This window comes from Argiope bruennichi, chromosome 11 (assembly GCF_947563725.1).
Source record: "Argiope bruennichi chromosome 11, qqArgBrue1.1, whole genome shotgun sequence".
Classification (NCBI taxonomy): domain Eukaryota; kingdom Metazoa; phylum Arthropoda; class Arachnida; order Araneae; family Araneidae; genus Argiope; species Argiope bruennichi.
Window position 1 is genome coordinate 24,764,678 of NC_079161.1, and position 144,179 is coordinate 24,908,856.

Sequence of the window (144,179 nt, forward strand, 5' to 3'; positions counted from 1 at the left end):
TTGACAAAGAATTACAGAAATATTCAGAACCTGCTTTCTTCAGTTTTCTGATAAAAGGGAAGAAAGAAACAAATATTCCTCTAAAAGTATTATGATTATGTAAGTAAAATTTTAATTTTTCATAAATATGTATACAGTACAATTTAGTCTCAATGTTCCACCCTTCCCCTCACTGCCATCTCTGTAATTCCTCCCTCTGCCATAATTTAGCATTTTTGTTTTATAAGTTTCAACTCTGCAACTCTTGTTGAAGTTTAAGAAATTTCATGGTACATGATAATACTGGTTATTCCTGTGATCTTTTGAATGCAAATATTGTAAGATGTTTTATTTTTGTGTGTAGATGTTAAATTAGATTGCTGTTATTTTCAAATTATTTACAATATGTCTCTTAGTAAATTTTATGCTGTAGTCAATCAGGGTTGACTATGGTATAATGATCAATCAGATTAGCCATGTGATTTCAGCTTTTGTCTTATAAGTGTATAAGCAATGTGTTAGTTTTAAGTTAATCCACTTGTCTATTAATTATTAAATTAAACCTTTAATTCTCTCCCTCCCCAACCCTAAATTGAAAAGACTCGGAAATGCCTTAAATATTTCGATTCCATTCTACTTACTGAGATGAATTTCTATGAACTCCATATGAATTTCACCCTCTCCTTTTTAATATGAAATTTATTATTTAGTAAAATTTTCCACAAGTCTAGTCAGCCAATCAAAACTGAAATTACAACCTCTAGACCACCTCTATGAATCACTTTCATTAAGGAAATGGAAGAACTGGTTTCATATAACTAACTCCTCCTCTCTCTAATTTGACAGTACCCTCTCTGCTCACTTCTACAGCTACAGCTTTTAACTAGTGGCGCCAAGATTCGCTTCATTCAAGGACAATTTATTGAATGCACCATGAACATAACTTCTGTTCCCTTTAAATTAAGCTCTTTTAGGAATATTTATCTCAATATTCTTACATGATTTAAAGAAAAATTAATAAAGAGAGTAATTATTTTGTAATAATGGCAATTCAACATTTTACCCTATTTCTAACATTTCATCATTGTGGTAATTTAAAAGGCATTCAAATATTAATAAGTAAATTATACAACTTTTCTAAAACTATGTTACATAAAATTGGTGCTTTTATATTCAGTTTATGTGTGAGTGATGTCTTGTGTCAGTATACAAGTTTGATTGCAACTATTGTTGTCAAACTAATGGAAGAATGATGTATTTTTTCTAATTAAAAATTGTTGGAAAATTTCAAATATTTTGAAAATTTAAATTGCTTTTGATAAATGATTTGTTAATAAAAATCTTCTTTAATTAATTAGGGATTTTGTTTTAAGTAGAATTTTTTTAATAAATTAATTTATTGTGCATTTATATTTAAAATTAAATGCCTGTTAGAATTTCTTTTGTACTATAGGCATTTAATTCATTGACCAATATTTTTATTATTTGGTATTGAGATTGCATAAGTTCAATACATGCTCATAAATAAAGTATGTAATAGTTTGCATAAATTCAATGCATGCTTATAAATAAAGTAAGTAATAATTAACTCAAAATCCAAAAACTAGACATTGGTTTTTATTGTAAAGTTTTCTAATGATTAATTATTTTCTATTCTTTTGTTATCTTATTCTATTTGATACAAGGTATTATAAAAAAATATATATCAACTAGAGACAAATGATATAATTCCATTTTCTTATAGCTTATTTGAGTATCACATTCATGAATTAATAGCTCAATGCATTCTATACAAATTGATAGAGAATGTAAATATTAAATAACAATTTTTTTGTACTATGAAATTTTATTTCCTTTCTTGTTTGAAGGTAGAAAGTGCAATTGACGAACAATGTCTTAATCTGATATTAAACATTATATTGTTTTGTCTTCCTTAAAACTTTGCATAATTATAAAACTAGACCAGAATAGCAGTTTCCTTGCCTCTTATTTATCAATTAGAGCTGTAATATTTTGGAAATAAGGTCTAAAATAAAGATTTTTCTTGTATGTAGGCCTGGTGCATATTAATTTGACATTAAGTGTCAGATATCCTCCTATTGATATAATAGTGAAGTTTCAAGATGAAAAGTACTAACTCAAATTTTGTTTTCTTTTTCTGTTCACGATTCAAAATCACTAAATCTGTTCTAAAGCATTTTGTGTTGTTAATTAAATAAACTTATTCATTGTTTAAAAGGGCCAACCACTACATCTGTGGATTTTGTTCATGCATAACTTCTCTGGTGATAAAAATTGAGGAAGAAAGAAACTAAATTTATGTTGCTGTAAATCCTATATTTTCTGTCAAAGAATGATACTAATTGGTATGAAAGCATGGTCCACAACATGTTTTATACCATTTACTTAATGCTTTTTTAAATAATAATTTTTCTTCTTGATAATCATCCACTTGTTTGCAAGAAAAGTATATGGGAAAATTTCCAACTCTCTTTTAGTGAGCAGCATTCTCATTTGAGGACAAATAAATTTTTACTTTTTTGGCTAAACTGAGTACATTCCTTTATTTCTTCATTGCTTTGTCTAGCATTTTAATATTTATTCTTGATTTTCTAAATAAATTGCAACTGGAGAATATATCGGACATTAGCTAAAGTGAAACTAATATAATTTTTAAGCATTTTCCTGCGATTCATTTTTTTTTTTTTTGGTAATACAAGAAAATGGGGGGGGGGGCTGCATTTTTAAATATTTTATTGGATTTCAAATACCTGTTAATAGTTTTAAAAGAATTTTCTGTCATTTTTTTCCTTTAAAGAAGTGAATTTCATTTTATAGTTATCTTAATCTTGATATTTAAAATAAAATAAATTTACTAAAATTGATGGTTTAAATTAATTTGAGCTTAAATGTGTTTACAAAAAAGATCTAGTTGATAAGTTAAATAATGAACTATTTGGGCATATATATATCGGTGTTGTTGATTTAATGAATTCTAATTTCCATATTCTCACTAATAAGTTCACAGTGGTTTTAACTGTCTGCATCAATTGCCATTATCTATTACATATAAATTGAGATATGTTTATGCATCTTTTATTTTTCTTATATAGATGATTCAATTATATCGAATGTTTTTATAATATATAAAAAATCTAAAGAGGTCAAAAATATGAAAAATAAGAATATTCATAATTAATTTTGAATTCTTAGTAATGAATTAATCAAGCTTCATTGCCATTTTGAGTAAGAAGGTGTTTTATACAACTGTATCAAATCTAATTTCGCTTAACAATGCACTTTTTCAGAATTAGTTGCAGGCAGAGAAATTGAAAACTGTTCATTCTTGTTCTCGGATAGCTTATCAATAAGAAAATGTTGCCAATTTTTTTAAAAAAAAGCTTGTCTTGAAATAATGACAAGTTTTCATTCCTTAGGAGATCATGTTGTCCAATAGACAAGTTATTGCCTTTTGTGTTATATGGATGTTTTTATGGACCTTATGTTATGGACTTTCACATATTACATTTAGACTTTCACATCTTTGCTGTTACCGTGCATTTCTCTGATATTTCAAGTCCATGGAAACACAATATCCTGCATTGCAGACTTTGCATAATAAAGTGAATATTTATAACTTGATTAATTTTTAATCCCTTAAATTGCAAATTTTTTTCTGGGCAACAGTCTAATTTTCTTAGTTTTATGAAGAGGGACTGGTGTAGAAAAAAATTTTCCTATAAAAAATAAGTTTCTATAAAGAGCATCAACTCATAATTTCTAGCAATTGTGTACAGGTTTTCATTGTCAATTTGTTAGGGGGAATTTGTTTTGAGCTGCACTCATCATTTCAGTGAAAGAGGTTTAATCATTTTAAACCTCTTCATTAGGCAATAACCCTATGATTAGGACAATGATTAAAAGCTAAAGGGTTTAATCATTGCTGTCATAAATAAATATGTGACTAAAATATTTAAATATAGACTTTTATCACATATTTTGGCCTGTGAATATGGAAAATTAAACATTGATATAAGAAATGAAAAGAATTGAGAGTAAATCATATTTATTATAAATATAAATGACATAGTGATTTTGTTTCTAAATATTACACTTATTTATTAACAATGATTAAAGATGTCTGGTTTTTATTGCTTTGAATTACTAATACATTTCTTTTCTGTAAGTATATTTCATGTTTTATCAAACAGTGGCATACCTACATAAAATGGTGTCTAGGGCAAATACAAAATCACCCCCCCCCCACACACACACACAATTTTTTTTTAATGTGAACCTTATTTTCTTTTATTTTTTGTACTGAGGATTGCATAAATTGAAAGTTCAATTAAATTTAAATAATATATTATTTCAGAATCAATATGATTTAAACATTACAAATAACTTGTTGTGGTTTATTGCACTTTACAAACCCACCAACAGTTATCTGTAAGGCACAAATAACTTAACAATAATTGTTGTATGTGGGCAGCCATTGAATATGAAATCTGTCATATGAATATTTCAAAAAAAGTTAGGAAAACCATTTTTATAATACCAGTTTAAAAAATGTTATCCTAAACTTGCACAGAAAATTTTCTCCATTTTAAATTGATGATTCAAAGGAGATCCAAATAAAAAAAAAATCAAATAATTGCAGTGTGGAATTTTTAATACATAGGTGAAATACAAATCAAAAAGGCTTCCTGTATATATTATACTTTAAAAAATATATGTATAATATCTGAAAATCTCTCAATCCCTTGAAAAGGATTATATAAACATATAATAATAGAATATACATTACTTTTTCATATTATAAACTCTGTTAACTCGAAGTTATATATATAATTAAACATTACATGAAAACTGTAATTATTGAAATAAATCCTTTAACTTAATGAAATTATTCGAAAGCCTTGGTAATTTAATATCTATAATGGTATGCAGAATTATTTTATACAGAGAATTTATTTAACAGAATTTACAGTTAATTATGTTTCATAATATATCTGGCACTCTGACAAAGTTAAAATACATCAAATGAAATAAAAAAACGTATACTATTTCATAAAAATATAAATTCAAAAATGAATTAAAATTAACATTTTATTGTCTTTGACATGTAAATTTGCACTAAAAAAATTTTACTTACATATAAAAAGATTTGCATTACTTCTGAAAAATTTTGAAGGGTTTTGATATTTTCCTTCTCTGCTGTTAACAGTGTTTGTGATTTCGTTGAAGTCAGTTTAAATTTAAAAGAACTAAATCACAAAGTCTTTTCTTGTTGTACTGATCTCTATGATATGAAAATAAATTCTTTAGTTAGCTAAAAGATCTTTTGCAACTTACACTTGATGTTGTTATAATCAAAAGTATCAGGAGTACTGCCTTACATAATTTAAAAATAAAGAATTAAAGAATGTGTGTGAATGGTAAAAATACTCAACTGCTGTTTGGTTATTGTATCTACATCTTAAATCATAGAATAGATTCATGTTGCTTATAATGATATGTATTTTTATTTCATCGGTCATTCAAAATACTTTTGATCTTTTCTGATTAATAGAGGTTTCTGTGAATGATCTTTCAGGGTTTTTTTGCATTTTTTCTGACCCTCGGGTTTTTCACTAATACCTCTATTAAGAAATGCTAGGAAATTCAGTTTTATTATAAGTTCTTTCCACTCACTATTTTATTATGATATAATGTATCAATCTGTCTGTTATATCAATCATGAATTACTTTCTAATATTCATGATTCAATTTTCACAAATGTAGGTCCCAATAATCTGTTTTACTTCCTAGATATTTGGATTTTCTGAAACACATATGATTCTCTAATTGGTAGATTTTGAAATTTATACAATCTCTTGCTTTACTATGGTCAATTGTCTGTTGCTTCTTTGAGAATGGAAAAGCAAATTTATTTCTTTTCACATAAATCCAAAAGATTTAAAATTTATTCTTTCCTTTTAATGGGGGGGGGAGCCTAAAGTTTTGTTATGAATTATTATTTTTTATTTTTTTAACTTGTAAAATAATCAGAAGCTCTAAGCCATAAGCTAATAACCTTAAGTTTCTTGTGAGCTATTAAACTTTTATTGAAAGTTTTAAATTTTCTCTTATTTTGTTTAAAACATTTTCAGTTTTTAAAGATCTTGGGAATAAAAGCTAATTAGAAACTTAATTTTCTTTTCAATACAAGTTGAATCCTCAATTTTGTGTGTACCACCTGAGTTCTGCCACTGTTAAAAAGTGGCATCTGTCACATTTTTTCTAAATTAAATTGAAGGAAGTAATAATAAGAAATAAAATTTAAAAAACAAGATTTTTCAAGACCAGTAAGTTTTTTGTTTTTTTTTTAACTTGATTGAACATAAGAAGATTACATGCAAAAAAAAGAAAAAAAAATTAGAAAATCTTGTAAAATTTAGAAAATTGAGCTAGGTGGTTTACCTACTAAGTAGTGTTTGTAAAATTTAGAAAAATTAAGTTGAAATTGTATTATTAGTGATTATGAAAATGTTTTTCCCAATCATTTTGCTGTATGGTTTAAATAAATATTGGTTAGATCCATTTTAAACATGTTAGATACAGAGATTTTTTTTAAATCAATTTCTTTTTTCAGCATTCCTTATGAGTTTTCAAGAGAAGCTGATGTTCCTCCAAGTACTAAAGCTGAAATTATGAGTCTTGGATTCCAAGCCTAGAGAATATTTTTGAAAGAGACAGTTGTATAATTTTTTACTTTTAGAATGGAAAGTGGCTAATTGGGTTATGGAATGTTTGGCCCATCTTCACATTGAGAAATCTTATTTATCTTACTACAACTCTGCCACATTCAAAGAAGGTAGAGATATCAGCGGAATAGCATCATCTGATGACTTCACTGATTGGCCTGAAAAATATGAAAGAGGCACTTGGCTGCAACAGGGAATCATTGATATAATCATGGTACTTTTGATAGCATATTTTCCCTATCCAATACTATACCAGTGGTAATTGTTATTGATAATTTTTATATTATCATAAGAGTATATTTTTTATAGGTTATGTAATCATAAAATCTCTGAATATATATATATATATTTCATAGTTCTGATGTATTTTTTAAAGTTATGTTTTTTCTTGTCTTTTTGTGGTAAAAAAATGACAGTTATATACCTATATATCATAAATAAAAGGATTTTCTTTATTTTTAAATTTAATATGCATTTTACTATTTATCGGAAAGTTAAAAGCACTCCCAATTGTAATAAAATAAATTGGATTATGTGAACTTTGACTTCATTTTTTTTTTCTGGTAGGCAACATATAGAAATGTTTTATTACTGGTTTTTGGAAAAAATTCTATTACATTTATCAAGACACAATTTCTACCCCCTCAGTAACGGGATAAAATGATAATACTAACTTGCATTGATTGTAATTTAAGATATTTATAAAATGATCAAAATTAGAGGATATTAACCACAAACTTTTTTTTTTATATATATTTATATGAGATCATCTACAATCAATCACTTATTTCATTAAATTAACCCATGCTTTTTAAATTATTGAAAGATTATTTAAGTAATTAATATAAAGAATGTTTAAACATTTGAAATATAATTTGAATAATTACAGATTATATGTTGTTATATTATGGGTAATATTAAAAGCAGAGTTTCTCAATTTAAGGACCAGACTCCATTAATAAGGTATGAAAATTGAATGGTGGGAGTAATTTATTATCTGATCTTGGATCAAAACAAGAAAGTTTGTCTCAAAATAATCATTGTGTAGCTTCAAAATGAGCTCTTAAATCCAAGCATAATTTCAGCAGAAAAAATATTAGCAATGTAAAGCAATTTCAGGAAATGGATATCGGCTGAGAGTAGAAAAAAGTTATTGTGATTGCTGTATATTTCTGAATATAAATCAAGAATACATTATTTTCTTCAAAGAATTTACCCAAAATTTAAAATCATGTTTAAATTGAAGTACAATTTTTTCAAGTGAAGATTTTAAAATTACATATTATTTATATATTACCTAATTATTATTTTCATTTACCTAATTATATTAATATTTATATAGTTAAAATATTATCATAATAAAAAATATTTAAATTATAAATCTTTAAGAAAGAATTCTAATAATAATTAGTCACTTGTTTTGGAATTCCGCTAGACTATAAATATTTTATTATTATTATATAGTATTATATATTTTCTCCTTTTTTAATTTTATGTGTAATTAAATGTGATTTGTATGCAAATTTTGGTTATAAATTTGATTACTTTCAGCATAATAAAGTGAAAGACTTCATCACAAGATAGAACATTCAGCACGAGGAGCTGCAATACTTTATGAGAAAGTATACATCATCACTGGAACAATATTTCATCATGAAAGGTTTGATGTTAAAAAGTGTTGAATTCTCTCTTATTAAATACTAGCCGCCTTTGGCGACCAGCCGGTTCGCCAATCTTAATGTTCGTTAAAATTTTAATAATTAAATATTTTATAATATTTCTAATTTAATAGCTTCTTCATTAAAATATTTTAAAACTTCAAATTTTGATTGTCATAAAATTCATTCATAATATTATAAAGGCCTTCAGTCATAACGTAATATTTATCTCTCATTTTCTGTTAGCACCCGTAGAATTTATGCTTTAAATTAAAGTGGAAAGAATTAATCTTCAATTAATATAATAATATTTTTTACTGACACAAAGCATTTTTTTTTTATAATCTGATTACTGAAAATAGTCACTCAGCGTTTAAACTTTATGGGCACTAAAGAATATCTTTTTTAATTTATGTAATATCTCAAGAGTTTGTCAACAAAATTTTCTTAGATTCATTATGAGCAGATCGATTCATTAACAATGTTTAAATTTAAATGCATCAAACACTAATAAAATAAAACGAATCGTTTAAAATAAACGGTTGAAAACAGGTTTTAAGAAAACTACTTAAAAAACGATGTACTTAAAACTATAAGCATATACAAAAAATATATAACTAACATAAATACAATTTACTTACAAAAGCATGCGACTAACTCAAAAATAATTTAAATCATCCATTGATAACGGTTGTCATGGCAACAATCAGAACAGAATGCGCATGCGTGAATTTTCTTCCCCAGTTACGTAACGCAAATACGTGATTTTTTCTACGCCAGTTGGGGTAACGCTATGCGGATTAGAAATTTTTAATTTCCTTTATTCTGTTTTATTTTAATTCAAAAGTACTTCAGAATGAATCTGAAAGATCGATTCATTAGCAATGTTTAATTTTAAATGCATCAAACATTAAGAAAATAAACAGAATCGAGTGAAATAATCCGCCGAAAAATTTTAACCCTAGCCTCATTACTGTTGGGAGAAAAAAAATTGAAGCCTTTCTCATTTGGCGGTGGGGAAAATGGAAGATTTTTTTGGCGGGAAAGTTAGTTTTTAATTAATAATTAAAATTCTAATTAAAAATTCGAAAAAAGGAACCCCAGGTGCACATTCCCAACCTCCAAGGTATACATGTACCAAATTTGGTAGCTGTAGGTCAAACGGTCTGGCCTGTAGAGTGCCAACACACACACACACACACATTGAGCTTTATTAAAAGTATAGATTAACACTATAATTATAAAAATTCTGAAATATTTATTCTTGAAAACAATAAAATCATATTTTTATTTATAACTATCTGCCTTTGGCGATCAGCCGGTTTGCCAGTATTAATGATCGCTTAAATTTACGGTAAATTGTTTTATGTAACATGGTCCCTTAATAGCTTTTTCTGCGAAATATTTTTAAGTTGCAGATTTTGACATACAATTCAATCATACTATTATGTAGGTCTTAAACAGTTCTGTTCATTGTAGTACTTATCTCTCTCTTTAATTTTTTGTCAGCATCCATAAAATTTCAACTTTAAATTAGAGTGGAAATGTTAAACTGCAATTAATATAAAAAAATTTTTTATTAAACCAATCATTTTTTTTTTAAATATGAAAATTGAAAGCAGAATCCTTCGGCATTGAATTTGTATGTGCACTGCAGAATAATTTTCGTAATTTATATAAAATTTCAAAGAATTATTGAACAAAAATTTCTCTGCTTCTTCGTAAAATTCAGTTTTTAGTTTTAATTTCAAAATATTTATATGATGTAAATAAAAATATTTGATTTTATTTCAGTCAAAATGTACTTAAGAAAAAATAATGAATTTTAAATTCTACATAGTTCTTTTGTCATAAGAAATCCTATGCTGTGATATACTCTCAGTACTTCAACTTTTAAACAAATAAATGAACGTTTCTATCTTCTGCAATCAAATCTGACCGATTTACGAAGTTTTTATATATAAATTTTAGAGCAATCAACATTTTCATAATCATAGGCCAATATCACTGTCGAGAAATCCTGGCAGATGATGGGCGCTTCTTTGAGACAGTCGATGAAGTTGTCTAAAATCGCCAGTTTTTTTAGAAGAGTGATATCCGAATTTCAAAAATTAGCCAGTTTTAGTGATTGATTTAATTCATTGAAGTTCAACAATTTTTATTTAAAATATTGGTGTCCCAAGAATATTTTGTGATGGGAGCTGATTAGAGTGATTATCCTATATATATTAAACCATGTTCACCTTACATTAAACTGTTTATTTAATTATTAATATAGATATTGTAAAAGATCATAGAAAACTTTTCCTCCATTTATTTTTTAGAAATTATTATATTTAAATTTTTTTTACTTCATGCAGACACGTGCTGAAAATTGCACTTTTATATATTTATAAATACACTTTTATGTATTTTTCAGAAATCAGCCAATTTTAGTGATTGATTTAGTTGATTGGAGTGCAATCCTTTCCATGTTAAATATTTTTGTCTAAAATCGCCCTTTTTATTTATTGTATGGTGAGATTCAAATCTTCATAAATCAGTTAATTTTAATGATTGATTTAGTTGATTGGTGTAACTTTTTTTTATTTAAAATATTAGTATATCAAGAATATTTTGTTAAAATGACTCACAAAGCAGAGTGTGAAAAAATTTAAAACTTGTAATTCATCAATGCATTTATTGACTCATGTTACATAAAATATAATTATTTACATCATTTACACCATTTTAACAATACTAAATAGTATATATGTCTATTACTGAAGATTTATAAATAAGACACTGGGCCCGAATTTGAATGGATATCCTGTATATATTAAACCATGTTTACCTTAAATAAAGCAGATTTATTGAATTAATAATATAGATATTGCAAACGATCATAAAAAAAACTCCCTTTCATTTATTTTTTAGAAAATATCACATTTCCTATTCATTTCATTTCATACAGTGACGTGCTGAAAATTACATGTTTTTAGATTTAATTTGCAGAGGTTATTTTTTAATCACAGATTTTGTAAATGTGATCTCAACACGTGGATAAACGCTAATATTTTCCCATTGATGTGCTCTTGCAGATTAATTTTTTTTGTGCGAAATATAATGTTGAAATATATGGTTAAAATATTTCTTTAAAAATTCGTTAAAAATCGAAACTTAATTTATAGGTTAAATCATTGGTATCATTAGAAAGATAATTTTTTGAGCTTTAAAAATCAATTGATGAAAAATGTAAAAATCAATTTTGTGCTGTCATAGTTTCGGAAGTTATTTCGGAAAAACGCTGACATTTCGCTTATTTTTCAATTCATTAAAATTCTAATTAAAAATTTTAAAAAATCGCTCTGAGGTGCACATTTTCGGCCTCCAAGGTATACACATGCCAAATTTGGTAGCTGTAGGTCGAACGGTCAGGCCTGTAGAGCGCCAACACACACACACATTCAGCTTTATTATAAGTATAGATTAATGAGGAATTTGGTACAATTGCTTGCTTGCTTTTAAAAATGTAAAATTTCAGTATTTTACTGGGATTTTTATAACTTGTAGGTTTAGAAATTCTATTTTAGAATACTAAATTAAGCACTTTTGTGTAAGTAGAAAATATGTTGATTGAATCAAATTATTAAACTTTTGGATGACAGGCAGTTATATTAATAGCATATTTTTAGGATCTCACACTCAAACATTTAAGCTGTATAGTGGTGTGTTGTGGTTTTCTAAGGAACTGCCCGGTTTTAAATGCACTATTTTTAATCTTCACAAACACAGCTACACTACAAAATTCACAAACACTTACTACAGAAAATTAGGTTAAAGAACAGGTGCTGGAGGGATTCCACGGTTTCCAGCTGAAAGCATTTGGCGTTAGCGCAAGGATAGCGCATGGGGAAAAAGTCGACCTCAGGGTGCAGGTCTGCCGTTGAACTGGTTGTCTTCTGCAAAACGCCACAAGAGGGCGCTCTCTGCTCAAGGGGAAAAAAGAGATGCAACAATTTCCCACGACGTCCCGGCAAGGAGACAGAATTTGAATTGTCTGGAGGTCTATTGGTTCCTGAGAAAAAGGATTTAAGCTTTGGTGGTCGGCCTCTTTTGCGAATCAGATGCTGTGGTGTATCCGCTTCCATGTTTTGACTGTACGAACGTGGAGCTGAGGTATGATATGTTCCTAAAGAGTTGGATGGATCACTTGGGCTAGCAATTTCATAGGTAGTTGGAGAACGCTGCGTTAATATGATGTATGGACCATCTGGACGTGGTGAAAATTTCGACGTTTTACGTTTAAATTTGTTACTAATGGAGTGTGATGTTACCCAAACCTTATCACCCGGAGAATAAAATACTTGCTTCTTGTTTTTGTCGTAATATATCTTCCTTCTGTCTTGTTTCATTTCTATCCGTTCCCTTAATTCGTTTATGATGTTTGCAGACCTTTTGAGATAAGGTGTTATCTCGAGTACAAAATTGTCATTCTCGACAACTGCTTTGAAATCTCGTAGATCATCAACAGTCCTTTATTCTCTTCCGAATCGGGGGAATGCAGGTGTATGGCCAGTGGTATCACAAACTGCGGTGTTCATGGCGAAACGAATCATTGCCAACTTCGAATGCCAGTTTCCGTGATCGTCTCCAACCAATATGGCCAGTCGAGGCTTTAAATCTCTATTCTTCTGCTCTAAAGGATTCGATTGAGGAAAATAAACAGGAATGAGATTTTGGCTAATGTTGAGAGTGCAACACACCTGTTGAAGAACGGCGCTGACGAATTGAGACCCATTGTCGCTAATGGTTCGTCTGGGAATTCCATGTCTCAGGAATACGTTTCTCAATGAATATAATGGCACACTCACTTGCAGTTGCTTGAGATAATGGAAATAGTTGAACCCATCGGATTGCACAATCCTCAATTATAAATACCGATTGCTTACCATTTTCAGTCTTTGGCAATGGACCAAAAAGATCGATCGAGATTATCTCAAATCTTTGAGAATAGACTTGGGTTCGCAGTAAACCAGTTGGCTTCTGGTTGTTGGCTTTATATTGGTTGCATTCTGGACAGTTTTTTTACATAATCATTTATGTATTTTCTCATACCAATCCAATAGTAACGTCTAGCAATTCTTTGAAACGTACCTTCTTCCCCCATAATGATTGGCCATCGGATCATCATGGTATTTATCCGTTATAGAATCACGTTCTGAAAAAGGAATTACAAGTTGTGCCTCTTCGGAATCAGCATCTGGCAAATATCCGTAAAGAACATATTCATTAAAAACCCATGTTCTGTCTAGTTGGCATAATCTTCTGTTTTCTGAGTAGATTCGAAACTGTCAATAATCATTTTCAGATTTTCATCAACAAGTTGGGCTTCACGCATGTCTTTAGCACTTCTGACAGGCAGGTCAAATATGGCTATGTTACACACTTCATAAGGAGATTCTTTCTCATCACATACAGGTCTACTGAGCATGTCTGCAACTACATTAGCCTTTACAGCAACATACAAAACTTTCAGGTTGAAAGCTTGAATTTCTAGAGCCCATCGAGCAAGTCGTCTCGTTGGAGACTTTAAAGTTAAGAGCCATCGTAAAGGTTGGTGATTGGATGTCATAGTGATTTCAGAACCTTCTAAATAACCACGAAATTTCTTTAAAGCCCAAACAACAACCCGAGCTTCCCGTTCTGTTGTTGAATAATTGCGTTCTGCTTGAGTGAGCAATCTACTTGCATATTCGATTGGATATTCTTCTGATCCGATACCGTGAAGTAAAAGAGTTTCAAGTGCATAGTGGCTTGCATCAATCCGGATTAGGGATTGCAATACCGGACCAAAATTTCAATACCGGTATTCGGTATTTTTTAAATCTTAATACCGGGATACCGGTATTAGAAATTTCAGAGAAAGAAAGAAAACACAGGTGTTTCTTTGTTTTATTTGCCAGTTTTGTTAGAGAGTGTAAATATCACAAAAAATAATTTGAAACATAAATTATAACAGTATATAATCACAAAAAAGTAAAGGAACATCTTGTTTATTTAAATCACAAAAAAAGTGTAAATATCACTATTCAGTCTGTGGTACTATTACAAATTTTTGAAATGTGATCTTAAAAACATAATGCATCAATTGTACTGTCATTAAGCCTGAAAAGTAATTTTGTGTAAAAATGACCAGCTGAAAATGCTCTTTCGGCATCTACGCTAGCTGGTGGTACCGTTAGCAATGCGCGATATATTTTTTTTTCAAGTATTTACCTCTAAATCCCTCATCTTCAAATAAATCGATTTCTCGTCGGATGGTTTTGGATATAGCTGATTTCTGTATTGTATTTTGGTTCGTTAAATTTTTTTTTATTTATCACTAATTCTAATTTTTGTTCAAAAGACAATTTCTTTTCACTATCGACAGTAGTGACATCATAATCTTCGATAACTGAACCAAATTCTGAATGTGGATAGGTTTGTGGGTAAAATGTTTTAAGAAAATTTACTCTAAACTTAAATCAGATTTGAATTGGTTATTTTCTTTTCTTTTTCATTTTTAAAATCATTATAATTATTTAAATACCATAAGAAATTTTCTATTTCGGTATGCTTTCTACTGTGCGATTTTTCAATGTAATATATAAATCTTTAGATAGTGATGTGTGCTGTTCTCTCAGTGACTGCAACATGAAATTTATTGTTGCATTAGCTGTTAATAAATTAGAATCTCTCCGACATAACGCCTCAATAGTCAGTTTTATTGGAAGTAGAGCTGATATAGTTCTGGATATTAAGTCGAATTCACTATCTGAAAAATTAATTTACAGGTTTAAGTCGATTATTGTTTTTTGGATTGGATTTCTCAGTTTCAAAAATCGTTCCATCATTAGGAGTAAACTATTCCAACGTGTTTTAGAATCTAATATTAACATATATTCTATTTTATTTTCAGTTAATATATATTTTAGTAATATATCCTTTTTTATAAGGGAACATTTAAATATCTTAACAATTTTTCGAACTTTATAAATTATATGAAGCAATACTTGATTTGTTAATATTTTATCCTCATTAGCAATATCTTCTTCAACAATTAAATTGTCATTATCTTCATTGTCAATATCACTCTCACTCTTACTCTCTTCAAAGTTGGAATCCGAAGTTTCTATATCCACAGTATTTGGATTCTTCTGTTCTTTATTTATTTATTTGGTATAATACATCTATTACTCCTAATTGAATTCCATGTGCATAACACAACTGCTGATTTGCACCAATCAACTTTGCAACTTTTTTTGTAATTGGTACTCCATCAGTCGTTATGTATACAATATTTTCTTTCAGGGATAATCCATGTTTCGCTAATTTATATTTAAGCAATTAATTAAGCCATTCATTAGTTAATTAATTTCGCCCGTTAGGGAGACATAAAAACAAAAACGTATGCTATTTTGTCATGTTGGCGATCCCTGAACAATTTTAAAAATTTCTAGTAAATACCGAAAAACCGGTATTTAAACTTGTGAATACCGGTATTACAAAATTGTACAAATGGCTCAAAATACCGGTATTCGGTATTCCGGTATACCGGTATTGCAATCCCTAATCCGGATAATGTATGGCTTGGTGCCATTAGCTTGCTTCAATACTGGGGGTATTGTAAGGCACTTTTTAAAGGTTTCGAATGCGGTCTGCTGGGGAAATCCCCAATTCCAAGGAGATTTCTTTTTTGTGAGGTCACTGAGGGGCCGTGAAATCTCGGCAAAATTTTGTATGTATCTTCTGAACCAGGAACAAGTCTGTAGAACGATTGGACCTGTTTAACATTCTGCGGAGGTGCAATGCTCTGGATAGAGGTAATTTTCTTAGGATCAATTTCTATTCCTTTCCGAGTTATCCCAAAACCTAAATACTTCACTTTGCAGGATGCAAAGCAGCACTTCTCGCGGTTGGCTTGAAGTTTGAAGAGAATTAGTCTTTCAAAGACACATTGCAAGTCTGAGAGGTGATTTTCAAATGTCTCTGACAAAATGAAAATGTCATCTAGGTAAGTGAGAGTAAAGATATCTTTCTGACCATTGCGGAAACGGTCTATTAATCTTTGAAAAGTTGCCGGTGCATTTCTGAGTCCAAGTGGCATCCTTTTGAAGCGGTATGTTCGAAAAGGACAAACAAGCGCAGTTTTGTCTTGGTCATCTGGATGGATCTGGATTTGTCTGGTCATCTTTACTTGATGATAACCGGCTTTCAGATCAATTGCTGACATGAAAGGGGTCGGCTTTGCCTCATGTAGAAGATCGTTTATTCGTGGCAATGGATAAGAGTCTGGAACAGTGATGGAATTCAATTTCCTGTAGTCTATACAAAGTCTCATGGTACCGTTGGCTTTTGGAATTAGAACCACTGGAGAGGCATATGGTGACTCGCACTCTTCAGTAATTCCTTCAGCAAGGAGTCGATCAATTTCTTGTTTCAACGTTTCTTTTTTAGTTGCAGACATCCTATATGGTAATACGGTGATTGGGAGATGATCACCAGTATTGATTCGATTGTCGATGAAAGGAGCTGGTCCTCCCCTTTATTGGAAGTATTTCTCGTACTGTTTGAGCAGGGAATTCAATTTCATCCGTTGTTCGCTCGAGAAATGGGTACCCTCACTTCCTCGAAGTTGATAGGGATGGAATGCAACATCTACAACCAGGAGAGACTTAATATCAGCTGGAGGTTCAATAAAGTTAAACAATTGGTGAGGAGCTTCTGAGAAATACCAAAGTCCTTTCTGGAGATTCAGGACGATACCTGCGGCTCTCAGAAAATCTGTACTGAGAAGAGCGGTTTTCCTTGGAATTCTTCAAGGCTATAAGTTTTGTGGGGATAACTTTTCCTGCTACACCAATATCTTCCGTCGTTGTGAGTATATCTGTTTTTTTTACATGCCCATCGGCTAGGGCCATGTCAACAATACTATTTTCGAATCTTCGTCCATTAAAATGATAATCGGATGTCATACTTCCGTTTTAATGTGAGTGCACGATACATGATCTTACCTAGATATTCGACTATGTAGGATTAAAATCACTGTTATCAAATCAGTGCTGAATTAAGTTAATTAGTAATGTTACATTTTTCAGGCTCATTTGTATTCTAAGGACACTTAAATAAAAATTCTTTAATTGTACGAATTTAACAAAATATGATTTGAATTTATAAATATATTGTAACAGCCGAGTAAACATATCTGAAAGCAAACTTCAAATTCTTTAAATGAATAGTTATGAGAAATGTGAATGTTATCTAAATGTGCTGTGTACTTAAACTAATTCGAATAAACTTGTTAAGAGGAGAAATCTACTTTTCTTATCACAGAGAAAGAAAAGTTTGTGACATTTATGATTTAAAATAATGTTTTATTCAACAGTATAAACTCAGTCATCTCATATTTATAAAATAATGCTAAAAATTGTATTTGCTAAATTTGAACACCTGTGATATATGGCCTTTTCTTATCTGCACAGGTTTCATCTACTATAAACTGCATTTCAAACTGCATCTATGAAGAAAAAGAAATTCCTGTCCACCATGTTAAAGAATTCTGCCTCATAGTACGTTAGAAAATAAAAGAATTGGCTCCTCACTTTGAAGCAGAATGGCCCAGAAGAGTAGTTTCCAAACCAATTTCCTGAGTAAGACCATTGCCATTATCAAGGACATATATGTTGATCAACATCTTTTTTTCACTTCATTTCTGAAATAATCCTGTTAAAAAAATGAATGTTCTCTGCTAGGGTAACATTGCTAAATTTTTCGTGCTTTGTGTAATAAGATTTCTTTCCAATAATGAATATGAAGGTGTTATTATGGAAAGGGATCAAAATATTTTATTTTATTTTTTAAGTATGTATTATGCAGTATTGTAAATCCATTTGTCAAAAGAAAATAAATGATGAAAATGTATCTGTATGATTTTTATTTTTAATTAGAATTGCACAATTTGAATGTAATCCTAATATGACTATGTAAACCAAATAATAATTATGAAATGACTGGAGCCTTAATGAACAATATAAATGATTATATATTGTTACAGAAATCAGTTCCACTAATTCCGCAAAGTCAATATGTTCGCTTTGTAGTCAGTCTATGGTGTAATACACAGTCATCCAGCTTCAATAATAAATGATAACATTTATTAACACATATATACAGCCGTGTATGCACACAGCAATACACAGTAGTACAAAAGTAGTAACCGGTAGCTAACCACAGCACACAAAGGGGCCAGACAGAACTCGGCAGGAGGAGGGAATCTACGTATCTGTTCTTTACGGTTTTTGCTATTCTCCACTGTCTCGTCATTTTAGCTGTATCCAGCTGCCGACTCACTACTATGGCTATTCCACACACGATTCGATGCTTCTTAAAGATTTGACGCGAAGCTCAATCGCTTGAGCTCCATTCAATGCGTGCGCTTCGCTGAACTGATCCAACTAATTCGTTAGGCAACTCTGTAGTACTGTCTTTGGCTTGGCCTACCGGTCTTTTATTGTTTTATGGTTACAGAAGGTTCTCGAACAATCAAGCACATCTTGGCTTCTCTATTGGTCCTATCGCCATAATTCTTGAAGATTCTAGTATCATCCATTTAGTGGCCAATCCCGGGGTTAATTTACCCGGCATTCAATAGAGCTGATTCTAAAACTGTCTTTACTACGATAGAACTAATTGCATTGGAAAGCAACATTACAAATTTGTAACATTATATAACGATTTGCTACTTTGAAGTGAAGTTAGCCAAATGATTCAAATTATTTATTTAAGATGCTATAACAACAAATCTGTTAATTTTGATATAATCATTAGATATTATTTAACATGAAAAAATTTGAAAGCCAGGGTCGAACTAAACCTAATAAATACCTGTAGGCAATTTAGATCCCTTCCATTCTTCCACTGAAATTTCCAAAAAAAAAAAAAAAAAAAAATCGGATTCTTTACTCTCAATTGAAACAATTTCTAAATGGTAAATGTTAAAGCAGGGTGTATTAATAAAATATTGAATTAAAAATCACTTTCGGGACGGTAGATTTTTAATATTTCATTCATTAAAAATATTATGGTTTTAAAAATGATATATTTTACTTAATAAAATGAAATCCATAAAACTTTTGCTCACAATACTCTAGCACAAAATTTGTTTATGTTGTTGATTTTTTAATCGGCTAAACAACTATAAAAGAAAAAAAAAAAAAAAAAACTTGGTCTATGCTGATTTGTATACTGTATTTTTTATGTGCTTTATTTGAAATGATGACACAACCCTATGCATTCTTTGATATTAATACTGCTTTGAAAGCACCTGATTTTTAATAAAATGTTATAGCTCGTTCTTTATTTATTTAAAATGAGTTCATGTTAGAAAATGACAGGAAAGGAAATTAAAATAAATAGAATAAAAACAATCTATATTACATGTGAAACTATATTAAATGTGACAACCTTCTTTATTATTTTCTAATGACCCTAAAAGCTAAAAATTGATGTCTCAAAAGCGATAAATCTCCAGTTTTCTGCTTGTGCATTTTGTGACTTCAAGAATCTCAAACCAAAACAGCACCATGCTCTCACATGATTAAAAAAATACAATTAAAGGTAATCAGGAGCTGCTAAGATTTTTTTTTTTTGGAAATTATATGAATTAACTGAGATTCATTGGGATTTCTGTTAGATTACCTGAATAAAAAGTAAAAATGTACAAGAGTTGAATGAGATTTTTACAAATTACGATTTTTAAAACCTTTCATGATTTTGTTGAATAGTATTTTCAAATTATAGATTTATTTTTAAACATAAAATTATTAATGTTATTATATATAATTATTATTTATACTAGCGAAATAATATATTATTTTTAGTATTAAGTTTTTTTTAACTCCTAAAAATTATAGTTTTGAGAATAACAAATATCGCATCTTCCGGTGCCCTACTCACGCTAATCATGCACGGACAATTTAATTATGTGAATATCAAATCGTTTCAATGGAAGAATATTAAATGTATGGCAGTAATTATGGCGTTTATATCCATTTAGGGGATATCATATATGGAATTTGTTTGGAGGTCTTTTTCTGGAACTTGCGCGCCTTGAATCCAGTGCATTTTGCCCTCTTTCTCATCACTTGTGATTTTCCGGGGTTCTTTGATGTCAGTTCATTTTACCGACAGTTTGCGAGAAACTCCTAATCGACATCCACAGGCAAGAGTGGTCCTACAATGGGTCAGACGGCAAATTAACGACCATATCGAAAGGACCGTCAGAACGGGGCTTTTAAAGAACTTTCCCTGTGCATGACTGAGTGCTTCTTCTGTAGCTCTTATTGGACAGATCGTATATATTGTTACTTTCGATCGTGATCCAGGTCCTGTAATCGAAATATCACTAGTATATTCATAGGAAGGATTTGAATCACACCTCTCTGGTATTTGTAACTTTTTGATATTGGTTACATAATAACAGTTCGTAAAATATTCATCAGCCCTAAATTTGAGTGTTTAATAGGGATTTATCCTGGATCAGAGGCTTTCCCAATTAGGGATGACGAATATTTTACGAGCGGTTATTACTTAACCAGTATCATGAAGTCACAAATACCAGTGATCAATACTTTTCAAAGAGGGGTGTGATTGAAATCCTTGATACGATCTTGCTGTTGATATTTCGATTACAGGTTTTGGATCACGATAGAAAGTAACAATCGATACGATATCACTGAAATTTATCGGAGCGGTGATTTCACTGGAAAGTGGGAAGTCGCCACTGCACTTCATGAGAGTAACCTTGACTTTCCGATATTCGCATTTGATGATGCACTATGCCATACAAATCGTTCTTAATTGCTTGGGACTCGATATTCCGTTTACTGCTGGCGCCATCTATTGGTAGAATATAGAACTAAAGTAAACAATTTAAAGAAATGACATATATATTTAATTCAAATTTTTCAGAAAATGGTTTACTCTAATAAAGAAATTAAAAAAATATTTTTGAAAAAAAATCAAATTTCAGAAGTAATCTGGAATAGTTAAATTAATTCAATCACACGTTACTTAAATTAGTAAATTAAGTATTAATTACAATTAATAAATTTTATATTTAATATTAAGTAATAATTTTTATTTAATAATATGATTGAATAACAGATATTTGGAACAAATATTTAAAAATAACAATAGCAAAATTATTTGTTATTCAAAAAATCGTGGATTATGCATCTCTGTTCCGGACTGATATGGTATAGAGGATAAGAGCAGGTGATGCAAGCTCAGAATCTTCTAATTATCTAGTTTCTAATTGAAATTACAAAAATGACACTCGTGTCGTTTTAAAATGGTAATCAAACTAGCTTTAAAAGAAGGATTGCAATTTTGAGTTATGCCTGCCAAAAATTCAACTTTTATTTATTTTTTTTCTTAAGCTTGATATAAGAGAAATTCTATGCTAAATTATTTCGTGAAATGTTAGAATATTCCTAGGAATAATTTTGTAGAATGGCTGTATATTGATGATTTACTTTAATAATATGAGTATGGAAATGTGGAATTTTGCATTATTTTATTTATTCCCTCTTTATTTGTACCTTGTGCCAAAATTTGAAAAAAATAAATAAATAATGGGCAGCTCTAGTATGACTTGAATTTATTAGAAGTAAGCAACATAATATCTGTTTTTCCATTAGTGTCCTTTTATTTTATTTTTTATGTTCAAATTGATTGCTTAATTCGACAATGTTTAGAATAAATATAAAATAAAAGTTTCGTTGAATCAACAGATATTCAAAGACAGTTACCCTTACTGAAATTGTCAAAATTTTAAAATATTCGAAAGTGGCATCTGCGCGTACTTCTGATTTTGATTCGGTATTGGTCCGTCATATTTATACAAAAGATGGAAGCCGTTTTCAGCTTCATGATAGCATTTTTGGTCAAGTAAGCTATCATGTCTCATATTTATACCTTTATAATAATTAAACCTTTATAATATTGGATTTATTTTATACAAATTATTTATATTCATTGCATTTATTCGGATTGCTCGTATTCGCATCGATTTTGTTTAAGCACATCAGGGAATGAATGCGTCAGTTTTTATTCCATAATTTTTTTAAATATGCATTTAGCTTTGCAGAAGTTGTTGATTTTTATTCTTTTGAATTTATAGTTTAAAAAAATTTCTGGTTCTTTTTATATTCAATATTTTTTTTATTCAATTAAATAGCCGTTTTTAATGTTATAAGTGTTCTTTCTTGTGCTATTGTGACAAAAATGAGATTATGATTATTTAATTTTATTCATCATAGAATAGTAGCCAAAGGTTTTTCTATTATAATATTAATTGAGAAAAATTATAATGCACTGATTTTTTTAATTATAGCATTTCAAATTAAAATATTCAAATAACCCTCTAAGCGATTTTGTGAGATATATATATATGTATATACGCAGTACTGAATATCTGAAGTTCTTTATTTTATTTCTGAAACTATTCAATGTTGATATCAAAAATTATGAATTTTAGATAATTACAGCATTGATATTAGAATATACACATTATATCCAATGCAGTGTTGTTATGATCTGCAATATGGAACTATAATATGGAAAATATTGGTTCTTGTGAGCTAAAACCCGAAACATTTACCAGCTTATGCAAAGTTCATGGTAAAAAAGAAAAGGAGAATCGGGTACTAGATTTTTTGTAGGGTAGAATAATTCTAATTTGTAGAATTTTTTTTTTTTAATTTTAGAAAATATATATATTTTTTTATTTATTCAGGTTGAATTCACAATTTCAACTACATATTAAAATAGTTGCATAGTACAGAATAGAGAAAAAAATTCAAGGTATTCAAATTCATTCTGGAATTGAATATATTGAATAAAGCAATATTGCATTCACTTCAATAAACTGCCTTTGATGGGAGAAGAGAGAGAAAGTTTGAATATGCCAAAAAATTTTCAGGCTTGTTGATATATTTTTTTTGTAAGGCCATTTGAGTACTTGTTCTTATAATTGTCTAAAACATGGAAGCTGTTCTTTATTATATTATTCAGGAAAGTTAGATACATGTTTTATTAGAAAATATTTTTCAATTGGATGCCTAGGTATTCCTTTTATATAGTGTGTCTTCTATGATATAGAATTATGTAAAAATGCTGTTATAGGAAGCATCTTTCTCTCTGCCCTTCGTACTCATGAATTGTTTGAATTTCTTTATATAAACTATCCATTAGTGTGATTGATGTATTAATCAGCCAGGTATAGAGAATATATTTTATCTATTTAAATATTGACTGAATATTGCTTTTGGTCAGAGATTTATTTATAGATTTCATTATATTTTTAGGTAGGAGCATATTATGATCTCTGATCAAGCTCATTAGTTTCACCAATCAGTAGATTTGTGGTATGTTAAATTCAATATCGAAGTTGATAGATTGTGGCTTTAAAAAAATTCAGGCTTTTTTATATCTTGTTTTTAAGAAATCAATTTTTTATTATGATAGTATCGGTTCAACCTCAATTTAATATCATTTCATCAAAAAATATAACAACCCATTTTATTCACAGAATAAAGGTAACATTACTTTTTATTCTGGATATTGCAGGTAATGTAGAAACCATTTAATCCGATCAAATTGTAGATGTTGAAAACTGTCAAATTAATATTTTTGTTTAAAATTATTAAGGAATTTTCATCCAATCATTAATATATATAATGTTCTACACCACCTCTTAAATAACTGGATCAAATTCAGCCACTTTTTGTACACTTATAATTTAAAACAAGATAAAGAATACTGTCAACTTTTCAAACTTCAAAAATTAAACATTCATGGAAGAAATATTTTCAAATCGTCTGAAAATTTGAAATTTTATTATTCTGCCCAATATTTCTTTCAGTTGTTATAAATTTTTTCCAAAATTTAAAAAAAACATTAAAATTAATGTTAAATTTAACTGCTATCAACATTAAATTTTTTTTTGTTTTATTTTAATTATGTGTCTTTAATAGGTTTTCATTTGTTTCAAAATGGTGATTTAACAATGCTTAAAAGCAGTCATAAGTCAATCACTCAAACAGCCAGAGATCTTGGAAGCAAATGGAACAGATATTCCATGGCATTAGTGGCTTCTTAACTATATGAAATTAATTAATAGTGTGCCTTTTTTTCCCCATATAAGAAGAAATTATTTTGAAGAAAATTACAACATCTTATCATAAAATTAAATATTTTAACTTGTTCAATTATACTAATAAAAATTTTTGGGCAATTTTTCTTTTAATTGTTATTAATTCCTTAGAAAATTAAATGTTAATATTAATTGCTGTGAAATTAAGAAATTTATTGGTATTCTTTTGTTGGAATTTTGTATATTATAATATTTTATAAAAAATGTAGTTTCTAAGTTAAAAGTATGTATGAAATATATTTTATCCCTAGCAATGCCGAGTATATCGACTGGTGTATGTATGTATGTATGTATGTATATATATATATGTATATATATATATATAATATAATTAAAGCATTCATTCAACAATATAATTAAAGCAATTCATTTTTCCAAATTAATTGTCATGGCAAATTAATTGAAAAGTTTGAAAACAAATCAAAGCAACAACAACAACAAAAAACATATAAATTTAAAAAGAAATGTGATATGTCAAGTATATATTTTTCTTTTTATTCCCAGATGTAAATTAACACAACTATTGCTATATGGCAGTTGTAAATGCTTTCATTGCTTACAAAATCATTAACTGCAAGAAAGACACAAGGTGATCTTTTGTCATTGTTTATGTACCTCTATCTAGATCAGTTTTAGGAAAAAAGCTGGGAGACTAATACTAATATTGACAATGAATTTAAAAAAATTATAATTGAAGGCGTATAATTAATTGTGAAAGGATATGGCAAACAATATAATTAAAGCAATGCAAATACCCAAATTATTGAGAAATACTTGCATTTTATACAAAATTTATTTTAACATTACACAAATTATTTTTCCAGAAATTATGTATAATTGTTTGCAAATCAAACTTTCCAATATTGAAATAAAAATTTTTTTACTCAGGATGAATTTTGTTTTTCAGTTTATCTTAAACTAAAAAAAAAATTGAAATTTAAATGTTCAAAATAATAAATAGAATATATTGCATAGGCATCTCTGTATTAGGCTTGTAGGAAAAGCCTGTTTGCCCCTAAATTCCTTAAGTATTTGCCATTATATACTTACGTCAATATATTAGATAGTAATTATCTCAGATTCTAAACAATAGGGATGAAATTTTACACTATGCTCATTTTACTCTTGATGTTTCAAAAATAGTTTAAAAGAATTTTACTAAATTTCATGTTTCAGGAGAAAGTTGATGTTAAGAGATTAATTTAAGGATTATTGAAGTAAGATAAAGCATTATTATTTTTATATTTGCTTTAAAGAGCTGTATTTTATACTTTATTTTAAAATGTTCTTTTTTTTTTTTTGTAATTTATTGCTGTACATTTTCTTTATATTCCTTGATAAACTGATATACCTGGCATTGCTCATGGTGAAAATATTTCTTATTAAAAAAAATAACTGTTTGGTTCTTCATCTCTATAAAAATTTTTGTTTCAGTATTTCTGGATAGAATTTGAAATGCTTGAATAACATAACGAAGATTATAATTATCACGTTATACCATTCTTTGAAAGCTATGATGTATGCATCAATGTCATAAGTGGCAAGTTAAAAGGCATTTATGTGTAATATTTGTACAGTCATTATCAACAACAAAAAAACACTCTTGATGTTTGTAACTTTTTTATTCATTATTGCATCTTCATAAACTGGGCATCGATGGAAGTAGATTAAAGGGACGGATTTGTTTAAATAGACGAACTTATTAACCGAGTTCATTAATATAAGTGTATAAAATTTCATTCTGAAATTTGTTGTAGTTTATATATACTTGGTTTTATTTGCTGAAAACTCTGCCTCGAAAGTGTATTCTGCCTCTGGGGACCGTATATTTAGTAAATACCTGTTTGTTAATAGAAAAATAAAACCTTTGTCGCATTTTTATCCCAGAATTTTGGAGGAGCAAATGACATGACTCGGATTTATCCTTAATATTAGTGCTTTTTTTCCCCCCCCCTTTCCAAAATATAACTTTTTTTTCCTCCCCTTATTTAAATATTGAAGAACTTCCATGACTTTTAAAATCAGTTCATCATTTAGTCTTTTTAGTTGATCTTGCCCTAAGAAATTAACATCTGAATTTTTATGACAATTGAAATATGTTGTTTAATTGGAACTTTTTGTTTCTTTTTCTTTTTATTCTCTTCTTTTCTTAGAAAGGTTTTGGAGAAATGTGAATATCATAGGGACATTTTAAGCCAATGAAATTATCAGTGTGTATTAAAAGGATGGAGTTTTATTTTTAGGCTTTAAAAATTGTTAATCAGATAGATAATGTATTAAGTTTACTATTGTAAGTTTCTCTAAGAATAACTGAGTGACAGACTTTCTTTCTGTTGTGCAATGGCTGGTGTAATCATGACAAATAAATACAAACAAATTGAGCCAAGCACATTATGCTACAGTATCTTGAATTAGGGGCTCGATAATAATGTTTTTTCATACATGCAATTGCAAAGAGGACTTCTTCTTTTTTTTTTCTTTTTTAAACTCTGAGGTAATTATTTTAAGGATAATTTAAAAATATTCTCTACTTAATTAAAAAAAAAATATGAATGAGTTTTCAACATTAAGCCATTAAGTATATAAATATCCTAATTAATTTCCTTATTTTAGTGTTAATTTACTGAATGGTAAGAAATGGTATGAATTTCCTTGGATTTCTATTTTTTTTACTTGAAAACGATAACTGCTGCTAAAAAGTAAAAATTAATTAAACATCCCAGTAGCCAATCTGGTCTCCTAATTTTATAGATTAAGACTCTGAGTATGGGGAAAAAAACACAAAAAACATGCATTTTTTAAAAAGAAAACAGAATTTATGTTAAATTAAAATTGTCTGATTTGAAAATAAATTTGGTATTTAACTGTAATATTATAATGACTGTTAAAGTTCGTGCTTCATTAAGATTAGATCTATAAAAACAAATAAATTTAATATATTTTACTTTAAAAAAGTAGACATTGTAAATTGACTATGGAAATTTTGCAATTTTTGTGACTATCTTGAAATAAATATTTGGAGTATCGGCACAATTTTTTGGATTTTAGGATTAGAGGAAAATTATATTTCCTCCCATGTTAAATTTTTATTATGTTACAATTCACTTTTTTATTATTTAAATATTAAATTTGTGTTATTTAAGAATTTATTTCATGACTTAATGAAATATGATAATTTACTTTAGGTGAGTGAAAAAAATTTTGAGAAAGATATAATAGTTTCCAAGATATCGTCAAAAGTTTCATTTAACATTGGAAGCCACATTTTTCAAAATCCTATAACTCTTGAAATTATCATCAGAATTTCAAAAAATTTAACTGAGTGATTAATTTTATTATGACAGATCGCTTCAGTAAAAAGAAAACTTGATAGCTGTATTGGAAAAATTTAAATTAATCATGTCAATTAACTTGGTTAATCAGTTTATCTATCTCAAAAGACTGTCTAATCGAGTCTATATATGCTACTTTGCATGCTAAAATAAAGTTTTCATTTACTGTGTGTCCACCACAAGAACACTTCCCACCAAATGTCTTTATTTACGGTGATCACTAAAGAAACAAGTTATTGAAGAAGATAACAAAGAAACAAGTTTGTAGAAGTTCCTTCAAGTTTCTTATATCATCACATTTAATGCTGATTTGGCGATATTTGGTATTATTACATTTAATTTTTGAATACCAATACAAAAATATGTGTCTAATCTTAAAATTATTTGAATACTCGGAATCTTGAAAATATCTAATATTCCTGACATATATATATTAAGAAAAATATAAATCAAATTGAGAATTTGAATTTCTAATAACTGCTCAAGATGATGGGGGGGGGGGGGTTAAGAAATATGTTATATCCACAAATTCATGAAATTATTGGTCAAGTTTCATTAAAGGTTATAATTTTAATAGTTAATCTAAATACATCCACTAAAAATAATGAAGTTCAAATTTTCCTTCAAGGAGTTACTTTAATAAAATCTTCAATACAGTCTTCAAAGAAAAATAATTCAAAATCAATAATAGTTTTTCAAATGCAAACAGCCAAGTATAATTTGCTTAAAAAGTTTCAAATGTTTATCCTTTTAAAAATATGTTCTTGAAATGGATTTTTGTATTTTCCAATTCTATATACCAGTCTATACAAAGGGTGATCTTATTTAATCTCTTAAAAAGTTATCTAGCTCCTGGTTTACTGCAAATATTTCATGAAACTTCAGTTTATGACATTAAATATAAGTTTTCTATTTAGAAAAAAAAAGTATGATATAAAAATATAAGTGTTTTTAAAGCATAGGTTCTTAATTTTATTTGAAATTCATATGAAAAGTACTTAATAATTATATTGTGGCACTTCATGTAAATTATTAAAAATTCATGACAAATTAGATTAGAAAACAGCATTTGCTAAATGTAAATGAAACAAACAGTTAAATTTGTAGTTTGTTATAAAAGCAAGTGGCATTTTAGTAGCTGGCTTATTTCGTAACAGTTTGCCTGAATTCATTATTTGTTAGTATCCATCATACTTCAGATATTATTTGTTGCATTTTGGCCACAAATAGGAACAGTAAATCCATGTTTTAAAAAAGTGAAAAAAAAAAAAAAACATGGGGGGGGGAAAAAAGCACTTAAAAATTTTTTTAAAAGCAATTCATTTACTCTAGAAAAACATATTGTGAATATATCAAATTTTTAAGAGAAATGGTTCAAGTATGTAAAAATATTTATAAATGTTAGTATCTATTGTTTCTTCCTTTGCTTCACTTTCTATACTTTAAATTATTAGTCATAACAATTATAAAAAATTAATTTATTAGTAATTGACAAACCAAATAATTTTATGCTTTATTTTTAGTCAGATATGCCCTAAAAATGTAAAAATATTAATCAGACCCCCCTAAAAAAAGATTAGAAAGAGAATATAAAAAATAAGGACTGTCAAAAGAATGTTGAGTTAAAGTTTTTGACTGTTGACACAAACATGAATGGGAGAAATCAGAAAGAACACATTAATAAAAAAAAATAGAAAATAAAAATGTATGAGAGACAGATTGCATAGTTGCAGGAAATAAGTCAAATAAAATTCTAGAATCCTTTATAAGCTGTGATTAAACTAATTGAAATGTAACAAAGAAACAATTATAAAACTCAATTTTTATTCATGTAAATATATTATGATTAAAAGGATGCAAATTTTTCTCATTTCAAAGTGCTAAAACTATGTTCCAAAGATCAAGTTACAATTGTGCAATTTCTTTTTAAAAAAATAATAATCTAATTTTACAAGTTTCCGTCACAAGATTCCATTATTTCTGAAAATGAATCCGAACCACTGTTCCCCATTTTAATTACCGGTTAATCCATCAGCTCTTCTAAAATTCCATCCTTTTCCCAATAAATGTTTACAAGTTTTTTCACATAACGACAATGTGCTTCCGATAACTTGGCACAATAGATTTTGAAGATTCTTGAAATTTAAATCACCTGGTACATTTCTTTGATAAGCCTTTGAATTAACAAATAATGAAACGCAATTAATATTAGCCAAATAAAAGGTTAATAAAATATAAAAGAATTTAGCTAAGCAAATATAAAGACTTGTGCAGCTAAAGCGAGAAGATGAATGATCTACAGCTTTTTTATCACCTCAAATTGGCTCCAAGAAAGAAAAAAACTCTCAGACTTTTGTCCAATTCCTCTTATTCGAATTGGATCTTCCCTACTGAAACCTATAACGACTGCTTTAAACAAAGGCATTCCGTGGGAAGTGTTCTTGTGGTGGACACATAGTATCTTCCCTCACTAATTTTTATGAGCCTTTGAATTGTAGAAAGTTGTTTTTTATAAACTTTTGACTCGCAGTACTGCTATATATAAAGGAAGAGCAAGGTTAAAAAAAAACCTTTAAATGTCACCATTAGTAATACTTTTTAATATTCTGATTAGTACACCATTCCAAAACAACTTACTGTAGAATCTTGGGTCAGGATAAAATAAACTACTTCCTTTAGCTATATAATATTATTGTATAATTATGACATATTGATTGGATCATTGTTGTTGATTTGAGCTCAGTAAGGAAAAATTGATATGTTGGAAATTCAGAGTAGGAAACATACTATCAAATACTTTCAACATTATTGGAATTTTTTCTTAAATATTGCAGTGGATAGGAATAAATCGTGATTAATGCAAAACTGGATAATAAGAAAAGCAATGCTCTAAACTGCATATGTTGTATCTGTAAAATATATTAGTCCTTTGCGCAGTTGTTAAATATTTTCCTGTTTAATTATTGTCTTCATCTTGGACTCTTTTTTAGCTGTTGTTTTGCAGAATATTAAGAATGGCTTATTTAATTAATTTTCCTTCAATCTTAAAAATCGTGATAAATGTGTAAGTGCATGAAGTCCTTACTTTGATTCTGCTGATATTCATGCAACCCAAAATATGTACATAAGGAATAATAAGATTGAAATGATCCTTGATTTTCTTAAATATATTATGAACAATAAGTTTGTTGTCTGCAATTGATTCAGAAACAATATCTTTTACAGACTAATATTATTTATTCAGAATATGAATAATAGATTGAATTTCCAAAAAATAATAATAATAATTAAATATTATTCAAAATATTAATTTTGACTAGCTCGGGAATACAAACTTTATTATAGGAAAGATACACTATTGTAGTTAAGATAACTAAATGCCATTTAATTTCTTGAAATTCTGTTGTTGATAAATTTTTAAAAATCAGTAGATGCATACCAAGGTATAATCTTTGGCTGTGCTTAATGAATGTGTCCTTAGTGTTAGAAATACTACTACATGATCAATAATTAATAATACTTTTAATTCCCCTTAGTTTCAATTAAATTACAAATAACATTTTGAACAAAAATTCAGACAGACATTTTCAAGTTCAAGCAAAATCTCTGTTTGAAATAAAAATATCAAAATAGATTTCAAGTCCATTTTAATTGCTCTGTTAATCAAAAGCAACAATTTAAATTTATTGCTTTTGTTTTAATTCATTGTTTTATATAAAGATTATTAATCACTTCATGTAATGTGACCTTATTTTCTAAATATCGATCCAGGTTGATATGGGGGGGGAGGAAAAAAGCATGTAAAATTTGACGTTTTATGCTGCTTTTTAATGTATATTATCTACAATAAATGCGAAATAATTCTGAACTATTATTTACTTTTGTAAAATCTCAAAATGAAATTTTTATATATTCTAATCAGAACATATAGCTACATGTATACTAAGTTTTATGACATTATGGAATATTAGGTATAGAGTTGAACTATAATGAAAAATGTTTATTCTTAAAGCATGTGATACATATCTGAAAAATTAGTGGTTAATGCCATTAAAAAACTGTTCATGTTATTATTTTTATATGCTTTAAATAAACATGCATATATTATAATCACTTGTATTTATTGAAATATTTTTTTAAAAAACAATTTCTTTTTAAACAGGTTATTCTGATTCATTTTGATCATCTTCAACCTTTTAGAATAGAACTTTTTGGTAATTATACAATTTATATTTTTTTCTGAATTTTATTTTGGAATTTGGAAAAGCTGATTGTGATCAATATAATTGGATATAAGATTGACTATTCTAAATAAATTCACATTTATTTTAATAAAATATAGGAATTGTTAATAAATAAATCACAAATATATTAACTTACTACTTGGAATAGGATATTAAATGAATCATATATATGATTTTATAATAAATCATATATATAATTATATAATAAAAAATTTATTGTATGATCTATGCTCTTTAACTTAAAGAGCATAGATTGCAAATTATCATATCATGCATATCTAGTTTAAATAAATCTTTTAATGTTTGTCAAAATAAGTATGAAATATTTTGCTTTAACTACATCGTTCTGGAAACACTATTAAAAAAAAAACAACTATGAAAATATGTAAAATTTTAAAAAAAAGGGGGAGGGGGGTCAAAGAAGGATAACTTTTTATGTAAGTGATAAAAGATAAATAAGATTTTATTGGTTTTTTCCTCTGTGTCTTTATCAGAGGTATTAACAGGTGGGTAATAGAGAGTTGAAAAATGGCATGTGGAGCTTGACATATTTTTATGTTGCCTTTTTTAATACTTTAAATATCAGGAATAAATGTTAAATAATTTGGAACTATATTTTTTTAATAGAATCTCAAATTGAAATTTATTATATTCCAATTTAAACAAATAGTTGCATGTCTGTACTAAATTTTATGACATTATGGAAGAATATTAGGTATGTACCTAAAATATAATTTAAGATGTTCATTCCTAAAACATGTGACAAGTATTTAAAATTAATACCATTTAAAAAAGAAACAGTTCTTATAATTAAATTTATATGTTTTTAATAAACATTTATATATAACCAGTTGTATATTGAGATATTAAAAAAGCTCGCTTTTCTTTTTAAACAGGTTATTTTGATTTATTGTTGTCGTCATCATCCTTTGAGAAAAGAACCCTCTTGGTAATTATACATTCTATATTTATTTTCTGAATCTTCTTTTGTAACTTGGAAAAACTTTTTAATAATTAACATGTTTGGTTAAAAGAGTAACAAGTATTCTAAATAAAGTCCCATTTATTTTATTAAACATTCGAAATTATTAATATGAATCAAAAGTATATTTACTTATTTGAAATAGGATAATAAATTAATCATATGTATAATTTTATTCTATAAATTAATGAACATTTATTGCCAATTATGATATGTTTGTGTAGTTTAGATGATTTTGAAAACAAAATAAAACATAAAAATATATAAAATTTACAAATATATATATATATATATATATATATATATATATATATATATATATATATATATATATATAAGAAATATTATTTTTTTTCATGGCTATATCAAAAGATGTTAAAACTTGGGAAGAGGAGAAAAATAATAAAATTTAATTTCATATGATCTTATTCTCTTGCATCAATTTTAAACAGGTCATGATATTTTTATATCAACTATTTTTATTATTTAATATCATTAGCTCTTTTCGATTATCAAAAAGAAATGAAAGAATAATATGCAAATTTGCTATACTATTTTATGAATTTAATATTATAAAATGTTCAAAAATATGCAAAAAAATGAGATTAAAATTTATTAAGATATAATTTTTACAATTTTTATTAAAAAATATTTAATTTATGCTGCCTTCTAAATGGTAAAACTGTGAAACTATCATTTTCCAAATTTTAAACACACACAAATAAAAACATTTTTTTAAAAAATTATTTAATAATTAATTGTCCAAATCATTTGGAGTGGACATGGTTTTAAATGTAAATATGGATCAGGATTATTTTTTCTGTGGTGGAGTTGTATTTATATATTTTATATACTTCCTCCAGGCTTTATATAAAATAGCAGATATTGTATATAATGATATTTATTACATTACATTAAATTATTACTTTGCTGAATTTGAAGCAAACTATATTTGAAAATATAAAAATGCAGAATGAGAATAGAAGATTTATTTTATTTTATTGAAAGAGGGAAAGATCAATTTTGAATGAACTGAGATATTTCATTCTTGCATATATTGTGAAAATTGATACCTTTGAAGCTGACTAGACCACTGTTTAATTTAGAAATTTAAATTTAAAAAAATCGTTCTGAAAAATAATATAGCAAGAGAATGCTACCATAAATAATTTGGATAACTTAAATTATTATTATTATTAAAAATTTAGTAATTTTGAAATAAGTGTTCACTACTCATCTAATATGTTTAAAAGTTTTCCCTCCTTCTCTTTATGGAATATATAACACAGTTTTGAAGTCCTTAAATGAATTACAAATTATTCATTTATAGATGCATTGGACAAATTTTTTAGAAATGCATGCAATTTTTAGTTTTAGCTTTAAATTAACCAAAATAAATTTGAATTATGTATGCTATTTTTATTTAACATCCTTCTTGTAATTTCTATAATGGCAAGTAACCGGGGGAAAAAATCAATTAGATAATGAATTCCTATTAAACATAGTCAAGTTGGCCAAGATCTTCTTTAGTACATTTTGTAGGTACTTCTTACCAAGTCACCAAAGCATAAACAGTTTGTCTTTAATATTAAAATGGAGCAGACATTATTTTTTTTCATTATTTTCTTAGTTTTTCTGTAGAATTCCTGAATTCTTACATTGCTAGTAGTAAAAGAGTTTATAAAAATTAAAAATGTAAAAAAAGACAACAGCTTTAAAAAAAAAATAGGCAGCTATTATTGGAATTACAGATTTAGTTCATATTGTTTAGTTCCCATATCTTTTGTTTGTTAATTGCATCGTGACCATTTATACAATTTGTTGATATAACTTCTTTTATAATTGAATTCGAATCTTATGGCATTTTAAAGTTATATGAAGCTGTTTTTAAGATGGGCTTATAATTTTGAGCTGTTGGCGTATTATGAGAATGACACTTCATCCATATCTCCTTCCTACAAATTTCCATTCCATACAAATGTTAAAGTAGAAATATTTAAGTCAACTATTAAAAGCTTTTAATGAAACTTGACCTATAATTTCGTGAGTCTGTTGATTTTAAGAACCATTTACAGCATATAGATACAAATAATTTCTTAAAGAAATCTTTAACAAACGTCTTGGTTTACTAAATATATGCTTCTTACATGAATTAATCATAGAATTATGTAAAAATAGATTAATATATCGGAACTTTTTTTTTTAAAACTTTATGCTATTAAAAAATCTTATTTTAAATGTATAGTTTTATTACATAAAACATTAATTATTCACCTTTACAATTTAATTCCTTTTTTAGATTGTTTTGTTTTTTGTCTATTTTTACTTTGCCCCCCCCCCCATCCCTCCTCTCGATAAACCATATAGTTTCCCCCACTTTCAATCTGAATGGTCTTTAAATGTAAGTTCATTTGATGTATAATATTCATTGTATTTTCGTTTTATTTATGTATCAAAATTTAGTTCATATACTGGCACATTTCCAGGACACTATTTAATTCTTTTTACCTTCTCATTTGTTTTGTGATCTCTTGAGATAGTTATTACCTGCAGATTATGAAAAAATTAAATACAAAATTTTAAAATTGTTTTCATAGCTAAATTAATACTGTTTTGTAACAAGTAAATCATGTGATTGTTGAAGGTAACTAATTACTGATATAAAAAAAGTTATTACATTAACTTGATTAGGCTTAACCCTTTACAGCACATTGTTCCACTACATGGAATGTCTAATTTCACTTGCTTCTAAAATCGTTACATTCTTATATAACTGGGAGGAAAAATGGATTTCAATTTCACTTTTAAGCTTCTTTTTTAATAATAGATGGCATTTAATCCATAATTTTCAGCCATAGTATGCTATGTAAAAACATGTTTTTTTCTTTGTTTTATTTCCCCTCAAGGAGTGGTTTTTTTTTTTTTTTTCTAATAAAAAAAATTGTTGGAAGGATAATTTCAATATTATTTTATTGGTTATATATATTTTTTATTGGAGAAAGCATAAATATAATCATATAAAATTAGGTGTAGTAGTAGCTTTAGTTATATTTACTTACAGCTGCATAGAGTTCTCTGCACTTTATTTTTTGAGTTTTGCTAAGTTTGTTTTAAATAAATAATAGTGTAAATATTTTTTAATTATATATATTATAGCTTATTTTTTTAATTTTAAATATAAATAAACATTTTTTATTGTCAATTAATTGTATTGAAAATGGCGCTGAGAGATCAATTAAGTCTTTCCAAAACACTGAAATTGTTTCAAACATTGCTCTTTTATGGCAAATCTGAGCATGCCCCTTTATAGTACACCTTGCTAAATCTGCTACACAGTTATAAAGTAGCTTCAATACTAGAGATTTTACTCATGTTCACACTTAACTGGAAAGCTTGCTTAGTTGCACTTTTCTTAGCTCTAGCATTGCAGTGTTCCAGCTGATGGAATACTCCCAAAATTAAAACAATAAGTACAATCTTCATGAAATCTAATTTTGTGTATTTCTTTTATGTTTATTTTATGGCTATAATTCATATAGCTCATTAGTACATGTTTAAAATTATATTTGTCATAAAAACTGAACAGGTTGAAAAAAGCTTTAAATGCACCAATTATTGAATCTCTGTGTTTAATTTACTAAATTTTTCTAAATTCTGAATTCTTTTAACTAAATAATGCTCAACCCCAGAGCAATTCCTCTTGTGATTTGCTAGTTGGTCGAACATTTGTAACCAGATATGAACTGAGGGAAAAGCATGGCCTAAATGGGTTTTATATAGGTATGTGAAGCTTGCTTTCATTGCATTTTTAATGAAGACAGGGTTTTGCAAATTATTTAAACATTGGTAAGTATAATGGAACTTAGCTGATTCAAATATATTTTTCCTCAAATTTCTTGGATTTTCTATTAACATAATGTTAAAATGTTGTCTATAATTCCAATTTAATTTTTGATTGATTTTAAATTAAAATTCAAACTAAAAATTTTTAAGTTGAATTTGGTTGTTCCTTTTGTCTTGTATATTTGTAAGTTAATAATAAACATAAAAATAGAATAATATTAAAATTATTTGATGTAAATTATACTGTTTATTTTAAAGTTCTAGTACATTGTTGTTTTATATATAAGTGCCTTATATTATTAGTTTATTAAACTTATTATAATATTTTGAAATAATTATTTAAAAGAATCTACAATTATTATTATACATTATTAAAATTACTGGCTATGCTTTATTAACATGTATTAACTGTTAAATATTACAGAATTTTTACTAATTTTTTTTATTTAAAATTGTTTTAATTGTATTTATTTTATGTTCAACTAGTTTGATTACTTGGATTGATTAAATTGCTATTGCGATCTTGTTAGCTTCAAATTAGGCAAATTTCACTTTGTCTCTATACATTTATTTGTCAATTGTTACTTTTATTCTTCTTAAAAATGGATTTAGTGTATTATATAAAATCAGTATAATAACATTAAAGCTATGATGAATTTGAAATTCTATCATAAAAATAAAATCGAAACATTTTCAATGATATTTTATCTTTTATTGACTAACATCATACTTCTATTTTTTTATGCCATACAGTGGATGACAGATACTTTTTTTAAAAGATTCCTAATTCATTAGAACAAGTATTAAAAAAAACAACATTAATATAATTACAAAAAGAGGTATTCCTTATTAAGTACAAATTTGAGACAGGAATTTACAACTTTAGGATGTTTGTAAGGATTTTTTTTTAAAGTCAAATTGAGACATGTATATAAGGTTAATATATATATTTTTTATTTATATATGCATATACAAAATATTAACAAGGTGCGTAGCTTAAATTTGAAAACCATTTTAAAGTACCTTAAAAGTGCTTAATTTTAAAAAAAGGTCTTTAAAGAGTGCATAATTTTTTTTGAGAAATGCAAAGATAGTGTTTCATTTCTCCACACATTGAATACAATCGACACTCATTTTAAAATCGAAACAGTAACCCCTTCTGAGGTTGCTTATTTTGAAGGTTTGCAGGCAATAAGAAAATTATAAAGGGACTTGCAGCACCATCTATCGATAACTTTTTGAACTAAAACCAAAAACTGTGGTTGAAAAATTTATGCCCTGCTGTGTGAATTTGCTACAAGAATTCATACATTACATTTTTTTAAACCTTAACTGTTTTTCTGTTATGTTAACTGTTCTGTTTTGAAAGACGTCTGTCTATTTCAGTACACCTTGTATATACTATATACATATATATAAAGTTTAAAAGCAAGTTAAGTTTTTATGTATTTTCGGAATGCTAAACATTAAACAAAAACACGCACTAATAAACTTTAGAAATATGAAATGATGAGACAATTTTTTTTTTTTTTTACACTCTGACCTTCTGAAAGCTGCTATACTTTCCTATTTATAAAAAAAATAACTTTAAAAACTCTTTTAGAACATAGTATTATTCTATTGTCATTTTCGGGTAGTTTTGATAGTCTTATGATGGTTGCCATTCTGTCATGCTTAGTACTTTATATGACTGCAACTAAAATTTCTAATTATGGTCAATGAGTGCAAGAGGAAGTTCGCACTTTCCATTCCAGCTATGTCAAATCTTATATGTTGTTGCAAGTATAAAAGTCAAATATAAAATGTTTGGTCATGCTATGCTTCTACATCAATGTCAATATTTTTGGAAGCAATGTATCCATCTTACGGTGATAGTTTGTTATTTCAAGAAATATCAAAAAAAGATTCCAGATCTTTATTGTTAGTGTTATAAAAGTTCACTTAATTTTTTGGTGTTGCAGTTTTTCATTTTTATGATACTTTTTTTATTTTTGCCATTTTTATGCCAATTTTTTTTATTATTAAAACAAAGGATGTCATTTGTTTTACAATAGAAGACTTTATGTAAATATTGTGTAAATACAGAAATAATAATTAAAAAATGCACATTTAAAGTTAATTTTTAAAAATGTTTTTCAATGGAAACTAAGCATCATTGTAAAACAAATTATTCTGCCCTTAAAAAAATATATAGGTTTACATTTCCATACATATGCAGTCACAGGTGGAAAAAATTGGAGTCACCCATATATATTTTGCAGTCATCCTGTGTGAAAAATAAAAGTACCATTTTAAAAGTAGTAATGAATACTAAAAGATGCATATTTAAAATTATACAAATTTTGATATTTCCTATAGCAACAGCTGTTTTTGATGCCATGAATAAATTTCCCTTGAAAAAAATAACTGGAGTACAAATTTGGGTTCATATACAATAATTACATCGGGAGATATTTGATATTTTCTGTTAAGGGGTGGTTTCCACATTGAAATGTGTAGGATTTAAATGTTCACTGGACATTGGTATTATTATAATTTTTTTTGTCATACTTTTTGTCTTACTTGAAGCTTCAATTCATATGGTAAAATTCATTGCTATTTCATTCGCAATAAAATTTTTATAGCGAATATTTTAGGAGAATCTTGATTCTTTTTAGGAAAGAAATATTCAAGAGTATTGAAAGTTTTGTTGTAATTGCACCTGAGTCTGGTTCTCTATTACACTGAAAACACAAAAATGAAAAGTTTTGTTGTGTGAATAAAATTAAATATATTATTATCTAATTATAATTACAGTAAATTAATCTTATGAAAATAGACTTGAGTAAGAAATATTTGTACATTTAAACAAGCATTCATAAATTTATTTCAACTTCTTTTATGTACGCCACCTCTATTGTTTGTCTTTCATTTGTTACTTGAATTACATTAAATTAAAAGGCTACATACAGTTAAGTTATAGGCCTGATTTCATTTGGCATACAACTATTACGCATGAATTGACTCTGTTGTTCCAGAGGGAAGATAATGTTTGGGAATAAGACTTATGTTTTGCCATTTTATTAAATACATGAAAGATTCTTACTTTTTGTGGCCTTAAACATTCCTTACCTTTGCACTTGTAAATACATAGAACATTTTGATGAGAAAAGTTTTAAAAATAAAACCCTTAATGTTGTAAACATCAAAATTGGGGGGGAAAACAATACAGTTAAGCACCTTTTATGTGTTCATTATAGTTTTGTAGATTTTTGTGTGAATGTTTGTATTTGTTTTGTTCTTTCATTTACAGCTTTTTATTTAAAAATGATACATGATATTTCTATGATAAGATTCCTAAAAAATTTTCAAAATTGCTTCTCGAATGTATTATTGATTATAGGTGGCACTGTAAAAACTTAGATTATTGTTATCTGGTGTCTCATTTGTAATTAATACAAGTATTCAATTTTTTTAATTATGTGGAATTAATTTTTAAAAATAATTTTTCAAATAAAAATGCTCAGATTGCTTTCAGTTATGTGTATAAGTTCTCTTTTATTCAAGAAGTAAAAATGTTGTTAGCAAAATTGCAACATTGAGCATTTATAAATTAGATTTATTTATCAGAAATTTTTCATAGAAAAGGTAAGCAAAAACTTCTAGGCAGGAGCTTTTAGTTTTGCAGTTGTTTTTATACTATGTTCCTATATTATTCTTAATGCAATTTGCCTTTTTTTTTTTTTTTTTTTTTTTTTGGAAAAGTTTATATATGTATTCCATAATGAATAACTTTTATGGATACTTCGCTTCAAACAATAAGTCTGGATTTTGTAATTTCAAAAAGATTTTACAATGTTTCTCTAATTCAAAGAAAAGTTGGGTAATGGATTTTATTTCACCAAAACTATTAGAAGGAAATACCATATTTAAAAGATGAAAAATTTTGAGGGTAAGGATTTTATATTTGTGACTTGCCAATAAAAATATAATTATCTTGGATAATAAAGAAATAAAATTATATTGTACTATTTAAGATTATAAATTAACTCTAAAACTATAAAAAAATAGTCAATGGCAGCTCTGAAACCTTTAGATTATAATTCCTTTATTATTTTAAAAAAAAATAAATTACAAATTTGATGGAATTTAGCTAATTTGAAGTTGATTAGGAACACTGTGATAATTAAATATTTTTGAAATATTGGAATTATGAAAAGTGACGAGCAAGAGACCATAACAGTTTTAAACTAAAAATGGCTGTAAAAGTTTATTTTTAATATTTTTCCATTTTAACAAATATGACATAAATATAAATGTTTTTCTTAATACATAGTACTTTGAATGCAATAATTATAATGAAACTTCAAAATAAACAGAATTGTTTTCATGATATACATTAAAGTAAGATTCTTTTAATGAATGCATTGTTCATTACGTGCTGACAAAATGCATTGTATAATCTGTGTAAATGAAGGAATTTAAAAAAGTATTTACTGACCTAGATTGGGAATGCTAAGTATGAAAAATTTTAAATTTATAAAAATAATTTAGAAATACAAATAATTTTTAACAGTTTTTATATTTGAATTCAAATTATGTATATTTTTTTCATTTCATTCTATATTTTAATATTAAGTTAATGAGAAATTCAAAAGACTGGAGAAAACATTTGAATTTCGGACAAATTTAAATTTAAAAAGTTCAAATTGACCAAATTTTAATGTAGTTAGTAACACAGGTTATGAATATATTTTTCTTTTCATTTTCTACCCGAGTAAACTATATATTTATTTTTAAAAAAAATGTTGAAATCAGTTGAAAAATTCTTTAGTCAAAAGATTCTTTTCTCTCTAGAAAAACATGCTTGAGTGGAAAGAATTTGTCTGTAATTAATCAAAGTCCTATATAAATGAACCATGTTTTTTTTTTAATTTAAAAAATGCTTTAACTGGTCTGGATGGTCATGTATGTAAGAATGAAGATTGCTTATACAAATTTTAGCAAATTTATATGGATAAATGATTAAAATTTTGAATATGGTTCATTCCAAGGCATAAATCACCTCGGCTTTGAAACAAAATTTATCTTGTTGTCTCAAATTTTCATTCAATTTAGCACAGATGTACTATCCATGTAGATTTGCAAAAATATCAAATTTTACCAACATATATGGACTTGTTTTTGAATCAAATGTACATAAAATTTTCTCCAAAACTGCAAATTAAAATTTTTTGAATTGCTCTAGGAACACTCTAAATCAAGCTAGAGAGCTTCAAAAAAAATATTATTTTGCTGCATTCTTTATGTTTTTTCTTGCAGTATGTGATATACCATATGATTATACATGCAAAAAAAGAAAGGAAAAAATTAAGTACATATTTTAAATTACAAATAGTTGATATTATAAATCGCTTGGCAAAATATAAATTTGGGGTGATAATGGATTAATAGTTAAAATAATAAAATTGATGCTTGTTTTTCATTAATTCTTTGTTTTCAGCTGCATAATACAAGAAGATAATATTGACACTTCAGTGAAGATAAATATCAATACTAAACTGTAAAAAGAAAACAAAAATGAATCTAGAATAATTAAATCATGGAGATTTGCAATTTGTTGGCAATAATGATTAGCTAATTTTTTAAAATTAATATTAATAACTAATTTGCTAACTTAATAAAACTTTTAATTCAAAACACACAAGCTTTTTAATTTTTATAAAAGTTAATAAAATAATATTTATTAAAATTTAAAATGTTACTACGTATAAATCTTGTCTGTAAAAAGTATATACAATACTAGTACAATAGTATTTCTGACTTCCAAATGTGTTTTTTGGAGCAGGTCTGCCATCCAATTCAAAAATAATCTTTTTTTTTAAAAAATCTGTTTTTATGAGAAGATTTCAAAATGAAAAGAGGATGTTGTTGAAAGAAAGGCACTGTGACAGGATAGGGAGCAGTAAAGAAATTAGCAGACCATGCTTATTTGCAAATGTTATTCCAATTTCAAACTGTACGACATTGTTTTGAATGAGCGATTGAAAATATTACTAGCAAGCATTGCCAACTGAAGTATATGTTAAATTAAATGAATATGAAGTGACAAAATCCGTAGATAAACTTATTACATTTGAAGGCATATTGTTATTTCACAGTTTGAAGGAAATTAGTGGAATGATTTACTTAAAAAATAAAGAACTTGATGAAGTAAACATTACTCTTCTTTAGTCTGGATTACCTATATTATTCTTAAATTGTAAAAGTACTGATTTGCTGAGGTATCAATAATGAATGTTCAGACAAAAGTATATCCTGAGACTCTTATTGAAATGTATGGTGTGTATGAAAGTATTTTATGCTAAGTGGATGTGGCTCTTTCAATTTCAAATGACAAATGTATCATTTAATAAAAATTCTTAGTTGAAATGAGTTATTGTAGATTGAAATTATGAATTCCCCTAGAGTGATTAAAAATATGCAAAACTGTAATTTAAAATGTAGTTCAGTTTATTTTTGTAAAATTTGATATTTTTTCAAAACTGCATAAACAGTTATTATGTTTGAAATTTTATGAAAACCTGAGATATAAGATTTAAAGAGTATATTGAGTTGATCTTGAAACAACCCGTATGAAGCAGAAAAAGGTATTAATAAAATGCATCATTCATTAATATCGGTTGGGATTTCTTGTTAATATTTTATTCTTGATTTGATTAATTTGGCAATTTTCAGAATCATTAAAATATTCTATTATTGCTCACATGAAATTTTAGTTCATTTGCCTATTGCCTGGTTTATTCTGCTATTGTGAATATGAAGTTGTTTGTTAAATTTTAATAACTGAAAGTAAACAAATTTTTAATTTTAAACTGCTTGGATGGGAACAAACTTGGGATAAAGATTTGGAAGTTTATCAACAAGATTTGGAACGTATATTATCAACATTTTGTTCCGTGGCTGCCATTCTAGTAGAAAGGAATTCAGTTGAAGTTTGAAGAAATGACAAAATTTTGATTGGGAATCTATGAAATTTCCAATCAGACTTTTAAATAGCCATTAAAATGTGCTGAAGGCAGATAGAAGAAAATTGAATTGCACTAAAAATACTGTAATTAACCTTTAGAATTAATATATTTTATGATTCTTCCTTGGGCATGGTTTCATTTTTCATAGGGTTGTGTATGCTTTTATGTTGTTGAAAAATGGTTCTGAATTCTGATTTTCTTTCTTAATTGGCTGAGATATTTTATTTTAATTGGATGCCATCATCTAAAATTCAAGATATAGAATTCATATCTCTGTAGTGTATGGTGTACAAAATACCAAAAGTTGCTTAGTCTCTGACCATAGTAACACAAAGGATGATTTGCTAATTACATTGTCTGTTTAATAACAAATCTCTTTTTAGATAAGTTGCATAAAAAGAGTGTATTGGCTTTTATTTAGGTTTCTTTTAAGTATGTTTGGAAATTTTCCTTTTGTTTTATAACTTATCTCTTTTTTTTTTTTTTTTTTTTTTTTTTTTCAGTCAGTATTAGTCTCGGTTTCATTACTTTTAAAAAGTGATGAAGAATTTAGTAATACACAAAAGAAAATCCAGTTTTATCAAATTTTAGGGAAATTATCCTGTTTGGAGCCACGCAGTTTCTATATTGGCCACTAAAGGAAATGGAAAAATTTCATCAGTTTAGTGTCCGAATATGCAGCTGGAGACAGAAAATTTTTGGTGTTATTATAAATTGGTTTTATGATCAGGTAAGGTGATCTAGAATCAAATAAATAACTTCATGACAGACTTTTCAAAATTGCTGCATCAAAAAATTGTCGAAGTGAGTGTCAATTTATAGTACATTAGTAAAACTCTGATTTATTTTGTTCAGCTATTTCTGGGTAAGTCGCTTTTCAATTTCTGTTTACGTGGTTCTGTCTTTTTTCTTTCTGATACATGTGAAAGGTGCTTTACTGTAGCTAAAATTATTTTAAATACTAACAATCTTCCATGGAGGGATTTCCTTGTTGGTGAAAACAATTCTATCTGTGATATGGAACAACACAAAGTACGCTAATTAAGTAAGGTTAATAATTGTATAGTACTTGCTGCTCTACTCAAAATTTGTTTCAAACCACTGGATTGAATAAGAGTAAGTATGTGCTATAATGTGGATTATGTAAGTTTGTATAATACATATATCCTTTTCTTATTACTTATTTTATCTCTGAGATTATGCTATGTTCAGTTATTATGTATGTTGCAAATTAATTTAACATTTTTTTTTTTTATGCAGGGTGCTGCATGGGCGAATACCTGATTATGGAATAGTTGTCTAAGGATGAATCAAAAATTCACCATTTTCGTTGCTTTAAAATATGAAATCCCATTTACGTGCTGGGACTCGTTCGAAAGCAGATTCTCACAAATTATCTGATGCGCAACTTTTGGAAAAATTTGGCATAAAAAAGTGTTATGTTAAACTTAATCGTCTGCAATGTGATGATTATGATTTATCACATATCAATTCATCCTTGAAGAAAACAGATAAGACACCAACTGACGAAAATAAACATCAAATGTCTGAATCAAAACACAGAGAAAGTAGGAAAAGAAAACATTTTGATTCTGAAATTATAAAAAATGATTCACAAAATTTGCATAATGAAACTCTAGAAAAATGCAGTGATCTACCAGAAATAAATGAAAAAACAATCGATTTACCTACAACAGATAAAGATAGAATACTTCCTCATTCAAGTCATCATCTAGATTCTGCAGATTATATTTTTGAAAATCAAGAAGACATGAACTCAGCAGAGACTTATTTGGCCTGGAAAAGGAGTAATGAAAGTTCTTCTAATTTAGATTATGAAATTTCTGAAGCAAAGCTTGCTAGCCTTGAAGAAGCAGGGGGAATTAAGTTAACTGAAGAGGAGAGGAGAAAAACGAACATAATTATGAACTCCTCTCATTCAAGCAGAGAAACTCTGGATTCTGCTCATAAATGCACAGAAATCATATTGGGTGACCATAAGCAAGAAGCAAAAGTCAGCTTAAAACAAACAAGGAAGAAAGATAGAACTTCCACTGATTCAAAAAGAGCAATGCAGGATTTGGGTTCTGAATGTTTAGATATGGCATTTTCTAGCCCTGATCAAATAGAGGAAAGTAACCTCTTAGAAACTGATTTGTCAAAAAATTATAGATCTAAAAGTTCCTCCAATTCAAACAGGGAAACAAAAAATTTGGATTTTGAACATTCAGAAAATATCATTGTTGATCATAAGCAAGCGGTGGGAGCCGGACAAGCATACAAACAACAGGAAAAACAGCAGAGGAATATAAGCTTCTTTAGTTCAAGTAGAGAAATTAAAAATTTGGATATTAAATGTCTTGAAACTGTTCTTGCTACTCAAGAGAATAGAGGGGAAAGGAATCGAATTCAGATTAGAAGCAGAAATACAAGTAGAAGCTTCTCTAATTCTAGTAGAGAAATGCAGAATCCGAATTGCAAAGATTCAGAGATGGTGCTTACTAGCCATGAACTGGCAAGAGAAAGTAACTTTACAGAGATTGATTTGTCTGGAAAAAATATTAAAAGTTCTACCATTACAAGCAGAGGAAAACAGAACTTAGATTTTCTATGCTCAAAAGAAATACATGTTGGTCCTGTCGAAACAGTCAACAAAACAAATTCAAGAAAAATCGGATGGATGAAAAGCAATAGAAGCTTCTCTAATTCAAATAGAATTTCTCAGAATTTAGATTCTGGATCTTCGGAAACCACTCCTATTGGCTCCGAGCAAATGGAGGAATGTAACTTACCAGAGACTGATTTGTTGAGAAAAAACAGAACTAAAAGCTCTTTTAATTCAAACAATAGAACTCAGAATTTCAATTCTGAATGTTTGAAAATAGCCAGGCAGGAGCAGGAAGAGCCAACAGTAATAGATCTGTCAATTAAAAAACGGACTAGAAGCTCATCTGCTTGTAACTATTCAAACCCTTTTAATTCCGGATGTTCAGAAACAATGCTTCTTGGACATGAGAACAAAGAGATTGACTTATCAATTAAAAGTAGAACTAGGAGCTCATCTACTTCAGACATCAGAGCTCAAGATTTCAATTCTGAATGTTCAAAAAAATTTCTTCCTAGGAAAGCAGAGGAAAATAGCTTAAAAGAGATTGATTTATCAATTAAAAGTAGAATTAGAAATTCAGATTCAGGAACACTTCTTTCTGGACATGAGAGAGCTGTGGCAAGCAATTTAAAAGAGATTGATTTATCAAAGAAAAATAGAGCTAGAAGTTCCTCAAATTCATGCATTGAAACTCAGAATTTAGAATATTTGTTTTCTCAAGAAATGCTTCACAAACCATCTAAGGGAATTAACCAAACGGCAGTAACTGAAAAAAGGGATAATAGTAGTAGTGCATCTACTACTATTAATCCGAGTTTCAATTTGGAATCTTCAGAAACTGCTCAGACTAGCCATGAGCAAACAGAAAAAATTAATCAGATGCAGACTAGAGGCAGGAAGAGCAATAGAAACCCCTCCGACTCGAGTAGAGAGACTCAGAATTTGGATTATAAATGTTATGAAACTGTGTTCATTAACCCTGAACAAGAATTGAAAAGCAGACTAACAGAGATTGGCTTGACAAAAAATAGGGATAAAAGTCTAATTTTTTCAAACTTGAAACCTGGAAATTCAGAAATTGTACCTTTAAAAAGTAATCAAATGGAGAAAATTTATCAAACACCAGCAACAGTAAGTTGGAGGAATAGACCTAGAAGCTCTTCGAATTCAAGTGAGGATACTGAAAGTTTAAATTCTGAATTTTCAGACGATTTACCTATTAAAAGTAAGCAAGTAGAGTCGAGCAGTGTGAAAAAAATCGGTTTATTAGGAAAGAAGAGGTATTCGGATTCCAACAGAGAAACTCAGAATTTGGATTCTGAATTTTCAGGTGAGCACAGTGGCCATACAAAAGAAATATCAGTTATTTTATCGGACCAGTTTAATTTGCCTACCATAAAGAGAACTAGATATTCCTCCTGTTCAAGTAATAGTCTTCTAGAAACTGGGAGTTCGCAACTGGAAAAGAAGAATGAAGAACACCATGTACAAATTCAAAAGGAGGAAAAGGAATGTATTAACAGTGCTCGTTACCCAAATGTTGAGGAAGAAAATTCTATTTTACCTACATCAAGGACAACTAGAAATTCATCCAGTTTCAGTAGAATTAGAAATTTCAGTTCTGTACTTTCAGAAAAGCGTACTGCTCACATGCAAACACAGAGCATTGATCTAATGCATAAATCTATCTTGATGCCCAAAAAGAGAAGTTTCTTGAATTCAAATAATGCAATGCGGGTTTTGCATTCTGAACATGGACAAAAACATTTTCGCCTGGAGCAAGTACAAGGCAATTACTTGGACTGTAATTTGCCTGCCAAAAAAAGAGCAAGAAATTCTTTTAGTTTGGGTAGTACTCCCCAAAATTCAGATTCTGAATCTTCAAAGAAATCTAATGAACATCTGCAAATTCAAGAATTTAGTTTTGACTCTAATTTGTTTTCAGAAACAGAATTTAAAAGTTCTGATGTTTTGAATAGTGAAGCTCGGAACACAGATTTTTCAGAAAAGCAAAAGGAGCGCGTTCAGACAAGTGAAAGCAATCAGGCTGAAAAAGATCTTTGTTCGAATAAAAATAAAACTGTATCTGATTCGCATTGTAAAACTAAGAAATTTACATTCAAATTTTCAAGACAAAATCCAGACGATTTAAAAGAACAAGAGGTACCAGAAATTTCAACAGCACCTGATTCACAGCAAGAGGCGGCAGAAAATACGATTGCTTCCGACTTGCCTGTATCGGAAAAAATAAAAACTCACGGTAGTCCAAGCAAAAATGTTAATGCTTCACATTTTGAAAACAGTTACGTAAAAGACTGTCATGTTAATAATGAAATACAAACTCTTTCTCCTGCATGCTTCAATTTAAATGATAAATGTGAGGATTCCATTTCGGAAAATGTAGAAAAGATAGATTCGGAAACCGAAGAAAGGGATATTAATTGCACAGATCAACAAGATGTGTCATTGCAGCAATCAATTTCTCAAACTGAAACTTCTTCGTGTTTGAATAATAAGCATAATTTGTCATATTCTGAAATTTTAAAGACCAGTGGCATTGAAAAAAATATGAAAGTACCGGGTGGCCTTTTGGAAAGGCAAGGGAAGTACCCTACTGAAAATAATGTACAAGAAACAAATAATGAAGGTGAAAATGCAAAATCTGAATTTACCGAAAGAAACAATGATGAAAAGAATTTGGAGAAACAAGACGAGTTTGTAGAAGTGCTGGAAAATCCTATGGACTGCGAAAAGTTTCTTCAAAATAGAGCATGTACAAGTTCAAATAGTAGAGACTTGGGTTCAAACGGTAAACATTCAAAACATGATGTTGATGGTGAAGAAGAGAATGATGATAGTATAGATTGGGAGGAACAGGGCAATGATTTTGAAGATGCAGAAAGATCTAAAGAAGAATCATTAGATGCCATTCTAAAGAAGGAATATGGAATTAGAGATTGTAGAGTTGTTTTAAAACGGCCTAAACCATTTTCAGTTCATTACGGCGTATCATTTTTAAAAGAAATTGCACGAAAGGGTTACTCATCATCTGTAGAGTCCAACGATATAGACTTTGAAATGTTATATAGGAGGGAAAGTTTCAGTCAGTTCTCATCTCTAAGTCAAGAAACATTTGAACATGAAGTAATGAAATATATTGAGCGTTTCCATTTACGCGATGAATTCCTTAGACGAAGGCGTGAATTAATTGAAAAGAACGAGGCCCAACTTTTAGCTATTAAAAAATCAATGAAAAGAAAGGTTTACTATGATGGCAGTGATTTTGTATTAATTAAAGATGAGCGGGTTCAAGAAGTGCGCAATGCTTTGAGAAATAAAAGGTATCCCTTAGTTCTGTTAGAAAAGAACCAGCAAGCTGAATATTTAGCCAGAAAACTTGTTGAATCAAAGGCAATGAATGTTGAACAGGATGCAAGCGACGACAAAACATCTGAAAATTATAGAGAATGTGATCAGTACCTTGAAGTGGATGAAAGTGAGGATGAATCAGATCAGTCTGACAGTGAAGAGGCTAATATATTTTATGATACCAGTGATGATGAAAGTTCTTATTCTCAAAAAACACAAAATTCAGTAAGTTCTTTTCAACTTGAAAGGTCCCCAAATTTATTACAGGTAGATGAAAAACTTCAGGATTCAAATCTTGATGACAAAAGAGGTCATATTGGAAAGCAGCCGCTCATCTGTGGCAGTCAGCATCGTTTTGAAACAATGCAAAAGGATAATGATGATTCATCAACTTCTATAAATTCTAAACCAAGTGAGAATCTGCACAGGCTGCAAAACCAAAGTCACCTTGTCTTGAATCCAACTCTAGATTTGGAGCAACCATCTCATCTGACATTGCATTCTGCCAAATTTAAAAAGGCTATAGCAGACAGTCATTGGCCTCGAGTCCTTTTGCATCCCTTGGGAAGAACTACTGAAAAGGAGTGCACAAAGTGTCTTCCGACTGCAGTCAGTGAAAGACGTTGTGTGCCATTACAGAACACTGATGATAGTGAACGAACAGACGCAACCAGTGTGCTGAAGAAAATTGAGTATGATGAGAGTCCTGAATACAGTTCACCGTCCCTAGGCAGTGAGACATCTCTGAGTACTGAGCATTCTGATGATGACAGTGAAAATAAAAGTTCTGTTGCAGCAAACGAAGAGTTTTTTGTGATTGATGAAGATGATGATGACTCTGATGAAGATGATGATGACTCTGAAGGATCTAGTTCTTATTCAGATTCTTCTTCTGAATCAGATCCACAGCAGTCTGGTACAGAAAGTATAGATAGCCATCAAAATAGAGATTTAGTTCCTTGTTCTGAATCAGACCCACAGCAGTCTGGTACAGACAGTCAAGAGAGCCATCAAAATAGAGATTTAGTTCCTTGTTGTGAATCAGATCGACAGCAGTCTGGTATAGAAAGTCAAGCGAGCCATCAAAATAGAGATTTAGTTCCTTGTTCTGAATCAGTTCGGCAGCAGTCTGGTACAGAAAGTCTAGGGAGCCATCAAAATAGAGATTTAGTTCCATTATGACAACAAACTGAGTATATAATTGTTTTTAATCTCACAGTCATCTTTTTATTATATATCGGAGTTAATGCTGATCATTTTCGAAACTTATCATGTTCTTCTGATATCATTAATCCATCTAATAATCTTGCTAATTTTAGGTAAAGAATGACTTTGTTGTGAAATTTGAAATTTATTATTCAAAATTTTAATTGTGATTTACTTTTTCAAAATGAATATATATAATATGTATGTTTTTAAATTCTTACTACTAAAATTTTTTTTGCAATTTAATTCTTACTACTAAAATTTTTTTTGCAATTTAACATATTGAAATTATTTTTCTTGAATATTTAAAATGTTTAATTAAGCAGTGTTAAAATCACCATCACTAGTTCATGTGTTTATTTCCATTTTTTCCATAACTTTGCAAGTTCATTAGATGGAAACTTGAATGTACATCTATAAATAATCACTACTTTTTATAGGGTATCCAGTGTTAAAATAATTCGAAGAAAATTATATTATTTCGTACAGGTTTAGATTATTATAAGGAATGTGTTTAAATATCTTTTGGTGGAATTTTTCTTAAATAAGCCCTATTATAATTTTTATATTATATTTAGTTTTAGGAAATGGTTCCAATTTGATAAAATGTGGAATTGAAAAACTGATTTTTTTATTAATTATATGTTTAAAATGCTTTGTGTTAATTAAATCATATATGCATATAATGAAATTCACATTAATGTTTTCTAAAAGAAGTCTTATTTTAAACCAAATGAAAATTACTGAAAAAATAAATTATTTTCATATCATGATTTATATTCCTGTCTAGGAAATAGCCTCTTAGTTCTCTTACCACCAAGATAGTTTTTGAATTCGAAATTCAACTTATAAAAATGGTTTATTATTTATTTTACTTTATCCATGGGAAGGATTGCAAAGACTTCTTATTTTCATGGCATACAGAAATGATGAAATCTGATTTTAAATATATATATATATATTTAAATTCTATCTATCTCTTAAGTGACTTGAAATGCACTGTAAAAAATAATAAAAATGCATGTTTGATCTAGATTGTGGGTACATTAATTGCCAGATATTTTCGAATGCTTTTTAATTTGTTAGTCAAGTGTTTAAATTTTTTTATAGACAGGTGTCAGTTGATGAAATTTTCTCTGTTGTGATGACATGTACATTATTTACATATAATTTTGTAAAATGACTCATAAGGGCATGTACTTTACAATTCATGTACTTTTTGTGATTTTCTCTCCTTCAATTTACTTAACACATTTGGTTATTGAGCATATGACTTGTGTACTTTCATTAAAAAATTTATTCTAATGAAAAATATTGATGTTTAATTTTGAAGTATTAAAAAGAAACATGTGCTTACTAAATATGAAAATAAGATCATCCTGTCCCTATCTATCACAATCTCCATATTTCAAATTTATAAATAACACATTTTTGTATTACATCTGTCCAAGAACAAAATAACTTGAAAAATGCTTCGAGTCCAAATTTCTAAATACTAAATTTGCTGATTTCAACTAAATTTTGAATGTAATCCATTGAATGAGATAAACTCAAAACACAAAGTGCTACATCAGTAAAATTTGGCATACAGTTTTAGCATCATAAGTATTAATTAATATCAAAATTTTGAACCATATCCATCAATGAGTTGGCTGTCGTTTGGTCTGTATATTCATATGCACGTAAACACAATAACAAAAAAGCACAACTTATATAAATATAATTTGTTAAGTTAATTTGTTTCTGAAATTGCAGCTCTGTCATTAATTTGGGATTTAATTGGCCATTCAAAAAAATTTGGAGCATACTCGAGTTTTTCTTCTTTCTATATTGGGACTCTGAAAATAAAAATCTGTGCGCTCATTGCATTAATGACCTTGCTTAAGGTCTCTCATTTTTATGGCATGTGGGGGGATAAAGTTCATCAAGAAAGTTATACAGAGAAGCAATGGTGAGACAGTCATAGCTGATTTCTCACGTATTTATGGTAGAGAACATTAAGCTATTTCTTCAAAGGTATCCACATCTCTATCAGCAGTTTATCAATCAGATCTTTGAATCGATGCTGAAGGATAGAATATCTCTAATAATGTAATTAGGCAATACATTTTTGCCATTATATGTTGTGAATTAAGAAATAATACTAATAATAAATATGTCTCCACAAATTCTCATTCACCAGAAGCTGTATGGTTGGAATTCCACTGATGCAGGAAAAAAATTTGCAATGAACCTGAAAGGAATTTCATGTAAACATGTTTTGAGGACGTGAGAAATAATGGCAGAAATGCAATTGTTCTTGCTGGAGATGTAATAAATATTGATCAGAATTGTTTTTCCCCTTGTTTGTTTTAAGGCAACATTTCCAATACTTTTTAATTGTAGTAATTCCATTGTTCGCCACTTACATTCAAAATTTTTATATACCAAATGTAAACGTTTAGATGAAAAGAAGTATCCCTGTGTTTATGAGATTAGATTGTATGCCACAAAGGTAACCACATTTTTCTCCTGTTAGAATGACAAAATGATGAATTTAAAGAAACTGTGCATGATTTCCGTGTGAGAAGAGCATCTTCAAGAAAAACTAATTTAAATTAATTTTAATTTATTCAAAAAATCTGCAGCAGTCTTTTCTTATTTTTATTTTAATTGATTTTATGAATTTCGCTTGAAACGATTCTTGTATGAAATATGAAAGTTTTTATATATGTATAAAAAAAAGATATATCCGTATCTGTAAAAGTTATGCATGTAAAAGTCATTAAATTCAAAACTGTGATTTTAAGATACTATCAAATTAAATTTTTGAGTCATCATGAATGTAAAAATTAATTTATAGATTTCTAACTCCTACAGTAAGTTTACTTGAAATTTAAGAGTTGGTCTATAACATAAAATAATCTAATGGAAGTTCTTGTCAACTGCAGAAGTCTGATAAAAAAATTTTACTTAGTGACTTTTACATTCCAAATTGTAAATTGCTTATGTGACTTCTTTTCAATCAGTAATAATTATTTAATGTCATTTGTTTATATCCTCAATTTAATTATTTTTATAAATGCAAGTTATATATTAACAGTGTTATTGCAAAAAAATATATTATGAATTACTATTTGATACTGAAGATTATTACATTGCTTTATGTATTTACTTTAAAATTGTTTTTGACTTTCACTTTATAATCTGTTTGCCAATTCAATTGTAACAAATAATTATTGCATAAACTGATATTTATTCTAATTATCTTCACTATGTTTCAAAGCAAAATCATCTCAAGTTTATAAATCATTTTCTTGGTTTAGTTCAGGATTTAGATTCTTTGAATTTGGCTGAGATTTGTACCAAGAATGAAACTCTTGTGGTATTACTCCCTATTTACTTAATTGAATCGAGACTTCTACATCTATTCAGAGACTGGAAAGGAGAATCTTAAGTGTCATATGCCTTTTTTATTATTATTATTTGGTAATTTCTTAATGATGACATCCGAAAAACATTGACCCAGACTATTTCTTTTCAAAGCAACTGGGATGACTTTACTATTTTAAGTAATTTTTGCTTAACTCTGTATTTGAAAAAGTTTGGAAGTAATTGAGCCATGCACTTGCAGCGGATCCAGTTTCCTTTATAATGTTCCTTCTATTATGCATAATGTAGACTAGTATGTATTTTGTGCTTTTACACTCCATTATTTAATGTCTGTATTCTAAACATTTTTCTTTCTTGGGTAATTTCTCTGTGAATTGTTTGAACCAGATGCGACAATAAAGTTGCTGTATTTTCATTTTTCGATTCTGATCACTACTATGCTGTTTGCATTATAAAACTCTTCCATAGTATGGCGTTCGTCTGGTCAGAATGAATTTGGAAAATCAACGTCCAACCACCAGTTACAGTTCAGAAAAATCTTGGAACTTTTCTCACAGCCCTTCCCAATATGTCAGCAATGACTTCCAATTATGTTGCTTTACTATGTCAGCAACTACTTCCAGTTATGTTGCTTTACTATGTCAGCAACTACTTCTGGTCATTTTGCCACAAGAGTTCACCTTCACTGAAAGTAATTACCGTACATAATTAAGAAGTCACTTTGTGAATTCAGTGATTTTTACTAGACGATATAGGTGTCTAAAGGATATGGCGAAATTTGGACACGTATGTTTGTCATCTACTAAAATACAAAGAAGGCAGCAACTTTTACCCAACTGTAGAGTTTTAACTGAAGATGACAATAAGTTACATATCTTACTGACGATGATATGTAAAATGGATAAAGACAATTGGTGTGCTTGAAATTTGAGCTTCACCAAATTAGTCAAGGTCTATCTTGCCATCAGTCAAATGCTATAGATGACTCATTTGGCAGCTCATTACTTTCTTCGTAATTTGAAAGTAATGTTAAAAGAGATGAGTGAAAACTGTTTTTGATGTGAAGGTGGAGTGTTGTAATACTTTTCTATTGCAACAAGCGGTATTTGTTTATTTTTATGGCCCCCGAATTTACTTGATGGTTTTCAGGTTACGCCAAGGCTTTCAAGTCGAATTATCAATCACCAAGTTGGGGACGGTTTACATTTTTTGGCAATTTACATTTTTACGGGGACCGTAAAATACTCATTTTTATTGTGGCAAGCATAGTATTAGATTTATCAGTTGCAAGTAGTTGAATTTTTTTTATTGTCTGTAATCCGTGCTTAAATGTCCTACGATTGCTGAGAATTCAACAATTGTAGTTTATGTATTCTTCCATTGCATTGTATAAATAATTATATTGGTAATCTGTTTTTATTTTCAGTACAAAAATTAAATGTGTAATTGTTAATACTTCTTGTTGTAATTGCAAGAATTCTTTTTAATATTTCTGAACAGTGGAAAAAAATTTTCATTTCAGTGAGAAAAAAAATTCTGAAGTATGTATGTTCTAATTATCTTGATGTTCTATGGTAATTACAATACAGAAAAAAAGAAAATGTGTTTATGTGTTTCATTAACTTGATACCCTATAGGGAATTGTATATATGTGCTTAAATAAAAATGAGGCTGAAACTCAAATCGTTGTGTTTGTATTTTGATTCTTTCTTTATTTTTAATGTCAATTATTGAATTATTCTGTAGAATTAAACTCAAACACAATCAGATTGCATATACTTCGAAATTTCAAATTTGATGAAAAAATATACATGTAATTCTATTCGAATACACATTTTGAGAAATTTAGATTATATGAATACCATTTCTATCGGAATTTTCTAAATCCAAATATGTTTATAATATAGCTTTATTTAAAAAAATTATCTCATAAAATTTAATTTACTACATTTTTCACTTTACATTTTCTTGAGCTGTATTTTCCTCATAATGGGTCATTAAATTTTAAATTTTTTTCTTTCAATTTGTTCCCTCATCCCACTGTAGAAGCTTTTAATTATGTTATTTGTATCCGAACATATGTCATACTTTTTGCTTTTCTTTTGCATACTTAAATTTTTATAAATATAAATAATCATATTTTTTTTCTCTGAAACAACAATTAAAAAGTCTAATTAATTTCCACAATAAAGAATATAATAAATATATTTAATATAAGATACAGCAAATAAACTTAGCAAAGCTATTTTTTGTTATGTATTACTAAAATATCTATGTTGCACCAAAGTTGAAAATGAAAAAAACACTGCAATTTTATAAGAACTGAAAATAATAAAGCTGATACAAAAATTTGCTTTCCATAAAATGACCTTTATAAATTTTTAAAACACTAATCAATGAAATGCACTATGATATAACATAGTATTTAATTCAAAGAACTTATTCATTCATGTCAGAAAAATTATGATTAGAGGTAGCCATGGGAACAGATCTTACAGGAAAGTTTTTATAGAACAAAAATCAATCCTGTAAATCCATCACCAAACTGATTTATCATCTCCAAAACAATGTAAATGCTCAAAATTTACTATTGATAAATTAAAAATTATACTAAAAACAACATAAACATTTAATAAATTTTATAGCTGAAGTAACCAGTACTACAAAATAATGTTTTAAAAAGTTTTGAACAAATAAATACGACTTCATGTTGTGTTTATATATAAGTAATTGATGATTTGTTTTGGTAAAAGTGAATTTTATTGCGCACCCAGCTGCGCCAACAATGCCAAGTCGCCAATAAAGATGACGGACAAAATAAACAACTACTTCCGCAGAACAGTTACGGTCACCATTTCCCGCCATATAATTAGGACTTTTTACTGATTTTTTTTCCCATAATGCCCTGTGCAGGCATCTAGAAAGCACCGGGCAGAATTTTTTAACTAAAAAAAAACATCCTGCGGCTTCGCTAGCACATTGAACATAAGAACTGTACATAATCAATTGAAAAGAAAGAATGAAGGATGTTGTACGAACGGATTTCAGAGGGAATTCTGCCCGGTGCCTTCTACAGATGCCAAAGGCACCGGGCAGAATTTTTTAACTTTAAAAAAAAAAAAACATCCTACGGCTTCGCTAGCAGTGGGAACCGAGTACTTTCGCTAGCACATTGAACATAAAGACTGTGTGGATAATAGAAACAGTAGACAACCAAAAGAAAAGAAAGAAGCAATCGGAACATTCTCCATACAAAATTTCAATCAAACATCCTTTTCCAAACTTCATCAACTCGTAAAAAAATATATTCCACTCACCCTTCATCCATTCTGCCGGTTCGATATCAAACCATTCTCAATACAAAATTTCGAACAAGCATCCTTTTCTAACTTCATCAACTAGTAAATATATATATATATATATATGCATATTTAACTGACTCTTCATCCATCCAGGTTCGAAGTACTCCCGACATAACAAATTATGAAGGGAACAAACCTTTAGAACACCAAAAGAATTACGAGAACTGCGAAGAATTCCATTGCAGCTGTCTTTAAAAGTGAGAATGCAGACGATTTTTTAAAGCGCATACTAACAATTAAAAATTGCAAAAGAATAAATATTTTCTGTTCATATTCACATTAAAAAAAAAGAAAGAAGAAAATAACTTTTAATTATAAGCTCAACTTTCTTTATTTAATAAATTTTAATTATAATAAAGAACAAAATTAAAATCTTTAATCGATATTTTTTTAATATTTTTAATTTAACATTTTTCATAATATAGTTGTAGTTTATGTACAACTCAACCATTGCAAAAAGTAGTAAACAAAACAGCATTATGGTTGCTAGAAAAGCATTCCGATGGAATGCAATATTGGCGACAAAGTCGGGTGCACACTGCACACTAATCTTCACTTAATCCTTTGTTTTTATATAACAACTTTCTAACACAAACATTCGATGTATATCACTTCTTAATGATGATATATAACTCTGAAATTTATGTCCAATTACATATATAATTCAAAAATATCAAATTCTACATTCATGATCAAATTAATTTTAAATCAACCTAACAGCAAAATTTTGTAGAATTGAACAAAATGTCAAACATTTTTATGCCCAAATGTTACTTTAAAAAAATGATACTATAATTTACAATATACAGATAATAAAATTCTGGATTTCTCTTCAAAGAAAAACCTTTAATTGATTACCTGAGATAAAAATCAAAATATAGCAAACATAATTTTTATTTTCTTCAAAATACTGTTCTAATATTTTTTCTTGTAATAAACAAAAACGATGAATCTCACTTTTTATACACGAAAACAATGATATTAGATTCTTTATTTACTAACTTCATCTCGAAATTATAACAAGTCGGTAAAGGCGTCCAAAAGACAGTTGATCAGAATGTGATCATCCGACAACGGATGATCAAAATATGGGGCCAAAAAGGGGGAAATCGACAACCGGTTTGGTCTGGATAATACCGATTTGACCGCTTAGTAGTGAATAATCAATAGCTGATGTTTAACTATGGTTGGTGAATACGGCTGTGAGTCTCACGTTTCAATATTCTGAGATCATGCCTGACTGAGTTTTTAGGCTTTGAATAAAATTATTTTAGGACAATTACATTATTTTAGACATAACACCTCTCCATGCACCTGCGGACATTATTTTAGACAGTCAACCTTGGGGAAATTCAAGCCCTGCATGGCGTATTTAATGCAAGACGGTCGATGGAGAGTTCTAAAAGAGTGCGTTGTTATAGAATAGAGATACTCAACTTTTTAGTAAGTTTTAATTGTAAAAGAGTGGTACTTTTTTCTTTAAAATATTTTAATATTTTATCAAGAATATTTTATTAAATATGACTCACACAGATCAAAAAATCTGTATAAAAATTTAAATTTTGTAATTCATCAAAACAGTTGTTGATTGAAATTTCATAAAATATAAATATTTATTTAATTTAGACCATTTTTTTATTAAAAACATGTGCCAATTAATGAAGTTTTAAAATTAAATGTTGGGTCCTGATTCGAGAGGATATCCTGTATGTATTACATTAGGATATCCTCTAAATCCACTGTCCTATGCATGACTTAAATAAAATGAAATTAATAATGTTTTAAGTCGTCACAGAAAACTTTTCCTCGCATTTTTTTTTAAAGAAAATATCGCATTTCAGATTTATTCCATTTCATTTTCATATAAACATTGCATTTTCCTATGTTTAGTTTGCAAAAAAAGTTAATTTATTCAAAAAGCAGGTCCCGCTCTTTTGAGTGATAGAGCCATGATTATCTTCTCAGATGCAGAATAACAGGAACTGCATGTTTTTTTTTTATTATTATTATTTTTATCACAAGTATAATAAACGTGCAAATATCACGACTTATATTTCAAAATATCATTTTTAGCATCTTATGGTGCCGTTACAGCTCTAGACATCACTGAACTTTATAACTAATCTTTTTTCTTTCTCAAAATAAATTCTCATTGCTTCACGTATGCTAAGATGAAATATCAACTCATTCTAAACTGTGATTGTTTTTTTTACAGCCTTTTGAAAATGCAGATTTAATTATAATCAATGACCCTGTATTTGATTGTAACTTTTCCATTTCTTTATAAGTTGTCAAACATTTATAACCTAGCAGCCTTTGGCGAACAGTTTGATTGTCCGAATTTGGCCAATTGGTTTTTCTGCCGTTCAGTTATTCATACAAAATTAATCATTTAAAATATTAACGATCTGAACTAATAGGAAATACGTCACTCTGTAGGAACGATAATAGCTGACATTTTACTGTCGCGACAACCATGTTTGTTTTTTCCAACGAATATAATAAAATTCAAGAAAATAAAATTTCTTACTACCCATTTTTAATATTCCTACCCAAACAATGCACTTCTGAATTGGAATTTTTATTAATTTGAGTTCCTTTCTCACTTAATTTTGTATTAAAGACCTTAACAGTAAATATGGAATATAAATTAATATAAAATTATTGTAATCATAGTTTTGTAAGGAGGATATAATTAAAGACTTTGACGCGCATTTTAACAAGTTCAATTTGTTAAATAATATTTACTCTTTTCAAAATAAAAATCTTTCAGATCACATTTGTTTTTTACTCCACAGGATATTCAGTTTTACTGACTAAAGTAATGTGGGAACTGTTAACAGATCTTATCTCCTGTATGGCGTCATGTTGGCCATCTTGCGTCATTAATCACATGATGCTTTCCCGCCAATATTGGCAGACAAGAGTTGGGTAGTGAGTCTGTAAGACGTACAGCTCACGCTCATGTATCTTTATGTGTTTTATGTTAGTATAGTAATGTTTTGTCCTTTAATCTTAATAAATATATTTCTCATATTAATGTTGGTCGTTGCCTTTTCCCACAGTAATAACATACTAATTCTCAGATTGTTTTTTTTAATTTCAACATTAATTTATTTTTAATACATTTGTGGCCACTCTTATTTTAATTTAAATAATTTTATGAAGTTCATATTTTTCTCAAATTTGATAGTAAATTAACTGAATTTGCAGTATGCTATACTCAAAATAATACAAAATAAACACTGAATCGAAATAATCAAAATAATGTCAAATAATTTTATTGAACAACCAATAACAATTAACAAAACAATGAAAATAAATAACATTTTCTAACGTATAATGAAAATATAAATCAAAATCGTTTGTAAAGTTCGTGCATTTAGTTAAAAAAATTTGTTAAATATAGATTAAAACCATACATATAAAAGTTGCATTGAAAAGATTCACTCTTCTTAGCTTGCAGAAGATCCAAATTCAAGCCAGCAGAAACTGAGTGATTAAATACTTAAAAAAATAAACAAATTTCGATTTAAATCAAATTATGCAAATGCAATTTCCTTTTTTATATAAACATCACTGAAATTTCCTATGTTTAACTATTATGAATAAATAAGTCATTTAAATAAATATTGTTTCATGAATGTGAAAAATAATCTATGAAATGAAAATATGAAGAACGATCTATTTTATTTTTATACAATTTTATTTCAATTATTTTCATATTTGAAAGACCTAAATTTGAAATAAATTTTCATTTGTAAGCGTTTTTAATGTTTCCACACTTCTGAATTAATAATATCTATACACTATTTTCATGTTGATTATTTTTGTTTCTTACATGCTAAACCAACTGGTAAATTATTCTAAACAATTAATTTCAAATGCCTATAATATTTACAATAAATAACTATAAATTAAAAAATAAATGCACTTATAAAAACTTTAAAGTTTATAAAAACAAAATGTCCATTTTATTATAGATAATAAGTTTTAACATTTTGAAAATAATATATAATACGGATTTCTTTTTAAACTTCTGTATCAGAATGTCAGAATAAAAATATTCAAATACAAGTACTTTATTAAATCCAATGAAAATATCTATGCAAGAAATATCCATCTATATGATGAACATTTTAATTAATTATTATATAAATAATAATAATAAGGAAAAATTAAAAAGTCATAAATATTCCATACCAAAAACGAAAATTATACATTCATTATGCAAAAACGAAACACATATTCTAAAATTAACTTATTTAAGTTTTGTTTATTCTAAAATATAAATGAATAAAAATTCAATTATTTCTAATCATACTTGCTGTCATCTGAAGGCATCCTAAATAATGCTCATCCAGAATCTTAACAAATAAAAATTGGTTTCCTGTTTCTTAACGGCTTTTTTCATATATATTTGCTAGAAAATGTCTGCGCACAAACGCACAATAAACATTCTTGAAAGAATAAAAGTACATTATAGTGACAATATTAATTTATTTTTATTTAAAGTATTTCTTGAACAATTCATTAAATATCAATAACAGTTTCAGAAATGTAACACACATTGTTTTAAAGTAATAATAATGATAATTTAAAAGTTATCAGAAAAAAGTCTTGAAAAATAGTTTCCATTGACTGTCAATTAAACTTTAATATCTGGTTGGATAATCTATGTCTTAGAACGTTAGTCAATCGTTTAGATATGGATTGAATTATCCTGGTGGTTGCCTCATATGAAATATTATTTCATTCCATCCTAATCCCTCTTTGCAGAATATTTTTCGATGTTATGTTGTGTTGCCGCATCTTGCATTGCAAAAAGTCCCATAAATGTTCGATGGGGTTCAAGTCTGGCGATTGTGGAGGAACGTGCATATAATTTTTAATACTGTACAACAGCCAGAGCTTTACGTTGTAGGCAGTGTGTTTTGGATCATTGTCTTGTTCAAATCGAAAGTCATTGCCAAGGTTCAATGCTCTGGTTTTTCTTTAATATCCTGCTAATCTTTCACCTTTTACTGATGATTAACGTGGAGAAGAACAACCTAATGAGTCTTATCCAATCAATGTTCTCAGTATTTGTGCGATGCCAACACTATCTGAAAGATGTAAATATAACATCTAAATATTGTCTTAAAATAATTTCTTCTCTATATAAAATATATTGTAAATCCTGCACATTTTAATTAAGTCTTTAATTGTAAATTTAACTGATCTACCGGGTGTTTCAAAAATGACTGGCATATTTCAAAAATCAATAAAAACTAAACGGGCAGCGATAAAAATACACCGTTTGTAGCAATATCCTTAGGAGAACCGTAAATTTTCAGGCCGACAAACTTTCGAAATTAGTTACAGTTTTCAGCAGCAGATGGCGCTGCAGTCTGGAAAAAAAATCTAAACTACGATATTTTCCAAATATCCACCATGCGCAGCAATAACATGGCGTAGTCTCAGAATGAAATGAGCAGAAACCCGTGTAAACGTCTCATACGGGATGGCTTCACATGCAGAACATACGTATTGTTTCAGCTGTTCAATTGTTTCTGGATTGTGGCGGTTCACCTGATCTTTCAAGTGTCCCAACAAAGAAGTCGCAGGGGTTCATGTCTAGCGATTTCAAAATTTTTCAAACAGATCCTTTATTGTATCGCTTTTCGGCTCTTTGGTTACATTAAACTTTCGTTGAAAACTTCGTCTTGTTGCAATCACACTGTTCTACGCGGTGGAATTCTAACACCAGAAAAATCCTTTGTTCTAAGGAATAAACCAATTTTTCACAACAAACTTACAATCTGTGAACTGTACACGCTTATAGCAGAAAGACGACTTACAGAATGACGAACTCAGACTGCGTTTTCTTCTATATCTTTCAAACCGCCTGCAGCGCCATCTGTTGTTGTAAATTGTAACTAATTTCGCAAGTTTGTCTGCCTGAAAATTTACTGTTGTCCCAAGCATATTGCAATAAACGGTATATTTCTATCGCTGCCAGTTTAGTTTTTATTGATTTTTGAAATATACCGGTCATTTTTGAAACACGCGGTATGAAAATGTATTCATTATACAGTGAAGCAAACAAGAAAAAGGTATATCAATAATTGAAATTATGCAATTTCTTTTGGATTGTATCTAGTTGATTCAGAAGCTTCCATTAAGTTTTGTTTGGATTTTATCATTTTTTATTCTTTTAGCTTTCTCCTTTCGCCTCTCTTCTAAAAGAAAGTTGCGTTCCTGCAATTTTTTGGTACACATATTTACAAAATGTCATATTTTGCATGGCAATTTTAATAAAAATTATGTATTTTTGAAACGTATTAGATTAGATAACTATTTTAATGAAGAATATCATTTACAATAAATTTACCTAATAATAAATAAATTTACAATAAATGAAATATTTTTCATTCTTTCAAATAATCTCAAAGTAAAGTAATTTATCTACTGTTTTTGACAGCTATTAAACTTTGATATTTATTTGATGTTCAATAAAGAACTCTTTTTCATTTTTTTAGTTGTCAAATTATTGGTAATAGCTTGAAAATTGCCAAAGATGGAATTTTGAATTATTGTGCAAAATACTTTATTTGCTAACAATGTAGAGTTTTTTTTTAATTGAGGGTGTTGAAAACATTTGAAATAAGTGTATTAATAACCTACAAAAAGTGTAAATTGCTATTTTTCACAAGTGTGAATTTTTATTTTTATTAACCTCATTGGACAGGTAGATTTTTGGCGTTTTTTAGACATATATTGTTCGGATGAGTAGTATTTTTGATTTTACTAAATGATGAGTGAAAAAAAAAAATTAATGACATTTTTTTTTTTTTTTTTGTATATTGGAAAAGAAAACTATTCAGTTTGGTATGCAAAAATAATTATTTAATGTTTACATAGTTTTTGTTGTACTAAATATAAACCACCTTTGGCTATCACGCTTTTTTTTGTGTCTTATTGACTATGTATATTTAACTATATCAATAAACTTTAATTAATTTTGGTAAGTGGAAATATTACTTTCTATGAAAGATTTAAATTTAAATTAGTTACTCAGAAAAAAAAAAAACTGTAAAAAGGAGATAAGTCAGTTTTTAAGTTGAATTTTGCTGCATACTGTCTTCAGTCTATTGAAATTCATAATGTTGGTACTTGCGTTATACTGATAACATGTGTTAGGTAAAATAATTTTTTTAAATTTATAATATATATTAATTTTGGGGGAAAAATTAATATATACTATATTAATTTTTGGGGAGAAAATTAATATATATTCAGATTAAATTGCAATTATTATACATTATTAAGCTAATTATAAAACGAAAGATTATTACAATTACAGGAAATAAATTAATGACAAAATCACCAGAAAATAAATATTTTACATTGAGTGGTATTTTAAAATCGTAGATAAAAAAAATAAGTCTTTCGAAATAATATAATAAATCCATCTAAAAGGTAAATTTCTTTGAATGTAGAAAAAATATATATAGAGAATTAAAAAATCCCGTTAAAACAACGACAAACCGACTGTTTTGAATTACAAAAAAAATTATATTATAATAATTAAAATCCAGGTTTTTAACAGAAAAAAAAATATTAAATTTTAAAATTTGACGAAATAATGAGATTGGTTTGCCTTTCCTTACAACAAGACATTTTTAAAAACTTTGCGAGTATTTCAAAATTCAGGCGAAACGTAAAATAATGACTCAACTGGTATCATTTAAAAAATAATGTTTTAAAAATTCATCTGAATTAACAATTATCCACAGCAATAAAAAAAGTTTCCACGCCGCTCCTTTTTAAATTAGGAGAAATCAAATCCATACAATTAAGCAAATACAAAATGTTGCATAAATCATCAGTCTGAGAAAAATTTTTAATTGTTCAATTATTCTTGAAATTTCGAATTATATTGCCTTATCAGTCTTGTTTAAACAGCAATGCCATGTTTTGCAAAAGTAACTCGGAAACTGCGTACATTCTTCGTCGATGAAGATAAATTAGACGACGCCACTAAGTGTCACTGCGATCGTAAGTCTTGCTTGCTTTGCCAACGCTGCTAATATATAATGCGTTTCTACTCTTAGTAATTTAATCCCACCGAATTGAGATTCCAAAAATTGTGTAAAGCTCATTAAGTTGTTCCTTTCCACGGTAATCTTTAGTAAAAGGCGAAAAATTAGCACGATATTGTAAAGAAACCAGAGTATACGAAACTTTGGGCATCCTAATTCTATATAACTTTGTTCGTAACATTAAAAGTGGTATTTATTCTTCACGTGATACGGCTGTGTAGATACATAAAAAAAGGTTTCAACTTTAATACCACTGGGGGTACTAGATCAGGGGTGATAGTTTTCTGATTCAGGTCTAAATTACGATTTGTGGATGAGTGAATGAAATACATGAATGAAGTCCGCCCCTTAAAAAGGATTATGATGTGTGTGTAGCTAAGTCGTACACTTGGCCCTATAGATAGCGCTGCTGGAAAACAAAAGACACACCCTTGGCTTTAAATCAGTGACTTCTAAAGTCAGTGGGCTTGCCTATGACAAGTGCCATTAGAAATAACAACAACAGGTTTCATCTTAGTCTCTGCACAATGTCCTCAAATAAGAACCTTGTTAAGTTAAAAATGAACTTTCTTTATGGATACTTATTTCAATGCGTTATCAGACTAGTTTATCCTTTATAAAATTTAGCATCCGTGTTTTATCTTAAGATTTAGAGCAGAAAATACCTTTGAAATTACAATTTGCTTATTGCCATCGCACCGATTATCAAACATAAATATCTATGCAGTGAAAGAAACCAACAATTGTATTAATGATTCGGACATTAAAAATACTGAACAGATTTTTCGCAATATAGTTATAGATAAAAAAAAAAAAAAAAAAAAAAAAAAAAAAAAAAAGGAAATAATTTTTGCGATTGATGACGTACTTCGAGCCACAAAACCGAATCCGTGTTCAATTAAAGAATACATTACGGACACTTCTTTTTTACCTTTAAATTAGGAACCACTCCCTTCCATCTCCCGACTACAATAGCCAGAGAGTGCGATCATCAACGGCTTCGCAGCACCCCGAAAGATACCTTAGAGCCACTTTCACGCTCAGAAAGGAACCCCATCTCGCATCATCGTGGTTGGGTATTCTGCGAGGTTCGGTGATTGAACCTCTAATCATACTAGAGAAATGATCCTATGAAATATGATTTTAAGCGCCTTTGTCATAACCAAACTTCTTCAAATATTCTTTTTATTTGAAAAGTTTTGATGAAACAGATGTAAATGTTCATTATGAGGATACCAAGTTTAAACACAAAACATTTTTTTCATAGAATAATAAAATGCAACAGAAAAAAGAACGGGTTACTTAAATATTTATGCAGTAATATATTTCTATCATATGCGTTGAAGACAAAAGAGACAACAAAATTTCCAAAGTGATATATTTCTATCATATCCAGTGAAGACAAGAGAGATAACGAGGCTTCCAAAGGAAATTACAAATTGCTAAATGTGTCTTGATATGGACAACAAGATTTTTAGAATTTCGAATGTAATATGTATTTTATGCCACTACTTCGCAATGTTATTTATTAAAAAATATAAGTATTTGCTCTTTTTGTTGTGCATTTTTATTTCTCCCGATAGAGGGATCCTTGCAGATCTAGAACAGCGCCACCAGTTTTCTTTTCATGGTAATTGGATTGCTCCAAGAAATGCATCCGCATTTGAGAAGTCTTACATATTATTTATATACAAATTCCATGTTTGCAAAATATACAATGAACAGTCACAAATTATAATGCACTGCCGATAGTGATATATTTGAAAATTAACAGGTACAATAAACAGTATAACAGTACATTTACAGGTATAACAAATTCAAACCAAATTCAAAATAATTAAAATCTTATTCCTCGTTAAACGTCGATTAAATGTGCTACAACAAATTTAGTGTTGCAGTCTGTGTTTCTATTATATACTAGAATGGAATATAACAATATTGTTTTCTAGAATTCAATGCCATTAAATCTTTAAAAAAAAAAAGCTTTTGATGATCTATAAAAGAAACTCAGATTTTTTTTCAAATATCTGCAAATTTTCAACAACGAGAAAAAAGGTCAGTATCTGAATGATAAAAGCTGAATAATACTTAATTTTCTTTAATTAAATCTAAAATTAATTACTATGAGTTATTTTGAAGCAAATTAGAGAAATTGTGCTTGCCTCCGCCCCCCCCGTAGGTAAACTTCTGCAGCCGCCTCTGACTAAGAGATGAAATTTCATTTGTAATTAACGAAAGTTCTACTCCACTGCTAATGTCATCGATTTCTTATTATGTTTACGTTACATTAGAAATAGCAGAAAATACTGCTTTTAGGCTACAAACACATCGCTGAGGGGCGCTGCAATCATTTATTAAACTTCAGAAAGTCATTCTATCATCTTAAGCAGTCACACATTTGGATGATCTATTGAGTACCAGGAAGTTTGAGCCTTACGCTATGCAATTGTAAATTGATGGTTGACAAATAATATGAGGTGGTGCGAAGTACAGAGAGCTGCATTACAGCGCCTCCATTCACTGTTTTATAAGCAGATTCTGCTACTAAGATTTCAGAAGAGATGTATGAGATAAGGAAGTAAATGGCTTCTTTCAACTTTAATGCTGTCATTTTAATTAATCTTAACTTAGGAAAATTATTGATTGAGGACAGACTGATTACTCTTTTTTTAAATAAAAAAATATTAACCCTTTCATAGATGGATCAGACAGTTCTCGTGCAATATGCGTAACAAGAGAGGCGTCGCACGTTTCAGGAATAGTCATGAACACCGTCTCATCATTTCCATCTTTCCTGAGGAAAGGATCAATGAATAAAAATAATGGAAATATATTTATAAAATTTTATTTATAGAAATAGTGGTAATTAAATAATGCAACTAATTGTTTGATACCAGTAGTAAACCTGTTAGCTCAATCTCGATATCTCTGCACACACATAGTCAATACACACAGCTAAATTGATCATAAGAAAATATATTACCTGTGTTTGCCCTAAATATTTATATTAGATCAACCAGTGACTAATGTTTTATCAGTTTTCACAGCTTGTGTACATGACAAATTATATTGAAAATTTACAAAAATAATTATAGAGTTCGCCATAAACAATATAGAAAAATCTTTTTTTTTATTTTTATTTTCTTTAATACGAAAAATTTGTTTTTAATCTATTATTTGAATTATATCAACATTTTCTTTATATTTGGGCATGCCGAGAAGGAAAGAAGTTTAGTATTCTTTTTATTCCCATGACATTTGTTTTAAATCTTAAAGAAAAAAAAATTGAATTTCTTTTCTCATTCTCTTTATTTTCACAATTTGCATTAAACGGCATGTGATGATTAATTTTCGAAATTGTATAATTGGATTACATTGGATCTTATACGTTTACATTTATTTATTCTTCTGTACTATGCTCGTCTTGTAAAATTCCGTCTGATTTTCTACATTTTTCATGCATTTCGTATTTGAAGAGAAAATCTTTTAATGTGACTATGTTTTAAAACCCAACATGTTTTTCCTTACGAGATGCTGCAAAAAGCCTAAATTACAAAATATAGCGTTCCATTTAGAAGATAATTAGAGCTTTCTTTTAAAAATTGTGATTAGATTTTTAATTAATTAAAAATTTATCGAAAATTTATTCTATAATCGGTACACACAAAGCTACAACATTTCTTTTACTCACAATTCTTTTTTTAAGTAGCTCTTTAGTGATATCATTTTTGTATACTATTTTTTTTTTTTTTTTTCAATTTGATAAATTTCGAAAGTTTGTGTTAAACATAATTTGTAACATTTATGATACAAATTAAGTAATTTATGAAAATAAATTATTTTTAACGTTTGGTTGAATTTTTCAGTTGGGTCCATTGAGGAGTAAAAGCTTAAAGAAAAAATTGGCGCAATTTTCAAAAATCGCCAACAACGGTCTTGCGCCGTATTTTGCGAAATGTCCAAAAGCGAGGGAGCATATGTCCAATCATAGCGCAGAATAAAGGCAAAAAATAATAGGTTTGCCAATCTAGAGAAGTTATCGCAACTTGGCGAAGAAGGGGGTTAAACTCCGGTTCACCCCCATGTTGCTAGCAAATTTTATTACAATTTTGATATCAGAATTTTATCATTATGAATAAGATGTGAAAGATGTTACGTTTAAAATAAAATTCCAAATATTATTCTCAACAAGCTCGGCAAATCAATGAAGTTCTCTGCTGTTGTGATGGTTATTTTAATTGTCATTGCCAGCAAACCATTCAAACTCAGCGATATATCAACAAATGTAGTTTTTCTCATTACCAGTCTTCAAGAAGACAAAACGCTATAGTCGATTTGCCATTGTTCAAAGCTATATATATTGATAAAAATTGAGAAAATATGACTCAATGTTTTCCATCGGAGTCATAAAAGGAGCTGGAACGAGAAAAGAAAAAGGTACTATTATCCTATATAAAAATCATTTAGGTAAAGAATAAAGTGAAATTTGAGGAGGAAATCATTTATCTATATCCCTTTCTTGACAAGTCATAGCAATTATATTTTTTTAGTTCTTCATAAAAGTAACGTCCTGCATTTTGCATCATCTTGCCATGGATAAAGAAATAGGTGGCGCTAGTGCTTTCCGAGCCTTAAACAGAACGAATATCTAGAATTACATGGTATTAGCATAAGGGTGCAAATTATTAGACTCTCCGGACAAAACTGCATTTTATTATAAATTAATGATTTTCTATTCAGAAAATGCTTTCTTGATAAAGAAACAAAAATTTAATATGTTACGAAATACTCATCAATTAAAATATCTATATTTGACGCAGCGCTACCTATCTGCAATTATATTTCTATCAGATATATGTATATTTCGATTTTTAGGATAAAAAATATTTTTAAAATATTAATATTTTAATAAAAGATACAAAAATTATTGATCTCTAATGTGAAATAAAACAATATAAAAATTTCTCTTAAACTTCTGTTCGGAATAGCTGCTTGATTTGATATAAACTTGTTTTCTTATTTCTTAACATTGTTCTTTCAAATAACTTTAAATAAAAGTTTCACATAAAATGAAAGAAAGCCGAACCTAATCTTGTTACATGATTACTACAGAGTAGCGACTAAGCTCGAGCTTACTAAGAAAGGGTTCTGTTTATCCGATACACCGATGGAATTATTGTCCAAAATTACTTTAATTCAACATTTTAATTGTCTACTATTTCTATGAATCAATAAAATGTTTAATACGAATCTATCGCAAAGGAAATGTACTTCATCTGAAAACCGTATAGAGTTCACATAAATATTACCACCGTCTATCATGTCCAGCAATTCATTCACGAAAAATGAATTGCTGGACATGACGGTACGATATAAAGTGGTTGCTGTGTTTGAATTTTGTGAGGGAACAAGGCTAAGCACTCATGCATTATCTTATACGTCGCCGTTTTTCTCACTTGATAGGCGGCTGTAGTTTTTTCGACTGATTTCTTAGGGGAGAGTGAAATTGTTGCGTCAACGGCCTGTACATTTGCTTCTGTAATAACCAGTGTCGTCCAACAGTTCCGACTCTTACATCCGCAACACTACCTGTTCGTTTGAATTTCTCATTGTATTCGGCTGCGGATCTTGGAATCTGAATGGAAAGCTTCTAGGTGCAGTAATACTCTCCCCTAATAGGTGGGATCCCAATACAAGAAAAACCCTTTCCTCCAACGAATACGTCATTTTCAAAACTTTCCTACAGAATCTGCTGTTCAGCTCTCTCTTGCTCGTCCTAACACAGAACACTCTTTTTGAAATTAAAACAATAACCCTTCTAAGGCTATGTGTTTTGATGATTTGCATGAGGGAAGAACGATTAAAGGGACTTTAAACGCCATCTATAAACAGCTTTTTCAACCGAAATCAAAAACTTTGGGAGGAAAAATTTATGCTCTGACACGTGAACTTGCTGCAAGAGTTGTTTTTGAAATCGTAATAATTTTCCTGCTATGCACTTTTGAAAATGGTCAGTTTATTTCAGAACACCCTGTAGAAAATCACTGATATTCTACAGCTTTGAAATCAAGTTTATCCTATAAAACAATTAATTTTAATGCTAGATCCCACTGTAAATAGTCACACTGGAAGAGCCAAGCAGTTTTTAATACCTAAATATCACATTAATGACTATAAATGTCACGATAGTGCGTCGCACATTTTACAAGAATTACCGTTGTTCTTTCATTTTTTTAAAATAATTTTATCGCTTTATTTTAAGAATTAAATTGTAATAGTGTAGATGTAAATGAGTCAGAAGTCCATTGTCTTCTGGCAAATGGACCCATTGTCTTCTGGCAAATAATATATTGAAATCTTGCTCATCATCGATTACAAGGTACATATTTATTAAATTTTATTCATCTTCTACAGACGTTCAATCTGAATTTAGATCATCTTTGTCCTTTCATCCATTCTCAACTTTTATTGCTCACAACAATACGAAATAAGTTCAATACAAAATACAAAACGATATAAAATAAATTACAACCACAATACAATAAATACAGAATTCTCCCTTTCTCTTAAATCCCTGTAATATCCTTTACATAACACACTGCCCATTGAGTTTTTTAAGATTCAAATTCAATATACGATTCTTTCTTTTCGTTCTTATTTTGAGCTTTGTTTGTAATGGTTTAAACAGTTAACGAAATTAAGATGAAATTGTAAGCTGTAGAACACAATCTATTTCTTTCGTCTATTAATCGTCAATCTAATCGTCGTCTATTTACTTTCTTAGAATATTTATTTCACAAATCAGTTGTTCCCATTTCAACTTTGACAATATTATAAAGAAGAAATAGAGAAAGACGCGTTTAATACTACACTCAGTACTGTCATTTTTTAATATTAAAAGTATGTGATTTTGATTATTTTTTAAAATACTGAATACTTTTAAGAGTAATAGAAATTTAGAATCACTTATAAAAGCTAAAATATTCTGTATCGATTAGATACCAATAAAGTTTTTATTCTTAACTTAATAATAGATTTTGGGTAATTTGCATTCCATTGATCTCTTGCGAGCTTTGTTTAACATTGTTTTATGAAACATCAGTACAGACGAACGGATGTTATGGTAAATAATAATAACTTGTCTCTCATACTCCAAAGGTTTAATAAGAATGACAGCTAAATAATACCATTTAAAAACTTAATTTATTTTTGAAATATATCAACCAATGAATGTGCAGATCAACAGAACATTGGATCCGCATTGGAAGCTGCAGAATATAACACATCTGTTCAGGCTAAATCAGTAAGTGAGAGTGAGAAAAATTAACAAACATTTGTCCTTATTCAAAAATAGGAAAGCATTGTTTAAACTATCCCTTTGGTAGTTTGGTTGGTTGGAACACCAAATTTAACTTTAGAAAGATATAGATTTTTCTCTTTTGAAAATTCATTTAAAGGTATCTGCATTAAACTTGAAAAGCACATTGGAATATAATGTTACATATCAGAAACCCTAATCCCTCAAATAATTACGCAATGAGCTTGAACTCGTACAATATTATTCTTCAAATCCTTTCTAATACCCTAATCCCTTCAATTTCTTTCTTAACCCTAATCGCTCCAATAATTACACAATGAACTTGAACAATATTATGCATCTTCAAATTTTTTTCTAATATTTCAAAATTTACTCGCGAAATTATTTATTTAATACAGGGAGTCCTTTCTGCCCATCGGATTTTAATGGATCTTGGTTATATAAGATATATGGACCATGAAAAATAGATTTCTACAATAAAAAAGTTAAAATTTTGACTACCAGGGGGGATTTTGGCGCCTATAGAAAGATAGAAAATTTCTCAGAATCGTTAAAATTTATTCAATTACAGAATGTGCTCCATTGATATCAATGACGTGTTGAAAGTGCATTATAGCATGTTCAATGGTAGAGCGAAGAAACTCTTGCGGAATTTCATCAACATGACGTGTAATACTGGCTTTCAGGTAATGTCCTTATTTCTCCTCCATAAACATGGCCTTTTAGGAATTCCCACAACCAGAAATCACAGGCGCTTAAGAGTATGAACAAGAAAGCCAGGCATTCGAAAACATTTCCTGATATTACACGATTCTCTCGAAAGTTAGCACGAAGCACTTCTTTGATTTGGCGCCCAAAGTGGTTAATTGCATCATTTTGCTCGAAGACAGTGGTCTGCAGACATTGACGCTCTCAGGAATGACATGATGTCAAAGGAGATCACTGTACTGAGCACTTATGACAGTGCATTTTTTAGAACTTTGGTTTGAGAAGTTGAAAGAAAAACAGCTGGAAGGCAAAATCAACAGTAAATCCACACCATGCAATCATTTTATCAGAAAGCAGTGGTTGTTGGCGCAGCACATTAGGAGGCAATTATATATTATTGCCCATATGCAGCAGTTTTGATTAGAAAATTGGGCTTCACCTGACATAGAATTCGCCTGCGTCATCAACTACCATTCTCGCAAAAAATCAGTATTCAAATTCACAGCTATTTGGGGGTCTTGAGGTTGCAGTATTTGCACCACGTGGATCTTACATGGATCGCAGAATTTTAAAATGGATCGCAGAATTTTTCGTACGATCGACCAAGGATTCGCCAACTTTAAGGTGACCATTCGTACTGATTTTACCAGTACAGTACTGGTTTTCCGGGCATAAGTCCTGGATAGTCATTAAACAAAACCAGTACACGAAAAGTACTGGTTTTAGATTAGAAAACATTAAACCAAAAAAAGTAATAAAATTAGAGCTGGCAACCCTGATAATTCCATGTGATATCGTCAGGTGTCGCATGAGCAGGACTGCCACGACGTCATACAAGCCAGTGGTGGTCTGATGTACTAACTACTGTGATGTACCTACTTTATTATTATCATGGCGGCAAAACGACGAAAGTGCGTATTTAATGATGATTTAAAATTAAAGTATACATTTATTAAAGAAAGTAATAGTATTGATCCTAGTGAAGTATATTGTGAAAAATGTAGAAGTACGTTTTCTTACTTAGTTTTTATAAGTTTTTTATTTACTTAGGTATGCAGGTTGGCCGTTGGGTGAATTTTTGATAAAAATTTTTTAAAATTTGGGTGTGGCTGGTCAAAATTCATGTTGTCCTGGTTTCAGGTTAAAAAAAATGGCCACTTTAGCCAACTTACGTTCACCGATCGAGCACTCATTGAAGAACAGCAGGGCCTGAAAGCTCTTTCAACCACAGTAGTAGCGACTTCGATAGTTTCATTCACAACCAGTTTTTGCCCTCTTCCTGGCAAGCACCTTAGTCTCCTGTCTAAGTCTTTCAAATTTCATAATCATGCTCTTCAAATCATTCTTCGAAATGGCCAATTTTCGCAATCTCTTTAAACGACGATACTCACAATTTAGAAAAGCCATTGCTGCCGTTTTGATAAAAACAGTTTTAGAACTCATCATTCTTCTGTAAGGTCATGATTAGAGATGACAAAAGCGCGCAAAATGATTTTTGGGCTCTGACTGCAAGCCTCTTTATAGGTTTGACTAATTTGCATAAGGAATTTTTAAAAAGTGTCATTTAGTGATCAACATTTGAACTATTTTTTATTGCAGAAGTCTTTTTCCATGGTCCGATAGTTATATTCGAATATCCGTCCGACAGGTTATAAAAATCCGATAGGTAGAACGAGTTCCAGAGGGATCTGAATGGAGTCATTTTAATTGTAACCACTCTGTAAATTCTGATAACTAATTGTTCCATTTTATTTCTATTGATTTTCTGGCGTAAATGGGTCGGAAATCGCAACCAAACAAATGAGTATTTTGGACGTTTGACTTATGATATTGTTGCGTTTATGATGTATTTTCGTACTAAATCAAAGACGTTCTGCAATTTGGTAACTATCTTATGCCTTTTACTTTTTCGAGAGAGAGGAGCTCTAACTGCTTTAATATGCAACCGATCTCGCCGTGTAGTATGCATGGTCACTTTATTATAGTTAGATACCAAGCTTGTGGCAATAACTGTCGGCATTCTCAAGTTAATATGGAGTAGAACATTTGTGGACATCCTATACATTCTCTGCAGGAAGGAGCTTTCTTTAACCTCAGCCATCGTTTCGATTTCGTCGCTTTATATTTCTTATAAAAGCTCAAAACTCCTAGATAGGTAATCAGTTTTCATCTTCCTCACTACCTAGGGATGACGAATATTTTACGAGCGGTTATTACGTAACCAATATCAAAAAATCACAAATACTAGTGATCAATACTATTCGAAGAGGGGTGTGATTCAAATCCTTGATACTATCTTACTGGTGATATTTCGCTTACAGGTTTTGGATCACGATTGAAAGCAAATTTCGATACGATATCACTGAAATTTACCGGAGATGTGACTTCACTGGAAAATAACAATCGATAGAATCTGTCCAATGGAAGCTCCCGAACAAAACAGACATGGAGAAATCTGTGAATGGATTGATAAGTGAACGGACCGGTTATTGGAATTATCGTATCATTGAATTGCATATCACTGAAATTTATCGGAGCGGTGATTTCACTGGAAAGTGTGAAGTCGCCGTTTCACTTCATGAGAGTGACCTTAACTTTCCGATATTCGCATTTGCGCAATTCCAAACAAATCATTTTTAATTGCTTGTGACTTGACTTTGCATATAGTCAGTTTACTGCTGGTGCCATCTATTGGTAGAATATAGAACTAAAGTAAACAATTTAAAGAAAGGGCATATATATTTAATTCAAATTTTTCAGAATATGGTTTACTCCAATAAAGAAATTAAATAAATAGTTTTTAAAAAAATCAAATTTAAGAAGTAAGCTGAAAAAGATAAATGAATTCAATCACACGTTACTTAAATTAGTAAATTAAGTATTAAATACAATTAATACATTTTATATTTAATAATAATTAATAATTTTTAATTAATAATGTGATTGAAATAACAGATATTTCGAACAAATATTTAAAAATAACAATAGCAAAATTATTTGTTATTCAAAAAATCGTGGATTAGGCATCTCTAACTACCACCGCTGTCCAGTTCCGAAAGAAATCTCAAAAACGCGACTTCACAATACATTTTATATGGAAAAAAAATCACAACACTGTCCATAACTACTGAATATTGCGTCGATTTCAAGAATTTTTATTTCTAATAGGAGTTCATGATCCCTAAATGTTTCATCGCCTACCCCATCGCAATTCATTACCGATAGATGTTACAAATTATACACTCCATCCTCAATAACTAGAGTGATATCGCCAGTTAATTCTATCACTTTGGAATCATTGATAACAAAATTACAATTGCACCAAAATTGCAGTTCTCTATCCCTTTATTGTAGGAGTATAATATGAATAGCAATTTCTTTTGTGCAATACGGTAGTATTCATCAAAGTTAGTTAAATTAATACGGTGCGGGAAAAGCTGGTCACCGTTGGTGGATAGCATGCATTTATTTTAATTTTGCACTTCAAATATTTTTTAAATATTCAATCGCTCTTGTTTACATCTTCATGAGGAAGAGTTAGGAAAACAACAAAAATAATGGAGAAAGATTATTTTAAATTCTCAATTAAAGATGAATACATTAATTAAAATTTATTTAAGAAAAACAGCTTTTATAAAGACAAAAATATAACAATAATTTCGATTAATCGATTATTAAACTGTTGAAAATTAATTAATAAAGATGTTATTCTGAAACTATAGTGCTGGACTACAAACTAAAGCCTCTCTACAATCATAATGTATGAGCTGACACTGGAAATAAACAGATATTTTTACAACCCTTAATGATAACGGAGCGCCTAGCCGCTAAGGTTAGGGCTTAATCTCCGGTAGATGAAAGGACGTGTGAAAAACCTTGCGTTCAGTACTTGCCGTGATCTTCGAAAAAATCCAAGGGATTTGTTTAAATAGTATCAGCAGGAGCTGAAGTGGGAGCTGCTTGATGAAGCTCAAGTTTCAATTTTTACAGACAAATAAATGCAATTTATCTTTATACGTTTCATTTATTGCGCTGGTTTCTCCTTTGAGCAGAAATGATTGGACGCGGGTTGCTGTCAGATATAGGGATGAGATCTTGGAGTTTTTTCCTGGGGTGCATTTAGCTCTTTCATTTTATGTACAACAAAGCTCGTCCCAATAGGGCTAAACAAGTCGACGAATTTCTAGAAAATCTTTACATTTTTATCTTTAAGAGCATATCTGGGATTCTCTTGGAATAGCAATCGCAATTCACCCCTGTCCGAAGCTCAAAAAACATTATTGCTGAAAGAGTAAGAGTAATGACTTAAGGAATTTATTAGAAACTATTCGCGGTGTCCAGTTTTAGTGTGAATGCACTTCGAGAAAGCTGAATAACTGTGAGACGGATCCATGTACTACATTAATTCTTTTATTCCATGGGATAGTCATATTTACATTTTTTTTTTTGCACTGGCAGCTTGTGTACGATTATGTGTGCGCGCTATAACTGCAGTATGTTATTACTTTTGGTATAATATCAACTTACATACAAATCACATTTCATTAAAATCTGTACAGAGCTTCTGTTAATAATCGGCCAAGCAATTTCATTTCTGCTTTTTGTTCAATTTCATTTTGCAATCCAAATCACTTCAATCAAATTCATTTTAAAATGTTTTTTTTAGTTTCATTTTCCAGTCAAAGCAATCTGTTCATGTTTAGCGTCTGTGATATTAATAGTTTTAAAAAAAAATTCTTGTTGCCATTTTCTTTAAAGATCTTTAAAATTTCAATCAGATTTTCAATTAAAAATTAATCAAAATTTTAATGCTTTTTCTCAAAAGCTCCAGCACATACTATTATTCAAAAATCATTCTTACAATACTTTAGTGTATGCTTTTTAGTGATACCAATTTTATTTCAAAGTGTATTCTTTTTCTATAATTTTAATAATTGTCTAAAATTAATATTTAAAATATTTTCGTGAATTCTGACAAATTCATATTAAAGCTTTTTAAGTCATCTTTAAGAATATTTTACTACCAAGTCTTTTACCGAATTTATGCTTATGATGATATTTAATACATTTATACAGTGTACATAATCACTATATCTAATTAAGAATCAATTTCTAAAATGAAATTAAGACAGATGAATCAAGCCTAAAACTTTTATATTTTACAAAATTTCGGAGACATAGAAATAGATTAATACTATATAGCATCATCAAGGCAACAGTTCTTACTTTTAATTCTATATTTTTTAGTGATATTTCTTTCATTCCCTTTACATGAGTTTTAAGCAATTTTATTTATTATTAATCACAAAAATTTATTTTAAATTATAAAGGGGGAATATCTATTACAGTTAGGAAACTTGAAAAGAAAATGCATTAAAACTAATAAAGTAACGAAATTTTTGTTTTTAAATTTATATTCATTTTGATTGATAGCACACAAAGAATGTTTGTAATGGTTATGTTTAATCATAAGAATATTATTGAAGTTACTTTAGAGTGGAACACTATTTTGAAGAATTTTCAGCTGGAGCCACTCAAGATTGAATTAATAAAATAAAATATTTTAGGGAATTTTATGGCGGTTTCGATAACATCTTTTTAGCCCAATTTTTTTTTTTTCAGTACAAAATTTAATACATAGAGATATTAAAAATTTAGCCATCATTTTTCATTCTGCATCAATATGCTTTCATTTCATGTTCTGTTCTTGAAAGAAAAAAAAAAAAAAAAAAACGTGATAAATATCATTATAAAGAAGTTAACAATTTAATAAGTTATTTGGAAAATAAATTGAATGATATTCAAGAACTCAAAATATTAAGTAGTAAACTCTCTAACTGGAAGAATTTAATGGAGATAATTCATTTTCACATGAAGCACACAGTTCATAAATTTAATTGGGAATGACCGTTAGAATATTACAATTGCTGCTAATAATGTTGAAAATAATTTTTTTCCTGATTGAATTAAATGCTCCTTTTTGTTGTTTACATTTTCTTTTGTAATACAGTACAAATTTATATAACAAATCTTTACTTAAATTATTTACTAAATTATAAGTGAATTAACAATATGCATACATCAAAGTGCTGATGCTTTTAAAAACTAATAATTATTAAATAATTTCAAAAATTTTTTAGCAAGGCAAGGGTACATTATTTTTTCTTTACAACATTTATTACCAAATAATAACACACTTTTTCTATTTAATCCTTTGACTATACTTTCATTTTTTTAACCCAAAGTAAATCATAAAAGTTCCAAATAAATTGAATTTTCCTAGTGTTTTTCAAGCTAGAAGTAGGATATTATATATCTATAGCCAATATTATATTATAGTGTAATTTATTTCCATTAGTTCTACAAAAATTTATTTATATATTTACAATATTTAATCAACTCATTGTAAATAAACAAGTAATGCTTACAGTAAGTCAAAACTGACTTAATGCAAGCATATAAAATAATTATTTATAAGTAATAATTATGTTCAATAAACAATAACTTTTGGACATTATTTTTTCAAATGACAATGATGTGACATGAATCAACTCCATTGTTGAACTGAGATATCATATGAATGTAAATTATGGTAAGGATCTAAGACAAGTATCCAATTTAAAAAGAATAGGATATAAATTAACATGGGCACAAGGGGAAAAAAAGAAAATTGAATCTACCTTTCTTTTTAAAAAATAAAAAGGTAAACTCATTTCAAGAAGCATAAAATAAGAAAATGGGGGGGGGGGGGTCCATGTTGCTGCATTGAAACTTTCTTTTTATCTGCAGCTCCTTGAAAAAATTTTGTATTATCATTTCAAATATTTGAAGCCAAAAGACTTTTTGGGATTACATTTTAATATGGATTTAGGATGAAAGTGAAGCAGGCACATGTCTTTCAATGTGAGTCAATAATTAAACAACAAATAAATGCTTCTAAACACAATAATTTCATGATACTTTTTAATCAGTTTTTTTTATACCAAAGAATAAGGCATTATAAAGAGGTAAAAGATTTTCAGCAACAAGTTTATTACACACATAATATGCACAAATTCAATCACAAAACAACAACAAAAAAAAAATTATTCTAATACATATTCAAACCAATTTCAAATGACTCTATATAGATATACAAAAATACATATGCAATAATCATCACAATGGAGGTATATTGGTAATAGCAAAAAAAAAAAAAAAAAAAGTATTTATTACTCCATAATGTTTGCTAGCTCAGCATATATTATTACAGACAGACTTGGGCATTTTGCAACCCAAGGTGATGCATAGTAAGGTATCTCTTATTTTATCACTTGTCAATTTAGTTGCACATTTCACCTCATTTTTAAAATAATAGGCTAATAATTTGCTTTAGAATGATTTTTTTTAAAAATTAATACGATGAAAAATTTATGACTGAGCAATATTTACATTTGTACATATTAAATTATTAATAATAAAAAGATTTAGAAAAGACAAAAGGTAAAGAATTCAACAAATGGGCATAACATTTCTGAATATAATTTTATCAGACACAATTATGACAAACAAATGAACAATAAATCTCTTGTAATCAACAATATCAAAATAATAGCATTTTTGAAAGTCAAAATCTAAATCTGAAATGTAGGCCTGTGGTCTAAACAATGTAATGAGTCAGTGAAGAAATGTAAGGCTGAAGGGAGTTCTGATTGGCTATATTTTCTCTTAATAAAAAAATAATTGAATATATATTGAAAAAAAAAATGATGAAGATAAAACAAAGAAAGTAACATGAGTGCAAGGAGATGAAGGAGGGCAAGTTATCATAAAACCTTTGAAGAAAAATTCTTTCTAATAAATAATGATGTTATAATACTAAACTGCATACACAGTTATTTAAAAACCTTTCTGAGACAATATGATTAGCAGGCAGACAATGGATGTTATATGTAATTTCCATGTGTTATGTGTAGTAAATTTAAGAAGTTATTATTTAATTTAATTTTTCCGAATCATAAATTTGGAATACACATTTTAATTTTAAATAACATGCATGATTTTCCATATTATTCATTTAATTATAGTTGAAAGATTATAACATGGGCAATGGACTTCACATGTTATCATGGAACATTTAATCAATTAATTATCTTTGGCATCAACAAAATCCTGTTTCAGTTGGTTAAAAAAAATATTCTACTACACATCATTTTTTAACAGATACTAGGATAGGACTGACAGAAACAGTGCCTTAGTTGCCATTTACCTTTACTAAGACACTGTTTTACAGTCTTAGATGAGAGAAAAAAAAATTAACAATAATCATTTCAATAAAAGCTTCATCAGCAATGTAGTCTGTGTTCTGAATATGTCATTTTGCTCTTTGAATAGTTCTAACATTGTTGCATCGTTCTTTTCAAGCTGTCGATTAGATCTTTCAAATTCTTGGTAAAAACCCAAGAGGAGATTTTCTGGGGCTTTTTGAGAATTACTGCTTGATGATGGTGGAGTTGGATCTTCAACGACCTCAGTTTCATTTGGCTCCTAAAAAGAAAAGGGGGAAAAAAATCATTATTTTAGTGTTAGTATTTTATATTTATTTAAATAATTAAAGAAACACTGTATTCGTTTACAATTTATAGCAATTGTGCAATCATATACGATATATAAAGAAATGAAATGAAATATTCATGGAAATTTATATGGTTATTTTATTATGGTGTAAGGAATTAAACATTTCATTTTCATACTGAAAGACAGCATCAAACTTACAGGTGTGATTAAAAAAAATCAGATTTTTATCTTTATATCAATATTGAACATTTTTTAAAATTAGAATACAGATATGAAGGATGTTAAAAAAAAAGGTGATAAATGGTTGAATGGCCTATTTTATATTTTAGAGAAAAACTTTAGATTGTACCATTATTTCATCAACAAAATCCTTTTTACTGGAAATATAAAGAAAATGGATTGCTCTGAAGGCTAATAAAATATCCTGTGACATTTACCACAATTTTATACAAAAGAAATTTCAAACTAAATAAATTTATTTGAATTAATGTCATCTTTTAAACTAAATGAGAGCTATTTTAAGAGAAGACCTCCCTTTCGGGCCATTTAAATATGATATATGGAAGCAAATTAAATACATACCAGTAAACATATAAAATTTATATATATATATATATATAAATCAAGTTTAGATCATGCAGTTGTCTGATCCAGAAAATAAGATCTACCACTAAATCACTCCATTCAATAAATAAAATACTGAAGTATTTAATATATGATTAGTAATATTTCATATATAATTAGTAACAGCTAAAAGAGACATGTTAAAGTTTACTCATCAATTTCTCATCTATCTCCTTTTACATGAAAGTTGCAAAATAATAATAATAAAAAATAATTGCAAAGTTTCAAAGGTCGCTCACCAAATGTATTGTCAGCACAATACAATGTTGAATACATCAATTATTTAAACCAATAAATTAATATATTCTTTTCTTTCTTACACTATTATTATAACAAATTGAAAGCATGCATGATTGCCTACGATTAAATGCTAAATGAAAGGTAGAATGAGCGAGATGCCTAAAATAAACACTCCTTAACATCCAAATTACCTTACAGGTCATGCAACAAGTTTAAATTTAAAAATCAGTTAAGAGCCTAGAATTTGCATACTTTGACAATAAATTGGCACCGTAGATAAAAAACTATATTTTATATCCTTTTAAAAAAATAAAAGATTTTATACAATATTTAAGTAAATCACAGAAGATCAATCTGAATGATAGAACTAACAGCTGCAAAAAAAGGATTCTCAGGAGTGTTTGAAAGCAACTGGTCACTCTCATATAAAGAAAGTATGTTCATTATTATCATCTCTATTTACTGTTAAACATTTTTTCTTTTTCATCATTAAAAGGAAAGAGAATGAAGTAAGATTCAAAATCTAAAGGTTATTAGAAAATATTTCAAGTAACATTAATTTTTAAATTGGAACAACATCTAATTGTATTATAAATTTAATTATTGTCAATAATCAGCTAAATCTAATCAATTAATTCAGAAACTAATTAGATTAAATTGTACCCAATGTATGATTTGAGGTGCAAAATTATGCTGATAAAATTTTAAATTCGTAGTCAAATTTTATCTTAAAAATAAGCACTTTCTAAGCACCTTTTCAGAGAAAAATAAAAACCAGCATTAGCATAATATTTCTTGATTATATTATACAGCTATGTGTTACAATGAAATGAGCCCAGTTGAAAAGTCACAAATCTTTCAATTTTCTCACTAAAAGCTTTCCACAATTCATTAGATTGTATTTGTAAGGAAAAGTCTCTGGCTTGTTGAAAAATGCAAACATTTTATACTTAACTTCAATAATTTCCTTTTCCAAAAGGAATTTCAGTTTCTGTAAAGATATAAAGAAATCAGATTCTAACTTTCTTTTATATCATTAGCAGCTACTTCTTTAGTCATCTGTTCCTCAAAAAACTTGCGATATTTTGAATGGGCTGATATTCCCAATTCTTAAATGATGTATGCTTATAACTGGATTCTGCCAGAGCACTTTACACAGTCATTAATTCTGGAATATGATATATCATTCAAATTTTCAATTTCAAAATTTTTATCAATGTTAAATTCTCTTCCATCAGATGCTTGATGAGAAATAGTGAAATAAATTCCAAACTTTGCAGTTTTGTTTATTACCTTTAAATAAAAGGAAAAAAAAAAAAAAATCATCCAAACTCATTTTACTGATATTAAAATTCTTGATATTGAGTCAAGGTGATTTAATTATCATCCATATGCTCCATGAAATAAATCTATGCACTCCATGAGAACAGCATCACACTGATTGATCTTATATTTTCTAATGAAAGAATAACTTTTCTTCACACTTACTAGTTTTCTCTGCCAAAATAACATTTTTATTGTTGTATAGTTTAGAGGAAATCTTTTCATCATGCTTTCAAACATTTTTAAAACAAGTAATTAACAATCATGCTAGAAAAGTATATCAGATATTTCTTTTGAGCACATATAAAACTTTCAATAATTTTTCTTCTCTTACACCTTTACCAATTACAGAAATAATATATTACACGAAAAATTAAACAGATAGTAGCAATTTAAAGAAGAAATAATTTTACCTACGACATTTTTTTTCAAAACTTTAAAAAATAAATTCATTTTTTACTAGCTTATATATATCAGGTGCATAAAAAGACAAAAGTGAATCAGAACTGTAATATAATGTAAAAAAAAAAAAAAAAAGACAATACATTCTGCAACACATGTGAAACCAGCAGAAAATGCCTTCCTAAGACTTTTTTTTTTGCATATTCCCTCACATTATCATTCTTCCTTCCTGAATAGGGACCTAGAACAAGGTGTGAAAGCTACTAGTACTCAGATTTTTATTTTTAGACTTCACATGAGTATTTTGTGTTTCATACTATAATAAAGAAAACCAAAATACACTTTGGAAGCTTTTTGGTCAGCCAATTAAAACCAAAAATTGACTCATAGCTACAATTTTAAGTGAAAAGATCACTAACCAAGCTTTTAATTAGAAATGCAACAGATAATAAATTGTTCATGCAATATTTTAATAATGCTAATGAAAGATTTCATAGGGAGCAACCAAGATGAAAAAATAAAAGTAATTATACTTTGGATCCGAGGTCATTCTGGCATTTTAGGGAATGATTGGCTTGCAAAGCAAGCTACAAAACTAAACATCATTGATCCTGTCAGCATCCCCAAATCTCACATTCATAATGAGAATCACAAAAAGACCATTCTCTTATGGAACGAGCTGTACCAAAATTTGTCAACTGCCTCTTTCACCAAATTATTTTTCCCCACAATTTCTCAAAGGTTGAATAACAAGCATTTTTTCACTGAATTTTACTTAACAAAATTTCTTGCTGGACACGGTAATTTCAATTACTATCTCAAGAAATCTGGTCTGTGCTCTTGCAGCGTGGGTGGAGTTCAAAATGTCGAACATTTGCTTTTTGATTGCTCCAAACTTACTGAAGGGAGAAGAGATTTTATTGTGGATCTCGATGCCTGTAATATTAAGTTTCCACCTCCGCTTCATGTTTTGGTCGACCACAAAATGGCTTTTTTCTCATTCTGTAAATTTATTGCCTTTGCTGCTTCAATTTTTAATTAGTTTTGTTATTTATTTTTTCCTGTTGTTTTTATCCTTATTTTTACATGTACATATTTTTATCTATGTATGTAGTTGTTTCTACTTACTTCTGTAAGCCTTGTGCTGTACTTTGTGGCGCACAAGGATTGACTTATTAATAAAAAAAATATATATATATACTTTGGAAGATACAAGTAAAAATAATTTATTACACACTTATATACTTGCAATATTCTAAAAATGCAACTTAAAAAATATTTCCAATTAAGAAGCAAATAAAAATATTGGAAGTAGTCGAGTAGGAATCAAAGAACAGAATCTTACTTCTTCTGCAATGGTTTCTGCAACATTTATCACAGTATAGGTTTGAGGAAGGTTTGATTCAGAAACCTCTTGATGCTCTGGAACACTGAGCCTGATGACTTGAACATTTTCAGATGTCATTCCTTCACCATATGATCCATCTATAATAATTTCAGGCTGTTTTGAAATTAAATGAAAACCACTAATTAAAAAAACAGTTTATAAAAAATAATACAAACTGATTAACAAAATTCAACATTTATATTTAGTTTGTTATCATAAAACTTAATTTGCTAAATTACTTATTTTGAAACTGTGTGGAAGAAATATGTGGAATTTTTTTAGTAAGCTGGTTTTGGCCAGAGCCTGATTCCTTTTTATTTATATCAATGCATTATCACATTTTTTAAAAATCTTTACAGTATTACTAATATTTAAAAGAATCTCTACTCTAAGCTTCTAATACTTTCATTTTTTTTAAATGACAGCTTTAAAAAACAAATGCATTTGTTTTCTCTCTCAGCTTCTATAGACCAAGCAAAAGGGGTATTTTACATCAAGCAACTCATTATCACCTTAGTCTTGTAGGGTTAATTTCTTGTTAACGGCTTATAAATAGATAAAAGGTAAAAGTCATGAAATAGAATAAAGAAATGCCAAAGGTCTTTTATAATTTTTTGAGGCCATCAGAATTATAAAGAATCCCATCATCTTTTCAAAATGTCTTCAAAACATCAATAATTAAAGAATTTCTATATATACTGTAATGATATTGGAAAAAAAAAAAAGCTTTGAGGATATTAATTTGATTTTTAGTGATTTAATATGTTTTTAAAATCAAATAGTTTGGCAGTCAAAACTAACAAGATCTGCCCTACTCAAATCTAAATTTGGAAATTATTATTTGAAGCTGTCCTTAAAAAAGACTACTGTAATGAACTGTAACACTGTAATTTTTAACGGCTTCAATATACAAGAATCAGATTTTATTATTCTAACTTTACAATAAATATCTGAAGGGTTGGGGTGTTCAATGGTTATTCAAAATGCTTATTGGAATACAAATGATTATCATTAATTGTTGGCCATTATTTTAAATTTGGAATTTTAAATATATACTAATTTTGCATATATTATAAGCATAATAAACATTAAAATAATGCTGAAACCTTATTAAAAAGTAAACTTGCATTATTTTATTGTACGACTAAAATAAATATATTTCTATCTGATGAGCTATATTTAGGTAATTGCTTTTTTAAAAAAAAATATTTATATAAAATGGATCATAAAAGCAGAGATAATATATTTCCTATTATTCAGATTTGCTAAGCACTATGTCCAAAGTCATATAAAAGTGTTAAAACTTGATATTACAATATTTTTGCATGCCTAAAATGCAATAAAATAGGAATTAATTGTGGCTACTAATTCAGGGCAAAAAACATATTTCCAAATTCACTTGGAAAAGAACTACAGAATTTTCCAAAATATATTTTAGCATTCTTCTTATTAACAGCGTTTCAAAAACTTTTCCAAAATATATATTCAAAAACTATAGACAGAATATATATAAAACTATTAATAGTGCTCCAAAAACTTTTCAAGAATATATTTTCCAAATACATATTCAAAAATATATTTCCCAGACTATATATTCAAAAACTATAGTTTTCCAGAATATATTTCAGTACTTTTCTTATTAATAGCTTAAAAAACTTTTAATATCTTAACAATAATTAAATAGTAAATCTTAGCAATAAATATAATGGAATATTACCAATTCAAGCTATAGGATAATTGGCACCTACTAATGAGGAAAGTTCCTTTACTTTATAAAGAAACCTAAATATAAACAAATCTTACCGATCAATGAATATTTAAATCAGCCATTTCAATGTTTTGAAAATAATAAATTAAAAATTTATGATTGACTTTTCTAATTAGAAACTGTGTACCTGGTTTCAGACACAGAATTATATTTTATATAAAGTTTTAATTTCAAAGGAACTTAAACTAGAGCTTGTATATCCCTGTAGAATTTTCAATACTCTACTAATATGACTGAATTTCTTTTTAATATCAATAAGAATTTAGAGTGCTTGTGCATTAACCACATGCCACTGCCAAACATTCGGCGAAAGGCAGGATAAACAACATCTTGCAAAGGTTTAATGAAGTAAACGGCATCTGAGTCATAAATATCATGCTTTCATCTCTAACAAAACAAGAACAAATGGTGATTGGAATATAAAATAATCATTCTCCAATTGCAAACATGCTAATGTTTTATCTACTTGCTAACTTTATAAATGGTACTTGATGCCACCCAACATTATATTACTAGTGTAAAAAGGAAAGAAAAAAAAAATACTGAATTTGTTTTTTTCTTTATCCATAAGTACAAAAACAGATAAACACATCAGTTCTCATAACTGAATTACAATTTGCAATATAGTTAATTTAGATGAAAATTTTTTAACATGTATAATTTAATTTAATAAATTAATTCTTTGCTTTCAACCCAAAACTTAAGATTGTAGTTACAACATTTTGCATAGAAATGATCCAAGATGTCTTTTGGCAAAGAAGGGGGTTGCAAAAATTGAAGTTTAAGAAACAGTTACAATGGGCAAATGCTAAAACAACAATAATATCAAGCCGAAAGGTATAAAAAGCTAAAGGTACATAATATAAAAACCTTTAAGAAAATTAAACACAAACCTCCTCCGATGTTTCAATTACTTGTGCAGTTCCTGGACAGTCTTTTGTCCCAACTTCTGCCTCCAACCTCAGGAGTTCCTCAACCTCTTTGTAATATCTAAAATCTATAATACCTCCATTCACTGGCATGTTTGCATTTGCTTTCCTACAATGGAAATGCATATAAAGTAAATAACTAGAGAGATTGTAATAAAATTCCTACAATATTTATTATTTACACATTTTATCTCTAAGACAAAAATCTGTATATTTGTTAGCAACAGTACAGTGATTTTTACTTGCAATAACATTAATGTTTAAAAAAAAAATTGCAAACATAGTTTAAAATTTGGTATAAGACATTCATTAACGGTTTGTGAATCAGAAATGTAGGATGCAGTAAATTTCAATTCTTCAATACACATGTTGCATATTTCTAAAGCATTTTCATCTTTTTAACAAATCTTGAATAGCTCAAGACTCAGTTAATTAAATAACTTACTTATTGCATTATGGCTTAAAATAGTTAAATATTTTAAGAATTAATTCTGATAAAAATTTACACTCAAAGATAATTGGTTTCAACTCCTTCAAATAAAAAAACAACCTACAGTAATAGGAATTAAATTCACCTGATTTAATATGGATCTCATATCAAATAGCATGGCTAAAATCAAAATTTGAGTAATATATTGCATACTTTTGTAAAAAGATATATTAATCAATAAAGACTACTGTACTAAAATAAGCATACATAATTTTTACCTACTGCAATTATATGATCATTTTAAAAGTCAACAACAAATATCCAAGAAAGGTATAATTATATAACAGTTCATTAAAATTTTAAATTAGTTAGCTCCTTAATATCTCTACATTTCAGGATAATTAATAAAAATGAAAGCTTTTTCCTGAGATGATTTTCTTTTTCTTTTGTAGAGATAGAAAAAAAAAAAAAAATGAAGGACCATTGTCTTAAAATAATAAATTTAAACAAACAAATATTACAAAGTAAATTAAATAATAGTTTCCTAATATTCAAAACTCAATGAAGAGATTGGTATAAGTAAACGTTCTTAAGTTTTTATAGATTAAAGCACCAATTATATGTATTATAATATGCATTAATTTTAGCACTTCTACACTTTTAGTCTCATGATAAATCTCCAAACCCAGGGGGAGGTATAAAATTAAATGCCACATTTCATACAGAAAATGAAATCTTATCTGACAAACTGAATAATAAAAAATATTGCTTATTAAAAGTAAAAATTAGAAAAGAATTCATGCAAATTAAATACATCTAGTAAAAAAAATTAAAACAAATTTGGATTCTTCAACTGAAAATTATGTGCACGAATACACTTTTATAAGTGTATTTGGAAAAACTTTCAATATTCATAAAGAGGAAAGATATCGTCTATTTTAAACATGCCACAAATTTGTTAAAAAAAAAAAACGAGTTTTATAATTAATGAATAATACCAAACCTAAACATTACGAAATAAAATAAATAAGATTAATTGAAAAATAAAAAAACTACAAAAAGTGCTTGCGATTTTAAAAAAGTTGCAGAATTATTACATAAAAGAAAATAAAATGGATCCTCAAAATGATAAAATTCCGAAAACAAGAGACAAATGCACGAATTGTTTATGAACTCGTCATGATGTAAATAATGCTACTAAAAACTAACAAACATGGGATATATACAGGTATCAGTATAAATTAGCTGATGTTAACCTTTGCACATCAGCATACAAACACAACTTGAATGTTGTAATCAAAAATATTATAAATATATTGCAAGGGGAAATTAAAACTTACCTAAATTTTTTCGTCAAATTTTTCATTTTAAAGTAAATTTCATTCATCGATCGACTATAACCACATTTTTGAAGATCTTTAGAAATCGCATAATATATCGGATGCTTACTGCAACCTTTTTTAATAAGACGATTTATATAAATATGATCTTTCCATGATTTTAAGAAAACTCTTGTTTCATGGTCTCTCCAATTTAATCGGGATCTACGAGGTACGCTTTCAGAGTTCAAACTTCTATCCAATCCTGAGTTCATGACAATAGATTGTTCCCGAACTTCGATAAATTCTGACCCAAGAATTAATGGTAGTCTAATATTCTCTGTGGGTTAAAACGCAGTAAAGTAGAGTTTACTTTTAGCCATCCACAATCCATCCAATAAGACAACGCAAGCGCAGAAACTGTAGCAAATATTTTTCCCGGTGAGACTAGCACTTGCTATTTTCTGTCTCTTTCAGCGCATGCGCGATCTTATTAGATATCTTATAACTGGCTCTACCTTAAAGATTTCAAATGGAAATAGCACTCCTGTTGGCTGAAGAGCAGGACAACGGAGTGGGACTCAAAATAAATAATTTGCAGACATAAGAACATTAAAGAGAGTATAAGAAATTATGAAAATCTCAGGAAAAGATATGACAAAAGTTAAAGGATCTTTTTTTCTTATAATCATTTTCAAGTTGAAAGATTTGATTTCAAAATTGTTCCTTGAAATTTACAATAAATTTAGAATTTTCTGAATTTAAAATAAAATTTTTAAAAAATCCTTCTTTTAGTTGACCAAATCTATTATGAAATAATTTTTACTGTAACTGAGAATATTTTAAAAATATTTTTCTGTATTCACAATATTATACAATAGCGTTTAGAAAGGAATCATAACTACCTTGCAAATTGGCTGGCCTACTTGGATGAAGTACTGGGTTCAATCCAGAGTCAAAAAGCTGATATGTCACAAACAGTGGCGGTTTACCGCATAGGTGGCGGAGGCGGTCGCCTCGTGTCTCAAGATATACAAGGGGCCTCATTATGTGTCTATTTCAACGCAGAACTTATGACTAAGCAGTCAGAATTTTTTTTCGTCCACAGACTCCCTTTTGGTCTGGTTCACAGAGTTTTCTCTTTTTACTTTTTCTTTTAAAAAATGAATGTGCAAAAAGCGCCAAATTAAATGTTGGATGTAATAAACACAGAATGAGAATACGGAGGGAAAAAAATGAAAGCAATGATATTCAGAGAGTTTCTAAGATATATATGTAATCTAAATTTAGCTCATATTAACTAAAATTATCTTTTATTTCTTGACCCAATTCCACTTTTTTAACAAGCACTCTATTAAACTGTAAGTATCAACATTTCCCAAAGCTTCAAACAAAAGGATAAAAATCCTCATTGTTTGCAACATTCTTTTAAAGATACCTAAATTTCCCTATCTAAATCCACACGTGTCAAAGAAATCCCAATTAAAATCTTTTGGTAAAAACCATCGAAGGGAAAATTTCGGTCTCTTTTGCTCTTGTATTGCAATGTAGATTGACGTATCTTTTACCGCTTTTATCTGTACAAATTATGTCTCCCGAGGTGGAATAAGTAGTTATATAATTTTAAATTTTTTTTTCTTTTCGACCACGCAATTGCTGAAATATGTGTGCATATATATGACGAAACGATATTATTAAATCAACGGTTAAAACTAAAATATTAAGAAAAAAAAAAATTGATCAGTCACTCAGCCTCAACCATCAACTAGATTTCTCCAATTTCTATTTTACAGAAAGCTCATGAGCTCTAGTTAACTCATCAATGATAGTCTGCTGCCCTACAATCCCAATTTGAGAGTTACCGCAAAATAAAACTGTAACACAGCTCTGACCCTCAAAAACCTGATGATTAAGTTAGTTTTATTTGCTAATTAATTTCGCCTTTTTGTATACATAATTAATCAATCAGTATCTATACTTATTGTGCAAGAATGCTTTAAAATATTATTTCATTTGTCTGGGTAAAAGGCAATTGATCAAAGGTAGTTGAAATGGCTAAACCATTCCTTTGAATATGACGGGTGAAAAGCTGCTCGCCGAAGCAAGATAATATCTTTTAAGTTAAAAGTATGAAAAGAATATCTATCAGTTTTTTGTTTATATAATGAAAAGGATTAATTTGTACTAGAAATCCTTTACATCAATCGTCGAATTCTGATGTTACAATGCGATTTTTCTTTGCAGCTTAAATCAGATTTGTCAGTAATGGTAGGATTTTATTTTTTTTCTCACCAAAAGTTCATCGTCGCTCAAAGCGAGTACTTCCCTTTTCAATAATGTCAGACCATTTAAATTAATCAGAATAATATTACTACAATCTTATTTCTAAATTAATGAAAACATTCTAAATTTAGTAAAGTATAAAAAGGTGATTAAATATTAATTTTTTTTATAAACATTAAAAAATTCTTTGGTTGCTTTTTGTTTTCTGGCAAATTGAAATCCAACAGAGAGCCATGTCGAATCTGTAATGCAAATTGTGAGATCATTTTTTTCTGTTCTAAACTAGTCAAGAACTATTTGCGTAATAGTATGAGTCAATTATCTCTCTTATTCACTGAAAATGATACCACCAAAAAATTTTAGTCAAGTTTTCCCAATTAAAAGCAAGAAAAGTGACATTTTGATATTTTAATGTCTTTCAAAATTTGTTTCTATGTTTGTAAATTTTTTATTAATTTTATTACCATATTAAAAATTTAAATATAATGCTACTCAATATGCACCTTTGTGCCTCCCTCCAAAATTTAATTTAATTTTGCTTATTTTTGGAATTAATATTTTTAAATCAGAAAATAGGTCAAATTGTATAGAATATGCCATTCGGGTTATAGAAAACTGCCAAAGTTTAATTCAATGTGCAGAAATATTAAAAAAATTCCTCTTAATAATTCTCTGTTTATAATAAAATTTATAATAATTCATAAAAAAAAATTAGTTATTTCTGAACTTAAGCCATTTTCACTTACTCGCGTAATGAAGTATACAAAGAGAAAGTAATGTAATTGTCAAAAAAAAAAAAAAAAGAGCTCAAGATGTTGCAAATCTCAACATTTTGGACTTCTCTCTGTCCCAAAAATAAAATTTGGGGATTATGTTTTTGTTGTCACAATTTGGGGAAAAAGCAAGACAAAAGAAATCCGGTGGCTGCCTTAACACAAAAATTTTAAATTTCTATCAAATTTTGAATGAAATTCATTGACATGGTGTCCGTCTGGCTGCTCGAGTACATCTGAACACGATAGATAGTATATAGCTATCTGAATAAAATCGGTACACAAATGTAGCATCTAAAGTTAGATACTTATCGAATTTTTAAAAAATTAAGTTGAAGAATTGATCATATATTGGTCTGCTCTTTTCCACGTCTTTAAATGTAATAATTTAAAAACACAGCAACTTATATAAAGGAAATTCGATATGTGATATTAAAACTTTAATTTTTTTATTAAATTTTGATTTCAATCGTTTGAGAAAAAAAGGTATTCATAATACACATTTGGTTTGATTCATTATACTATAAAGTGCAATATGGGAGTGTGCGAAAATAAAAATCTGAGCATTTGTAGCATTCACATCCTTGCCCGAGGTTTATGATTTTAAGGAGGGAGATTACTCACACTAGCTAAATTAAATAAGATTCTTTTTTTTTTCAAATTAAATAAAAAAATGATATATTTATTAAGATTATGTAAGCCATTATTAATTTAACTACATTTCAGCAGGTTACATATTGCAGATAAAGGAAATTTCAGCAACTTGTATATCTGGTGGATTCCTATGGAAGTTGATGAGTTTGCTTTTTCCTATTTGGCCCGGTCTATTTTAAACTCTTATGTCTAAAACTATTCCTTATAAAAGTTGGTTAGCTTTGTTGTACTCTTTGTGGTAGATGTAATATGTATTTCCTTTTTACGCAGAACTACATGAAATTATGAAATATAAACCCATTTTCTCATTATTCAAATTTGAAATAAACTTGAATCTCTGACCATAAAGAAAACAAGTATTTCAATATATTCATTAAAATTAAATTTCCTTTTTCCAAATGTAAACTAATTTGCAAACTTGAGATTAGAATTCTTTCAATGAATTGCTGAGAAGTATTACTGCATTAAATTGATCTCTAACATTAAAAAAAATGAAATTTTGTTAAAAAATATTTTTATTAGAATCTTTAATGCCACCAGTAGATTTTTGAGAAAGACAAATTATAACATTTAAGAAATGATGAAACCTTTCTGATAATACCAAATATTTTTCACATAGCAGTTGCTTAGTTCATCTAAGGGAGAAATCTTTATTCTTTTTCTGTCAAGAAATGCAATGGATTTCAAAGTAATATTAGTGCACAACAATTCATGGAGTCACAGGAACAAGAAATGATTCCATTTTTCTAGTAATTTCTAGATAAGCAGACTTTGCTAACATTAAAAGTTAGAGGCAATTCAATATGTAATGATAGACATTACAATAGTTACTATTTTTTCTTTTAGAAGTCAATATAACAAACCTTTAATAATAATTGTGTTTGTATCACTGAAAAAAGCACAATTAAAATGCATATATTTATATCACTTTTATTATATACGTATGTACAAGTTCAAACATTAAAAAAATACCTGTAAAAAGAAAAGAAAAAAAGTCTGAAAACATATTTCAAGACAAATTCTCAATGATTATACATTCCAACAAATATCAACTTACAAAAATCATTGAGCTGCCTTTAATTGATAATGCAGAAACATATTTCTTTTTTGATAATTTTGCAAAAAGATAACTGAAGTTTCAGAAATGATGGCAAGTTTACACCTCCTGAATTTAATTGGATATTTAATATATTTTTTTCTTAATACAGCAAAGTTGTCAAGCCGTTAAAAACATTTGCAGTTTTAAGATATTTTATGATCCCAGGTGGGGCATTATAAGGGCTTTTTTTAAGAATTGGTCAATTTAATATCATATTTTTATAAATTTTTAACTTAATCAACAGGTTAATGATTTATTTATTTTTATTTTAACAATTTTGAATGCATATACATATATCAGATTTATTTATTTTTTAATATTCATATAATGAGGGCAGGGGAAGAGACTAAAGTGATAAAATTCTTAAAAGATTAACCACAAATAAATTTTTTTAAAAATAAATAATAGTTTGTAATTATGATAGATATACAGTAAACATTTAATGAATAACTGATATTCAATATAATATAAAAAGTAATTACACATTAATTAATGATTTTAATAATTATTTATCTGTATATAATGCAATACTAATATTTTTAAATTTAAGACGCTTGTATTTCTGACAAATTTATTTATTTGATAAGCAGGCTTATAGCATTTTTAATTGTTCTTTTTGAAAATAACTGCTAAATAACAAATGAATAATTTTATCACACATCAATGGAGAAAATTTACACAGAATATTTTAAGAGGAAAATCACCAAATGTTTTATATTGAATTCTGAGCCACACATAATAATTTCTTATATTTTATTTTTAATTATATCACATATCCTAGAATTAAAAAAAAGCTTGCTGAAATATAATACCAAGAATAAAGCTGAAATATAATACCAAGAATTTTTTAATTAAATGTTATAATAATTATATTGTTTACAGACCAATAATAAGATTATTATGTAACAGCAAACATTTAATCATTTAAAAGTTTTCTTAATAGTGCAGTGTGTGCTCTAAATATATCATTTTGTTCTTTGAATTGTCTCAATATTGCTATATCATTTGCTTCAAGTTCACGGTTACATTTTTGGAATTCTTCCAAACAACTCATTAGAACATTTTCTGTAATATTCTGAGAATCACTGGTTGATAAATCAGGTATGCTCAAGTGATTAGTATTTGTCCCCTAGAAAGAAAGTAAACACAGTTTATTTGAAATAATAATTTATTCTATTTTAGTTTATGCAATAAAAGCAAATCAAAGTAACTTATAATCATTACATAAATTAATAATTTAAAATTGTTTCAAGAGACCTACCTGAAAATTAATTTCAATGACTTTTTGCAAGAAATTGTAAATAAAAATGTCAGAAAGAGAAAAGCAAATTTGAAAGTAGAAGACAAAACATTTCTCCAGTTAAATTTTTTTTTTGAAAAACTCCAAAATTCAAGCAGATTTAGGAAGATTTGTAATTCAAAATGTAAGTTTAAAAAAAAATATTTTATTTACTTAATTGGTGTTCAAACCACAAGAAATTTTTTAAATAATCTTGAACAGCTTTGAAATATTTCCTGTAAAAGGTATCAAATCAACATTAGAAATAGTTTCTCTATAGCTGTGTGCTATTATATTCTTCAGATGCATTTTATATAAAACTGTAGAAATGGATCATACCATTCACTTACCCCTGACTTTAAATATCCTCATTAACCAACACATGTTACTAAATAGTTTATAAACTGATATGACCAAACAAAATTTTAAGAATGCTTTAGTACTTGAATACATTAGTACATTTAGTACTTGAGGCATTATATAAACGATCTAGAAATTGACATTTTGGCTTATTTTCCAAGTCATTTGCAGTACACAAAACAATAAAATAGGAACAAAATGTTCCAAAAACGAAAGAGCAGTAATCATTGGCATCCATGAATTCCACAGAAAACTACAATTAGATCATGATGTTTGAATTTAAACAATAAAGAACAGCTGCAAATAAAATGAAATTCTTCTTTCTTTATAAATAGAATTTTAGCAATGGAATGTTGCTATAATCTAAAAAAAGAATTGATTATCAAAGTGAAATGACCACTTTAGGGATGATAAAAGCAAAATTCATTTTCAGTGGCAACGTTACATCAATGTGTGGTATAGCATTTCCAAAATTTATTGGTTCATCCTATTTTGTACAGTACAATGCAGAATAATGCTGATACATTCATTTAGTTTTGAAAAATATTATTCTGAATGAATTGCCAATGACAGTATTTTCACACATGTGGTAGCATCACTTAAGATGCAATGTTGTAAGATGATGGATAAACACAGAATTCCATGGCAACTGGAATAGTTTGCTAGAACCTGTTAAAATTCCTTCTAGATCATCAAACTAGAAGCGTCTTAAATTTTATTCACGTTCTTCTATATATATAACAGATCTTTCCCAACATATTCAAGAATCTTATCTTGCTTTTGCAAATGGTGAGCTAGAAAGTGGGTACACAAAAAAATGTAACTCTACATAGGTGATGATAATAAATGAGCAAGTTCTGTAAATACTTCAATTACTGCATCCATTATAGACCATTTTTTGAATTTCAATAAGAGTTTATAAATTTGTTGTTTTCCAATTCTGCCTTAACCTATCTTGATATATGTATTATTCCTGAGAAGCAGATTAAATGTTTCATTCAAGTACGAATCAGAGATATGAAAATGTAGCTTAAGCCAATAAAGCTTTTATAATTTTAAAACTTTTTATTTCAACAACCGCAAAATTCAAAGTGCATTTACACAATTGCCTACTTTATTTAAAGTAATTGGCTTAATTTATATAATGAGGTCTAGTAATTGGAAGTAGGTATCTAGGTGCAATATTTAAATTAAATAAATGCTCATTCCACTTAAAAAAAAAACTATATATATAATTTTAAAAAAAGCTTTAAAGGTATTTCAGATTAAAAATAAAATAATTTCCTCATATTTATTAACCCTATTAGCCTGGACTCTCCTACTCAACAAAAACTTGAATCAGTTGCAGAGTTGAAATGTAAGGCTGTAGGGTAATTCACGACCAGCCACGCATAAGCTTACTATGCCTTGATAATAACTGATGCGTAGTTTTTCATGCTATCTACTGGAAATAAGAATAGAGGAGATGGAAGACAGTAACTAAGATGAAACATTATTTATACCTAAAGAAATACTTTAAATTCAATCGAAGATTTCAATTTTTTTCATACATTTTATTTCAATTGCAATAAGCCAGTTTTTATGAAGTCTTTTTATGTATAAGATATAAAAATTTTCTAATTTTTTTCAGAAATTACTTCAACTTTTGTTTGTTTATTTTTATTGATTTTGATTATTCGGATTTTTTTTCAAGATTTTATAACTCATCTTTTTGTGATACTCAAATTATACACTAATCAATTTCTGAATTTAGTTTTCTAAGGTTTATTGATTTATCAAACAAAATGTTACAAATTATATTTTTTTCGATAATTACTGTTTCTTTCCTAGCTTCTCACGATTTGCATATTTAAAAGAAATATGATGACATTAAATACAGTTAAAATCAATTATGAATAAAATTTTGGAATAAAGTAAAATTTGATGTATTCGAATTTTCAAAACGAAAATTTCTGTATAACATATAGAATTTTATTCTTTCCTATATTTCTTTATGACACTATTATGCAACCCATTCAAATAAAAATTAAATGCATATATAAGTATTTTTTAGTAAATATGCAACTTTATTATTAAGTATGGATTTTTCTGTGAATAAATATGGTTCTGCTTAATTATATATACACCATAGGTAATTTTTTTTAAAAATAAAGCTTTGAACTTAAATTTAGGAAAAAAAAAGAGAAGTAAATTAAATTATAAATTGCTTAAATATGAATTATCAATGAAAAATGGAAAACTAGAAACAAAATTGATATTGTTATTAAAAGTAAGAAAATATTAAAAAATAAAACAGTTTCCTCTTCAACATGTTGTAATCAAAATTATTGAGAACACACACAAAAATATTGGCTTATATTTTATGTGAACATTTGAATTCTGTTTCATATATTAAAAAATATTTATATTTCGATGAATTTTAATAAATTATACTGGAAGGTATTTTTTTTTTTTTTAATTATGAGGAAGGTTTATCAGTCATAGTGAATTTAAAATACCAGCCTTATTTTTGTCATTAAAAGGTTTCATACTTGATAAATAAACAAACACATTTCTGAAAAAAAAAGAAAAAAAAAACATTTAAAGGGGATTTGTATTTTTAGTTTAAAATATTGTTAGATGATGTTATTTTTTTGTGTGTTTGATTTTCAATTTTTTTTCTTCTCTTTTTTTAAAATTTGCTCTTAATTATTTGGCAGTGATAAGGTGCACAGCAAAAAAATTACAAAAAATCACTGAAAGTAAAATCACTATTATAAAAGTAAATTGCAACTAAAAACAAATTAAATAAACCCATCCCTCAACTGCAAATGACAACCATATCAATGTAGCTTCAATAGGTGTCCCATCTAGTAATTTTTCTGTAAGAAGGAATGATTTAATTCTATTTTCAAGCATGAAAAACTACTGTAAGTTTTAAGGTAATGGAATTCTCATATCAGCAGAGCTCATAGAGTTATCATGAGAATGAAGGCACAAACACTTACTTCTGGTTCAACATGCTTTGCCGCAGTATAATATTTATAATCTGGAATAGAATTGCTATCATCATTAAAATCAGGAGCTGTGACTTCTTCATCAAGTTCAGTAACATTTGCTTCTATATATGGTCTATCTAAAAATAAATAAATTTTAATAAATGATACTCCTTCAAAATAATCAATAATATATATATTATTAAATTGAAGAAATTAATATTAATCTTTAAATATTAATAAAGTAACTCAACAGAATTGTTCTTCCCTTAATTTTCCTCTATCTTAAAAAATTAAAGAGCTTTTGAGTTTAACAGTAAAAGTGAGAAAAATCCACAAACTATTTGAATGCTCTCTTTTTTTATTAATTTGCTCAAAATTGGAATAGCATACAAAATTTGAGCAACAATATCACCAGCTAAATTTCATTTTTTTTCTTTTCTTTTTAACAACCACTTTTGCAAATATATAGACTAACAGGACAATCAATGTACCACTGTATTCGGTCAAAAATTCGATACAGATCTATTGTTTTCATTATGAAACTACAAGTTAAATTTTATCCCTTGAGTTCATTGTGCTTTTGAATTACTGTGTTCAAATGAATGTGATCTAATGGACTTTTCATTACTACATCTTACCCGAAATTTGATTAATCTTTGCAATTTTTGTTTTAAGACAGCAAACTATTTGTCTACCTAGCTCATTCCATTTTCAAACTATTATTCAAGTCCCCCTCATCTCCTTTTTTTAAACCCAGAGTATTAGAAGAAGACTACGTTCTTACTTGTCAATAGTCTGTGAAAATTTATCAGGTTTATTTTGTTTCAATACTCTGAGCCTGAGTCATCATGTATGATTTTACTAGTTATTGATTTTTGAATACCATGCAATCAAATTAGAAAGATATTAATCAGCAGATGAAAGAAAAGAATAATTTCCAAAAGGTTGAATAAATAAACACTCTTCTATAAATACAAGTCATATGTTTGGATTAATGAGCTTAGAAATTAATAATAATAAAACAAATATATAGCTAAAATGTTAAGTTGAATACAACTTAGAATGAACTTCCAGTTAAAATAATAGTGATTTATGTAAAACAGAAAAGGTTTGCATTCTGTTACAGCTATTGAAAAGAAAAAAATAATAAGAGATGCCTATTGATGTCAATTTAAATGAAATTGGAGTATCAAATTGTTAACACTTAAACTAAATGCTTCTTACTTAAGACTGCACTATATTTTTTATAAAATCACTCTACAGCTAACTACTGTAAGTGTTAATATTTCCTAAGAAAAATCAAATTTATATACAAAGCAACTCTAATGATGGATCCATCTGACGAGGAGCAGCAACGTATCGTCTGTCTTTACGTGCATCCTTTTCTATATGCAGTATTTCTTTTATTTCGTCGAACCATCTATAATCTGAAGAACCACCATGCTCTGTTCTCCTAATAAGAAAGAAAAAAATTATAATGTAATAATGACAATAAATAACAAAGGAAACAACTTCATAGTTCAATTTCAAACACTTCATTTTACTTACATTAAAAACAGATTTAAGTTAAATATAATGCCAATTGAAGTTCTTAAAGGAATTAAAATTATTTGATGCAGTAAGAAATCTTGTATTTTAAAAAAGAAATTATAACTAAAATGTCACTTCAATGCTTAAAAGTTATACATCTGTTACCTAATAGTAGATATATTTCATATTGACAAAACACTTATAAATCAACAGAAGTAGTTTCCTCAAAACTTTCTCACATACTCTGTAATAAAGATGTTATCCCAGTAAATGCACTGGTGTACAATAGTTATGAAATATTAACCTTTAGTGCGAATTTAGCATTTTTACTGAATCTATCGGGTCATCTTTGGCAGTTTTTTGGCGATTATCCCTGGCATTCGGCTAAGAGTATCTGAAAATGGAATGTGTTTTAGATATGTTTTTCTCAATCAACTGAAACCAATATTTGACACAAAACTGCACTTGTAGTCACAAAATCCCATGTCACATTTGATATATTTAAGACATTGTGTTTATAATTAATCATCATGTTTAAGTATCTTTGAAAGTACAGGGTGGCAGACAGTCAACCCATTATTCGATTTGGCTCGAAATTCGACAGGTTTCTATACTACAAATGTTAAATTACCGATGTAATTAGATGTCTGATTACTGAAATTTATCTATCTAGCTTTCTTTGTTTTCGGCTATCGTGTTAACTTTTCGAACAGCAAGATACGTGGAATTTCTCTCAACAGATTTTACTCAAAATTTGATAGGGACTTGCAAATTTGGTGTAAAAACCAAATGCCGAATTTGAACAGTCTAGCTTAAAGCATTTTTGAGTTATCTTTGTCACAGACAGACATTTTTCAAAAAGTTGAGATTTGTCAAAATCTCATTTGAATTATTTGATGATTACAATACTTTCTACATATTTTGTATAGGAGAAAGTAAAAATGCCAAAAAGCAGAAGGGATTTTTGATTTGAATGCAAGTAGAAATACATAAAATATTTCACAAGGATTTAAATACACTCCATTAAATTACTCCTTTAAATAATTTTTTACACTAAGATATCAGAAGAATGAAACAGAAATATTATTAATTTTCGACAAAGGAGATGGTTTTCAGGGATAAGGAAGAAGGGAAATAATGTAATATCTTTGCATATAACTACTTAAAAAATTTAATTGCTTTTCAACAGCAGCCGAATTTTATGCTAAGTGGATCAAGAGTTGCAATGTGAAGCAACAATTATAGCAAAGGAGAGAGAGAGAGAGAAAAAAACCCACTTTTTTTTTTGACAGCATAAATTTAATGTACTTAGTGTACTTGGTAGGATTTTAATAGTTGCAATGATATCAGAAAAAAAGTTTCATTTCAGTTTAATTATAGTATTTAGATTACACTGGTGTTGAGTGCATGGAAAAAATAGTATTTAATTCATTTGATTCTATCTTTGTGCTTCATATAATTTTTCACACACATTGTGAAAATTAATTAGCAAAGTAATAGTTAGGAATGTCACTATCCACTTTCTTTGCTATGCATTTTGCCATTTTTATACTATTGCAAATATGCTCTTCACAATCATTTCAAAGATTATGTCTTAAAACTTATAAAACAATAAGAATTCTAATAAAACAATTATTTAAATTAAAAATTATTTACCAATTAACTATTTAAAACTGGTACTTTATATAATATAGATATTTTTTTAGAGCTATTATACAAAGTTCCGTCACCCACTACTTTTCCTTAAAATAATTTTCGCTTTTTTTTGTCCATAGACTAGTATATTAGCTAGATATATTACATATCAAAATCTTACCAAATAACAAATTGTGATATAGAAACAGCATTTACACAATGAGCTATAGTTGATGACAATTCAAATTATTAATAGAGATAAAATTGAGCAATATCATTTAATCTAGCTTAAGAGTACTGAATATAACAAAATATTGTTTTTCATATCTGTAACATTCATGTATCCTATATAGAGCATTCATATAATGAAGTCTTTTGTAATCAAAAACATTTATATAGAACTCTAAGTTGCTGGAGAGCATTTAAGAATGCTATTTACATTTATCAATGAATGAAAAGGACTACTTTTTTGAATGCATCAAATAAAGTAGAGTATCATTTTTTTAAAATCTATTTTAGAGTAGTACACAGTGATGATAGGAATAATATATATTAATAAAGAAATGCAGAAATAAAGAACAAAAAGAATAAAACCAATTAATTTCTTCTCTCAATCAGCAAGATATTAATTCTAACACTAAAATTAATATTTTTTAAACAATAAAAAATATTTTATTTCATTAGCTCAAACAACGAAACTTTCCATTTTGATACTTTTAGTGTAAAGGTAATTCCAGCTTAGGTACAATTTAAACAGAGCTTTCAATGGTCTTGAATATCTCTTTTCGAAAGAATCAAAATTTTCATTGTAAATATTTAGTCATAAATGAAATAGCAATTGATTTTAACCTTAACATTGTGACTTTGCAGATACCTTTAAAGCATCACAAAAATAAAAATACTATTATCAAAGTCTAGATAATATTTAGATTTTTACATATTTACACATGGAAATGGTCTCTTAACAGAAAATGTCGAGCATATAATCACGGTATATTAACCTAAATTTATACTGAGGGCAATTTTTCCCATAAGGAATTTATTCGTGACATAGTAAAATATAATTATACTTTATAAACTGTTTACAATTAAAAAACTATCTTGAAAAGTTTAGTTAAAATTTTTCTAATAATAAAAGTATATATAAAAAGGAGTGAAAAGTAAAAAGCCACCCATTGTCAGCTCTGAATTGTGATTACTAAGCAAAGATATAAAATTTCTACATTTTTCAGAATGGTAAATTGGTACAATGTGGTTCCACTGGACGAGATTGTACAACTTGTATAGTCACATCCGGTTGAACAGTCTCAGGTTAGCTTTATCAGCATTGATATTTACAGCAACATTAAATCATTTTCACATGTTATACTCTTTATTATTTTCCTCACAATATCTCAATGACCTCCCCCTCTCCAATAAGTAATTATTGTTAACTGAGAAACCTATACTCAGGATTTTTACTCTTATTGAAGGGCGGGGGGGGGGGGGGAATCAAGGAGCTTTTAAAGATCTTTTTACAAAAATTAAAGGACTATAAAGTAACATATTTTAGACATAAAAATGTAAATGATAAATTAAAATTAAATACTTTCATCATTAACATTCAAATGCACTATAAATTTTTGAATACTACTTCCAGATACTTGAAGTAAGAACATTAAGGATACTTATTATGCTAGTTTTAGCTAATACTTTTTATTAAAATTAGTTATCATAATAGCAAAGAGAGTACCAAATATTAGTTAATGTGTAGCTATTACTATATGCTAATTTCACACAAACTACTACTAGCAAATTGCTCATTTCATAAACTCATACACATTTTAGATGAAATAAAATTCATTAAAAAAAGGTTAATCCAATATGAATCTCTAACATTATTGTAGATTAATGGTGCTTGGCAGAATGAAGAGAAGAATACAAGAGATAAATACAAATAAACAAAATCTTCATTTATATTAAACAGTGTGCCATTAAAAAATTTTAACTTTACATTTTAAATTGCTCAATTAAAGCTTTGATTCTTAAAATTGTTTGATTTTGCTATGCATTGGAAATCTTCATCTTTTCAGTTAATTTATTGGTAATTTTCTAAAACTGTCCATTCAGTTTTTACTCTTTCTGATTGGAAATCATTTACTTACTCTGTATTATATTTCCTTTTCTTATTTTCCCTTCTATTAAGGTTTGTAATTTTTGCATGACTATATTTTCAATATATTTAGAACTGGCATTTTTGCATAAATTTAAGTCTTTTAATCAGCTGAAACTGTCATTTTAACTGCCTTTTTTTTTTTTTTAATTAATCGACGACCATATGTTTAGCAGTACATGTTTCTTCCTTAAGGCATTAAAACATTTTATTTCAGGAAAATCATCTTCAGCTATGGCTTGGTCATGGGAGAGTATCAAGATAACTTTAAGTATTCCTCCTCACCATGTTATTTTTGGTAAGACTTCTGAATTAAAAAATATATAAATATATATATTTTGAGTTCTACTGAATTGTTAGCCCATATCATTTAAAAAGATCTTAAATTCTATTAAAACAGAATTGCACCTCTTATTTTATCTTTTTTAAAAATCTCTTGTAATTTACAAGAACAGATAAAATTACTTTCTTCAGTCTTGTTGTAGCCAGAATGGGCTTGCTCTTCTCGTATCTAAATAATTCAATTTCCGGGCAAATAAACAATTTAGAGGAGGTTTTTCACCTTCTTCCCTCAAACAGTACAACTTTTTAATATTCTTTACCCAATGAATCACAAATTAACTTTACTAATATTGGCATAAAATTATCCTCCTTTTTAATTTCCTGTACTGAAAATAGCAAAAATGGTCAGTCTGTCTGATAAGATAATTTCAGTAAATGGAAGCAAAATTTCAATTTGATATGTAGGATCATACCTTTACTACAGCTTGCAAAAAATTTATTATTTAGATTTTAGTGTATGAAACGCCATTTTCAACATTCTCAAGGTATGACAACAAATCTATCCATGTTTTGATTTCAGTTAGCAGCAGATGCCTTCTCTAGTCATTTAGATCTGCAACAATTTTAGGCAAATTATCCACTACTTGACTGTCTTAAGTAGCTGAACCTTTTATTGCACAAATTTTTAAAGAATAAATTGTTGATAACATACAGGTTACAATTTTCTACACTTATTAATAATGTTGAAAGTTCTTTTAGTATTTTATCAGTCATTAAGGGAACATTTTTTCAATTTGTTGATAAATCATACATCAAAATAGATAAAACCTTTCTCAAATATATACTTTAACAGGAATATGAAATTTTTATAAAACATCATCAATTGTGACCTACATATCTTGTTTTATCACCTTGCTTTTTTTAATCCGAAACTGAATATGCAAATCCATTTGCAAAAATTTATTGAATGTTTCATAAAACATCAGATCTTAAACATCTCAACTAATAATAAACAAGAATGTTTGCGCACACTACAGGACAGACTGTTTGATCTACAGCTACCAAATTTGATACATACATATTTTGAAGGGTACAAATGTGCATCTTGTAGCTATTTTTTTAAGAATAATTTAAAAAATAGTATTGCACAAAGATGAATTTTAAATCTTTCCAAAAAATTATCTTTTAACAATATCATTTTAATAGTTGATGCTGAATGTTGGCAAGTGCTCAAAATATTTTTTCTCTAATTTCCATAGATTAGAATATTGACTTGAAATTCAAATTCTTTTCATAATTACATCAAATATTTAATCTTGCGATTTTCTACAATTATCGAAAATTAAAGAAGGAAGATTCTATTTATATCAGTGTAATTTATAAAATAAAGAAAATAATTGGGCTTTAATATCTGATAATTTGGCAGAATCATGGACTAAAACTTATATCAGTTTAATAGAGATTAAATGTAACTAACATTCCTGACAATCAGCTGGTTGTCAAAGATGACTGATATGCTTTAAGATTAGCCAGACTTCAATATGCCCGGGGCATACTAAATAAAATTAAGTAAGAGCATTTTGTTGTCCAAAAGGAAAATGTTTACGCAATTTTGTTGTCTTAGAATTCTTTATGATAAAAGCTTGAAGTTGCATTAGAAAAATAATACAAACAATAATTACCTACACATTTCAGATAATTTAATTTTGGTATTTAATTACTGTAATAATACAAGGAATAGTGCTGTGACGAATTGCGATGAATAAGGATAAAACCTGGGACCTTGTGGTTCACAGCACAGCAACATGACCACAATACAAAAGCAATTGCTCGTGTAGTGTAGCTGTTAACTGGCTTATAAGCTTTCACCACAGTGCAAAAGTATTATCTCCAGTTGCTGAGTCTGTTAAACTTCCTTAGCAGCTGTAGTAAAGATCCTACTTGCTCTTTATTTCTTCAAACTACTCTGAAAGAAAAAATATGTAGCATTCCCATATCAATATCCATTTGCCATTAATGGAATTCCCAGTGCAAAAGAAAAAAAAAAAAAGTGTAGCTATTTTTTCTTTATTACTTATCATTTTCTAAGAATGTGGAATTTCTGATACTTTTTAGAGATTCACTTTGCTTTAGTTTTTGATCAATTCACAAAATTTTTTGTAACTTTCCTCCGAATGGTAATATTTTACACCCAACCAATCATTTTAGATTAAGAGGGAAGCATATTGATAATAAATTTCAAAGAACAAATGGCCAGTCATTTTTGAATGCAAATATACAGATCTGACTGTGCCTATTAGAGAAAGAAAGAGGGAGCAAATATCTGTGTATATTCCAATCAGCCCTCCCTACATAATAAGCTTCAATTTCTAACCTCCCTTCTACTGTTATCTAAGATTCTGAAGCACTGGATATCAACCACCAAGAAGAAAAAAACAACTGAAAATATATTAATCAATTTTACAAAGAAGTAAAATCACCATTGCAGACAGATGCATAAAAAAAATGATTATTGCTATGGGAAAGTTTAAATTGCATGAATTCCTCAAGAACAATAGAAAATGTCATTATAGACAATATTGTTACACATAAATTTCCCTGTATTAAGTATACTTGCAATTTTCTATAACTGATGAACAAGACAATACAGATGTTACCATCATGATATACTATCTTCATTTCTCCATTCAAATTTAGTTGAATCTGAGAGTTTAAGTGCAATGCAATGCATAAAAAGCATTATCAATAGTTGTTTCAAACAATTAACTTTTAGAGAATTTACTTCAAAAAATTAAAGCCATTTATATGTATTTGCAGATTTGTAAATTAATTAATTTTTGGATTAATACCTTGCAACCTCGGTTAAGCAAGGTTCAAAATTTCAGAATTAAAATTCTGCTTTCATGTTTAAAATATTTATTCTACATTTCTTTGAAATGCTATTTGTAAATTATAAAAACAAATGCTTAAAAAATACTAAGTTAGATACTTGATATCTTAAATGTAATAAAATTTAAAAAACTCAATAATAAGACTGCTGTATTTCCCTATTAGCTAGACAGATGTTATTGAGGCAACGAATAAATATTGAAAAATTTATTATTCTTCCCAGAAACAATTAATCATGTACAATAAGACTCTCTTACTTTGATTGCAATTCCCTATTAGCTAGACAGATGTTATTGAGGCAATGAATAAATATTGAAAAATTTATTATTCTTCCCAGAAACAATTAATCATGTACAATAAGACTCTCTTACTTTGATTGTAATTTAATTTATTGCGTTTGTGACAACATCTATTTTTGTATTTGGCAAAATTTGACACGATTCAAATATTGGAGAGGGAATAAATTACCTGAAGAGTCTCGTCATTGTTCTCATTTTAATTGTAATCTCCGCCATCGATCGACTAAAACCTTCCTTTTGAAGATCTTTCACAATCGCCGAGTATAAAAGATTTCTATTACAGCCTTTTTTAAAAAAACGATTCAAGTGAGCATGTTCTCTCCATGACTTCAAGAAAATGTCAATTTCCTCATTCCGCCAATTCGGGCGCCGAAATTTAAACTTATGCATACTATTTAAGCTCTTAAAATTAGATAACCACCTGAATTCCAATCAACTTTTGAGATCCTTAATTTTTGATTACTCTTTTACCAGGGTTTAAACACAGTGAACGAATTAGGGGTAGTGTTAATCGTAGGATTCATCTGACAAACGATGGAAGAAGCGAGATTTCAATTAGCACCTGTAGCGTAGCCGACGAGAGAACTAGCGTCTCAATCGCAACGTCTATCCCTATGGGATGGGCGAATCCATCCCAAACCATACTTTCGACAGGTAGGGACGTTGACCGAGAGGGGCAGCAGGGATAAACGTTGTCTTTTAAATGTTGAGTTGTAGCTCAACGCTTATCCCGCTTCAATTGAATAGTTTTCCGCTGGAGTGGAAGGATGCGTTTTCCAAGCAAGGTGTTGACATATTAGCTTAAAACATATTTTTCAGTGACCTTCATCTTATTCAATGCATATTTAATACAAATACCATTTATTTTACCAAAAGCAATATTTCAGACAATTCATTTTCAGGTGGCTTTTACTGGTTTTCTACTGTTTTTATTATTATTATTACTAATTCTGTTTTTATAGGGTTCTGAATTTCCTGATATTAATGAATCTTGAAATCATTTAAAAGTACTTTTGACCCGACGAATGTTTCCATTAATACATCATCTTCAAAACTGGTAATTTACTGATTTTGAAAAAAATTTAATTGTAATATGATAACATTCCTTTACAGAAAAATTTCTGAATAATATGGAAAAATATTTTTTATTTACATCTAACATGTACTATTTCTGCAGTAAGTAAAAAAGATGTGCCTATTATATGATTGTATGGATATAATATCTTTATAGTCCGAGAAAAGAAAATATTCTGCCAATGGTTATATTTGCCTTTACATTCCCAGAACAGTGTATGTCTATTTTTTTATAATTCCTAAATTTCACATTTCTATTTGTCTTAATATGTTACCATGAACTGAAAAAAAAATGTATACTGCTATTTTTAAATTTAAAATATGACATGAGAACATTTCAATTTTGTAATATAAACTAAAATTTGGATTTTTTAAACCATAGATAGTCACAAAAGGCATTGACAAATTGAAGCATCTGAAATATATATACTTTAAATAGAATATGCTTCCTGATATAATCTTTCTGTAGAAGTATTTTCTATAATATGATTAGAATGTTGTTAATTCAGAATATAAACTCAAACAGAATAAATTGAGAATGTTTTCTGATATTTTGCATTTTCTGCAGTCCCAATTTAAAAATATAGCTGGCCAATTTTTTTCTGAAATAAAAATTTCATTCCCAAAACTGTATCATGTTCCCATATCATAAAAACACAATTTAAGACATTATTTGGGAACTTCATATGTTTTACATTTATTTTCCATTAGCCAGTTGCAGTTATATAGTTTCTAAAAATAATTATGCAATGATAAATTCTTTTTAAAAAGAAAAAATCCAAGTAAAATATTGCATACATAGATTCATAGTGTCTCTTTTAGAATGTACTAAGTATTCAAAAATTGATTATTCAAAATCAATTGTAGTATTGGCAATTTGAATCTTGGAACGTTTTTTAACGATAAAATGCGACATCACATGATTTGTGAGAAGATATACTAGTGTTTAAAATACTTAGGTAAATTTTTCCTTCTTGTCGCTTTCTTTACTTTATTGATCCTGAAATTGTAATTATGGTATCTATGTTTTTCAGTTGTAATATTTTTTTTTTAATTATGCGTTGTTCTCATTCTTAATAAAGTTTACGCATTTTGCTTAGCATTTTATATGTATTTTGTGCATTTAATATGTGTCTATTCATTGCAAAACCCTCTTGATAATGTTAATTCCTTTCATTAAAATTTTACATTGTAAATTAGAGCCAAATATATCAATTCAATAGACAATTTTTTTTTTTTTTTTCATATTAGTATTTCAATTTAGTTACATGCTAAATAATTTGCTGTTTTTATTATTTGATTTTTGAAAGTTATATAGTAAAATATTCTACATCCAAAGCATCTCCTATTATGCAATATCAATGTTTGTTGGACTAACTCGGTCAAATATTCATGTATAAATGTTTTTCATTGTTAGTCTTATAAATTAGGAGAATTGCCTATATAATTCAGTAAAATAAATAACAAATTATAGTTATTTTTTTTTAATCACTAACCACTTACCAAAGACATTTTTAGCAGGCATTCAGCTAAGTGTGTTCAGCTAAGTGTATCTATATTTTAAGTGAATAAATATTTTTCCTATACCTATAGCACAATTATGAAAATTACATATATAATGCACAATGTGCAGGCACAATGGTTCCAATGCTAATTGAGAGTATATTATCTATGCTTATCATTCATATTTTGGTTTCCTTAATGATTTCGAAGCAAACCTAATGAAAACAAATATATTATTTTCTTAACTGCCTCAGAAAAATGAGCTGTTATGTAAATATTTAAAAACAAGTTTTAATCAAATTACTTTCATTCTGTTTACTTTGTTTCTAGAGTGTCCATCCAACTTTATTTTGTGTTTATTATTTTTTTTTATTGTAAAACAATAAAATAAATAATATAAAATTATAGAAATATAATATTTCTTCTCATAGAAAAGAACATATTTTTATATAAATACTAATAAAAAAAAATGGAAATAACTATTTTTATTATATTTTTTTAATTTGTGTTAAGTTTTTTTTTCTGCCTCTTATAGTTAAATAGCACAATAAGTTCTTCAAATGATGAAATATATTGTATGCTTTTGAAAAATTCTTTGTTTCTAATAAAACTACAATGCTATATTGTTTAATAATTAGATACAATATACCAATGGAAAAACTAAATTGCATTTGAAATTTTTAAAAAATCTGCCTTTAAAAATTTAGATTCATTTGTATATTAAGTAAAAAAAGTATTTCATTTCTTATTCTATATTCAATAAAGATAATTAAAAAAAAGTTGTTTGCTATAGAAAGTTTATAAAATATTATTTAAATTTATTAAATTAAAAGTTTTTATAAAATATCTATTAACTATCATCAAATTTATTCAATTCTTGAGAGCTGAACTTCTACAGATTTACTAGTTTATTTAGCATAATTATAATATATAAACCAAAATACAGTTTGTAACATTTAACCAAATAATAGAATTGCAAGTCATCGTGCACAGAGTTGTTGTCTGTAGTATTTATGTAAATATCTTTGTCTGCATTATCTAACCAATAAAAAAAAACTCATTTATTGTATCACTTGCATATTTTTTTAGTATTATTATATTTAACTATTTTATTTTAATACATTATAAGGATAAAAACGGAATCATTTTTTAATCCACCCCATACCTAACTTGCTTCAACGAACGAATAACGAAACATTTAATTATAAAAAAAGTGGAACAAATATATTTATATACTAATAATAAAGTTGAATGTGTGTGTTTTGGTGCTCTACAAGCCAAATATTTGACCTACATGTATCAAATGTGATACATATGTAGAATGGTGGATGTGTGCACCTTGGACCGATTTTTTGGAAATTTTAAATAATATTTTAAGCTGAAATTTGCTGTTTTTCCATGATAATTTCTGAAAATATCACTGCACAAACATAAATTTTACATTGTTTGAAATTTTTTTATTGATATCAATTGAATTGTAGTACGAATATTTGCTTTTTTTAAAAATATCCCCCCTCTACATTTAATGTTACATTATTACCCTGAAATCCAAATCGTTTTCATTTTTTCATCATGTAATTAATTGCATGGTTTTTGCCTATTATTGAAAATCAAGTAAAGAAGTATTATATTTAATATCTGAGCAATTTATAAAACAAATAGAAAAAGGGAAGTTACAATAGCTCAAATTTAAAAGATAGATGAAAGGGTTATTTACATTTTCAACAGCGCCATGATGTCAAGTAACAGTCTCAATCAGAAAAGTTTATGATCACAATACACAGAGTAAATAAGAATATTTAAGTAAGTCAGTTAAAATCACAATTTTAATGCTAAACTATTTGATAGACTCATTGATATGAAGTTATATCTAAACAATTTATCTAAAAACAAATACAACCAATGTTCCTGATGAATAAACTGGTCACCTGATGTGACAAATATGAATATATATACTATGAAATGCATAACAGAATGATGGAACAGACTATAACAAATATGAAAACAATGTCATGTTTCAATATTGCATAGTATTCCCTTGTCCTTTATTAATCCATTTTCTGTTTGTTTCATTACACAATGTTTTCGTAATAAATATGTCTTGCGTTTTTATTATATTTAACTTTATTACATACTAAAAATTTTACCATTTGTGAGCAATGTCATTTAGATTACATCTCAAAAAACAGTTTGCTTCTGTAGGCTCTTCTAAATTTAGCTTTTAGTTTTCCTTGTTATGATTCAAGTGAACTTGCTAATCATTATTTAATTCTTTTTATCATGATTTCATATTTGGTAAGGATATCTTTGTATTTTATTTGATAAACAGTAAGATGAGAATCTTATTTTGTCATTAAAATAGTAGAAACTTTAGTAATGTGTAAACTTGCACTATCATTTTAATAAGATAAGCATTAAGATTTAGACGAGAAAAATTTTGACAAATCAAATAAAACCTTTCTCATGATAAGGATTATATATATTATAACTATTTTTTTTATGACTCTTATAATGAAACCAACCAAGATTTTCCAAATAAATTAATAAGTATTGCAATTATTCACAAAAGGAAGATAACACGATTACTTTATTCCCAAACACTGTAAATATGATTTTATGTCGCAGAACAACAATCTGAAAAAAATTACCATGAACACATTTATTTACATTTTATAGCTGTATAAAGCTAACAATCGATACGTTATATTTTTCATCACTCTAAAAACTGCCTAGTTATGACATTAACTTATTAAAGTTTAGTCAAAAAATTTTTTAATACAGTGCTATATATTATTTATTTTCTTTAGTTTTTATTTCATATGTTAATTTGTTTATATTATACTGTTAAACCAATAAGAACTTGATATTTGACTATATTTCTATTTTTCCAAGTGTTATTGCTTAATTCAAAATTCAATATTAGCTTGTTATTTAATTGTAGAATTTTCAGGATATTATATTCCATACTCCTAAACATGAAAAAAATAACTGCTGCATGATTTAGCAGGTAAAATTAATTCTTTCCTAACTATAATTATTTTGCTCCAGTTTTTACTTTTTTTAAAACTTCATTTTGCCATATTTCAAAACTTTTGTGTAATTAAACTACAGGGTGACCATAAAATAATTTTCCCCATTTCGAGGCATCTACAACTAAATAGAATGATGCCAAATTCCACTAACCCTCTTTAAAAAAGTTTTCACATGGAAACATATTGGTGCTACTAGAAATAGAACATGTTGACATGCTGAACATTCAGGCTTTCTATATTTGTAAAATATATTAGTTCAATATCACTTCTTTTTCAGTTATTAACTGGAAAATTTAGTAGTTTCATTTTTTAAAAATAAGAGATTTATTCATTTCTTATATTCAGAATGTCAGTAACAGGCTGCAATATTGTGAATATTCTGGACATCTTTTAAAAGACCATTATATTAATCTTTCAAGAATATTTATATTTTGAAATATACTGAGAAAGCTGCAAGTATGAACATGAAACTCTATATAACATTGATTTCTTAATAACTAGAAAAACAAACCCTAATTTAAAGAAAACCAGTATTAAAAAAAAAAAACTTATATCCTCCGAAACATTCGCAGGGAGTTACATTTTAATACTTTTATGTAATTGAATATAATTTTATACTTATCATAAGAAAATTGAATTTAAATAGTCCTATGTTTTAAAAAAAATCAATAATTACAAAAGAACTTAAATTATCAATAAAACATGAATTGAAAATAGTTTTATTTCATGCTTTAAAAAGGTTCATATTTTTACAGCTCATTTAATGAGATTTATCTGTAATAAGTAATAAAACACAATTTGTTTTATTTATTGAGAAGAGGAAAATAACTTGTGATAGTAAAAATTTATAATATAGTAAAATAAATTTCAATCAAACATTAATAAAATCAGAATCCATTTAAGAAAATTGTTTCTTGAATAAAGGTTTGACTTGATATACAATAAATATTTCAATATTTACCTACTCAACATGCTATGTCTATTATTACACTATGATCCCCAAGTAGGAAATAAACTTTGTGATAAAGTTGTTTTTACAGTAAGCACTTTATAAAATTATTTTTCTAAATTTTTGTAAAAATTATTTTACTTATTTTTTTAAAAATAAAGATGACCTAGATCATTAAGTTTTGGTTATATGTCTTCTACTCACAAAACGTGTTTGTTCGTGGGTAATCAAATAAAAGGGACCTGATCTGTCTTTTTTCCATTTATTATACATAAAGCAGCTACAGACGAAGACATCTAAAGCACATTAACATAACATCACAAAAGCACGAGCACACACAGCAACAGGAAACACATCCGTTACATCTCTCATTAGGCATTACAAAATTCTGAATCATAAAGTAATAAAAAAGAAGCGTATCAAAGTTCAACAGAAACTGCGCATGCGCCGGTTTCCTGATGACTACAGCTGGAATAGGGGAAAGGCGTCTCTAAGACGGAACAGTGTTATTTAAATACAATAAGTTATTTCATTCCTGTTAGTTTATTACCTTTACAAGAATTTAACATGCATTTACTTAAAACTACAAAGCACAAGAGTAATATAATGACAAAAAAAAAATAAACAAGTATGAAAATGAAATGGTTAATGATTTGCTTTATTTCCATATTACATACTATGAAACTTAAATATCACATTACCTCTTCATTCACAATGTAATTTTATACATTTCTAAAAATTATATATGATCCGTTTATGAAATGCAACACAAGAACAAATTTGTAAACATTTTCAAAAATAAGAAATAGTGATTTAAAAATAGACATTAATAGAGAGGAAAACTATATCCACATTCACATGGTAAAGTAGTGACAACGTATTCCCTCGTGATCCACGAAAAACGATTCAACTGAACCGGAATAATCGTTGAGCTACAACTCAACATTTAAAAGCCAACGTTTATCCCTGCTGCCCCTCTCGGGTAAACGTACCTACCTGTGAAAAGTATGGTTCATGATGGATTCGCCCATCCCATAGGGATTACGTTGCGATTGAGACGCTAGTAGTGTGTACAAAAACAGCTTAAGTGCGCCTCCCCCACATTCCAAACATACATATGGTTTAGCGTATCTATGTTCAGTATTAATCTTTACTGTATGAATAAATATACAAAGAATAAAAAACACAAATAAAGTAATGAAATAAAAACAAAATATTATAAATAATAAGATCACATAAACAACTTCACACTAATTCTCTATTTTATTGGTCCTAAAGAAGCCAATTTATAAATCGCCAATAAAAATGACATCAGTCAAATTCTTCGCTTTTATTTCACCCCCATAATTATTGGATTTAATAAATATTATACACGTTGAAATTGCTTTTTATATTATGAGGGAGAATTATTAATACAACTAAGCACTTATGATGGTTTTAAGAATTCTACTGGGATTTCAAATCCAAGGACTTGCAGCCTATTACTGTTAATAGAATGGTTCAAATAAAACAGGTATTTGTTTATAAAATTAATATGGCTTTGATATTTGTGACAGAGATGTTTAAAAATACTTTTCGGAAAAATTATAAATTTTGCATTAGAGATTTAATTAAAACAATGAACACAACGATATTGTCGGGAAACCAACGAGTCATCAAAAACGATTAGAGTAATACATTAAAAACAACGTGCATAAAAAAAATTCAATATTTCTATATTTTAAACCTTTAGCGATACGAAACATGAGAAATGTCCCAATACAAACTGGAAGAAAATTTTGCCAAAAGTTCCTTTTTTTTAAAAAATTTCTGTAAAATTATATCATTTTTTATAATCCGATAAGAACTTTCTAGTTATGTAATAACCGAATATGCAAGAAAATATGCATAGAAAAAAAAGCCTTCTTTAATATACCACTAGAAGAAATACACACCATTTTTAGAAATTATAAGGTAGCACTGGTTAATTCTTTCAGCGTAAGGGTAGAGGTGCTTGATAAGCTGAGTGTAGACCGCTTTCCACGGCAATTGTATTTGTCCGGTTTCAAATGAGAAACTGGCAACTATGTAAATAATATATTTCAATAGCTGACATGAATGTTGGTGATAAAATAACAACAGAAAAATACAAAAAAAAGAAAAAAATATTTCAGTTTATAAGCCTTCTGCCTTTCGCTTTTGTATTTAACTGCAGAAATGTGTAGATCTACGACGAAATATTTCCAATTCTTCAGCTATGTTGTAATTAAAATTCTATCAAACTCTTAAACGATAGATGGCGCTGGAAACAAAACATAATTAAAAAAAGACATTTTTTTTTTTAATGTTGTGAAAGCGCAGAAGATTGTTTTCGCAGCTAAAAATGACGCATCTGTTGTCAATCTGCAGAGATGACTGTAACAGTGTGCATTAGTTCTATTCCTCTTTCATATTGTTTGTTTTCATGTTGTTTCCTCTTTCATGTTTGGGGGCATTAACAGTCGTCATCAGTTGTTTGTTTTGAGATTCCAAAGAAAATAGAATTAAAGCTTTTAAATGAAATTTATATATATAAACTATATTTTAGGATAAGGCTCTTTCACACTATATGAAAACATTAAATATATCTGTTTGTGAGCGATAAAGCATTTAAATTTTTTTTTATGGTTTTTAGCGCCATTGATTAGGTTGATGAATCAAAGTGAGGCATTTTTCACAAAAAATTTAAAATGAAAAAACTGTAGTCCAGTAAAAATTTAAGTATGGAAAAATGTGTTATACATGTACTAAGGATGATAGACATCGCGTAAAAGAATTGAAATTTAGAAGGATTTTCAGTGTTTCTGTTCATGAATTTCCTGGAGATCATTGTCAACTTCTGTTCACTTCCCCCCTCCCCCGAAATAAAAAGATGAAGAACGAAAATCCGAACAGTTCAGTTTAATCATTTACTTTTAACCATTCAAACTATCTTTTAGTAAAGCATTTAGCAATATCTGTTTTACTATTGGTAGGATCGAAAAAATACTCTTTTCAATAAACTCTCATGAAATATGTTAAAAAAAATATACTTTGCGAGAATATGCATTACAGAAAATATTGCATTACGAAAATAACTTTGCAAGTCTTGTGAATCAATTTTCCATAGAGCTCGATTTCGTAAAGCGCAGCTTCATCAAAGCGCGGCATTTTAACCATTCATATGAGTCTTCTGGACTAATTTCTATTTAAGAAGTATACTTTGCCCCTAGCAGACAAGCAGACGTACAAATAAAACCACGCAAGAAAGCACCAATAGTATTTTTAAGATATTAGCTCATTTTTTGTAGCTATTTTAAGAAATGTTGTTAAATCTGCAAAAAAAATCGATTATCTACTTCTCTGAAATTCAGACTTCTATATTTTTGACAATTCAGAAAGTTAATTAAGTACATTTAGTTGAGCATCGTAATCAGCTACCAACAACGTTGTTCATTTAAACAGGAATGGATTTTGAATAACCGTGTGATTTGGCCAGCATTTGATTATGGTGCGATGAATTCCCACAACGAAACTGGCTCCATGCATTTGGCATGGCATATGAATACAATTCATTGATGCATATCATGCTTTCATAAAATGTTCTTTATTTCCTTAGTTCTGTACATTGCTATTTCGACAAAAAGTTAGTGAAGAAGGATAAAGCTTAAAGACTTTAAACGAGCACGCTGACGATATTGTCACAGCAATTGTCAAAAATGGACGAACTTCTGATTACGACACATTCATCACGTCTGAAATATTTTTGTGACGTCAGACAAATGTCATGCGGTCAATGAAATGAAGAATTATAAAAAAATATTTAAAAACATATAAAAAAAATGTTTATTTGGAAGAACTTACCACTTTTATTAATATATATATTCATACAATTATATATAATGTAATATAGCAGTGATTAATAGCGATGGGATTGATGTGCTTGATAAACTGAGTGTAGACCGTACGCAACGGCAATGGATATGTGACCGGTTACTCCGTCGTAATTGGCAATTGATTTGGAATTGATCATGTTTAGTCATTAACCCGTATATTGACCATATAAAAACAATGAAAAAACATAAAAAAATAAGAATAAAATATCAGTTCGCAAGCCTTCATCCTTTCGCTTTTGGCAAAATTGCTCCAATTTGATAGTGTGATTAATTCGTTAATTGCAAGAAAATTTTCAATTGTGACAAGCATTTTCTATACGGTAAAATAATTAAAATTTTATCAAACGCGCTGGTGCTAGAGGTCGCTGCGAAAGAAATAACTTTAAATGCGTTTTATGCTTAAATGCAGTGCAATTGTTATTATATTCTTTTTTAATAAGATTTATTCCAATAAACAGTTTCACTTAAAAGACATGCATTTGTTAAACATAAATATCCTAACAAACTTTGTATGATATACTGTAATCTACTTAGATCGTTCAATAAGGTGCAACCCTCAGTTAGAGCTTCATGATTCGAAATTTATTGAAATAAAAATTATGAAAGATGTTAAGAAAAGGGAATAGAATCAATAATTTAGTAGGAAGTTTTATATAAGTGGAACAATTTCAGGGCAATGTATATTAAAATTGTTTTGATTTTTCAGCGTAGAACGCCATCTGTCAACGCCTGTGAATGTCTGCTTGCAAGCTATATAGATGTCGACGTTTTCCCTTTCGTTTTCAGTAAATTTTAAGAAATTTATCCTTCGTGTCTTCCTTTGAACCTTCAATTACAATTTCTCATTCGATAAAGGTTTTGAAAGAATTTTTCATTAAGAAGTTATGCATAAATAATTTAATATAATTATTCTTCATATTCATGGCTAAAATTACTACATCTGATACTGCATTTTGGCAGCACACATGGAATGTAGATATATTATATTATGGAATGTAGATATATTTATATTTTCATATTTCTAAAATGAAATATATAATTTTACAGCCTCGCATGCATGTTTTTATTGTCAGATATTTGTTAGAAAAGCGGTTTTGTATAGCAAAGCGAATATGTTTTAGAAATATTATTCAGTCCAATTTTAAAAATAAACGCTTAATGAATTGCTAGGATATTCATCGTACAAAAAAGTCTATTCCAAAAGAATATCCTGAATCAAACAATAATGAAATTGAAATGTTTTTCAGTAAAGGTAAAAAGATCGATACTAAGCAAAAGGAGTTAATGCAAAAGACAGTTTTGTCTAGATTACTTTATTTGTTAGGACATTTATATTAAAATCAAGGGACATCTTTAAGCACTTAAATTATATTATCACGGATATTTACATAACAAAAAGTTACTCCCCTGCTTATTGTTGCATTCTTGAAGTGCAATTGTCTTGATATTTCTTCCCAGTTAATATAATACATACCTGGAATTGGAATATGCCTATGATACGATTGGCCGAACATCAAAATTGTTATTAGAGGACTCCCGAACTACACCACAATAGATGATATTAAAAAAGAGCTCGAAGCGAACAACTATCAAATCCAAAGAATTAACCAAATGAAAAACTTCAGATCAAAAACCCTCCTCCCACTATTTCTCGTTGAAGTCAGAAAAACCGGCAACTACAAAAATATCTTCAATCTTAATCACCTTTGTTTCCTGTCCGTGAAAATAGAGCCGTACAGGACAAAAAATACTGCAACTATATGCTATAACTGCTCCGGTTTCCACCACTCTGCCAGAAACTGCCGAATAAAACCCAGATGCATCAAATGTAACGGAAACCATCCCACCCGTGACTGCCAAATTAAAGATAAAATAGAAAACCCTGTCTGCATCAACTGCAATGCGACCGGGCACCTAGCAGCCTGGAAAGGATGTCCGGCAATACCTAGAGCCCAAACCCAAACTGCAAACTACCCCAGAAGATCATATGCTGAAGTTATTAATAAAAGCAATAGCCAAAACATCAATCCTACCCTCCCAAGAAGCCAAGAAATCACCTCCCAAAGTTCAAATCCCAGAAGACCACAGCCTCCCCAAGCCACTTTAATAGGCGAATTAGAAGACATTAAAAATCTGAAAAACCACCTCAACGACCTAAAAGAAATCAGAGAACTCCTAATCGAATTCCCCAACATCCTAAATGCCATCAAACTCAGCAAAAAAGCCAAGAATAAACAAGAAAAACTACTCATTTTCATAGACGCTCTCATCGCCGAAGATCAAACTCCTTGAAAACCACGCCCACCGCCGTGACCAAGACGCCTGATTCGCCCGCCCATCCACCTCAGCAATAGTACTTAAGCCGATGTTCCTTGCCACCAGCCTATGGCAAAGGACGAGGCACCCAGCAGACAAAAATAACTTAAATAGAGCACAAAATTACCTAAGCAAAATGCAATACGAAAGAGAGCAGAAAAATTGGGGTAGCTACATAGAAAGCCTAGATCCAGCTGAGGGCTCACTATGGAAACTGGTTAAAAAATATAAGAATGATAAATTTAGAATTCCCCCACTCCGCACAGATTACACCATAGTCTATAAAGGTAAAGAAAAGGCAGAAATCATAGCAGATAGTCTAGCCAAGCAATTTCAAAACAATAACCTCTCCCACCCACCTACTGAATACAGAGTCCAAAAGAAAATTGAAAAATTTGCTAAGAAGAAAACAAAAACAAAATTAACCCCATGCTCTCCGGCGGAAGTCGCAGAGGCGATTGAAAAATTGAATAAGAGGAAAAGCCCTGGATTTGATAAAATAAGTAACGTTATGCTCAAAAATCTACCAGTTAAAAGTATTTTTCAAATTACTAAGCTAGTAAATAGTATGCTTACACTTGGATATTTCCCGCAACCTTGGAAACAAGCAATAATAGTTCCCATCCACAAGCCAGGAAAAAACCCAAGTAACCCCGAAAATTACAGGCCAATCAGCTTATTGTCCTCCCTGAGTAAGGTAGTAGAGGGAATTATACTCAGTAGATTGCAGGAGGCAACAGAAGACAAACTGATTCCATACCAATTTGGGTTTAGAAAAGGCCTCTCCACAGTCCAACAACTAACCAGAGTAGTAGAAATCGTGAGGGAAGGATTTAGCAACTCTGAAGAAACCGCAGCAGTATTCCTGGACATTGCCAAGGCTTTCGACAGGGTGTGGATAGACGGCCTAATCTATAAACTACTCAAACTAAACATCCCGGACACGCTGGTAAAGCTCCTGCAATCCTACTTAAAAGGCCGAAAGTTCCAAGTGAGAGTCGGTAAAGAACTATCATCGCACAGAATAACAGAAGCCGGGGTAGTACAGGGCTCACAATTAGGACCCCTCTGTTTCAATATCTTCATTAATGACATCAGCCAAAACACAGCAACCCGCCTCTGTCTTTTCGCAGACGATACAGCGATCTTAAGTTCAAACAAAAATAGAGATAAACTAATGGAAGCACTGAATGAACACCTATTGGATCTAGGTAAATGGCTGATCAAATGGAAAATTAAAATAAATATTGACAAATGTCAAGCCGTATTTTTCTCAAGGAAAAAGAACCTCCCTCCCCCTCCACAGTTATTCAGACGCCCCATTAAATGGGAAAATAGCACCAAATATCTTGGAGTCATCCTAGACAAAACACTTACCTTCGGACCCCACATTAGGAAAATCGGAGATAAATTTAAAAAAGTAAAAGGTGCATTATACCCACTTCTGGGCCGGAACTCCAAATTATCACTGAAAAATAAACTCCTCTTGTACAAGACCCTGCTAAGACCACTCATAAGCTACGCTTCCCCGGTGTGGGGGGCGGCAGCAAAAACCCACGTAAGAAAACTCGAAGCCCTCCAAAACGGAACAGCAAGGCAAATAGCTAACGTGCCCTGGTATATTCGAAATAAAAATATACTCAAGGACCTACGACTTCCCACAATAGAAAAATATCACAAAGACAATTCATGCAAATACTTCCAGAAACTTGACACAAATACTAATTTAGCGTTACAAGAGATCCCCACCTACGATCCAAGGAGCAACAGAAACAGGAGAAGACCGAGAACCCTGCTCATTTAAACACCTAGTCTCCCTACACCTCAACTAGATTACACCCACGCCAATCAGCCAATGGAACTCATTAGGACAATTAAAAACCCCTCATAGTAAATAGCTTCTTTGTTTTGTTTGTTTGTCGTCGTTGTTGTGTGTCTTGTGTCGTCCATAATAATAGTTATAATATCAGTAAATTGTTATTTAATTCTACCCTAGTTTATGCTCAACATAAGTTGTTTGTCACTAATAACCATTTCAGCTGAGCGGAAGATGAAAGGCCGCCGAGCCTAGGCGCTTCCAAAGAACCCCACCATCATTGGCATTCTCAAGACCTCTCCCCACTCCTGTACAAACCATCTTTCGTCCTGCGAAAAGTATTTGTCATGTCCTTGTGCCGCTATGTGAGCTCAGTTCCGCAAGCTCTTCAATCCTCACACGTTGCAAAAAAATGATACGATACATATACATACGAATAAAGATCATTTTAATTCTTGCGATGGTAATTTAAATAAACATCAAAGCAAATTTTTAAACGTATTTGTAATGAATCATGCATTCATTTATTGCATAAATCATGACTTCATAGATAGCATTTTATCGAAGGTCTCTGGTCAATTTTTTTTCTAACTTTCCTTTTCTTGCTGCGACAAAAATTCCTCAAACATATAGGTTTCAATGAGCTACAGAAAAACATAACGGGAGTGAGAAAAAAAATGAGTAGTGAGTACATGTATTCGCAATATATATATATATATATATATATATATATATATATATATATATATATATATATATATATTCACTTTAATCAAGCATTCTTCATAAATATTTGTAATTTTCTAATACGTAAGATCAATCCTGATCTTAGCTTCGTTTTCTCTGTTGAATAATTATTATACACCAAAAATGTCAGCCTTTTGTTTCTTTACTAACTTGACGACGTGATGAGTATTTCGACGGAGCACCTGGACTCGTAGTCATGTCTGGGCGCGGTAAAGTTAAGAGAAAGAGCAAGACTCGTTCTAGCCGAGCAGGGCTTCAATTCCCTGTCGGTGGTATCCATCGACTTCTCCGAAAAGGCAATTATGCCGAACGTGTTGGAGCTGGAGCACCAGTGTACCTGGCTGCCGTGTTAGAACACTTAGCTGCTGAAGTGTTGGAGTTGGCTGGTAATGCCGCCAGAGACAACAAGAAAACTAGGATCATTCCTAGACATCTCCAACTCGCCATCCGAAACGACGAGGAGTTGAACAAACTCCTTTCCGGAGTAACTATTGCTCAGGGCGGTGTATTGCCTAACATTCAAGCTGTCTTGCTCCCCAAGAAAACCGAAAAGAAAGCCTAAACTAAGACTTTACAAGTTAAAAAAAAAGGCCCTTTTAAGGGCCAACAAATTATTAAGAATTAGCTACTGAACACTTGTAAAAATAAAAAAAGGGTAATATATTGAATTTTTAAAAAAAGTTATATATTGATTTTTTTAAATTTTTAATTTATTGATTTTTTTTTTAAATTTATTACTTTTTAATTTATAAACTGAATGAATTTCCATAATGCATTGTATGGAAGGGACTTCCGTTCGCTCTCCCTTTTTCTTTCTTTTTTTGGTGAGGAATAACTTTCAGATATGAAATCTGACGCAGAAGAATTTCATCTTTTATTACGACGTCTTATTTAAGAAAAATTGATATTTTCTTTATTCCAGGTTTTAATTTACTCTTTCTTTTAACTTTTTTAAAACTTTTTTTTAACTTTTTCTCAGAAAACACCAGATTTCCCCCTGTAATTCAGAATTTATAATAAAATTCAACATGCAGGTAACCGGAATGAGATTTTGTAAAATTGATGATAAAATTAATGGCCAGATGATAAGTTAAAAGAGACAAACTGAAGTTTCAAATGCTGCAATTATATTTCGGCTCTGTTTTTAAAAAGCAAAATATTAACCAATAGCATACTGAATTTAATAAGAATTCAATTTACAAAGGAATAAATATTTAAAAAGTCATGTTGCTCTTTAATTTGCTAACTGTTATTAAATCTATAAAAACTTACACTTTGCAAAACGGAAAAAAAAAAAAAAATCGTGATAAATTTTTACGTATAATAAATTTATAACATAATATTACTATTTGCACTGCATGAGGTATTTCTTTTCCGAAATTTTTTAAAGTATTTTAATTCATCAGAAAATTAAGCTTAATTTAATTAATTAAGATTCCAAAATTTTATTTTTTTTCATTAGTAATTTATTTTTTTTTTTTTATTTTTTTTTTTTTTGTGAAGAAAAGATTTTTACACCAATTTAAAGAAGTAAAAGCAGTATTTTTAATGGTGCAAATTTAATTTTCGTGTACTTTTTTTTTCTCGATTTGACTGTTATCGTGTTTATAACTAACAATGTTTATGAAATGAATGATATCTTATTAAATCGAAATTCTTCAACACTAATTGAGGAATATTTAGAACTTCTCCCGTGGAATAAGACGTTTGTCGTCTAACCGTCGCTGATGTATCGTATGTTCAGTAGTTTACAGTTATAGAAAACATTCATCCAGTAAAACTGAAAATAGTTTTAATGACTCACAAACTTTTCATGACATACTTTTGTGTAACCCAAATAATTAAAGCATTAAGTATCTATCATAACATGCTGAAATTGCTTTCCATGCCATTAGGAAGTTTTAGTAACGAACACTAAGTGTTTATAATAATTGTTAAAACTCAGTTGAAATTTCAAAGCAAGGGACTACCGGCCAGTTAAATCTATTTATAATAAAGGTGAATTATCTGTGCATGTAATATTTAATCATAAAATTTCATAGATTTTAATACAATGCTTTATTTGAAAAAAGCGGAAAGTTGCTTTATCGTGCTTATTTCTTACCGTTGTTTTTATTTATTATTTCTGATAAATTTCTGGAGTAAGGATAAGGTCCATAAAAGCTGATATATTTGATGTTTCTGTTTTAAATGCAACATGTATAATATTAAAATTTTTGCCGCTCCTATTTATTTTTCTCCGTACCTCTTTGCTGTTCAAATCGGGAACTTTTATTTCCTCAAGAAAATGGATTTTGACAAAGAAGATGCAGTGACATTGGTGAAATGAAATATTGACAAATAAATTAAGAATTATGCAAGAAACAAACATCTAAATAAATGATTTGTTTTAAAAAAGAATGAGTTTTCATTTAATCTACCACTAAAAATAGATACTTAGATTTCATTGAATTTAAAGTAGCTGTTAAATGCTTTATATTACCTATTCTCAATTCGGTCTCTAGCCATGGAAGGAGACGAACGTTCCGATAGCAGATGCTCAAGCAATTTCTCAACGAGCAGCTCAGGCAGAAATCGTAGACCTATGGTATTAGGCTTTAAAGGAGATGATGATGATCTCTATTCCCCTAGGGGAAGCAACAAGTCAAGGAATGTTGCAAATCCCAGGGCCAGTAGTATTAATAGCAATAAAGAAAAACAGGGAACTTCAGATTTATTAAATACTCCATTTAGAGAGGAAGTACGAAAAGCTTTGGCAAACATAAGAGCTAGGAAAAACACCGACGGCAATTATCCCAACTTTGAGATCGATCTTGCTGTAAAGGATGATAAACAAATGGAAATTGATAACGTATCCCCAGAAAAACACAAGATGGATGATGATAACACCGAAACTTTCCAACAAGTTAACCCCAAAAAGGCAGCTAAGATCAAGAAAACTGAGGAAAATATTGAAAACATGGACACATCTAACAGATACGAAGTACTTAGCGAAAACCAAGAAAAATCTATAAATAGGCCCGCTGCAATAAACATGAAATTATCAAGCAAATACAATATTACGCTCCAAGAAATCCATAGAAAATTCCCACAAACAGAAAACAAACTCATCAGAAACATGATTGCAATACACCCAGCAACCGAAGAAGAGAGAACCCAAATCATAGAAATTCTATCTGAAAAACAAGAAGAATATATTTTATCAGAAAATCAAGATGAAAGACCCTTAAAAGTTATCCTTAAAGGACTCCCAATTAACGCAGATAAAGAGGAAATCAAAAAAGAATTTGAAGAAAGAAATTACGTTATCAACAGAATCTCCCAACTCAGAAATTATAAGATGCAATCACTTTATCCTATTTTCCTTCTGGAAGTTAAGAAAACCAGAAATTCCATCAACATTTACAATGAAAAATCCCTCCTTCATCTTAGAATCAAAGTAGAAAGCTACAGAAGAAAAACGACCGCTACCATGTGCTATAACTGTGCTGGCTTTTTCCATGCAGCAAGAAATTGCAAAATGACACCGAAATGCATCAGATGTGCTGGAACCCACGCAACCAGGGACTGTAACATCACGGAAAAAATCAAAGATCCAGTGTGTGTAAATTGCAACGAAACTGGACACACAGCCGCCTGGAAAGGATGCTCTAAATTCCCCAAACTTACAACCTCAAACGGAAGAATCTCCTACGCAGAAATAACCAAGGAAAACAAGACCCAAAACCCATCTCCCCACCCAGCAAACAGAACACGGAGCCCACTTTGACGGCTAACGAAGAAATCTCCTCACTCCAAGAAACCATGCAATTATTAAAAGAACTTAAGAGAAATACTTCAGGAATTCCCCAAGTTAATAGAAGCGGTGAAACTTGCAAGGAAAACAAGTGATAAAGAAGAGAAAAAGCTAATTATCCTTAATGCTGTGATCGGCTAAGTCCCAACAAAAGTTAAGTTAATCCTCTGCAATAACCCAGCTTTCTGATTGGTCACCTTTCTACAATAGTTTATCCCGCACCGAGCTCCGAAAACCCACTGCATCACGCTCTCCTACTCCCCTGACAACCTGCTTTCCTATTGGCCGAGACAGCTCACCCACTCTCCCTCACCTGCAATGACCAAAATTCGTTTGAAGATCCAAGGCAGTTACTCTCCTTCCACCGCAGAGTCAAGACCCATCACAGTAATCATGGCAATATATTAAAAGTCAAGTTTTCCACCAGTTTTTGTCATTTAAGGGGATAGTCGTATTCCAAGGACGGGTGCCCCGATAAGCTATCATCGAGATCGAGATTCATTATACCAAGCGGAAGGTGGACCCCCCCCCCCCACTGATTACATAGTGCAAAAAAGGCTGGACAAATTCTTCAGTAAAAAGCACAAAGAGACAGTAGAAGAGTGCAAACCATCTGAAATTGTGGAAATAATTAATAAACTCAAAGAGGGTAAAAGTCCAGGAATAGACAATATCTCCAATAGAATGATAAAAAGGCTCCCAATAAAATCAATAATCAGATTAACAGAAATAATTAATGCAATATTAAAACTACAATACTTCCCAAATGCATGGAAAACAGCAGCAATATTTCCCATTCTTAAACCAGGAAAAAATCCACAAGACCCAAATAGTTATAGACCAATAAGCCTACTATCTTCTCTCAGTAAAGTAGCAGAAGCTGTGATACTTAAAAGAATCACCTTAACCACGGAAGCCCACCTCACTCCTTACCAATTTGGTTTCAGGAAAAACCTTTCCACAGTGCAACAGCTATTGAGAATTACTGAAATCATTAGGGAAGGGATGGATGAAGGCTGGGACACCGGAGCAGTGTTTCTGGACATCGCAAAGGCGTTTGACAGGGTCTGGACAGACGGCCTGCTATACAAACTGATTAAAATGCGGATCCCTGGTAGCATTATCAGGCTCATGGCTACATATCTACGAGGAAGGCATTTTACCGTTCGAGTAGGGAGTAATCTCTCCTTAGAACGGATTATTGAAGCCGGAGTAGTGCAGGGATCCAAGATTGGACCAATATTGTTCAATATTTACATCAATGATATTCCCAGCCCCAGGAACTGCCAGACCCAATTATGTCTATTCGCCGATGACACTGCCATCATGAGCACCGGTGAATCCATCAACGTCATGAAACACCTAGACGATTACCTGGACGAACTTGGAAAATGGTTAATAAGATGGAAGGTTAAGGTGAACACGGACAAGTGCCAGGCTGTCTACTTTACGAGAAAGAGATATACCCCTGACCCCCCAAAACTTTTCAGAAGGAGAATAAACTGGAGCAATAATACCAAATACCTAGGAGTAACGCTAGACAAAAGACTTACCTACAAAGACCACATAGACAATATAAGAAATAAAGTCAAAGCCTGTAGATCCAAACTATACCCTATGATGGGTAAAGGGTCCAGACTCTCTCTGAAAAATAAATTACTGCTATACAAGACCATCATCAGGCCGCTAATGAGCTACGCTTCACCAGTTTGGGGGGCGGCAGCCAAATCACATGTCAACAAACTAGAAACAACCCAAAACAAAATAGCCAGACAAATAGCCCAAGTACCATGGTACATCAGAAATAAGCAAATCCTCAAAGAACTCCATTTACAAACAATAGCCAATTACTTTAAAAAATTAGCCATAAATTTCTTCCATACAATAGATAATCATAATAACCCTGCAATAGCAAATATACCCACCTACAACCCAAGAAATCCTAAGAAGAAGAGAAGACCCAGAACACTCCTCCTGGAAGAGTAAAAATGAATGATCATCGACCGTACATGCCCTTATCAGGGCTATTAAGGAAAGTCGTGATCATTAACCCTTTGATAACCCTTTGACTACCTAACCGGACCGGACCGGACAGAAACGACGAAGGCGTGCCTACAGCAGGTAATAGATACCTAATTAAATTAATCAGTTATATATCATAATTAGTAATATAAAATTTTTATGCATGTTATTCCTTTTTTTTTCCATCTTTCTTTATCTTAATAACCATATTCCCTTACAGAGTCCAATAGATACCCAGGCAATTAAATATTCATGTTTAAATCATAGATGCTAGTAAATTATTAAAATTATTATAAGGTTTCGGAGATTAAGGACCTACGAGTCCAGGTGCTCCGTTGAAATACCCATCACGTCGTCGTTTGAAGTGCTTGTAGAACTGAGTGTAGACCGGTAATAACGGCAATTTACTTGACCGGTTTCGGATTCGTAACTAGCAAATTTATTTACAACAGCTGATTAGAATGGAGATAAAATAACATAAAAAATATTTTTAAAAAAAGATTATCAGTCAACAAGATTTCAACCTTTCGCTTTTAGTGTGGTTACTAAATGCTTCAAAGATGATTTTTTGATATATATATATATATTTATCTTTGCTGCATCGGGCAAGGGAGTAAATATTATATATTTGCTTTAGCAGCGCTTTTGGACTACTCAAAATTCTGAAAAAAGCTGACGTCTGTAAAAATATTCCTAGTAATATAATACATTTATTGAAGAGAAATACCCTAACTAATGGAAGAACAAATCTACCCGACTGAGTTAATTACTCAATAGATGAGAGCACAGGGTTAGGGATAGGCGTGGAATAAACGAACACACATTTCTTTCATGAGCGAAGATCAGAAACGTTGAAAAAGTTTATTATAGCTTGTCCAGAATAGAGAATGAAATTTTTAAATAAATCTCTAACCTTTTATATAAATAGAACAACTTTTAGTACAACGCGCGATAACTTTAAAGACAAGGGAGAGTGAGAGGAAGGGAGTAGCAGACTTTTCTTAACTGGTATATAATAGATAGACTAAATATTGATTACTTATCAATTATTTAGTCAAAATTATAAAAATTATGTAAGATGTTGATCATAATCGAATTATTTTAATATGAGAAATTTGGAGAGTCTATTCCAAATTAGTCATTGCTAATAAAAATAATGGAATTTCTATCAATCTAAAAAGAAGACAGCTCTTCCCCATCGAATTAAAAAATATTTTATATTTTTCTTTAGGAGGTACTTTTAGGGCAGCAGATGTTTAAAATTATATTGGCTGAGTATTACAGTTTGAATAAAAATATCATTCACGATATTTTTTTGATTAATTGTAGACAACTTATGCCGCCGTCCTGGTATAGGAGTAGCGCGTCTTCCCCGTGATCTGGGCGTCCTGGGTTCGAGTCCCGGTTTCGGCATGGTTGTTTTTACGTTGTTCTATCTGTGAGATGTGTGAATGTGCCCTCCTGTAAAAAGGGGTTGTGCAAGCGAATGAGTGATGCGTGAGTAGCAAAGTAGTACTCTTGGCCCTAGTTGGCGCTACTATAAAAACCAGAGACCTTCTCCCACCGGATTAAATCGATGTCTTCATAACAGCGGGCTTGTCCATGGCAAGTGCCATGAGAAACAACAACAACAGACAATTATCCTTTCACCCACATATAAGTCACATGGATGTTAAGAGTGCCATATACAGAGAAAGAAACCCGATGTCGACGAAAGCGCCACCTATCGATGGGGGGGGGATAAGGCGGTGACCAAACTAATAACGGAAGAGGCTTAAAAGGTTTGATTGACAAGCCGAATAACACCCAACAAAAAAAAGAATTCCTAGTCCCCAGGAGATATTGCTGTGTGAAGAGAGTGACACTCAGAAGGTCAACCGACCCACCGAACTGGCCCCAATAAAACTTTCCCTTACTCTTTTCCGAAAACCGACACTGTCTTTGTACATCACGAGAGGGGTTTAGTGGGGTTCATGACCCACCCAAACTTGTTTGGAAAAGATACTCTTTGAGTTGGATATTTTAGATTTTCTCTGCTTTCACAGAAAATCGTACCGAGGGCAGCGTGAATGTTAGAAGGACTCTTGGAACACAGAACTCAGCACTGATTAATTATTGAAGTACTTCGATTTTGGGACATTTAATTGTTCTTCATAATTCTGTTAATTAATATTAGAGAATCCTGAAATTTAGAAGGAGTAATTGAATATTTTAATATTTATAGTATTTCGTTTGACGCGACTTTATTTTTAACAAAAATTGCGTTCATTAATTTTTTAATCCAGGGGGATCGGGCAAGATCTATGTGCCTATGAAAATATAAGACCACGAACTCATCCCTAAGGTGACCATTTTTTTTTTTTTTAACCTGAAACCAGGACAATATGAATTTTGACCAGCCACGCTCAAATTTTATAAATTTTTATCAAAAATTCACCCAACGGCCAACCTGTATACCTAAGTAAATAAAAAACTTTTAGATATCAAAAAATGTTGCGTTTATTTAAACACAAGAAATGCGAAAACTAAAATATGATTTCACAATATAAAAATAAAACATAATAAACATAACATAACATGATAAGCCATACCTAATATAATAACATAATAAAATATAAGGAGTTATTTAATTTAGTTTGTTTTTTTATATTTTTCTGAGGAGTGAATTGCTTTTAACAAATTTTTGTTTTTCTGTATATTTTCATAGAATTCCATACAGGTTGCATTTAAATTATTTTTGACAATCAACAAGGATTTCAAAGTTTCCCCTTTCAATTGGGTTTTCTCGCTAGTCCAGATGTTGTTTAATAAAGAAAAAAAACCGTTCGGTCGGTGCATTAGTTCTTGGCATACAGAGGCAATACTCTACCAATTTGCCAATATTATTGGACACATCATTTTCTTTAAAGTCTTTAAAAATTTGAATCCACCTATCTGATACCGAAACACAATTTTGTTTCCAATGCCCAAGTTTCTCATCTGTGCTGTAGCGCTGAATGAAACAGATTTCATCAAAGAGCTCATCTTCAATTAAATTTATTTCTGGATAATGTTGAATTAAATAGTCACTGCATACTTGAACCATTTGATGCGTAGGTTTCATATTTAATGTAATCCAATTAAACTTCTCGATTCCCTCAAAATGGCCTTCCCATTCTTCCAGATACTGAAAACATGTGCTGTAAAATTCCACCACTTTTTCTTTGAAAATATTCGATTTAACTAAGCCGTCTTCTAGACTTTATAAATTTTGTCGAACTTGCAGGGGCAGAAACACACTTGCTATCCTGTCATCAATTTTGGTTTTAAGGTCCTTATAAATTATATTTGTTTCCAACATAGAAATATCCTGTCCTTCTATCTTTAAAACCGTGCTATGAAACATTGACGACACATTATGGAGAAAGAAAAGCCAAGATTCGGTTTCAGGATTCTCAAAATAATTTTTAATAATTGTCGGAGTTTTTTCATTAGACGCAAAATACGATTTCAATGCAGGAAATATTTCCAACACGCGCTCAATAGCTGGTCGTAACGCTAACTACCGCGTATCCCTGTAACCCAAAGGTTTTTAATATTCTATGTCTACAAAATTACAAAATTCTTTTAATTCACTGACGCTCACAGTATAAATGTAAAAGTAAGAGTAAATCTTGGTAATTAAAGTTTGTATATCAATTGGAAGGCAGTCCGCCGCGGTTTGTATAGAATTGTTTAAAATATGCGCTGAGCAACCAATTCCCACAAACTCCCGTCCGTCCAAAGTAGCTTTTAGCTTGGTAAAAATATTATTTTTCCCTGCTCTTCGCATGCCTCCAAAGTTAGTGTTGGTGTTTTCCGCACAAAACCCTAATATCTTGCTTTCTAAATTATGTTTTTTTAAGACCTCTACAATATATTCGGTAACTATGTCAGACGTTTCTCCTGGCAAATCCTTTACTCCAATAATTTTTACTTGTATTCCATTCTTGTATGAAAAATATCTGACAAGTAAAGGAATAAGTTTAATTTCTTTGTGATTTGAGGCGTCTGAATACACTGATATAAAACTTACGTTTCTCAAATCTTCATCCAATATTTGATTTGCATAAGGGACAAGTACATCGGTGATCATAGCTTCGCATTTGGTCCTAGAGCATGTGAATTTAGCATCAAAATATGCCTTAATAAGTTTACAGGTACAGTTCATTGATCGAAAAGATTCATTATGCATAACTGTATGATATGCCCACAAATCTTCAGCTGCAGCTATTTTCTTCTCGGCAGTTTCAAATTCTTTTTTTCTTAAAATATGATGTCATACTCGAACTTGCAATTGCTGCTGACACTGCTCGTTTGTGTTTAACTGTTTTTATGTGGTTTTCAATGTCGCTTTTTCCACTATTTGCAATAGAAAACGTACTTCTACATTTTTCTACAATATACTTCACTAGGATTAATATTATTACTTTCTTTAATAAATGTATATTTTAAATTTAAATCATCATTAAATACGCACTTTCGTCCTTTTGCCGCCATGATAATAATAAGGTAGGTACATCACAGAACTTAGTACATCAGACCACCACTGACTTGTATGACGTCGTGGCGGTCCTGCTCATGCGACACCTGACGATATCACATGGAATTATCAGGGTTGCCAGTTCTAATTTTATTATTTTTATTTTATTACTTTTTTTGTTTTAATGTTTTCTAATCTAAAACCAGTACTTTTCGTGTACTGGTTTTGTTTAATGACTAACCAGGACTTATGCCCTGAAAACCAGTACTGTAGTGGTAAAATCAGTACGAATGGTCACCTTACTCATCCCCAAAGAATGGGTTCAATCCTTTCTCTCAATAGTTTTAGTACTTACAGATAATTCTAATAAAATGTCCCTAGATTTTCTTTAAAATTTTATAAGTAAATTATTTATTTAAAAAATATTAAATAAGCTTAAATGAGGAAGGAAACGAATAAAATTAAGGTGAATTTTTCAATTTATGAGACGTATTTGATATGACCTGGTGTTTCTGTGTAGCTGGGATGTTCCTAATTTCTGCCTGATTTTCGCAAAAAAGAGAATATCCTAAATTTTAATTAAATGACTCATTTGTACCATATTAAAAAGAAAAAATAAATATAGTTATTTTGAAAATAATGCTAGGATAAATTCTATTAATTAGCTTTTCTAAAAGTGGAATATAACCAACTTAATATGATAATGTGCATAAATTGGAAGAAAAAAATAAATTGTAAAATGCATATATTAAATTAAGTTTCTCCTGGTTTTCGAAATTTTTTAAACCATTAATTGAACGATTTCTTTCTTTTCTTTTGCTTTGTTTTATTTATTTATTGGATTTTGCCAATATCATCATTCATCCGCTTAGCCAGGATTTCGTATCAGAATTCTGAAATGTTTCAATCTGAAAATTCATCTTGGCCTTGTAATAATTTTTACTTATATATATAAAAAAATAATATGAAAATAAAAAAAGGGTTACAATTTTTTTTAAAAAAATTAAATCTAATTTCTATAGAATTCTTTTCTTAATATTTCACAATATGTATAATATGGTCACCTGTATTCAACAAAGAAAAGAGTAAAGCGACCGCAAACATTTCTCTAACATCCGGAATAAGTCAAAACTGTTTCGCATTCCTGAAGGTTATCAGCCATTTTTTTTATTTGTAAGTAACTAAAATTTAAAAAAATGTTTAGCGAGATTCAATTAAAAAACTTGGTAGAAATGTTGTTTCGTTCAAAATAGAAATTATGATTACTTATATATAACCATGAATTGGAAGAAAAACAGTTGTAAAATATATTGCAACACAGATGCCAATAAACATTAAAAAAACATTATTTCTTTGTCATATAAGAAAAAGTTTTTATGAAAGTAGTGATCAACTTAGTTTAAGATAATTTTTATAATCCAGATTTATGATTGATAAACTCATAAAACTCATACTCATAAGTGTATATTGAACTTCAAATTCGACAGACATGCAACATTTACTACTAGTTTAAAAAACTTATACTGTTCCACATTTTGTGCAAGGCATCTTTCTAATTTTCAATAATCTCAACTAAAATGGGAACTTGAAAAACGAAAGTATTTAAAGTTCAACTAATGCAAAAATTTTCTCATTCAGCATTGTTTATGAGCATTACAGATAATATTCTTATCTAATATTAATTAATTTCACTAACATTGATCCTTATACATCCAATAACTTATTACATTAAGGACATTTCCTTGTTCCATTAAACAATTATTTTCTCATTATCCAAATGTAAGCAATGTAGATACATGAATAGGAGGAAGGATCGATAGTAAAATATATTTGTACAGAAATACTAATATAGATTTAAAAAAACAACAACATTACTTTGTTGTCATGTTGCTGTTGAAATTTTAATTTAATGATAACGATGCGTGAAAATTTCTCTGAAAGCTTTATTTAAGATTTCTAAAACAGCTCCCAAACCACTAATATAATTAGGAGTACTTGCATAGCTCGTAACTTGATAAATATTAGCAAAATCAGAACCAGAAACATAAAATAAAGCTATTAAATTATATTAATCGGTAACAAGAAAAAAAACACAATTTTACACGTTTATTTTTTATTATTATTATTTTTTATAAAGATATTGCTTAGTGAACAAATGTAATATACATACATACACATACATTTCCTTTTATGAGAAAAGATTATAGCGATTTTGAAGAAAACGTATTCAGAAATATGAGAATATTCAAATATTAGTAAATACAAGAGGATATAGATTTTCTTATATCTTACCACCCTTTAAATGAATTTAATTCCTGTAATTATTTTTCTGATGAAATCAATATTACTTTTCCATTTAGAATAAAATTTACTATCATTTATTACAAAATATATAAAACATTGATAAAAAAAACGTAGGCAAAATAGCAACGAATTATATACAAAAAAGTACAGTTATAAAAGTGATCAGAGAACAAAAAGCTTCAAAAACATTCTTATTGTGCTTTCTCCTTTTTTTTTTTTCTTTTGGACCTCTATAATAGCAGAAGATCCCGAATTTTCATTGATCTCGGATATCTGGGATCAACAAGTTCTGGCAACAAACAGTCAAAATAAAAGTAGGTCAATTTTTTCTCAATTTTTTTGATGCCAAAATATTGGATCACGAATTATTTTCTCTGTTTTTTGCCCCTTCTCCGTCCACATTGCAAATAAACAAAAGCATCTTTGTGTAATATGCAGCTGGTTCTGCACTTGAAAATAATACTTATGGTTTTTATTTACAATTGTTGTTCCATCTTTGTTTAATTTCCAGAATGGGAATTTTTTTGCTTTTATTGCCTCATCTGGAGAAATATTTTTGCAGGATGCTAAGTTTTGTCCCATTCGCTTTTTCCAATTTGCCGACGAGAACAATCTTGTCTTTTTACCTCTTCGATAATACATATTCAGTTAATTTCCCCTCAATATTTCAAACATGTGAGTAAGAAAAATAAACGATTTGCAAATTTACAGATAGATATAATCATATACTTGAAAATAGTCAACTAAATTTGTTTACAAGGATGCAGTAGCATTCGCAGAAACAAGTATGGGTTGTGAAGACCACAGCTGTGATGGTAAACAAAATAAAAAGAAAGAAAGAAAGGAGGAAAGAAGAGAATGCTGAGGGGGAGATTTTAGGACCTAGTGAAGACCAGATAATAAATCAGATTGTAAAGGGTGGGTTTATAGTGTATTCCTCCGCGAAAGGGAGGGGTTAAAGGAGCATTGGAGGGGAGTGCTAATTATTTTTCCAATTTTAGGACTAAAATACTGCTTTTACACATTTCTTTAAAAAAAATTAAATATGCATCGGAAAGAAGATACCAATAGTGGTGTTGCTATTATGCTATTTTTATTTTATTTACGATAGAATTTTGTATAGAATTATTTAAATGTCCGAAGTTGAAGTTTTGAGACTTTTAATAAATATTTAAAAATACTTTGAGAAGTCCGAGAAAAAATTCGTTTGGCTGAAACCTGTATTTTTATTCTTTCTACTGATTGCAGTTGACTTCATAAGAAAGAAACCGCAATAGCAAACTTAATAGTCTAAAAATATTTCTCCATAGGATAACATTACGTTTGAAAATTGTAGGTGGCGTGTATACGGCACCCTTAAGAGAATTAGCACAACAACGCACTTCTACGATGAATGTGTGTTCAGAAAATAGATAATTTACTTGAAAGTGTTGAATTTGGATCACTAATTTTTTTAAAACAAGGTATTTGAAAAAAGAAATGAAATTTTATGGTAGTGTCAGAGCCGGTCTCCTCTACGAAGGGGCCCGGCTTCAAGAAGCCATTTGGGGCCCAATTCTTTTGTGAAGGAAAAAAAAAATTACAAACACGAATACATATTATTAATGCATGTTTATTTAATGCGTGAGTGTTTTTGCTAAAACATCAATTACTTCAGAAAAATTACAATGTTCTGCTTAATATAGTAAGTGCATTTAAGCGTTCTGAACACATGTTTGACCGAAGATAATTTTTATTAATTTTAATTTACTGAAAAAGCGCTCAGCACTTGCTATAGTAACTGGCAACGTAAAGAATAGTTTTAACACAGAATGCATTTTACACAGTTACATCATTGCTGGGCTGTGTACTTCGATCTGAACTTTCTTCTCCAATTGAAGTTTGAATTGTAATTTCTGAAGTTGAAGCAACTTCTTTGCCAGAATTACTTCGCATCCAAGAATACATATCTATTTGTGACTTCTTGAAGTTTGGCTTTCCTTCTTTTTCCTTTTCTGATAATTTTCTTTTTTGGCACCCAGAGGGATATTTCCTTGGCGTGGACATGGTTATATCTAACAGTATTAAGCAGTTTATAGAATGAATTATCAAATTATTAAATGCTATACTATAAGCTATTACCTAGTAAGTAGGGTAAGTGATTGTAAATCTATTTACCTTATATTAACAATATTTTGCACACTTTCACAAGACTATAATATATAATATGAACGTATATATTCAAATCTGCGGACTGCTAAACTTCTTAATTCTTTTCATTCCGGTCAATACTTTTGTGTAACCCAAATAATTAAAGCATTAAGTATCTATTATAACATGCTGAAATTGCTTTCCATGCCATTAGGAAGTTTCAGTAACGATCACTAAGTGTTTATAATGATTGTTAAAACTCAGTTGAAATTTCAAAGAAAGGGACTACCGGGCAGTTAAATCTATTTATAATAAAGGTGAATTATCTGTGCATGTAATATTTAATCATAAAATTTATTTGATTTTTAATATAATGCTTTACATGAAAAAAGTGGAAAGTTGTTTTGTCGTGCTTATTTCTTACCGTTGCTTTCATTTATTATTTCTGATAAATTGCTGGAGTAAGAAAAGTGTCATAAAAGCTGATATATTTGATGTTTCTGTTTTATATGCAACATGTATAATATTAAAAATTTTGCCGCTCCTATTTATTTTTTTCCGTTGCTCTTCTCTGTTCAAATCGTGAGCTTTTATTTCCTCAAGAAAATAGCTTTTGACAAAGAAGATGCAGTGACATGGGTGAAATGAAATGTTGACAAATAAATTAAGAATTATGCAAGAAACAAACATCTAAATAAATAAGATTTGTTTCAAAAAGATGCGTGAATCTTCATTTAATCTACCACTAAAAATTGATACTTATGTTTCTTTAAATTTATAGTAGCTTTTAAGAATTCTACTTTAATCAGATCAATAGTTTTTCACTTAAATCATCATCCTCAACCCTTTCTAACCCTTTAATCCCATAAATCAAATCCCTATCTAATCTAAATAAAACCACCATCCATGTTCCATCTCGCCCCTCCTATTGGCAGTCACAAATAAAATCTCACCCCATCCCCCACACAACCACTCTACCGGTAATCTGTGTTTTTGACTTACTTACTTCCCAGGATGCACCTCTGCCATAGCCCAACCCTCCAGCCGTTCCAAGACGACCTCGCTGACAGACGGAAGCTTCCCATTGGTTGAGAGACGGATCCAGCAAGTACTATAAATGACGCCGCTCCCAAACATTAATTGCTCGCGGCGCCATCTAGTGCTATTAAACTAAACATGTAACTTCCCCTGCACTGGATCCCTATCGTAGAGACCCGTTACCGCTAGCAGCATACCCACTCACCCACTCCTACAGTATCAGCCAATAGCATATCGACTTTCCAATCCTCACTCAAATCAAGCCAATCACAAACCTAGCTTCGCCAAATCCACATATGAACTCCTAACTTCAATAATTTTAACAGTACCATGGCATTATATTAAAAGTTATGCTCTATCAGTCACATCATTAAGGGGATAGTCCTTCTCCAAGGACGGGTACCCCGATAAACCCACCATCGAGATCGAGACCTTCCTCACTCATGATCAAACCATCCTTCGTCATGCAGAAAGATTTTGTCGATCGGAGATGGCGCCCTACGGGCGCCGGCGCTCCAAAATTTTTCCTTGTGTCCTTGTGTAAGCTTCAATCCTTTAGCGGAAGGTTAGAAGTGCTTGCAGAACTGAGTATAGACAGGTTAAAACGGCAATTTGCTTGCCCGGTTTCGGATTCGAAACTGGCAATTTTACTTTACAACAGCTGTATGGATTTGCGGTAAAATAACACAAAAAAATATTTAAAAAAAATAAAAAAAATTATCAGTCAACAAGTCTTCAACCTTTCGCTTTTAGTGTTTACTAAATGCTTCAAAGATGATTTTTTAATATATATATTATCTTTGCTGAATCAGGCAAGGGAGTAAATCTATACTACTATTATAAATGTGAAAATTTGGATGGATAGATATTTGTTAGTCAATCATGTCAGAACGGCTGTACGGAATTAGGTGAAATCTAGCACAGAGGTAGATTATAGTCTGGAATAGGACATAGGCTACTATTTTTTCCGGTTAATTGAATGGTTAATTTTTTTATTACTCAAAAACTATCTTTCTCGCCAAAAATCTGAGGCCAAATCCCGCCAAAAATGAATAAGTCTTGTTTTTTTTCCCACTCTAATCAGGTTAGGCTTAATGTGTTTTCGACCGAATATTTCAAACAATTCTATTTATTTTCTTAGAGTTTGGTGCATTTGAAATTAAATATTGTTAATTAACCGATCTTTCGGATTCAATCTGAAGTACTTTTGAATTAAAATAAAACAGAATAAAGGAAATTAAAAATTTATGATCTATATTGTGTTACCCCAACTGGCATAGGAAATTCATACATTTGTGTTGCCCCAATTGGCGTTGAATATTCACACATGCGCAGGAGTAACAAAAGATAAAGCCATTGATGCTACAAAATCCACTCTATTTCCATGCGTACGAAGGCGCGGGTAAAAGCTAGTATTATATATTTCCTTCAGCGGCGCTTTTGAACTACTCAAAATTCTGAAAAAAGCTGACGTTCTGTAAAAATATTCCTAGTAATATAATACATTTATTGAAGAGAAATACCGTAACTAAAGAAGAACTAATCTACCCGACTGAATTAATTACTCAATAGATGACAGCATAGGGTTAGGGATAGGCGTGGAGTAAACGAACACACATTTCGTTCATGAGCAAAGATCAGAAATGTTGAAAAAGTTTATTAAACTTGTCCAGAATAGAGAATGAAATTTTTAAATAAATCTTTCCAGTAGAGTTTTTGCTAGTCCTTCACCAGTCAGATTAGTTGCTTCAATAAAACCTATAAATGACTTATTTATATTTAACCTTTTCTCTTCAAAATTTACATATCTAATAATGATTGAAATTTGTTCCTTATAAGAAATATCAAGAGTACAATTCATTTGAATACTATAGTACATGGCTGCTTTTATATCGTGTTTAATTTTGTTAAGCACTTCATTTCCTAACGCAGAAATAATTTTTACTTGTGACCTATGTGTTAAATGCACAATTCTATTTTTAGAATTGATTATTTTGTTTATATGATCCATTAGCACAGGATAGTAATAATTCGATTAAACTTAAAAAATTTTCATTATTAGACTTACCTATTATTTCCTGGGTTCCTAGAAGTCTAAAATTTTTTTTCACACTAAAAATATAATCACATCTACAATTCTTTGAAATAGCAATTTGAGTAGTGCCGTTTCCTTACTTATATTAACTTGATTTGGTTTATCAATAGTCGAACATAAATTTAGTCATTTTAATAATTCTTTCCAAGCAATAAACGAATTAATATAACAACTAGAGCATTCATGATCTTGGATTACATTTGACAACTTTCTTCAGTTATTATATCCACCTATAAATCGTGTAGTTTGGTCATTTCCTCTTCTTTTGCAAAATAATACACAATAAAAACAAAATAAGGAGTCTTGCGTCTTTGAATAAATTAACCAGCTGCGAAGTTGAGTTTCACCATTTGCTTATTTTTTTAAAGTAGTATGTAGTGGAAAATGATCTACCTTCAGCATTTTTAGCAAAAACTCCTTTGTGTTGCCCAGGTCTGATTTTAACATAAAACATTATAAATTTATCAGTTATAATACTTGACCATAAACCAGCATCATTTATACTGTCTTGATCCTATTTGTTATTGTCATTTTCGTCATTGATTTCTGATTCGGTCCCATTTGTATAAATACCGCATTCTTCGACAAATTTCACAGTTTCAACATTTTAATTGCTCGGCTGTGTACTTCGATCTGAACTTTCTTCTCCAATTGAAGTTTGAATTGTAATTTCTGAAGTTGAAGCAATTTCTTTGCCAGAATTACTTCGCACCCAAGAATACAAATCTACTTGTGACTTCTTGAAGTTTGGCTTTTCTTTTTTCTTTTCTGATAATTTTCTTTTTTGACACCCAGAGGGAAATTTCCTTGGCGTGGACATGATTATATCTAACAGTATTAAGCAGTTTATAGAATGAATTATGAAATTATTATATGCTATACTATAAGCTATTAACTAGTAGGTAAGGTAAGTGATTGCAAATCTATTTACCTTATATTAACAATATTTTGCACTTTCACAAGACTATAATATATACATGAACTTCGTATATATCCACATCTGCCGACTGCTAAACTTCTTAATTCTTTTCATTCCGGTCAAGCTGTAATGTAATGTGCGTTGCTAGGAGCTTATCGTTTAATTTATCTTCGTTTCACTTTTTGTTTGAGCAACTTAATATAAATAAGCATAATAGATGCAGGCATAAAAAATATTACATTAGATGCAAAAAAAAAAAAAAAAAAAAAAAGTATATAACTGATGATTTACAAGTTCATTTGAACCTAGCCTCAGCCTTGACTTCTGGTCGCCGCTAGCGCCCAGAAGTCGCGCCGCTCTGTCTTAACATGTCTAAAGGGGATTTCTTTATTCATAAATCAACTTCCTCCCTTTTATATATATCACTATGATCATTACCTAATAACGGCGTCAGTCGAAGCTCAGCCAGCCACGTGGAAACAAACTTGTATACTTTCACTACGTGTGTTGAAAATGTATTAATATTTTATTTTATTTATTTGTTTATTTTAGAATGGCAACGTTATTTAAGAAATATTTTTTGCTGTCTCATTTTGTAGATGGCAACTTGTAGATCAATCCCAAGATGGAATAAACAAAGTTTGAATTTTTTACCGGTGGGATATCGTTTTTCTATTTTAATATAAAAAGCGAAAGAAAACGGTGTTTTTTCTTAGGCAGCTTTAACATTTTTTGGCGTCCGCGACAGGACTTTCTCGAAACAAAATAAATCAAGATGTTTCAAGCAATAAAAGG

At 29.1% G+C, this 144,179-nt stretch overlaps 4 protein-coding genes, 1 long non-coding RNA gene and 3 other non-coding genes across 10 annotated transcripts in view; 4 read left to right on the top strand and 4 right to left on the bottom strand.

Annotated features, from left to right (window-relative positions):
- The window catches only part of LOC129957335 (uncharacterized), a 19,961-nt gene extending 1,676 nt beyond the window's left edge, over positions 1-18,285 (top strand). The window contains exons 2-5 of the long non-coding RNA XR_008782753.1: positions 1-99; positions 6,614-6,939; positions 8,277-8,385; positions 17,887-18,285. The exon at positions 1-99 is cut by the window's left edge and continues 159 nt beyond it. This is a non-coding gene — a long non-coding RNA (uncharacterized LOC129957335). The remainder of the gene's footprint in view (positions 100-6,613; positions 6,940-8,276; positions 8,386-17,886) is intronic.
- Positions 18,286-22,258: 3,973 nt separating this feature from the next.
- LOC129956471 (uncharacterized) lies at positions 22,259-56,269 on the top strand. Of its 3 annotated transcripts, none has more exons than XM_056068375.1 (5): positions 22,259-22,354; positions 32,115-32,166; positions 33,093-33,145; positions 44,623-44,761; positions 45,292-56,269. In XM_056068375.1, the coding sequence occupies exon 5, from the start codon at positions 45,374-45,376 to the stop codon at positions 51,188-51,190; it is 5,817 nt and encodes a 1,938-aa protein (XP_055924350.1). In that variant the 5' UTR covers positions 22,259-22,354; positions 32,115-32,166; positions 33,093-33,145; positions 44,623-44,761; positions 45,292-45,373; the 3' UTR covers positions 51,191-56,269. The 3 variants fall into 3 exon arrangements, with proteins under 3 accessions (XP_055924350.1, XP_055924348.1, XP_055924349.1); XM_056068374.1 differs by lacking the exon at positions 44,623-44,761 and adding an exon at positions 23,773-23,832 and having other exon boundaries at positions 22,313-22,354; XM_056068373.1 differs by lacking the exon at positions 44,623-44,761.
- Positions 56,270-62,927: 6,658 nt separating this feature from the next.
- LOC129957919 (U5 spliceosomal RNA) lies at positions 62,928-63,043 on the top strand. The gene has a single exon (XR_008783019.1). It is a non-coding gene; the product is annotated as a U5 spliceosomal RNA (small nuclear RNA).
- A 3,007-nt stretch (positions 63,044-66,050) lies between these two features.
- Positions 66,051-66,167, bottom strand: LOC129957917 (U5 spliceosomal RNA). The gene has a single exon (XR_008783017.1). It is a non-coding gene; the product is annotated as a U5 spliceosomal RNA (small nuclear RNA).
- Positions 66,168-66,976: 809 nt separating this feature from the next.
- On the bottom strand, positions 66,977-67,177 carry LOC129957856 (small nucleolar RNA U3). The gene has a single exon (XR_008782958.1). It is a non-coding gene; the product is annotated as a small nucleolar RNA U3 (small nucleolar RNA).
- Positions 67,178-81,062: 13,885 nt separating this feature from the next.
- Positions 81,063-91,465, bottom strand: LOC129957674 (uncharacterized). The gene is made up of 4 exons (XM_056070123.1): positions 91,058-91,465; positions 89,252-89,396; positions 86,549-86,704; positions 81,063-82,584 (listed from the first exon to the last, which is right to left on the bottom strand). The coding sequence occupies exons 1-4, from the start codon at positions 91,309-91,311 to the stop codon at positions 82,363-82,365; spliced, it is 777 nt and encodes a 258-aa protein (XP_055926098.1). The 5' UTR covers positions 91,312-91,465; the 3' UTR covers positions 81,063-82,362.
- Positions 91,466-95,698: 4,233 nt separating this feature from the next.
- Positions 95,699-109,840, bottom strand: LOC129957541 (uncharacterized). The gene is made up of 4 exons (XM_056069895.1): positions 109,419-109,840; positions 101,776-101,915; positions 100,472-100,599; positions 95,699-96,974 (listed from the first exon to the last, which is right to left on the bottom strand). The coding sequence occupies exons 1-4, from the start codon at positions 109,637-109,639 to the stop codon at positions 96,762-96,764; spliced, it is 702 nt and encodes a 233-aa protein (XP_055925870.1). The 5' UTR covers positions 109,640-109,840; the 3' UTR covers positions 95,699-96,761.
- Positions 109,841-124,775: 14,935 nt separating this feature from the next.
- Positions 124,776-125,141, top strand: LOC129956496 (histone H2A-like). Its single transcript, XM_056068416.1, has one exon. It carries the CDS (start codon positions 124,776-124,778, stop codon positions 125,139-125,141), a length of 366 nt encoding a protein of 121 aa, XP_055924391.1.
- Positions 125,142-144,179: the final 19,038 nt, after the last annotated feature.

Coding starts and splice junctions, on each gene's coding strand:
- LOC129956496 (XM_056068416.1), top strand. CDS start 124,776: ATGTCTGGGCGCGGTAAAGTTAAGAGAAAGAGCAAGACTCGTTCTAGC.
- LOC129957541 (XM_056069895.1), bottom strand. CDS start 109,639: ATGCATAAGTTTAAATTTCGGCGCCCGAATTGGCGGAATGAGGAAATT. Junction 100,600..101,775: donor TCCATCATTAGAGTTGCTTT/GTATATAAATTT, acceptor ATTTATTTTTAG/ATAGACCATATATAGAAGCA. Junction 96,975..100,471: donor CAAAGCATGTTGAACCAGAA/GTAAGTGTTTGT, acceptor CTTTCTTTCTAG/GGGACAAATACTAATCACTT.
- LOC129956471 (XM_056068375.1), top strand. CDS start 45,374: ATGAAATCCCATTTACGTGCTGGGACTCGTTCGAAAGCAGATTCTCAC.
- LOC129957674 (XM_056070123.1), bottom strand. CDS start 91,311: ATGAACTCAGGATTGGATAGAAGTTTGAACTCTGAAAGCGTACCTCGT. Junction 89,397..91,057: donor AATTTGACGAAAAAATTTAG/GTAAGTTTTAAT, acceptor TTTCCATTGTAG/GAAAGCAAATGCAAACATGC. Junction 86,705..89,251: donor TAATTGAAACATCGGAGGAG/GTTTGTGTTTAA, acceptor ATTTCAAAACAG/CCTGAAATTATTATAGATGG.